At 46.6% G+C, this 144,179-nt stretch overlaps 1 protein-coding gene across 1 annotated transcript; it reads right to left on the bottom strand.

The window, feature by feature from the left end:
• Positions 1-36,841: 36,841 nt before the first annotated feature.
• ELOVL6 (ELOVL fatty acid elongase 6) lies at positions 36,842-102,113 on the bottom strand. The gene is made up of 4 exons (XM_088524025.1): positions 102,010-102,113; positions 56,411-56,542; positions 40,378-40,529; positions 36,842-37,489 (listed from the first exon to the last, which is right to left on the bottom strand). Exons 1-4 carry the CDS (start codon positions 102,096-102,098, stop codon positions 37,065-37,067), a joined length of 798 nt encoding a protein of 265 aa, XP_088380151.1. The 5' UTR covers positions 102,099-102,113; the 3' UTR covers positions 36,842-37,064.
• Positions 102,114-144,179: the final 42,066 nt, after the last annotated feature.

Raw genomic sequence — 144,179 nt, 5'->3', positions numbered from 1 at the left:
GCACAAATGCAGAGCTTCATGCTCATATAACAGGATACTCTTATATGAAATGGCAACAGACAGTGAGCAGAACATTCGGTTCTGTTCCTGACACTATGACATGGGGTGGTGCCAAGTAAACTACTTTGCCTGTCCTTGCAAAATTCCTGCTCATTTTAAAAAACAAAAAAGGAGAGCAAGACAGATGGAGAATGACTGTTGGTGAAGTGGTTTTTTGTTTGTTTGTTTGGGTTTTTTTTTTCTTTTTTTTTTTTTTTTAATTTTTGGAAGATAACCGCAAGTGCTATTACTCTTATCATAAAGAAGGCTAGGATTAAAACCAATGGATTGGAATCAAGCTGATTCAGATTTACATTTCTTGCTGCTTCAGGACCAGATAGAGGCCTGGTTAAAATGTACATAGATTTAGCACGCTTAGTGTTACCTCCTTTTATATCAAATCTGAATCTAACCCAGTTTTCACATTTTTATGTGCCCAGAGTGGTTACTGTATACCCTACGTCTCTTAATATTTTATTTCTAAGTGATGTTAATAATTTTTCCAGGTGAAATTCATTCGTCTATCTACAAACAAGATTCCTCTCTCTGTGTCCCACAGAAGTCCAACTTAAACCCTAAACCTGTTAAACTGGGCTAACTTTTCATATATAGGTGAATTCACTCTCTGTTTTTATGTGTAATGATAAGCAGACCCTATTCTAAGATTTCAGAAATGCTTAACAGAACATACAGAAATGCTGCAGCTCTGCATCAGGAGGCTTCAATAAGCAAAACACAAGTATGTTTGCTGCAGTGTGTATTTAAGGATGAAGAGAGCATTAGAAGCCCTCTAATGTATCAGTGCAAGGTCTTCTGATCTACACTAACACAAAGCCTGCAGTGTGAAGTCTGATTCAAGAGTCTTTTCAATTAAAAAGCGATTCAGCCAAACCTGCAGCGTGTAAGCTGGGCTATGCGAATGTGCTGTATACCACCCAGCTTGCAGTGAGCAAAGGAGGTAAAGGTGGCTGGGTTCTTTAAACAGTTAGGCCTAACAAATGACACATTTTGAAGTCTTAAGAAAGAATGTGTGCCAGAGTGCACTAACATTGGCAAACAACAGAAGAGAAACAGATATGGCCAAAAGTTGGCAGATCTTGTCTTGGAATGTAGAGGGGGGGAAAAAAAAGAGGCCAAGAATAAAAAGGTTAGGTGTTATTCTTTCCACATGTGTTTATAGAAAAGGGATGGATTTCACATTTCACCTTTTTCCAGTTTAATGTGTATTTTTTCTTCTAGTTTGGGTTTTGCTACTTCTTTCACCATCCATTGTTCTATCACCAGTCACTCAACTTTACGTTTATATGGCTTTGTAATCTAGGTAATACTCTGCCTCCCATTTGCAAAATCAAAGAGTCGTATTTAGTACACAATTAAGCATTTACATTTATCTGCTGTATCCTGCATGCTCTGCATAGGTAAAAAGCATCCACAAAAACATGGAAGCTGAACAAATTCCCAAAGGATTCATCTTAAACAAGAATATCTTTCAAACCTCCTCATCTTAAAATAAGAATAAAAGTAGGGAGTTTATTTATTGTGCAAGTGGTCTAAAAGAGGGAGAAGGAATAAAGAAATAGTTGTTAACAGTATGTTAACATAAGAATGGGACTTCCCAAAGAGAATTCTAAATCACCTCTCACATGACATAAACTCATGGAAACTCTTCTTTACAGACCTCCTCCTATCATTTCCGTATGTGAAATGACCATGTCTGGTGCAATATTTTGTGCTACTTTTGAACATATGATTATATGCTTCTGTCTTTACATTAGCCTGTAGGAAAGTAGGTTAAGATTTAACAGAACTATTTATATTCTAGCAGCAGCCAATGAATATATCAGAGAGCTTTCACCAAGTTGAATGTGGTGTTCAGAACAACTAAGCTTTTGCTTAGTTGGATGAAGAGTCTCATCCTTGGCCTAGACTGTGGTTGAACATGGCCCAGGTAAGTCTGTGGGATCAGTTAGTCTTCCTATGCCAATCTCTGAAGTTCTCTGGGTCCTGAGTGTAGAGACTCTCAAGGAGAGGGGATGGCTCTGTGCAGGGCAGTGATGCAACCTGTGTCCATGCTGGATAGCACTTTACACACCTCCCCACTGTTGCACTCAAGTTAGGAGAGAACGTCCATCAAATATTGATAGCCTTCTACAGGTTATTTGTCCAAACTGTATCTACTTACTGTCTGGCTAACTGTGTGATTACTTAGTCCCAATGGAACACTCAGATTGATGTAACAAAACCATCTGTCTTCAGCAGGACTACAGCAAAGAAGCAATAACAGTTGACACTTCCTCAAATAGGAGCTTCAGATATTTCCAGAAATATCAATCTTTAATTTAGCATTTCTCATCCTACCAGATGTAAGGTACACAATATTGAATTGCTTCAGTATTTCAGGTGTTAAATGAATGATGTATCCATCTACTCATAATCTGAGCAGCAGGATACATTTTTCTTTAAAACTCTAAAAGGCAGATATAGTTGTGACTGTATGATTTGTCTTTTTTGCTACTCTAAAGAGAAGTGATTGAAAATTTGCAGCAGCATCTCCATATTGCTGAATGGTTACAGTCAGTGCTGCAAAAACTGAGGTCTGGTAAATCTGTGTAAGATTTCCAGTTTGAGCACCAGTGTGGCAGAGTGTAAGCTTTTGTTTGTTCGTTTTTTTCAGATCTATCAATATCTTGCAGAACTTTGCAGATCCCAAGGTCTAGGTAAGTTTCTGAAAGTCATCTGAAGGTATGATATCTTAGCTGACGAAAGGAATTTTCAAGGTTGCCTCTAAATACCTGGTGATACCCACTGGAGGTGTGATTTGACATAACTGTCAAACTGGCTTCAGGTTTTAAGAATGTTGGCATTCACTAAAACCCTTTTTTTCTTAAACTTCAAACCCTCCTCCCGCCCCCCCCCCCGTCTTTTTTTTTTGCCTTTGAGGAGGGTTTGGGTGTATTTTCCTTTTTTTAATCACATTTCTAGTTGAGGACATGCCTCTACTAGAGCAAAACCTCAAAAATGTATTAAAGAAAGTGTGAATGCATAACACTTACAAAAAGCCCACAAATGAACATCTGTTAGAAAAGCCAATGAATTGAAAATTGTTAAATGTTATGTTTTAAATTGTGCATGCAACATTAATTCAGCCTTTTTGTGCATTATATGCATTTGTTTCCTTTCCCCCTCTGGAATTTTGTTTCACTCATGAACAAAACAATTATAAATGGATTTACACCAAAATATGAATATGGTGCTAAATCATCATTGTATTCTAGCAGCTAAATCCCTATTACCATTTTAGAACAAATAAGGGTTAATTCATTAAAACTGAATTTTGGTAAGCATTAACCTACTTTCAGATGTAACTTGACTGTTCACAAAATTAACACTATTTTGAAAGCTATTTCAGTGCTGGATACTGATTTGTCTTCTTGTCTTGCTATATTCCTGCCATTTAAGTCACTCAAGAAGCCTCCAAAAAAAAAAAAAGGGTGGAATGCCCCCAAAAAACCATCAGACTCCAAACCTCTATGCCTGTTGTGCTTACCCTTCAGTTACAGCAGTGAATTTTTTGCCTTTGTGAAGGTTGTAGAATCTGTTCACATGTGAGTCACAGAATTTTACACATAACGGGTTTAGGAAAGGATGGAGTTCCAGCTATAACTGTGAATTTCTTGACTTCTAATTAAAAACAGATGCTTAGTAGTGTTATATCACTGTTTTATAGGTGAATACAGCAATATTTTCTTTCATAAATGTGTGCTTTACAACAAATCTAATAGGAATTGTAGAGTAGTACTTGACAATATCAATGCTTAATGTCCCAGTGTAGCATATTAAAACAATAGCAATTCTTTCCTCATGACACAGCAGAGGTGCAAATCCGTGTGCTGATACCCTCTGTAAAATGTGTCAGATGCGAGAAAGTAGTAGTCTCTCTGGACAACATTTCAGAGCTAAATGCAGTCTCTTATGGGGCATCTTTACAGACTGATTTCTCAGGGTTATGAAAAATAAATGTAAACAGTGTTGCAGAAGCCTATCAGCATTTATGCCACTGTATTATATAAAACTTCTGCCCAATCGTGGTAGAAAGAAATGCCACAGTGTGCCATGCAGACTTTTCTGCGTTACATGCACAGTGTTGCATCAGCTTGTTAATAGGGTTTCAAAGAAAATCCCGTCCAGCTCATCATTTTCTTCCATGGAAAGAAATAACTGGACATCCAAATCCTTCCCCAATGGGAAATTGTGCTTTTGGTTTTATTTTGTATGGCTTGTTTTTTTCATGTCTCCCTGCTCTGAGAATGTATCCAGTGCAGTAGCAAGAGTAACAAAGAAGTGGAGGGACACACTCCAAGCCAGTATAGCTGATGCCCACCTGGCAGCTGTCATTTCTGCTGCTCTTCTCCTAGCTTGACTTGCTTGTGCCAGTGCCAGACCTAACATCTCAAACAGGAGATAGGGATGCTCTGATTGTTTCAGGACAGCTTGAGCTTTGGTACCTCAAGTTTTCATCCTATTTGGTCTTTTTTCTGCAAGAGGAACTGGCCATCTCTGGGCTCAACCGGTGGTCTGAGTGCCATGAGGTGTAATTTGGGATGAAACCACTGCACTGGCAAAAGTTCCTTGTGTGGGTGTATAAACACAAGCAAAACTTTAATTGAGCTAGGTTTCAGAATTGCAGTGGTCATAATTTTGTAGAGCTTTTCGCAGGTAAAGCTCAAGTCCCATATTAGGTATTATGTTTCCAGTCCATTTTACAGCTGAAATCACTGAGACGGAAGGAGCTGGAATAGACTAGTGACTACAACCTGTCTCCTGACTTTTGTGCCAGGAAGTTCATCTTTCTATAGGGAGTACAAATGAAGGCATTATATGGATGAAGGTCTGGATCAACCTGGGCAAGGTTGATGGCACTATAACCTTTTGATCTATGGAGGAAAAAAAAATGTCGTCTTAAATTAGATCTATTTGGTGTTTGTGAAGACATATGGAGTGAGAACACTGGAAACCACATGGCTACATTTATCTGAAGGTTGGGGATTACCTTCCTGATGGGTGAGAAAGAAGTCTCAAATCCCATTCAAATGTTTCCTTTGTTTCAGTAAATCTTGGAAGAGAGACAAATTACAGCAAGTACGTAATTTTGACATAAAAAACAGTCCAAAGGGGGCTGAAATGAAACCACAAATTCACTTCAGTTAGGCACAGAGATTAAGTGTGGTTCTCTTGCAAATGATCTGCTTCTGCAAGTTGAAATTCCAAAGCTTGGTCTCTGTCTCTCTGTCTGTCTGTCTCTCTCTCTCTCTCTCTCTCATTGGAAAAAAGGGTCATTTCTCCTCACCTCATTACCTCTGTCCATCTCCTGTGGTATTAAATCTTCCTTCCTAGTAGTTTAAAGCAAGCATTTTAAATCATTTTAAGCATATACTGATGTAAACTTGTTGAGGGTTCTATGTTAGTTCAGTATCAAGTCTCCGGTGGTGGTAAGAGCAGGATCTCAAGGAAGAGATTCTCATTTTCTGTCAAACTCTTTTTGGCTTTGACCCTGACACAGAAAATATGCCCTAAGGGACTGCATGCACCAATGTAATCCAGGAAAAACTATCCCCTGGTCCCACGTGAGCCACTTTACTGCTCTTTTATTTTGGACAGTGCAAATTTGGACAATCTCTCACATTTGTCTGCATCTCTCGAGACAGTGGGTTCTTTGGATGCTTGGGCCTTCTGGTGTCCTGCTTTTGCACAGTGCCTAGCACAGCAATAGCCGGTTTCACCAACTCACCAGCAGCTCTAAATGAGCTTGGGTCTAGACAAGACAGCTCTGTCTGTGTGGCAGACTCGTGCACAAGGCCAGACCATGCCACTTCTGGACCGTGAGCAGGCAGGAGAATCTGTGTGGTGCTGCAACATCGTATGGCTTAAAGAAGCCTTAGCTGTTCTGGAGAAATTACCATAAAAGATAATAATAAAAAGTAATGTTTTTAACACCACACACAAATGTATGGTGTTGCTGTACAAGGTCAGTCCTAATGATTATCTAGGAAAGCATCAAGTGGGTTTTTCATTCTTCCTCATTGAAGCTGACAGAAGTGTTCTTACTAGGAAAAATGTGTATCCCTGTAGTAGCTGTGAAAATGATCATTTGCACCATCCTGTAGCATGTTCTAATTGATAAGAAGCATTAATATATTTCAGTATCTGTCAGCTGCCACTGTATTTTCAGTCGTATCACTGCATTGCTCTCAACATGAGAAAGTGGCAGCCCTCTAAGAATCCCAGAAAGTTGGGGTTATTTCATCATCTCCTTCTTGCTTACTGAAGGTCTCTCTCCTTTATGTAGTAACATTTGAGTTGGAGATTTGCTGTTCTGTGGTTTTATTTAAAGTTGATTTTGATGCAGTCAGAATTGGTGACAGACTTTCTAATGGTAATACCAGAGCAATTTTGTAACCACTTCATTTGTATTTATTTGTTCTTCTTCTCTGGTATCATCTTTTAAGATGTGCTGGGGAAAAATAAACCAAAAGCAACCATAAAGTTCCTATATAAGCAAAATAGAATGTTAGATTAAACAGTCTGGGGTTGACTGAAAGCTTTGCATTAGCAAGCAGGCCTTTGTGTGGACTGGGTTGGAGATGGTGCAAAGAGGAATTTTCAGAGTGAGGCAGTAGTTGTGCGCAGGCCTCCAGAGGGAGGGAAGGAGGGAGAGAGGGAAGTCGCTCCTCTTTTATTATCTGATGAACATTAGTCCCTTTGGTCAGACTGCTAGGCGCCTCCTGGAGCTTAACCTCAGATTAACGTCTGCTTCATTTCAGTGTCTGTCTGATAGTGATATCAATAAACATCATCTTCTTACAGTAAAAACTGATAATTAAACCTATGCCTGCTGACTCATTATCTATTGTGCCCTGGGGAGTAATTGTGGAAGATGAAGATTTAATAGATAAAAATACTTTAACTGAATAATGAGTATGAAGCTGTTGTCAGCATGTTCGGGGGCTCATCACATATAGCTAAGTTTATCTATAGATCATATAAAGTGCAGAAAGAGGCAGACAGAACTTTGTGTTGGTTATTCGTGTTCCTCTAAATGGCTGAAGTCTCATTGTGTTCTGCAGATTTAGGCCTCTTGCATCAAGGTTGTACCTAGCTGTTTGATTCCTCCCTCCTTTCTGCTTTGCCAAAATCAGTGGCATCTGTAAATGAATGATTTGAAGGGAAAACACAAGCTAGCCTGGTGTCACACTGCGCATACATTTGTAACTAAGAGCTCTCGCACTGTGTAGAGGTAAATCTACTGTCAGGTTTTAGTTGGACAGACCTGCTTTTGAGCTAAAAAATAATAATTCACTTTCCTTTAGATTTTTCCAGTGGCGTCTGGTAAATAGCCCCTGAACTGAAGTGCCTGTACCTCTGATCAGGGATGAGGAGTAAGGAATGTCCTGAAGGAAAAGTGTTAGGCACAAAATGCTTTGAGTGAGGAGAGGGCTGACAGACACTTTCTAGTGTTACATGTGAGGCCCTGTGTTGAACGGTGTGTTTCAGTGAGGAGCCGTTTACCTTCCCGCCGGCAGAAACATCCATCTTGCCCGCGCCACAGTAGCTCTGAGCACTGTGCTAAAACCTGCCTCGTGTTGCTGAGTCCTGTCACCCTACAGTTGTCACTTGTGTCGGTTTCTACAGCCAGCACAAAGATAACCCAGATACAGCTGTGGACTAGAGAGGATTTGATCTTTAGCATTGGAAAGATTTATGTAGGTATTTCACTCTGTGCACTGACTGCAGTTTTGAGAATGGTGTTGCAGGCAAGATCAATGCCTGTTTTTTGGGAAGACAGAATGGAGAAAGGAGGGATAAAAGCAAAAAATATAGTTTTGCCTTTTTAGACAACAAATTCAGTCCTACTGGTTTGGGCAAAACAGTGCAGTGGGGGCTCTTAAACTGGTTTGCATAAGTACTAATTTTCAAGTAAGTGAGCTGTACAATAAAGGCTAAAATATTTCAGTCTTATGCATATTTCTGTTCTTCAGTTGAACTTTAAAGAATGGTTTATGCAGTTTGTCTAGTGTTGTTACTTCTGAAGACAGAACAAGAGACATAATTTGATCCTCCCGTGATTTAGATACTCACCAGCCCTAGGATTCGGGCTTACTTCTGGAATGTTATGTGCTGGGCATTGGGAGTGAGGCTCTGCGTAGAATACAGAAAATGTACCTTTCAGTTTGAGATCTGGTCTGCAGCCCAGGTCACCGAGCCAGAATCGTAACTGAAACTCCCCCTGAAATCTTTTGAGTGTCTAATCTGAAGGTCTGAGTTTGGTGCAGCTTGAAATGTTTATGAGTGAGGATGTTTAAATGCCTTTGCTAGACATTCCTAACTGATCATGCTGCAGTGGAAGTTTATTTAGGTTTAATTTGGAGAAAGAAAGAAATACCCTCCTGCAACACCAGAGATCTGCTCTAGCACTGTCTATCGTAAGATTAAAGCAGACATAGGTGAAATATCCTAGTGATCTCATGGAAAAACCTAAAAAGGGGATTTAGGGATTAATATTTAAGGAATCTTTTGAGATATAGGATAAATTGTTTCTACTTTAGCTCATTTCTATCATTAAAAAAGGAGAATTTGTCATAGATTAATATATATCACTTCATGAAATACTGATCCCATTAAAACCAAAGGCAATTTTACCCTTGATCTTAATAGGCTATCACTTCAGCTATTTACATAATTTCTATTTTTTTTAAGAGTTATTTTTAGCTGTACGCTCAACATGACTGCATATTCACCACAGAGAGAGTCAACCAGAGATCAGTAACATATCACAAGATTTTGCCTAACACTTCAAGCTGAGGCCTAGTTGGAAGTGAACTGGAGGTATGAGGAAAGATAATAGGTTACATCAATCAAAGTTCTCATTGACAGGACAAATCTCTTTTGCTGAGGTTTGGACTAAAAGCTTTTTCTTCACTTTTCCCACATGGACAGTCCCAGTGGTTCAGCCATATGCATTAAACCATTTAGCTGCCCAAACATGTCTGCTGAGAGATTGGAGAAAACCTCCCTCTTACCTTTTTCCCTAGAGGAGAGAGCACACTTGAGCTTTGTTTGGCTTAACCTGTTTATAATTGTAATTTTGCATTAGGAGAAGAAACTTTTTTTAGGGATAGGTGGCAAAGCTTTGGGGAGACTGTGTGTGGTCTTTCAGGGTCTAAATTTCGATCGTTGTTTTGTTGCTGATTGAGTGATCTCCCTTCCCTCAGTGATGCCTTCAGTGACTTAAAGGAAACCAGCAGCTCATCCACTGCATTGCTTTGAGCATGTGGGGTGTCCCTTCTGTTTGGGCTCTTGGTGTTTGGCTCTAGTCGTGTGGACCTCACTGAGCCAGATTTCCTGACCTGGAAAGCAGGAGTGCAGTGCATTGGAGGAATACTGCAGGAATTAAGTTTCCTACCCTGTACTACTTGTTAAGTTTGAGACTTGGACAAGAGTTTGTCATCTTAGGTTCCCTTTCGGTTAGGGCTGTGTCCTGTTGGCTTGTGGTGCAAATGCAGTGCTGTGGCCTATTTCCTGCTCCAGGTACCATGGATCCAGTGAGGGTGACTAGCAGGTTCCTTAAACTGCCTGGCATGCAAAGTCACATCAGCTTTTATAGAGGGATGACGTTTAGCCGGAGTCTGCATTTTGAAGAGCTTGCAATAGATGCAGCCTTTGACTGCATCTGTGGGCTCTTCCTCACGAAGATCTGTGAGCGAACACTGTGGGCTCTTCCCCTCACATGTAACCTGGTGGGCTGCAGGACTTACTGCCCATCTGCATCTGAAACAGGGGTCCTGCACCATGTGCCAAGCACAGAGCTGACTGAAAAAATGAAGCAGAAGAAATTCAAACAGCTTGGATTAATTGGATGATTTGTCCATCTTGCTTTGAACATATAAAGAACTATAAAATGCCAATTAATGTTACGAGGTGTCTGACAGCCCTCTTTAATTTAGTGTGCTGTTTTCTTTAGCATGCATTTGTAAAGAGCTTCTGGCAAAAGGGACTGTTATTGTTAACATTCAGAAAGGAAAATTTGGACTTACATGTCCTATGTTGTCTTGGAATAATTATATCTGATAACTTGCCTGATTAATGTGAGACAAAAATTAATGGAGCAGGGCTTACATTAATGGAGCAAAGCCAGCTCATAGCCTTTGCTCTCTGAGCCCTTTAGAAATTTCTGGAAGCACACAGATTCCCCAGAAACCCTAAATGTATTTTAGCTACATTTGTTAATGGTAGCTCAGTGTGCAATGTTACTGGCGTGTATTTATAGAGAAAACACTTCCATCCAAACTCTTAAGTGCTTTACTGATGTTAATGAATCCTGGCTGGAAAGAAACGTTATTTGTATTTCTGAATAGGGCACCTGAGGCATAGAGAGAGTGAATTATTTTCATGAGTTAATGTATTAAGTCTGTTGCATATTCCCAAACAGCAACTCGAAGACTGTTGTGAGGAGGCCTGATCTGGTGCTGATACTTCTCTCGCTGGAGCCTCACACAATACGTCAATCTCTGCTTGGTGTAGGCCCCTTTGGGATCAGGGCCAGCTCGCACAGATTAAGGTAGGAGAGCTCTAACTTGCACCTGGATCCAGGGACTAGTGTAGTTCTTTCAGCTCCACTGTTGCAAAATTTAATTCACCTAGAGCACTAGCAAACAGGCACTAATGTTCAGTCTGTGTAAGATGCACTTCTATCTGTCTACATCTAAATTTGGTAGGTGGGTTCTAAACTATGCACATGGCAATGTGATACTGATGTTAACCCTGTTATGTCTTACTTCCTCATCTCCAGCACTCTCACAGATAAAATATAAATGACCATCTCTTTAAAAGATCTTGCTGCTTTGCACATTTTAAAACGTGTTTTTTGCTGCCTTAGATTGTTTATAGTTGGGTTGGAGCTTCCACAAGGAGGCATAGAGGAAATGCTCATGATACCAGCATTTAACTGGGAGCACTTCCCAGCTCTGGGGTCTTGTGCTCATCTTGGCCAAAACTTGATGCCATCTCTCAATGAGATCAGTGTTCACTCATACTCCTAGCTCCCCGGCAGCCAAGTTATGAAAACTGAAGTGCACAGGCCAGTTGGGAGTTGTGACAGGTTCCTCGACCCAGTTCCTATGTGGATAATCAAGACAACATGACCCCACACCATGCAAGTAGCACATCTGCCAGACAGTACAAACATAGCCACAGAGTCCCTCAGTAACAGCTCACTGAAACTGAGCTTAGTCTCCAGGCCTTTGAGTTTTTGCCTTTTTTTTGTTTGTTTGTTAGTTTGTTTTTCTCCTCCACTTGAAGCATATTTGAGGAAATTTGTATTTTCTTTAGGTAACAGAAAGTTGGCAGGATCACAGTCCGTGAGCAAGTGCCTAGGAATTGAATGGCATAGGTTCTCTTTCAGCAAGTGGTTTACAGTAAGAGCAAAAATCTGCTTTCTAAATTAAAGAGGAAATCATTTGTAAATCATGGTTATCAAGAAAGTGTCTGTTTTTTTTGTTTTTTTTTGTTTTTTTGTTTTTGTTTTGTTTGTTTGTTTGTTTTGGTTAATATATCCTGTCCCAGGTTCTTGGATTGCTCTTAATTTTTGCATCTGAAATGACAGAGAGAGAGTGAAGGATTGCTCTGAAACAACAGCCAGCTCAGAAAAATAAGATAGCTCTCAGGTAAACTTCCCATTTGATATACACTAGAAACCATTTTCACTTGTTTTCTACTTTGCTTTACCTAAGCAATAAACATTCTCAAGATCTATAACTATCATGTCAAAGTGCACAAATTCAGGTTGCAAATGCAGGAAATTTATTTTTCCTGTGAAGCTATAAAATAATATACTATTAAAAACCCTAGACTTTATCTAGAGCTATCACATGGTCATGTTTGATATATGATAATTCACCAGCTGTACTCAAGACTGGTTGTAGTACACCTTGGAAATGGTAATTGTTAGGGGACAGCTGCAATACTGCTGCCAGATGGTGCCATTAAGTGAAGAGTTGTGAACTGATTCATGTAAAGTAAAAACTGTCCAATGTTTCTCCCAAAGTGCAAATCAGATCTTTTGGGAAGTGCTAGGAGAAACTGGCAATTTGACATATCTCTGAGAATGCGCATAGCAACAGCCTTGAGTATTCTAGGCAATCTGCACAGATTTTTTTTTCTTTTTTGAGGGGGAGATACATGCAGCAATTTTTCTGGGTTGCCCTCACCACAAATTTCCACTGTGATACTAGCCACAGTCACTCTGAAAGGTGTGAAAATTTGGGTGAGGATATCCACAGGTTAATCTCTGGCAGTAGCTATTCTCCCTAAATTATCAGCTGTGAAGTAATTTGATCACAATGTGTGCAAGAGGAATAAAAAAATAGATCCACTGCTGTAATGTGAAAGTGTGAAGGCAAAGAGAGAAAGAACTAATTTAATTTGAATACCAAAGTGTGTAACTGCAAAAAAAGAATGAGAATTTTGGAGGACTGATTTAGAAAAAAAAATACAGAAAAAGTTGAAGATTTGTGAAGATTCATAAAGATTCAAAACCAAAAAGTGGCCATATTTAGTACTTAATCTTCTGCTTTAATGGGAAATAAACTGTGTAAAGTGAAAACAGAGATAATCCTGATGGTTTAAATTGGACTAGCCACAAGTTAAATATGTTCTTCTTTGAAAACTTTCTCAAAGGAGAGATCTAAGGGAGATTTTGGTATAGATATGAGTTTGATAGGCCATTAACCTCCTTCTACAAGGTGCAAGTAGCTGGGTAGAGACTGATGCAAAGGCTGGGGCTTTGTGTTGTATTGACTTGAGTGGTGGCCAAAGGATTTCATGGGAGAGCAACACCCAGCTGAGCCACGACCTTGGTAACTCATCTGTGAATACTCAAGAGGTAAAGGTAACTATAACAAAGCTATCTAAAACTAGTTGTTTAGTTTACCAAGGAGTTCAGTTTCTCAAGATTTCAGGGTGCATAATTTGCAGAAAGGCCAGGAAATCAGACTAAACTCTGGTAGATGAATGCTATGGTGCTTTGCTTTTAAAGAGAATTGTGTGATATCGTTTGTTTTTAGGCATTTGTCTTCAGTGCTAGAATTTCCTTTTACTGACTATATTATTTAAAAATCACGTTTTACATAAATTGTGATATAAAAGCTGTTGTTTAGTTTTCTGGTCAAAGATATGTACATTAAAACAAAACAAAGAAATACAAGCAGTAGCATTTAAATAAAGGAGAGAACCAGCATATATCCAAAGGAGGTGTCATTTCAGGTAAGTATGAAAGCAAGTTCTGTGGATTATTAGTATGGATGGCTGTTTTCCTCACATGATAGTTTTCTGCAGCACTTAGTGTAATCAGGAACCCAGAAGCTATTCAATATGTCTGGGCTACTGGGTTAATCTTTTTTCTGGAACCAGTCAACAAGTCTTCCTATTGCAGCTGAAGGAGGCTGGCTAAAGCATTGAAATTTAATGATAAAGATTTTGACCTTAGCAATATCAATGGAAAGTTTCGTTGCTTGGCTTAGTGTGTATAGCTGCGTGCTAGAAAGTGGGCACAGCAAAAGTATATTTGCTGTGAATTAACACTTGAATAAATTTGGCAGCTAGTTTTATATTTGTTTTTGCCCATTTCCATAAGCAAACTTTATAAGGACAAATATTTGAAAAGAGTTAAATTCAAACTGTGACACAAATGTATTCAGTGAGACAGAAATGTGTATTTTCTACAGAATTGTTTTTGCTCCCACAGCCGAGGACTAGAATATCTCCTAAGCATGACCAATAACAGCTGAGAAAGTTTTGGTTTAGAATATGAAGTATTTACTTACAAGACGTCTCAATTATACATGCGCTTATTGAAATAGTAGGTAAATGAAACATTTGTATAGATGTCCCTGGGACGAGATATGTAACTGAAGTTTTGGAAACGGAAATAATTCTTTTTACAATGGTAGAAATACATTTGAGGGGATTGTGATTGATCTCAAATATTCCGTAAACCGAGACTCACATCACTGGATGCATTATTTATTGACAATGATTTGTTCAGCTCCAGTTATGGATGAAAGACAGAACATAAACTAATGAAAAATTATGCACAGCCATAACTGAAGCTTAAAATTCAACTTAGGGTGAAAGCTCACAACTGAAAAAAGAGCGATTTCTACATGCCTGAATCAAGATAACAATTTAGAATGAGATTCTTTTGACAGAGCCTTGTTCTGAACAAATAATTGCTTGGAGGGAATGAATGGAACAAATTTGCAGAGTTTATAGAAAGAAGGAAAAGCCAAAAGGATAAAGTTATCTGCACAATTGTGAACTTCAGCAAATGCTTTGGAGGTCAGGTAGTTAAGTGGGGGAAGCTATTGTCATATCCTCTCTAACATGATATTTATTTTGTCTCCCCTTTCAAGAACTTTTGGAAAAGAACTCGGCATAGGATGTATTATATTTTTGACCAAGACTTGTGAAAGTTTTTGGTTAAAGTAGATGAGGCTGAAAGGTACATCATGAAGTAATTTTAGCTATCAGTTTGTTCTCTACCTGTGTTGTGAAATCAGGCTTGCAGGCAGAGACATTGACTAGAAGAGCAAAATTAATAGTAGTACATATTATTTTGTACAAAAGCTGTAGAGTGTTCACTTTTGGTTCAGAAGCCTTGATTAGAATGCACTATATTCACTGTTGTCGGATATCACTGTCTGAGCATTCACAGTCTCAAAGTATTTATCCTCATAGAGGTCTTGTAAAGCAACAAAGTGCCATTATTCTCATTTTACACATGGGGAAGATAGGAAGGGAGAGATCAAGTAACTTTCGTGCACTGTCACTGAGGTGGATTCTGAGGCAGAAAATTGATTTCATCATGCACATGCCAGAAATGAAGTCATTTGAGGATTCAGAATTGTACATTGATTTGCAATGTATTTGTTAAAGGAAAGGACACTATATATCTTCATTGCTTTCCAGGAGAAGGCAGTTTGTTCAGTAATAGTTCACTGTGAATAGTTTTAACAGCTGTGCTGACTGTGTCTTACAGAATCTTTCCTTTTGGGTATGATTTTGTGCTTCTCTTTTTGTGAGTTTTTAGTCCCTTGACATTCTTCCACAAAACTGTATATTCTTTTCTACTCTGGTCAGTCTCTCTTCATCATTTCTCTCTCGTTTTAATCCTTCCCTGCCATTTTTACCAGGGGTGAAAATGTTGGTCAAATTCCTTAATCTAGTAATGAGTGCATACACAAAATTAATTATAGTAGCAAGTCTTTCCCTGCATATCTTTGTCTCACATTCTTTGCATTTAACTCACCACAAACTTATGTGGCTCTTTGCTCCCCACTCACATGCTTCAGCTGTTTTCTTTTCTTACCCTTCAAAGATTTGGGATCATTTCCTTTCAGATCTTCCCTTTGCTTATTGTGGATGCTTCCCCTTTCATGCAATCCCTGCAATTCCCCTGCAATTCCCCAATCATGCAATCCGAGCAAGTCATATTTAGGGGAGATTTTATTGTAAATTAACCAGAGCCCCCCTGTTTGTTTGATTTGCTGTCATGTTTAGTCTCTGTCAGGTCAGAGTGACTGACTGTTTTACTGGCTCTCACTTACATGCCTGTGTAAAATAGCATTTTAATATGTGTGATAAAATATTGCTTGCTGAAGTTAATCCGTGTTGTAGTTCTGAAACATGAAACCTCTCTTAGCAGTCATCAGGAAGATATAGGTTGTATGAATGATTTGTTTATGGTCTGGCTAGATGCTGAACTTATAATTTTGTACTGTAACTAACTGCTTTTAAGCAGAAATACCTGATAGAAAAGTTCACATTCACAGTGTATAATAACTTGGTTTACTATGAAGTCAAGCAATAATACCAGCTAGTTTTGTCCAGCAAATATTTACAGGTCTGTCACTTCTTGTATGTTGAAAACTACCATTGCAGCAGAGGGCACTTTCTTGAGAGGTGTTCCACGTGATGCCTAATGAGGTATAGAAAGCATGGATTACGGGCATCCCTGGGGGCAGCTTTGATTCGGGGAGATGAGGGGGCATTGTGGTGTTTTCCTTTAAGTCAAAATCCTGCTGAAGGAAGACAACCCTTGAGGATGGAGTTGTCTAAAGGATCAGATAGCCGCTGGGGATCTCATCAGACTTAGCCAGTATAGTTTGGCTTCAGTGGCTGTTAGATTGAGAGGAACACTATGATGTCAAACAAAATGGGGAGGGTAGAACATTACTGTTTTATTTTTGGGTTTCTCTATACAGAATAACTGATTCTTTAGCCTTATATGTAGAAAAGATGACTTATTTTTACTTTCACTTTAGATCCTTTCTGATGCTGAGTGATTTCAAGATGTCGAGCAAAACAGCATGGTGATTGTGCCAGGTCATGTTTTTCCTCCAACGTCTAACATCTCTGCTGTTCAGACATTCCTAGCTATTTGGAGGATAATCTCCATGAAGATGGAAGGAGCATCCTGAGACTGGTAAGAGAAGTTATTTCTTGGGGAATGCCCTCTCCATAGGTCTGATCACAACCTCCTTGGCATGCAGTAAGGCATTAGAAAATAGCCAGGAACTTGGGGATCCTCAGAAAGTTTGAGAAAGCTCCTTATGCTCCCCTGAATTTTCTGGCATTCTGGCTGCTCACAGAGATGCTGTCCCTGCTCTGTGCTATGCAAGTAGGTGAAATATCTGTATGCAGCTGCATGTGGCACGTGGTACATCCTCATCACAGCATTTTAGAAAACCTGACAAGTTTTGCTGTTAGCATAGCAGCTGTCAGAAGATTGGACCCTCTTTAGAATTGGGAAATGAGAGAATTTCTTTATCTACTTGTCCCTTTTTTGGAGAAGAAAAAGAAAAAAAAAAAAACAACTTGAAATTTTACTTACTTTACTTGCATCTCAAACTGGTCCAGCAGAGGGTGCTTTTACACAGAGCAGAGATGTGTTACGAAGGCTGCTCATGACACCCAGGTAAAAAGTACTTGTGCACTGGAAAACAACAGTCTGACTAGAATTCATTTAGAACATCTAATATGTAAACAAAGTGAAAGCTTTATTAGATTGAGCTCATGAGGCAGGAGACATTTGGCATTTCTTATATGTGCCTGAAGCAGTCATCTCAAGATGACTAACATAATATTGTCTGATAACAAAATGTTCCCCTTTGTCACTCCGCTTTCGCAATGGTAGGATATTTCAGTAAGTAAGTGATGTAAAATATGCTCACGTTGAAGTATAGAACCAGGTATATGATCTTTGGAGGAAATAATAATCTCAAAACAAAAAAGGACCCTCTCTATTAATTTAGTATAGCTATGCTGCACCTGAATTCGACCCTTCATAACATAGAACAAGCTTGTTTTATTGCTTTGAAATCTTGTTTGATTTTCAAGGTAGTTGCCTGCATTTGGAAAATTAGAACTCCATTAAAAAAGGAAATCTGTCGTTTGTGTAAATAGGGTCTTGGTAGTTACGAAAGGCTATGACTTTGTTTTTGACTGCTCAAACCTCACTCCTTGCAGGTAGACGTATTATAGATAAAAATGAAATCTGAAAAAGGGAACATATTTCCTAAAACTAGACCTGCAAATAGTCACGCACATGCTTTAAAATTGCTGTGACACCAATTTCCTGCTTCTGCTCTAGTTAGTCTGCGTACAGAGCTATGGGCAAGTTCTCCCTCATATGTAATGACTTTAGAAATTCTCCACTGATAAATATAAAAATGTATCTGTTTTATTTCATGCGAAGATCAGAGTTAGATCTTTGTTGGATCAGAGTTATGAAAGAAAATGTTTTTTTCAGGTATTCCCAGATATATATGTATATATACCAACTGCTTCTCAGAAAGTTACTTTTCTCTACCATGCTGTGCTGCTGATCTCATGCAGAGCATACAGCCTGCTTATGTTTTGTATACCATTCTGTTTAATAGCTGCCTTAAGGGTTTTGGAGGTAATTTCCCACTAGCTAAGTATACTTTCTTGCCCATATTTGATCCTCTGGAGTAAAACCTGTACATTCATTTTTATAAAGGGAAATTGTGAAGCCTTATTACAAACCATACAGCTTCCACTATATTCCAGAGATCTGTGTTTCTTAGCAAATAGTTTGTATAGCTCTATTTTGGAGGAGGAAAAAAAAAATGAAAAAGGCTGGGAAAAACTCACTGAGATTTACAATTAAAAAATAAACAAACCCACACAGGAAGAAGCACAGGGCTGAAAGCAACCTAAAAGATTGCCTAGTTCTTCCTGCCCTTGGTTAAGGCCAATTATCTTTATCATAATAATGTGTTCTGCTTTAATGCTATATTTTCTTAATATGTTCTTGAATACTTCCAGCGATAAAAACACCATGCCACAGCCTTGCCATACAATTTACTGCAGTAATTCTCTGTTCTTACCACCACACTGTGTCTAATCTTGAAACCAAGCGTGCTGTAAATTCTTTGCTTGTTTCACGGATGCTTTGAAATACAGGAGATGAGTTTGAAAAGGTCAATCCATGTGTCTGTTTCAGAACGAAGTTTTCGGAGTGACCTTTCTCAAAAAGGCAGTTTCTCAAAAATCATAGTCACTGAAACTGTTGGGGCTTCTCTTTTGAGAATAATTAAGATTATGATCAGGAAACATTATTTAATTTTAGCAAACAACAAAGTGCCAGTAAGTGGCAAAAAAACATCCCCCAAAACAAAATTCTTTGCACAACCTGTGAAATGAAATTTGAAATGAAACCTGGAAACTTGCGTGTACAGGAATGTATGTATATGGTTTTTAAAAAAAAAAAAAAAAAAAAAAGTTTCCTAATCATCTCCAGAGAGGGGGCTGCTCACTGGTTTGTACAATTCAGAAGTAGCTCCACAACTGGTATTTCAGAGAGCTCTGAAATCACTCAGCAGCACAGAACAAGATGTCCCATCATGTTAAATCATTTTGACTGAAAGACACTAATATATTAAAAGCTGTCTCTGCACCTGCAAAGTTTCTACCTATCCCCTAGAATTGAATTACATTCTCTTTTAACTAGATATTTCATTTAGGTAGAGGAAGTTGATCATTAAGAAAAAAATGCATTCAAATCTCAGCTGATGCATAAATAGTTAATGACCGAGTTGCTTGCTGTAGATTAGGAAATGCAGCAAAACACTGATTTTGTTCTTTATGACAGTGAATAGTTGCTATATTTGGGGTAAATGGGAATATTTTTTGACAAGATATTCCATGAGCAGCTTTTGTGGTTTGATGCTCCACAGGGAAAATTACACTGCTATGAATTAACTGAAGAACTAGGCCTGCATTACAGCTTGGCACGCTGAGAGAAGAGAACAAAAGCTTTTTAAGTGTATAGTACTCTCAGAATACTTGGCCATCAAAATTTGACATAACAGCCTAATTTGGGGCAATTGACAGCTAATTTAGACCTTGACTTTCTTGTAGCTGCACCAGTGAGGCTTGTAAATGTTAATTCAGTGCCAACGCTCACTACACAGGCAGCTTCCTACATGCAGGAGGCATCTTTAACGCCTCGAGGTCTTCCGGCAGAGTGTGTCGGAAAGATTGGACTGACTAAAACTCTTCTGTCTTGGACCCTGAAAGCAAAAAGCACAGGAGGATGAGCTTCCCCTGCCAGATCCTTGCTCAGCAGCCTGGCTGAGCGGGGCGGCATTGCTGTGCACACACTGCCCGGCCGGATTCGAGCCCAAGGGAAGATGCTCTCAGTGCTCCATCCCAGGTGCTCGCTGGACACTCATCTCTCACACCAGCAGGCTGCTGCACACCAAGTGCTGAGGGCATCAGGGTAGTAGATAGGCAGGCTCAGATTGTCTCTTCATCCTCCTTGCTCTTTTGCTGTAGTTTAAAAACAACTCATTACTGCCCATTCTCTTATTTCCACAGAAGGGTTTTGGAACCTAGGCAAAAAGACCACATTTCATTTGTTGTGATTTAGGTGTCATATACACCTTAGTTAATGCTGTGCTCTCTGTTCTAGTGATGGTCTTTGATCTTGATCCATTTGCAAGATCTTTGAAGTCTTAACAGTAACTGGGTAATGCCCTAGAATAAGAATTCACTCATTTTTCATCATTGACATTCAACTATTTTGGGGGGTGTCAGGGGAGAAATCATGGCTATTTTAAAGTATTTTGCGATGAAAATCCATGTAGCCATTAGTAAATATGTAAATATGTTTTTGTACACTTTGGCAGATTCCAGCAAAATAAATAACCACATCACATAAAAGAAAAACTAGTAGTTTCTACTCCCAAACAAGAGACTGTCTTGTTGAAACCTTTGAGTTTACATACTCAAGCACAAAGAGAAGTGGAATATTCATTCTTCCTTTGATCACTTCATTTAAGATGGAGAGATGATTGATTTGCGCTACGTTGTTCTGGCCTTAACAACTTAGCAAGCTGTGCAATAACAACACAGATTCCTCAGAAAATTGAGACATATGGAACTAGAAGGAAAGAGGATGCTTATGGCATCACAAGTTAAAGCAAAGAAATTTGATTATGACAGCTTTTCTAGAGGGAAAGCATGCACATACAGAAACAGGTTGTTTAACCTCTCAGGAGGAGGGTCTCGTGCCTTCCACACTGAGCAGCCTGGCCCACAAAGCAAACCACTCATGCTGTTTTACAGACACTTTACTCTGCTTTTACTTGTCCTTGTTGGGGCACCTTACAGTGCATGAGTGGGTCTTACTGTCTCCCTGGCTGGCCCGTATTATTTACGCAGCACCAGAGAAAAATTTGTCAACCTCTGGGCTTAGCAGATGGGCATGCTGTAGAGATTGTATCTATTGCCTTCATGTTATTAGCAAATTGCACTGATTTGCTCAGCTACCAGCTTACATGGATGCCTCATGTTAGAAGAACAAACTTCGCCAAACCACGTATACTCAGTACGGAACAACTGGCAGGAAATTGTGCCCAGGTCCAGCTTGTACTGCTTGTGCTTCTTGAGTGTTGAGGACTCACCAAAAGCAGGAGTGATACTTGGACCTGACGTTTTGTGTATCCCTGGGTTAAGCTGTCTGACATGTGTGGAATCTCCTTCTGGCCTGCCCAGCCACTCCACACTGCACAAAGAGAAGGAAAAGGGTTGGTGGGATGGGAGCAAGGATATACATCTGAAACACATGGTCATAGAGATGCCTGAGCCTGAAATATCAGCATATTAGATTTGAAAGTTTCCACCATGACATCAGTTCCAAGTTGATACAAGTTTTCTTAGCTTGTATTTTTTCTTCAGATGATCTTTGGCCTGCCAGAGAAATCTAGGAAACACAACCATCTCTAGAAAACAGTTCTGTCTGTCACCTTATGTGCAAGCAGCCAGCACTTCAATCCTTAATAGGGGAAAAATGCTAGCAGGAGGCTAGAAAAGCCTACAAGAACGTGCCTTGAGATCCAGCCTCACAAAGAAACCCACTGAGGAGTAATTAGGAGGCAGGAGAGCTCAAGCTTCACCTCTCAGGAATGCAGTACAGCTCAGCGAGTTAGAGGTGTGCTTGGCAACGAGGCATTAACAAGACCTCCTTGTGGTACAAGAGTAGGAGTGAAACATCACATCTGTTTTGCAGGGCTTTCCCAGAGATGTGGGGAACTACAAGTCCTTGCTCTGCTTGAGTCATAGTAGACTCTGGTTAAAAAAAAAAAAAAAGATAAGAAAGAAAAAAAAGTTATTCATGAATCAGAGAAACCTCCAGGCTACTAGTTGAAGAGAGAGAGAGCGAGAGCAGAAAAGTTTTCCCACAGGTTCTGCACATATAGCCCTTTTACACACAGTGTATTTATGGAAACAGCAGTTTAAGCTATACTCAGCTAAACAAGAAAAGCAGGTCCACCAGATCATCAGGTGAGTCACTCCATTACAACCTCTGTGTGGTCTACAGAGAAGCGAAGTTTAATTATCCAATGGTAGCAGGTATTTAATACATTAAGAAAAATAGAACAGGAATAGTGCTTAAGGAAGCCATGGGGCAAGAGGTACTGAGCCAGCCTTTTGAGTTCCTTTTCACTAGATTCGCCATGTCTAGTGCCTGTAACATTTTCCTGATGAGCAAGGATTTAAAGAGTAAAATCAGTTTAACTCATTTGCCCGTGGAGTTTTCTAGAACTCCACTGAGAAGAGTCTGTAGCCAGAAGTAGAAATACGACCTTTTTCCGGTTGAACATTGTAAGTTTTTGTTCAAGAGAGTGACATTTTGCTAGCTACTAAAGAAGACTAGATAGCAAATTCAAGAGGCTTTATTTCACTTGTGCAAAATGAAGATAGGGCAGTTCTCAATTTCAAGACTCACATTGCTTTTAGTATCTAGGTATGGTTTGTATCCTACAAGGCATCCAAGTTACTATTTATTTATTTATTTTGTGTTCTGCAGTATTACAGAGGATCATTGAGCCATGCTGCAGTGCAAGATTAGGCCTTGGGAGCAGCAGTGGTGCTGGTCAAGGAGGTTTGGTGCAGCTGGGCTCCCAGCACGGGTCGCGCCGTGGCAGCGGCGCTCGGGAGTGCGGTGCGCGAGCGCTGCGATACGGAGACCTGCCGCTTGGGTGAGTGTCCTGCCCTGCCACCTTCCATCAGCTTTCTCAAGGGGGAAATCTTCAGAACATCCCAGTTAATTCCCTTTGTCAGCAGATGCCTAACCCTAGTTTCAAAGGATAATATACAAGCAAGGAACCATGCAGCCTTTGGCTTGCCAATGCACATGCTTTAAGCGCAAGGTCCTTCCTGCTCCTAGTGCTTTGCAGTGCGCCGCTGCTCAGTGTAGCACAGCACGAGGGAGGAGTGCAGAGTTACAGCATATGGCATTTGTTGGCTTTCATTTCCAGCTTCCTATGGCGAGCAAGAAAAAAAAAAAAAAGATTCCTCTCCTCTCAAAAAGCTCTGTTGTTCTCTTTTTAGGGACTACTTGCCTGGATGATTAAAGAAAGACACAAAAGATTCACTTTCTTACAGTCATACTTACGTTTATTATTCTGTCATTTGCAGTCGCTTCCTAGGCTCCCACTTGATTTCAGCTCTCTTGCCTGGAAGGACAGTAGTCCTTGGGAATAGAGACTTTTTAGACTGCCAGAGTAGGCTGTCAGGCAGGTCTTTTTTCCCTCTGGGAGCTGTGCAGCTTTTAACAGTCAGGTATTCTCCCAAGCATTTTTTCTCCTAGGTTTTGCACATTACCTAACTACACCCATTTCTCATCACAGATAATGGATCATCACAGATCTGTGGAAGCATATTCAGAATTACATCTGTAATCAGTAAGGGTTCCTTATTTTTTTTCTTTCCTTCAAATGCCATCAAGAAAATCTCAAATAGGGTTATGTGTTCAAGATGCTTGGTCTCAAAGTTTAAGCTAAATGTGTCCAGTAAGCCAGCAGTTCACTACACCAAAGGGTTTATTTTGGCTTCTATTCTCAACAAGGAAATGGAGTGCTCCTTACCAAGAACCTCATGCAGGAAAAAGCTTCTTTTGCATGATTTCTCAAAGAAAAGAAAACAAAACAAAACCATACAACTTCCAGCATTTAATATAGAGTGAAAAATAATTATTTTTTCAAGTATAGAAGCTAGACTTCAGAGAAACTACTTTGGCAGCTCAAGCCCTCACCTTCTCCCAGACAGGAAAAGAAAAAGAAAGAAAACATTCCTTCTTGCCTGACCAGTCCCCCTTGAGTCTTTATATGTTTTATTCCATCACTTAAGTTTCCACATGAGCATCCTTTTACATAGTCAAAAGCTCTTACAAATGCAAACATATGACAATCCCTTTCCAGGGCCAGAGGAAGTAATGCTTCCTCTATCCTGTCACTAAGTATTATGAGATGGAATTAGAACTGGCATTAGAAAATTAGAAATTTCAGAAATGAAATTAAAGATCTATTGAAACCTCCTTCAGAGGTTTGTGCACTGGATTTTGGTGTCCTCTTGCAGAGTGATCTGTCCAGACTAGTAATTTCTCCCTGTAGCAGCAACCCCAGGCTCTCAGCTCTTCCAAAGTGACTAACTTGGGAGAGCTTGGCTGGAATGCTGACTTCCTTCCCTTCCAAGCTGTGACAGCAAAGCCCTAGACAAACTGTGATTTTAGGATCTGGGCCCTTTCCTTTTTTAGCCAAGAATTTAATAAATGAAATGTATTTCTAGAAAGAAAAAGAACAGGCTGTCTGTGCAGCTGGGCAAAACGGCCACCAAGGGCTGCTTTTCTAACATGCAGCAGTCCTCAGCAGCCCCTACGTGTTGATGAACTGCTGCTGCACTCGCTCCTGCTACTACTGATGAGAAGCCTAAATGACATCACACACAGTCCCCTGTGCCCCATGCGGTGAGAAGAGGCCTTCCACCTCAGGAAAACACTCGTCTTGCCCTGCTTGTCCCTGTGCTGTTCTGACACGAAGGGCAGCTAGCAGCAATTCATACTGTGCGGCAGAATGGAAGCCCATTCTGGGAAGGGCATGGTGTTTCCAAGCTGGAAAACGTAATGGCAAAGAGCCTCAGAAAAGAGCCTTGAAGGCTAGAATCTTCCACAAACTCTGTGTCTGAAGGCACCTTTTTGGTGGGTTTATCACTGCGTCTTAGGTGTACTCTCTTTTGGTAAGCAAGTCTTAGCAGCCACCTGATGGCTTGATTCATGGGAATAAGTTTTGTGCCAAGTTAGGATCATTGATTGTTTTCCCTCAAATCCTAAACAAAGATTATTTTGAAAACAGGTTCTCTTGAATTGTGATGCCTCAGTAATGGAAGGAGGGGTTTGCACAAGAATACAACTTAAGTATCAAGCCTAGAAAGCTGAAAACCTGGCTACTTAGGTTCTAAGCTGGGATGAAGTGCACAATCAGGAAGTTTTTTCCTGAAATGTCAGATTCAAGAAAGCTTTAAGCAAAAAATGCTTTTACAGTTTCTAAGTCCAGCTGACAAAAGAAAAAGGAGTTTATTCCCCTCCTGGCCCCCTTAAATTCCATCTCTGGAAGGAAGGAGTAGCAGCTCCTTAAGGAGAGCAGCGGGACTGGAGGAGCCCGGTCCCCGCTCCGCGGGTCGTGCGCGTGTCCCTGCCCCAGTCCCTGCGGGATGACGGCAGCGCGAGGCCGCGGGCGGGAGGAGCTGCCGCGCGCTCTGCTCGCAGCTCTGCTCGCAGCACGGGGCAGGCGGCCTGCGCCGCGGCCTGCGCCACGGCCTGCGCCACGGCAGCCGCTGAGCGGCGCAGGCAGCGCACATCTGAAGCACAGGCTGAAGAGGAAGCCGCCTTTGCTGGAGGATTTGAGTGCTGTAGCTTTCTTCTCAGAAACAGTGATCTGTGATAGCCATGACTAGCATTTCACTGGTAAACCCTGCTAGCTAATCCAAGCAGAAGTCACTCAAATAAGCTGAGCACAATCCAAGAACGTTCTTTGCTTTTCTCTTTCCTACACACGCTACGGTGAAACTCATCGATATTTTTTCAAAAACAGCAGGTGACCTCTGTTCTCTCTTCACATTTCTTTGATAGGAAATTACCAGGACAGGTTCTTCGAGACTTTTCTTGGACCTGTCTGCAAGGCGACTTCTAAATGGATGGCTGACAAGCTGAGTGAAGACAGTCACATTCAAGTTAGATGTAAGTGAAGAACCAAGTGGCAGAGATTTTGTTAGAGAAAAAAAAGATCATATTTGGGATGTGAGGTTGTACGAATCCTGTAGTTAGAGGATAAATACATAATTATGACAGCAGAAGTTTCATTTTGCATCTCTGAAAACAAGTTTAAGAGGTGCTAGTGCAATAGTTACTCTGAATTCACAGTTGAGAAATAAGTCCTGCTGGTGAGTTCCCCTTCTGCCATTTAAATGACTAATTGAGACATTAGCTTTAGTTAATATTATAGTATTTTCTTCTGGATTTCTATATATATTAGCTATTAGAAGTTCACTAGTTAGTAACACAAGTACTTGATTCAAACTGCAACTAAGGAAGATTCCTGAAGAAAACATTGAGGAGTCACCCTTTTACTACTTTTTGAAGTAGAAGTTTTATAGCTTAACTTGACTTTGAAATATTTTCTTTAATTATAGCTTCCCTACAGTGTTTTGATGACTGTTAAGTATATATAAATTAATGGTATGAATAAGCCATATAAATTCAGGAAAGACTATTTCTAAATTGTGCTCTTGCACAACTGCTGCTATAACAATTAATAGATATAGGTGAGTGTGAATTGGAGTGGCTTAACCAGTAGCAAGTGTGACTTGAAGCTTTATATTGCTTCACAAGATCTCTGAGGGTGAAGGTTATCAGGTAATATTATTATCCTGAATGGAACTAGTGAAAAATCATTGCACCTTAATGTGAAAAATGGTGTCAGAGCTGAGACCACATCAGTAGCTGCACGTGAGCCCCATGTTCTCAGTCTGCAAAACAATCAACCAACCCAAACCAACCCCTTCCACCACAGTAACTTTTAACAACCGTACTGTAGCCAGCAGCAGGCTCACAGCCGGCCACCTCAAGCGATCAGATGCAACCCACCAAGCAGTCAGATTCACTGACATGTGGATAGCAGCACCCCTATTTCCAGAATTTAAGAAGTCAACTGGATCAGTGCTTTGCAGTGCCATGGTCACAACTTTGTAGGGGAATGCATGCAAAAAGTCTTTAGCTACTCTTTATTCTTAGTGCTTTTGTTTTAGAAGAAACTCTGGCTTTAAAAAAAAAAAAAAAAAAGACAGCTTGGATTTACTGAAGTTAGGCCTCTAAAAACTCCTCTAAAAATCATCACCTCACAGGCAGCTGCCTGCAGCTGCGCTCTGTGGCATTAGCAGAGCAGAGACCTTCACTGCGAGGGATCAAGGACTTCTTTCCTCCCCAGAGCCACCTCCTCTCTTGCTGACCCGCAGCGGGACCCCCGCACAGACGTTGCACAGCGGGGAACGAGCAAGATTTTGACAAAGTGGTACAAGAAGCGACTGCCTCTGCGTGCTGCAACCTTCCCACCCAAGGCCACCATCTTGTACTAAAACAGCCATGGGCCATTAAGCTAATGAAGGGCTAATCTGCTTACAGCCACAGGGAGGAAAGTAACCCCTTATCAACACCATGTGCAGCCCCGGTGATTTTGTACCAGGGCTGTCTGCCTGATTAGCTCAGCCGGAGCAAGCCAGGTGTTCTCAACCTCTTCATGGAAATCCACACAACCCACCAAAATTATACATCGTATATACTGATCCTAGCAGATTAAACCTCTAATTTCATGTATGCTTTTCTTCTCTTGCTTTGAAACAAAAGTTACTTTTCTATTTAGATCTTTTATGCTCCTGTATTTATACAACAAAATTAATACATGCTCAAGAAACAGGTTTTGCCTGATTTAATTCATAGAAATCCAAGAGCAAGTAGGGAAAAATATCAGCTCATAGGCACCCTCTTGAGGAAACATATATTGCATAGAAACAGATAATTCAAGGAGCTAGTACTGTTGGGTGTATGGTTAGCTGTAGTATCCTTAACATACTCACAGCTTTAGCAATAGTCACATTTTATACCATCCACGAGTTTGCTCAAGATGTTCCTATCCTGCCAGTCAAAGCAAATAGCTGTACATGCTGTGAATGTTAGTTTTCTTTTCACTAAAAAGAACCCACTTTTTCACTCAGGAGGCTAAGGCACACTTGCAAATTTCATGGCTTGGAAGATGCTTCTTTCTGAGGTGCCGGGCTGGCATGACTTACCTGCTCTGCTTCCCAGCCAGACAGCACTTTTGTCACCGTGAGTCCTTCAGAGAGGCAACAGATGCTGCTCCAGGACCCAAGGTACCTCAGGCATCTCCAGACAACATAGGCTGAGTTCAGGACACCAAAATCTAACCAAGAAGAGTCCACTTGGCAGAGCCCAGCAGTCATTTCCTGGCTCCCTGCAAGCACCTGCCTCCCCTCCTGCAACAGGGCCACTAGCAGCTGTAGAGCAAGGGCTCCTCTCGAGGGTGTTGCTCTCACCTGCACCTATTCCCAAGCGGTGCTGGGCCCAGCACATCTCCTGGGCCCTCTCTCTGGCTTTGGTGCATGGCTTGAACCCTGCTGCTTGCCAGGTGTGGAACAAATGACAGGATGTTTGTGTGGGGCTTGGGAAAGCAGCACCCGAGTGCACAGCTATGCCTGCTGTGGGAGGTAACCTCCTTCCAGCCTAAAGCTCTAAGGACATGCGTAGCTGTGGATTAAGCCCAGAAACTGCACAGAGTTGGATTCATGAAGCGCAGAATTCCCTTAACATGATAACGGTCCTGAATTGCTCTTATCTTCCAAGACATGGCCTGTGTCACACAATAGAAAAATTGTTCCCCCGTAAGCTGTAGTTCCCAATGCAAGCCGTGACCTTATCTCTCTCACAGACACCTACTCTGAATGTCCGTCAGCCTGCATGTGCCCAGTTTATCTTATGTAGATAAAGCCATGACTGAGAAAAAACTGCAGTGAAAAAGTGAAAGGTGAGCACCAAAGTCTTTGTAAATTGTAGTTAGTTGTCTGTCTAATGAAGACTTGAGAAAAATAATTTAAACGCCTTTAGCAGTTCCAGTGACATCATTAGAGCATAAATGTCAACATTTTACATCTCTAAACTTGGGGCTGACAAAACTTCAGATTCCTGATATTTCTAATAAGTATGAAAAGGAAAAAAGCAGTAATCAGAAAAACTATTTACATGTGACCTTTAAAGCTCTTATGCAAGTAACGCAGTAATAAGTTATTTTTATTGCATACTCTACAATCAGTATTTTATATTACTGGCTCTTTTATTATGACTTCATCTACTACTATTTTAATAGTTAGATGTAAACTACATAAGAAGATGTGTGGCCTGATCTTAACAGGTACTATTTAGTTTCTGTATCATTTGACACTGTAGATTTAGCCTAATGGTGTGTGTAATTCATTTTTTTTTTTGCATGGAAAAGGACTAGTTCTGATAATAGTGAATCACATCAATTTCCCTAAACACTTTTGATGGCCAACACCGTGCTCTGCAATTTCCTTCTTTTTCAAAGGCACAAAATATTTTCATCCTGATGATAGGATATAGGCTCGGTGCAGTTTTCTTTGATGTCTGTCCCTTGGCTTGGTGGGGGCACCAACAAGCTGGTGCTTCAGTAACTGAAGCATGTGGTTGTGGCATAGCAGAACAGTAGGTGCAGTTGCAGAAAGGATTCAAGCAATGAATTGCAAGTACAATCTGAACAATTGTAATTGCACTGGCAATGGCAGGATGCAGACTGAAGCCGATACCTCTCACAGGTAGATGAAAAAATCTTAATTCACAGATAGTCCCCAGGAAGCTAAATTTGTTGAGCAGAGCAGTAGAGTCTAGCCCAGACTGAACATGCAGATCATCAAAATCCTAAATATACCAGTGCTTGGGTCTGTGTTCATAGTTTATAGCAGCAAGGAAAGCTGGAGAATGGCATGGATAAGTACCTAATAAAGCATCATGCTCCACGAGAACCTACGGGCTTCACTTCCTTTCCCCAGAAAAGTGCTGTGGGCCGGGCATCCTGTGCTCTCACTGTGCAAGATGTCAGAAACCCTCCGTGAGGCTCTCACTGGAGAGCGTGTGCCAGAGCAGCAGCAAGGGCTTTGCTCCTTGACAAGCCCTTAGGCCTCTGCAAGGCTGGAAGGAGGCAAAGTAGGGTCAGTTGGAGACTTTTGCACACGTTGTTTCACACAGGATTTTGTGGACTCTCTGGGAGCTAAGCCAGACAGAACAGTAGGCACCAAACTGCTCTGAAAAGTGACTTACTGTCCAGCTGATGAAGGACATTTATTCAAGATTTTCACATTACACAACAGGGCAAAGCCTCAAGAAATTCCTTGGCCAAGCCCAGTATCAGTGTGAAATCTTTGTTTGCTCACGTGGATTTCCTGACAACGTCAAAACACTTCAGTTTTAGCTTTGAGGAAGGGGCTGCGCATGGGGACGGCAGCGCGGCCGCCTGAGCCGAGCGGCTCTGGAGGCGCCGGGTGCGATGGCGGCTCCTGCGCGCGGCCGCCCCGGGCAGCCCGCGCTGGCGGCGCTGGGCGAGCGGGCGCCCTGCCCGCCTCGCTGCGCCTGTCGCGGCCCCTGGAGGAGAGCGTCCCGCGGCTGCCGCCGCCGGCACGTCCAACAATTCCTGGGAAACACCAAGGCAGCCCCTGCTGTGGGGAGATGACGGGGTGCCCGAGTCTGCCTCCACTCCACCAGCCTGCGTGGGAGCTTTAGCGTGAAGTCAGGGCAAGTCGGGGCAGCTCAGAAGCTGGAGAGGACACCCCATTTCTGTTCACACTGGAAAGGCCTGTAGCACCCCTCAGCCTTGCTGTTGGTACTGGTGGAGAGCGCGCTGAGAGTGTGTGCGTAAAACTGTGCCTTTGTTTCCCTTGGCTGCGCAGCGCAAGGAGCTCTGTGTGCTTCATCTCCCCTCTTGACTCAGTTCAGCTCCAATCCTGCGGGACTCATGGGAGCTCTGAGACACAGGGAGAGCTGCCTAGGGCAGCCACAGAAGTGCAGTTTCAGCCTTAAACTCAAGATCTTATCTCCCCAATTCTTGTTATAATCCTTCCCAACATTGTCACTACACCTAACTTGGAAATCCCTCTCTGTTGTGCTACATTCCCTCGTTTGCTGTCCCTGTAAGAATATCAAAGACAACAGGTAGGATTTATCAGTCTGCATACTCAGTCCCTTCTTCATGCTGCTCATTCTCCAAGCTGTACCTGGGGATTATTCCCCGATCAGCTGTTGGAAAGATGAAACTGAACCACGAAATGCTCTGGTCATTTAGAGCAGGGCAAGGCTGTGCCCATGGCCTAGTGTTGGTGCCTGGCTGCACACAATGTGTTGCGGTCATATCATCAGGACAGGGCCAAGGGGAGCTCCCAAAGGCAGGAGGGCAGCAAGCTCGGCTGGGCAGCCAGGTCTGCCTGCGGCGTGAGGGAGAAATTATACAGGAAAGAGGCAGGGGCACCATGAAGGCATGGAAAGGTAGCTGGATCTTGTAACGTGGCCAGGTAACAAGGTGGTGATTAGGGAAGGAAGGACACAGGGCGCAAAGGAATTATAATTTCAAACGCATGTGCAGAAACATGACATTCATGCGCAGAGTGACCTGCCCTCGCATTGTAGAGCTTCACGTGCAGGGAACAGAGCCGGCCGTCGCGCTTGCGTGCGCGCACAGGCAGGAGCCCATGGAGACCCCCGGCGTGGGCACGGAGCAGCTCTGCAGGCCTCGCGCAGCCGGAGAGCCGACTCTCCCAGGAGTGCACTGCGGGGTGAGGGACAGAACTAATGGGTGCTACTAATCAATAAAACACAGAGATACGTTTTATTTTGAACCAAAAGTTAAAATTTTATTTGGAATATCAATATACCAAAAAAAATAAAAACTTCCTTTTATGTAGTGAAATAGCCATTTGAAAATGGTAAAATAAAGATATTTCTCATACTATTCTCTTCTAGATATTGTACATGTATTTAAGGTTTTTCTCTTTTTTCTTTTTTTTCTGAATAGAAATCTTTCTTGAGCTTTATGGCTCCAAAAAGCTTAAAGTGTGTAGTGGCTCTTTTGAGAAAGCAGATAAGTCAATCATCAGAACTGTGTTTTTTCAGCAGACAGGCCTGTTTGAAGCTGTCCAGGACCAGACAGAAATAAGACTTCTCAGGAAAGCTGTTATTTTAGGGGAATATTGTTCAATATCCACAGGAAAAGACATTCTAACCCCCCCACACTCTGTGGAGAGAAATGCAGTGGTTTCTTGAGCGTTTTGATGCACTGGGGAGGCCCTGGGTCTCCTGAGATGTAGAAATCTTGTGCAGATCTGAGTGTATTTGTGTTTGGGCAGTTGGCTGAGTTTAAGAAATCAAATCCCACTCTGGGATTTCTGGTGTTTGCTCCACTAGGAAAAAAGTCTGTAACAAGGCCAGATCCTGTTCTTGCTCCCCTAAGCTAAAGGCTTCTCAGCTGCATTGACTGCAAGGTAGCATTCATGGTTGCAGGATCAGGGACTTGCCCTTGAGGTTGATTTTAATAAACAGAAAGGAAAATGTATTGAAACAAAACAGTAAACACACTGACAATTTTGAGTCATAATTTTTGCCTTTTAGACGGTTCATTGATGCCAAGCAGGAAAATACGATTAAAGACAAGTATGAGGGCCTGAGCGGTGCCCCGAGTGACTCATCTTTGCCACTGACTAAACCCAGCGGGTTTAGGTCTCGCCTCAGCCCTTGCAGCTGGGCTGTAATAGCTGAACCAAACTCTCTGGGCATCTCACCAACATCCTCACTTTCAGTAGGCACTGGACCAGATCCTGGACTTAGGTAGTTTGGGCTGCAGTCTGCTTAAATTTCTTCCTCTATCAAAGCCATTTTTACTACTTAACATAAAGTATAGCCGTATCTGTAATTTGCATGTAAACATACTATGCTGTTATTGTCCTGAAGCACAGGAGAGAATGCAAATACTGTACTTGACATATTATATTGCACTAACATGTTTGTATCTGGCACCTGCTTACAAACACTTCTGTTCCATAGTCACAATAATTGGTGTCTTAGGCTCTTAACACCCAAATAACCATCTCCAAGGCATCATTGCTCATGACTAAAACCTTCTCCCAAGCTTTTACTTTTAGGGGAGAAAGACGAAATAGCCTCTGGCCTTGAAGTCCACAGGGTGTTAGAAGGTGAATCTTCCTCTGCACAACCCCACGGCTGCCAGACCCGCGCTGTCACCTAGGGCACAAGTGTGTGATCTCGCTGCAGCCATGAGCACAGCAGGGACCCTTCCCCGAGCGTCCTGCCGGCAGCAGGTACCTGCCAACATGCAGCCTCGTGCCCCACTTTGCCTTTCCTCATCCTGGAAGGGAAAGCAGACGTGATGATAATCTCAGAGAGCGAGTACCTGAGCCCTTGGCCTGAAAATCCTCTCTCCCAGTACAAGGAATGGATCATCCTTGCTGGCTCTCCTGTATCTTGCATTCAAACACTATTCTTAGGACTCATTTTGGATTATTTGAGTGATTCCCTTTGCATGCTTAGGCTCTTATCTTGCAAGTAAACACTTTATTAGTTAACTGTGAAATTCTGGTGAGAGATCTCCTGGAACCAGTCACCCTTCTGTGTTATTGGTGAGCCCAGACATAAACCATCTGTGACTTTGGTATAGAAAAGGTTTGTAAGCATGAAGGTTGTCATTTTTTTTTTTTTTGTCACCACAGGCACAGTTTAAAGAGGCATCAGAATTACCAAAGTTTTTGATGTTTCACTAAAACATTATCTGAAATATTAAAATATTAGCTGAAAGTATTTTCTGTAAGATGTCACTACATAGAAGTGTTGTTGAGGAAGAACCAAATTCTGCTCCTAGCTGCCTAGGCACAAATCCTCCCCGCTCCCCCGCCCGTTCTGCTTCCGCTTTGGTACATCGGGCTGATGCCCCCAAACACTCAGTGCAGCCTCCAGCCCTGGCAAACCCGCCTCATCCTCAGTGCAGCTGCCCTGACCCCAACAGCGGGACCCCTGACCGTGTTTCCTGGGTCTGTAGCTGTTGTCTGAGATCCTCTGATACTTGGTACAGTAAGTACTGTCTGAGTTTCCAAAGATGTGTGTGGATGCATTATTTATTTAAAATTATGAGGAAAAAAATGGTTCTGGTAGTGGACAGAAGTATTTGAAAATGTGAACATTAGGCTCAAATTGGGGGAGATAAGCAGGACCCAGTTATTGTGTTTAAACCTTGTGACATGTAGGGACTGGAGTACTACAGAGTTGTCATTGCATTTGGATTGACTGGCTCAGTGCTTAAATATAAATGAATGGGTTCAATGTGGTCCCTCAGTGTTGTGCATGCATTTTTTTTTTTTTAGCGGAAAAAAAAAAAGAAAACTAGTGTAAGTTGCTTTTGGACTTATCCTCAATTGCTTTAATGTCAATTACAACTTTTGAATCCTGTGGAAAACCTCAGAGGGGAAGTCCTGTGGTGTGGCAGGACAGGCCCTGTGTAAACATATCTGTGATTTGCTATCTCATGAAGTAAGTGACAGTGTGGCGGTCGATTTCCAGTGTGACAGTAAATGTGCCCTCATTTACCACTATCCTGTATGTGACTGATCTTGCCGCCCATTCCTCACATGAAAACCTGACCCAAGACCAGGCCCTCCCCGGGGCTGCCACTGAAGTCAGCGAGTGTCTCCTGGTGCTGGGGCACATCCCAGCTGCCTCCTGAGGGGTTGCGCGGGCTCTCGGCAGCACTGGAGCCGCTCGGCAGGCCCTAGGCCTGGAGAGGGGCCTGTGGGGCTGCCGCGTGAGCCCAGGGCTGCAGCGTGCGCCCGGGGCTGCCGCGTGCGCCCGCGGCCGCCTCCGCACGGCCTCGCTGCTCCCCAGGCCGGCAGCCGGAGCGCCGCGCTGCAGCCGGCTGTGCCCCCGCTGTCCTCGCTGGCAGGAGCGGGCGCGCTGGCTCTGTTCAAAGCTCTGCACTAAGGGCTCCCCGGGCGCGGGGTTTGGCCGCAGCTCCGCACGGGGGTCACTCCCAGCCCCTGCCGCGTGTTTCCCGGATGGAGGAGGTGCAGGACTGAGGCTCCGTGGCCACGGGGACGGGCTCCTGCCAGCACCGCGGCTCTCACTGCGCTCGGCCTCTGATTTTGCCTTTTCCGCTCTTCATTAGGCTGCTTCTTAACCAGGGCAAAATTAGGAGGAGGAAAAAGCCTTACTGAGCATTACAATTAGCTACTACCAAGCTGTATAAGAAAATGGTTTACATATTTAGTTGGTTTTGTCTGATATTTCCATGTATACAGTAGTCCTATTAACGAATAGCTTAGCTTCATTACTGAATATCACATTTTGCTATTTGTTATGTACCATAAAATAACATCAGCACATCAGTAACTTAAATAACACAAATGTAAACTTATTTTCTGCTTATTATAATTATGATTTTAGCCTACAGAGGCTTTTGGATTCGTTGTAAGACCATTCACATAATATGGAATGTAACTTTTATTTGTTTTTCTTTTGTGTATAATGAGACACCGAAAGCCCTTGTCATCTCTTAACAGGATACTAAAGCAGCTCTGTTTCATGAATGACAGCACAATTAAAGCTAAAAATCAAAATATAAAACCCTTTGTACTGTACAATCTCATATTAAAGCAAGATAGATAATCACCATCTTTTGCATTAGCCAGGAAATGTGATTCTCTGCCATTGGACTTTTTTTTTCTGATTGACAATTCACATAATGTGTATATGGGTGTAGCTATAGGTGTGGATATTCTAGGCAGAACAGCAGTCCCTATTTTGTTGATCTAGTTCTCCTAATTGTTTAGATAAACTAGCTAACTGATACAATTTAGAATACTACATTAACACATTTAACATCAAGTTTACATACCTGCGTCTTCGAAATACTAGGAACTTTTACACATTTTATTTGGCTTTGTAAGGACTGGAATATTACAGATAATGCAGTCTACTTGTCTTTGAAAGAATATGGCTGTTACCAGCTAGCTCTCTAAGGTTCAGAGTGAAATACATTTCTCCTCCTATCTGCAGCTGACGAGAGAAGAGAGTATCTTCTTAAGTGGTCAGTCTGATGTTACAGTACAGATTCTGCAGAGATACATGTGTGTGTATATATATATATTTAATGAAGGATAGTTCTCTCTGGACATTAGAGTTAAGCAGTTGCAGCAAAATTACTCCATTTAAACTAGTTTTCTCTACAAATCCCAAGAAAAACCTATTCCAAGTATGTTTTGTAGTAGTATCTCCACATGACCAGCGGAGGGCACTTTGAACAGCTTGCACCGCCGGGGCGGGTGCAGACGCACAGTGTTACCAGAGCCGCACAGTCCCGCGCGGCTCCCCGGTGCCGAGATTCCCTTGTCCCGAAGTGCGCAGACACAGAGCCGCGTGTGGAACCACAGGGCTCTGTTCTGAAAACAGCAGATTGATACATCACTCTCTCCTCCCTAACTAGGTTTTCTTCTCATTTCCCCCATTTAATTCAGTGTCACTGCAGGTTAATTTCAGATTAACAGATAATGTTTAAAAATTGTGTTAGGGAAGCTCTCTCCCCCTCCTTCCTGAATATCCCTTGGCTATTAGCCCCTGGTAATTTAAGAAATATTGATTGATTTAACCCTCTATGACTTATCCTGCTTCAGAAACCCCTTGCCTTTAACTGAAAAATGCACTTGGAAAATGCACTCTCTGAGATGTGTGTTGCCGCAGCGCATCTTGTCACACTGAACGCCTGTAAAAGTCCCGCTCCTTTCTGCCTCTGCCGGGGTGACGCTGCGGGCGGAGCGGCCCGCGTGGCCCGTGCGCAGCGGAGGAATCAATGCGCTCGCGTTGCCGTTCGTGACCACGACGGAGTTCAAACACTTGCCATGATGCCGTTCCAGACATCCTTTTTGTTTTCATTTTGGCTAAAGGTATCAACCCTTTCTGGAAAGGGTTTTTAATTCTGCAATTCTACTGTTATCATTGATAGAATTTTTTGTCACCTCTCTGCTTTGTTTTGTTGCAGTTTAACACTGACAAATTATTAGAAGGGATATAGAAATCATTCTTTTTTTTAATAAAAGTCTCTCTTCCATCTGGGGGAAACACAATGCTTATTTAGTACACTTTTCTTCCACAGCATTCTCTCTCTTCGCTTTTCTTCTTTTCCTTTTCCTTTCACTTTTCCTCTTTCTCTCTCTTTTTGCTTTGCTTTCCTTTCTATAGCAGACTGGTACAAGAAGGAAGATGTCTTTCATCAGCAGTCCTTTGAGATAGAGTAGATTCAGTGAGTCCTCACCATGATAGGATCATAAACTTACTGGGTTAAACCAAGCTAACTTTCCCTAAGCTGCCAAGTTTTAGCTGCACCATACGTATATATGTTTCCTTGTGCCATTTTCTTTTCTTATAATTTTGTTTTTCTTGATGACCCTGAGCTATGGCTTCTGTCTCGTTTCTCCCACTAGTCAGCCTTCCTTGCTTTTCTGGTTTTGCCGATGTAGGCCTCGAAGAAAAAATGGCAGAAGAGCACAAAGTAGCTGAGGTACATGAGAGAGGACCAGATGATGTTCTGAACATGGGAATGGCACTGGCCCTGCTGCATCCAGGAGAAGACTAGGTAATTAACTACGCAGCCGATCAGCATCTGCGTGATCTGCGACAAGGTGATGAACATGGCAAACTTGCGGGAGACTCGGAAGCCGGCGGCGCGCAAGGCGTAGTAGGAGTACATCACGGCGTGCACCCCGTAGTTCATGGTCATAAACCAGCCACCACCAGCCACCATGTCCTTGTACGAATACCAAGAGTAAAGCAACACAGTAATGTGGTGGTACCAGTGCAAGAAGATGAGCTTCTGTTTCCTAAGAATAATGAATATTGTATCTCCTGTAACAAACAAAGGGAGGGGAGGAAATGAGAAACACAGCGAACAATTCCACGATCACTGAATACTTTGCAATACTTCCTCCTTTTGCTCTCATTGAAGTAGACACCATTCTGGAGCATGAAAAATAACCTCAGAGGCTGCCTGCTCTGAAATCCAACTTGGCCCTTGATGTCTATACAGTCGGTGGTGAACAGAGGCCCCCCTTTTTCCTGTGTGGACAGCTCCTGTAGGAAACCTCCACTGGTTTCACTGGCAGCCCTTTATTACATACAGAATCTGTGAAAATCTGCAGGAGGTAGGTGCGTCTATGTTTGTTATTCTTCACTGTGAGGTTGTCCACTACATATCATCGTGAGAAGAGAAATGCAGTTTCAATGGAGAGAAGAAAAACTAAAGTGTAAGCAGCACAGAGTCCCTTAAGTTATGATGTCCAGATTTAAGTCAGCATTTCCAAAAATTAATAGCCACAACTGTAGATAAAATGACTTGACTTACAGAAAATTAACATTTTCTTTTAGGGTTAATGAGGGTTATAGATCCTTAGTAACTCTGAGGCAGCTGCTTAAAATAAAATGTTGGGCACCTAGGTTAAAAATTCAGACAAAAAAAATACAAATCCATATCAGTGGAGAGATGCAACCTAACAAATGACTCAGCAAGTTTTTCTTATAGCTATCAGTGGGCAAGTGTATCATTTTGTCACTGCAACGAGAAAGTCAAGTAGTGAGCAATGTGATATAACTCTAGGCTGAAATTATTTCAAATAATTAATCATTATGGATGCTTCCATTTTACCTGAGTGTCTAAACTGAGCTTTCTGATTTCTTCCGCACATGCTGCAGGTGTAAAGATTTGTAAGACTTTGGCTGATCTTGCTGACTCATACTGGCATGAGCAAGAGCTAGTGAGAGCGTGAACAAATCTGCCTGGCAGATTCAAATCAAATCCATATCTGCACTGAATGTAATTCCGTAGAGCAAAGCCCTCTGCAGTACTATGAAAAAAGCTATTGCATATGCAGTCTGTGTTACTGAAGAGTATGCACCTACCAGCAACAAATGTTTTGGAAACATATTTGTTTTACATTGAAATGTTACATATCCTTTTCGACAAAGTCATGTTACTTTAGTAGAAGAGTAAATTTTACTCCTCTTTCCTGTGTTTTCTCTCTTTTGCTTTTCATGATTGCACGAAGTATCTCAAATAGATATAATATACATGTATATAGGCAGGCTTCTTATTTTCTGTTGTTACAGATCCTGTGATTCCAAAAAGACCTCCAAGATTTGAATCTTGGGCCTTATTTCTACATACATGTACCCCTGAAATTCTAGATCATGAAAATTAAGGATGGGGGAAACCAAAACTGCTTTGTAAGAACTAGGCCTGCAATAAGCCATAATGCTTCTGTTTACTTCATTAGCTGCAAGATACTGACTCACATTTTCATAAATAATCATATAATCAATTTATCAATTGTTAACCCATAGTTCTGGCAGATGTTTTCCAGTTTTAACAAAGCTAAAATTCAAGAGTTTTGCAGCAGTTTAAGCAGCAGGAAAGCAAAGGATTCTGACACAGCAAGATACTGGTGTTTGTTTCTTTGCAGTTTTTATGTTGATGAATTGCTCTCCTGTAATTTGCTGAATCCAACTCCCCGCAGAAGGAAGAAGCCCTGGTTTTGCTGTTTACCTGCACACAGGGAATTCTTCGGGGCTTTGAGGTTTGAGCAAGGGCATCCTCCGAAATGAAGGCTGGAGGAAAGCTCAAGCACTGCCATCGCCTTCCCATTACAACAATCCTTCCTTGCACTAACAGCCATGCAATGGCAACACATGCAGGCTGCTCATTAGGTTTGCTTTGGCAAGTGTATCGAAAGCATCCTTACCAAAGAACTGCTGAGGGGACAGGAGTTTATGAAGCAAGATAGCAAAAAATAGGGATATTATGGGAATTTTTTTTTTTATTTGGAAGAAGCAGAGACCAGAGCTTTCAGTGTTTAGGGAGGAAACGCATTACGGCTTGTAAGTGTAGGGCTACACACATATTTAAGGACAAGCAGTTCAGAGCTGAGACAGAACGTGACTTCAAGCTTCTTGCTGAAGCAGCTGCCGTGTTCTGCCCTTTGCTCGCTCCAGTCCGGCGGGGTGAGGGCCTGCAGATATTGCTGCTCACACCTCTCTGTAATCCCCAACAGCTTCCGAAGCGATGGGCAGGCCTAGGTAATGCCAAAGGAGGTGCCAGCACACCCTCTGTTAGGGGCTCAAGATTTCTCACACAATTTTTGTGGCAGCATAAGGGGATACATGGAGCTATTTTCAGGATGACTGGCAGAGAGGCAAAGGAGAAAGACATTCATTGAGCTTGGTGGTGTCTCGAGAATGGTCTCCTCATTGCACTTCAGAGAGAGTCACCTCAGAGAGCCCACGGCACAGCGCAGACCCCGGTTCGCCCCCATGCTCTTCCCAGGGCTTTTGGACTGATGTCCCGCTCCTGTATATGCTTCTCCTCTGCATGAGGGCCTGAGGAAGAGGTATAGACCAGCTTGCTCTTCCCTGCTGACCATCCTGCTGTGTGTGATCACTGCAGGTTGTTCCTGGGCTGGGCTGAATATCTTCTCACCCTAATTAAAACTGCACTCATACAGTAAACTGAGAGAGGGGCTGGGAATGTTCTTACTCAACTGCTCATTGCTCTAACTTCAGCCGTTGCACTTGATCTCTACGGAGTAAAATATATGGGTTTGGTTATATTTACTTTGTTATTCTGAAAAAAAATAGAGACTGAAAATACTGAGAAGAGGTTTCTGCAGCACCGATACCCCTTCCCACACAAACATTTCTGTTCTAAATACGCATACCGAGGAAAAGGCAGAGAAGCTACTCACCTAGTTCGGGTGCTTTGCTTAGCACAAAAGCATATGCCCAAAATTTGCTGACAGGTCCATTGTAAAAACCTTGGTCACACACGGACTGCTTCAGGCCTTTGGTCATCAAAATGTACAGCATGTAAGCACCAGTTCGAACAGCACCGAATATACTTGAAAATACAAAGAGAAAATGAGGAGAGTTCAGTAGGCACATCACATCTGCACACCATCATTTCAGATCCTTATGACAAAAAAGTAATAACAGTTTGAGCCAGCCTTAAAACTGGAGTAACTCCGATGGTTTCTCGGAAGTTACTCTGAATTCTTATTTGTAAGTTGGATTGCAGCAGTATCCCCTGGTGAAAGGCTACAACAATAACATCAGTGGGTTTTATTTCATTACTGCAGGAGCAACTCTCCAATTGACAGAAGCAGTTGGGGATATCAACTTCAGCTGAGAAACTGCAGAGTTTTGATGCTGATGGATGGAAGATGCAAGGAATGAGCTAAAGAAGCGTTATCACCATCATTACCAGGAGCAATTCCCTCTTCTGAGCGCCTCAGTTTTCCCTTCCCTCAGAGCTCACGGGAGCTCTGAGCAGAGGGAGGACACAGCGACGTTGGTGGGTGCGTGGGTTAGGGCTGGAGTTCCGGGTGGTTTTGGTGCATGCCCTGCCTTCGTGTTTTATCTCGTACCGAGTCATTGCCAACAGAGGAAGTGGCTGGCTGAGCTCAGGCATATTAAGCACTGACTCACCCACACCTCATCAAGCTGACATGGAAGGCAGTGGTGGCCTTACCTCCCCTATAACTACTGCTCGTGGCTGCTGTTTCCTGATCCATCCTGGTGTTGTTCACAACAATCTCAGAGCAGCAAGCCAACCACACTGCCTAAAATGGATGCATACAGACCCCCGTGGACAGCGCTAGACTTGTGCAAGGTAAGTGAAATAAGGAATAGTTCATGTAAAGCTATAGATTCCGTCACTCGTCCTTTTCTTGTTAAGCCTGTACCTTTTTAAAAATGTGCTTTGAAATCATCCAGGCAGCCTCAATCAAGGCCTATGGCAGTTGTCATGGCACTTGGCCAGACTAGGTGATTCAAATGAGCCTGCTGAGTTTCAGAAATCATTGGCCAATATTGTTATAGTATTTGTATAATGTTATTAGCTTTCCAGGCCTGCAGCTCTGCTATATCCAGCTAAACCTGACTGGTGCTAGGGGCAATGCACGTTACTTGCTTCTGTCCTTCACAGGCAGCCCTGCAAGGAGGGCAAGACTTGGACTCTACCAGGAGCCCCACATTTGGGGACATGTTGACTCTGGGCTCCTGCGCTGTTACATTTTGATGTACAACATTTGATCCTTCCATGAGAAAAGCCACACAGCAACACAAACTGCTCAGGTCTCCTAAGAATCTATCAGCTGCTATTTGCATCGTGGTGCTTGCTCGAGGGCTCTAGTGCCAGGTGAGTCCTCATGTGAGTCCTTGGTACAAACCAAAAAGACTGGCTTTCTGTGGCGTATGTTCATGGATCTAAGGAGTTTCGGTGAAACTGTGTTTGCCATTAGCACTGCCCAAAGCAGTGCATATATTCACGCACTTACACAAGCCAGCAGTTACAGTCTCTGCATATATTTTGGATTCATCCATCCCTGCAAGCAGAAGGTAAACTGCGGTATTCTTAGCATCTGCACAGGGTGCAGCACGCTGGGCCCTGCGCCCTCAGCAAGCTCTTCCCGTGTCTTTCTGGGCCTGGTCCTCCCCACTTGGCAGACACTGGCTGCCAGGGCCTGCAGTAGGTGTTGTGAAACTAGGTGCAACTTGCCCTGTGTCTCCCCTCCAGCAGTTAACACATGCTGTGCATTCTCAGGAATTCCATTTCTCACTGCTAAGATGACAGGCAATCCTGACAGAGATGCGATCTGATCACGTCCCGCGGCACTGAACTCCTCAACCCAGCCAGGACAGGCTGCTTCTTGTGTTTCGGGTGGTGGCAAAACTGGGTGGAGGAAGATCAGGCAGACTATCTAATGATGCACAGCCAGTAATCTAGTTCTCCCATTAACAAATACTCCAGTGCTGACATTAAAATAGGAAAAAAAGGAAAAAGAAAAAAAAGAGAAACCTTTAAATTAGGAAATCAAATAGCTGCCAGCAATATGCCTCTCCTTGTGCAGAAACTGTATTGCTCTTTTAAAATATCATGTATTATTAAAGCTTTAAGACCAGAGAGGATTCTGTGCCATGAACACAAGCTCAGATGGGAAAAGCCCTTGTTTAAGCAACAGGCAAAACATTGACTTAACTGTAAGTAAGTGATTCAGTGTGGCAACCCATGGATTAAGTCTGGAATGATAACTGAACTGAAGAGTATTTTCCTTGTGGGGATTATAGTTTCACTTCTTTACTCTCCTTGAGATTACGAGGATGTAAGTCTTCCTGTCTTTCCGTTTTGCTACTCCTGCAAAGCTCTCCCTGGAGTTACACATACACAAACACACACACAGTTCCCTTTTCTATTTACATTGCATTTTGTAATTTTGTAGCATTATGGATTCTCTGACTCCCAGATTCTAGAAGAAGCAAATAGCTCCTGTTTTACTCCGTGTGAGTCAGACTAATCCGAATTTTTTATCAGTAAAAAAACCCTTCACATTTCAGCATAATTCACAAGAGAAGGTTTTATAAATAAAGATGATGGCAAACTGGAAAGAACTGATTCAATGGCTCAAATACATGCCAAGAGCAGGTAGCTCTTGGTACTGCATGCCAAAATACTCTTGCCAATAAGCACCTGCCACCTGAGGAAGAAAAACCCTCTACTGCATTCCTGCAAACTGGCTTTGGACCCGGAAAGACAGCCCCGCGCTTCGTGCCGCTGCCGCCGCGCGGCGAGCCCAGCGCACGGGCGCCCCGAGGAGCGGCGGCGCGCCGGCCCTGCTGCCGCGGGGAGGCCCTGCTGCCCGCGCCGGCTCCGTGCTGAGCTCCCGTGAAGGGCTGAAACGAGCTGCTCAGAGCAGCACTCTGCCGGGTGGGAACCATCCGCAGGGATGTGAGACGCCAGGGAGCCGGGAATCACTGCACAGCCACAGCCCTGTGCAGCCGGAGGGCCGCTCAGGAACGGAGCGCCGGCTAACGCCGTGTCCTGCTCTGGGCAGGCTCCAAAGGCCCTGCGTTCCTTCCCCTCCAGGCAGTGACTTCTCTGGCAGACTAACCGATACCCGACTGCTAGTGCAGTGCCCATGTTAGGATTGAAATGTAGCAGTGAATAAAATAAAACAAATACTACACTTATTCTCATGAGGCTCTCAAGACACATCACATTTAAGAATGAGAAGCATAAGACTTTTGAAAGGGCAGCAATTCAGAAGAAGGCAATCTGAGGCATGAGGCGCTAACTGATGTTGCAGAGCAGAAGGAAGTGAAGCCCTTGCTTGTTAAAAGCGTGAATGCGAAGCAAGGAGCTCAAGGCCTTGGTCCCAACCCCACAGCACGGCCCAGACTCAGCTGCTACTGAGCGCAGGGGGGTCGTGCCCGGTTTGCTGGGCTGCAGCCTGGGCAGATCCACAGCTGCACTCGGCTACTGATGCCCATGGACATCCCAGCCAGCATCAGCACGGCACGACGGAGCAGAGAGCGCGGCTTCCACATGGTACAAAGGAAAAAGAAAAGCAGGCGTACATTTACCTCCCGGCAATGACCCTCCTGAGCTCTACCATAGCCTACCCAGAATATTTCTTACACATTTTAGTAGGCTGCTTTTATATCTCAAATTCTCTCCAGCCCCATTTTTCAGCACATGCTCATGGAGCCATTCCAGCACAGGCTAGAACATTTCCTCAAAAACTGTAGCACTGCGATAATCACACAGCAAAAATTCTTGGCTCTGGTTGGATTTTTTTGTTTGTTTATTTTAAGCCTAAGTAACTAAACAGACCAAACAAACTGGCTTTTTATCTGCGGAACTAGGTAAGGATGGGAACTAGTACAGCTCTGAATGCAGAGGGGGTGAATCGAGTGTAGGCTGCTGCAGGCTCCAGGTGCGAAGCGGGATACATGTACCTTTAAAGCCGGGGTCCCGTGACACGCTGGAGACTGCGAGGGACACGAGCAGAGCGCGTCAGGGCACCGGCACCAGGCTGTCCCTGCAAGGCTGGGCAGGGCGAGGGGCCCAGGCAGAGCCTGCGTTGCTCCAAGGCACCGGTGATTTGGGCTGGCGCTGATCTGGTGAGTCACCGCAGGGCCAGGCTGCCCCGAGGCCACGTGTGGCCCTGCGGGATCCGGGCCGGGCGCTGCCAGGGCGTCCAGCTCCGGGCCCGGCCGGAGGAGCTGGGCAGCGTCACAGCCCGTCGAGGGCGCCCATGGCCTGGGGTCGGTGCGAGCGGCCGAGCGGGCGCTGCCCCGGGGCCGGCGCGAGGGCAGCTCCGTCGGGAGCCGCACAGCGCGCCGAGCCGCACAGCCCGCCTGTGGGCGCCTCTGCGCGTCGCCCTCGCGAGGAGCCGGCACACAGGCCTGTTTGTTCTTTTCGGCGCACAAAGTATTTACAGAGGGAGCTTTCTGAATCAGAAAGCAGTGTACAAAGGTCAGGAGCTACGGAATGTGGAACTTTTCAATTCGTTTGTGATAAATCAAATTTCATTCACCTTTAAGGTCCATTCAATTCTCTGGTCGTATCCAGTTTCCTCTCTGCTGCTAAAGGCCTTGTTTCTTAACAAAATAAAACAGTCTTTCTGTGCCCTGCTGATTTCAGCCCTGCAGTCCTTATGAAAGAGCAACACGTTGGTGTGCTGGCCGTGGGGAACATGCGCACTCGCTGCACTGGTGCCGCCCGGTCCAACAGGTCAGCATGGCATGCTGCTCTGAAAACAGGCTGTGAGAAAGCAGCTACTGTGAAAAGACAACAGAGCATTTCTGGGCTTAGCTGAGCCACCAAAACCACACAAAGCATGAGCAGACACTGGGAAAAATGTGCAGCGAAAGCACCCGTAAGAAAACAGCTCTCTGAACTAAGCTTCTGTGCGAGCAAAGCTGCTGCAGCCACCTTTGTTCAAGAGCTGGGAATTGCCCCCGAGTCTGAACGAGCAGGATCAGGACATATCAGGCACTATGTGCCAAGAAGAGTGTTACCACATAGAGGAGCCACTTGTGTCACCTCTTACAGCCCTGTTTGGTTTGCTGTCCACGTTATTAGTTCCTAAAAACAAGTCTGTTAAACTATCTTGCAACATCATGGGTAGATTTTTTTATAGTTGTTTGCAACCTACAGAGCTTTTCCTTTCACCTGGTAAGCGCAAGCTTCTTTCAGATCATTCTTCCCTTCTGTGGACCCACAGAACTTGGTTCCAGAGCACTGAGGAGCAGTAACAGGTACCAGAGAGACGATACAGCAGAGGTAGGACAGGATGACAAGAACTTTCTGAAGAAACCGATGGAGTTATGTTGCCTGAAATGAAACTGCTTGCAGGAGATATCTCTGCCACAGAAACCTGCTTTGGCCGTGGTAGAAAGAACGGCAGTTTTGGCTGCCTCAGAAAGCTGCCAAGGCCCCTCCAGAGGATGCAAGCGCTGAAGGGGCCACTTGTCTTGCAAACCGTCAGGAAAGTTTTCCCAGCTTGTCCTGCAATTTATTTACCAAGGTAGCCAAAGAGTCAGACCAGTGTGGAGAAGCGGCTCTTTCCGGGGAAATGCGCTTGCTCCTTCCTACCGAGCGGCGCAGGGGAACGCCCGAGTCATTGTACAGTCCAACCAGTAGGAAAAAGAGCATTTTCAAGAACTGCTTGCCTGCTTCGACCTAAAAATTACTTGCTTGAAATTTTCAGTGGCTTCAGTTCCTGCAGGAGCAGAGTATTCTGAGGAATTGTTAACTGCTCTGTCTAAAAGCAAACACAATCTTAGTAGTTAAACCAAGAAGCTTATAGGAGAATTTGTTATTTGAAAATGATCCCCACCAAAAATGGGCTGTTGAGGTAAAAGTGGTTTTCTGGGTGGTGTATAATGAAGAAAAAGCTACTCCAGTCCAGACTGTGTTGACTAGAATTACGGATCGACGGTCTATGGATTTGTATTGGCTACTGGGCATATAGTTAAAAATGTGCTGCTTTAAAAACCTTCTGTGGGTAGACTTACCAGCTTGTTCTAAGGTTGGGGAAGAATGAAAAGCCTGACGGTATTTAACGTTTCAGGAGTCTTTATGGTGAAAACCCGGAGTCATTCCGTTGCAGGGAGGGGACGGCGAGGCAGGCCATGAAACACAACCCTGCCCACACAGGGAGGCCAAGGGCGAGTGAGAAATTTATTTTCTAACAAACTGCCCATAAACTTGTGTGTACTTTGGCACAGGTTTACACCGATTCCCACATGACTAAGGTGAGTCTTGCAGGTCCCTTGCAGGTCCATTTAATTTACACATTAATGTAGCAAAGGGACAGCAGAATTATTCGGAATTTGCAATTACTTTCCCACAGTATGTAACACACACGGGATATTTCTGCTTTTTGCTTGGCTCAGTTTCCTTACAAGTCTTCCTTATTTTTTTTGGATGAATTACGACTTACTTTTCCCCTCTTCCTGCCAATGATATGCACATTTGTCTGCACCTAGGCTGCTTTGTGGAAGGAAGGTAAAAGCACTATTAATTTTACTGGTCAGTGTGCAGTATGTGATGGCGCAATTGAAGCATATGCTGGATCTTCCAGATGCAATAAATCCTCCAAATGAGCAATGGAAATAATTATTCCTATGACAATTTTAATACATAGTGTTATCGAAAGGCTGTCAGACTGTTATCCTGTCTTAGCTTACCTTGCTTTTATTCAGGTATAATGAGAATTAAACATACTCTGCCATGAGAAACCTTAGTTACTTGATCGCTAAGTACAAATAAACATCAGCAGTGACTGAAAGATACCATTTAGCTGTTGTTCAGTGACCTACATGGAATTAGCAGATCTTGTTTTGGTCTCGAGGGATTAGTGAGAGTTGTCATTAAGTTAGTACAATATGACACGTCCTCCAAGATCACAGAAAAGCAGCCTAGAAAAAGATCTGGCTCCCAAGATCCTAAGTGGTCAACGTGACACAAGGATAGTACATATGAAATCTGTATAATTTATTTCAATATATTAATACCTGACTAGATGAACCAGCTTTGTAAGCTTGCCCCTTACGATTAAAAAATGTTTTGCTAAAGCTGTTGAACTAAGGGTTTTGTTTTCTGAATTAAATGAATCAGTCTCTTGGTCAGTGAAAGACACACAGTGATGAGGTATTCCTCAAACTAATGCACACTGTTAAAAGGATAGAACTGACTACATATTCAGGCTTTTTTTACTCTAATGTAACATTTATGAGGCATTTTATAAGCATTTAAAAGAGAAGCTTTGCTAATAGTGAGTCACCTTGAAAGTGAAGACACTTGTTCAAGTTGTAGTTGCTGAACTGAGCCCAACTATTACTTTTACAAGAAATGGGCAAGAAAAATAACATAATTAGGCTGACATTTCGCCATTCTCCAATGTTGTTGAGCTGCTTCCAAACAACACCAAGGTTGCAGCCGCGGAGAAAGAGGCACAGCCCTGCAGGGAGGTGTTACCCTCCTGTTCTGAACCTCCCCAAACTGGTCCAGAGACTTTTGGAAGGGCTCTGTCTTCTCATCAGATGTCTTCATGGTGAAAAGCTCCAGCCCAAGCTGCCCCAGAAGAATGTCTCAATAACACTTAAGGCAGCAGTGCCTCTTCCCCTAAATAAGGTGTTCTCCCCATGTCAAGAACTGCCAAGCACAAATGTGTACTTTTTAGTCTCTTCAGATTCAGGGCAAGCTTCCCCTAGAGCTCTTCTGCCTGTGTCGCACTTCCACGGCCCTTAGCACTGCAGGCGTGAGTGGTTCACAGGCCTTAATGGCTTCTCCCCTTGTAACAGCCTAGTAAAGGGGGCAGGCACAAGACCCACTTCAGAGACAGAAACATCCTTAAAAAGAAAAAAAAAGTCTGTTTCTGAGCTAGGATGAGAACTGATGAGCAACACTGTGAATTGCAGTTCAGTGTCCTAAACACTAGGTCCCGTGGATAAAAGAAGAGAAAGATCTAAGCTCACTCTGTATCAGGGAAAAAGGAAGCAATGAATCAACATATTAAATGTACTTCCGTAGGACACATTTTCCTCACAGAGAAAAAAGACCTACTGTAGACTTTCGCTTTTTTTTTTTTTACATTTTAAAGTTAATCTCTAAAATACTCTAAAATTCAACTCTTAAATCCCCTGTTTTAATTACGCCAGATCCACTGCTACCTTTCAAGATAAATAGTTTATAGACAAAAAAAGCCGCAAGGGCAGCCGAACACCAAGGATTTGACAACCCATTGGCAAAGCTTCCTGCGGCAGCCGCACCGCGGGGCCCTGCCGGCTCCCAGCGCTCCGCTCAGCCCTGCTCCTGCCTCGCTGCCTTTGGCAGGAGAATCTTCCCTGCGTAAGGGAGCGCATACTTTGAGGTCTGAACTCAGTCCTTTCAAAATCCCAACCCACGATCTGCGAGAATTCCTGCTGCATCTCTAAAGAGATCCCAGCACCGACCCACACGCACAAACCCTGCCTTTCAGCCTATCCTAGAGCCTCTGACCCAGATGCCTCGTTTAGGTTTTCATTTGGGACCATAACCTGAAGACAGGCCAGTTCAGAGTGATTTAAAAATTGTGAAAATATTTTGCATGGCTCTAAGAAATAATATATCACTTGTGCAAGCTTATATATCCTTGAGCAACTGCACACAAGCCTGGGTGGTTGCTACTTTCCCAAGTGATGAATTATTGGGAGGGAAATGGGCTGTACTAAAGTGACAGTTTGGAGTCAGGGCAGGTCCAATACTCCTTGCACTGGTCTTCCTTTCCTTGCAACAAATCTTGCAGAGTGGGGCCAGGCCCTTGGGTGCTCCAGTTGTCCCTGCCAGGGCTCCTGCACGCTCCTGGTGCCGCACGGGCTCCTGCACACACTGACCCGGGCTGTGCTGCTCTGCTCCGTCCTTGTGCATGGCCACTGAGCTCCACGACCTGCCTCCGTACCCAAACCCAATCTTTGTCCCTTCACTGACAAAACTGGGGGGGAAAGAAAAGGCCTATTTCCTGCCCTCCCAGCCAGGGCCTCGTTAAGCATGAGCAAACAGCAACATCTCCACAGGGCTGTGCATCATCTGGAGATTTTAGTTACATTAATGCCACAGTGGAGTCTGTGGTATTAACCCATCCATCTGCTTCTCCCTTGCTAAAGTGGCGAAGCTCAACACATCTGCCAATTGCTGGGACTACCAGGTGGAGGGCTGTGTGGCTACAAGAGAAAAAAAAAATCAATTGCCACAGCTATTTTGTTCCAGTCCCTCGTCACTTTACCCGAACTCCCTGTCCAGACCTGCCTGCTTTGTGCGTGGCACTAGCTCTGCTGAGGCAGCCCGCGGCGCAGAGCTCGGCGCTGATCAGCAGGGTGAAGCTCCGCGCGCCGCGGGAGGCGCCGGCTGCTCCTCACAAGGCGATGCCGGAGCGTATCCCAGCTAACAGTGCTAGGGCACGCGCACAGCTGCTGCTGTTGGAAAGGGAAAGGAAACCACTTCGAGATTAGTTAGCACGTGGGAGGTTGAAACTCGGAGGAACAATATTTCTTGAGGAAAACCATCATTTCACAAGCAGCAACTTACTCTTCAAGTACAAAATAATATCTGGACATCTTTCTTTTTCCAGCTGAAAATCCCCAGCACCCTTTGAAACTGTACCCTCAGTAAGATATTTTTCTATCAAGAAATATTTCTTATTTCTTAGATTTTTTGTTAGCAAGTGTGGATTGTGGATAAATAACTAAAAACAAAACAATTCTCAGCTTAAGCTCTATGTTTGGCGTGAAAGCTCATAAGAATTAAGAATCATTTAAGCATTTCTAAAATGGCCCATGAGGGATTCATAAGCGCAGTGTAACTCTAAAGTAATCTTTAATGAACGCTTCAGGGGCATTTGAACTTGTTCCTGTGTCATTACCAAAATTATTCTCAGCAGCTATTATCTGAAGAAAATTTTAGTGTAACTGATTTAAATGATAATCCAAAAAAAATGGGATATCTTTTTCTGCAGGATAATCTGAAGATTCTTACAGGATCAAAAGTATCAAGTCGGCAGAGTAACTGTCACGTACTGCATTGAAATGTATGTATTCAGGAGTTTTCAGGAAATTATCCTGGGCAAATAAAGGCGAAAAGTAATAAAGTAAAAGATTTAGAAGAGGATCAAAGCAACCAATGGAATTAGCAACCGCTAAAGCTGCAAAAGAGGCAGTTAGCAAATTAAGCAAACCCTAAGGTGCAGGGAAGGACTAGTATTTGACTGAATAAAGATGGCTTAAGGATGCTCAAAGTTGTAATGCAGCCGTAATGAGCAGTGGAGGTCCAGAAATACAGCAGGAATCGCGGGCCTGGCGTCCCCTCAGCCGACGAGCAGCAGCGCAACACGAGGGAGCAGCAGCGCAGGGTGAGGGAGCAGCAACGCAGGGCGAGGGAGCAGCAACGTGGCATGAGGGAGCAGCGCGGTGGGAGAGCAGACACGCAGTGCGAGGGAGCAGCAACGCGGTGTGAGGGAGCAGCAACACGCAGAGGCCCAGTGAAAGGCACCAGCGTTTCACAGAGCGGGACAGATGGGCTGTCTGATTCCCTTTGAATTATCTACTCTGTCTCTAGTGCAGCTCCCTTCCTTCTTAAGCTGCCAGACAGATGTTCTGTATTCTTCAAATACATTTTTCAGACTTCTCTCCATTTAAAATGCAGAGTAAGAGCTTATTCCCACTGGGCCACGTTTGGAAAACGACATTCCTGCCAAGTGGTGCCCGCAAGGTCCCATAGGCTGGGACAGGACGGTTTGATGAGTAAGTTCCAAGTATTGAAAAGAATGGGGAGAGAATAGAGGTAATGTTAGTGCAGCAGCTGTTTTTCAAGTAAACTCCCTTTGCTAAGATGTTCAGCAAAAACAAACCAGCAAGCAAACAAGCAAGCAAAACTAAATAACAAAAAATGAACTTTTTCATGGAAGCAGGACCAGCTTGGCTGGAGGGGAAAGAAAAAAAGTTTACTTTCTATAGGGCCTGATGAATCTCTCAGTGAAGTTAGTTTGCATTCAAAATCATTTTTTGTCATGTGGCACCAGCAGTAGCTCTATTTCTGGGAATAAAGGTATTTGTCATGGGATGTTCTTCTTAGTTACAATAAATAAGGTACATATTGGAGATAGGTCTTCTGGAGAACACTGCAATTGCTTTCAGTCCATATACCTGTTATCACCTCTATGCCTGTTTTTCTTAATGCCAACTGGTATTTGTTTTGCAATTTGTAAGTTCTCCCTACATAGCACTGCTGGTGCTTCAAAATGGCCTTTTTTTCCAGTATTCTACTATAAAAGAGTAGGTACGTAAAGATGAACACGGTTCTATTGAAATAAATGGTCAAGTAGCTATATGTTAAGCACTTTACTAACCTGGGCTCTTAAAGTGTCATGCTGAGAATATGCATTAATGCGTTGCAAACACAAGGAACGCTTTGCACTAAATTCTCATGCTTTTAAGTTCATAAAAGAGGACATAAATAGTTCACCTGAAATGCCACTTACTAATTTTAATGTTATTTGGCAAATAATCTCTTTCACTAATTCATTTTCTCTTTGAATGCACTTTCAGAACCCATATAAAATTTTAGAGTATTTTAAGATTTTTGACAGGTTGCCCAGCAACACATCAAATTAAGTTGTTTTTTTAACCTTCCTGACAAGATTCTGTGAATGGCAGATCTTGGGATAGGACGTAAATCAATTTTCAAAATTTTTCATACTTATGAGCATCCTAGCTTGAATATATTTGAGAGTCACAAACCCAAAGTACCGAAACCCTTTCGAAAGCCCACGCTGAGCCCGGCTGCAGCAGCGTTTTGGCTGGGGAGGTTTGTGCGGGCTGGGCCTGCTGGCAGCTCCCTGCCCCGCTCGCAGCCACCCTGCAGGGACAGCAGGCTGGCCGGGCAGAGGGGAGGCACCTCTCACTCTGTCAGTCTTGGCTCGGTTCAGCCTCTCCGCAAACACCTGATTCCCACCAGTTATTTTAGCTGCTCCCTCTCACGTATCGACATGGTAATATTCCTTAGGGAAGATGCTCTCCTACTATTAATTACAGCCAGGATCCTGATTCTTCTATTGGCAGCACTTTAAGGAGGAGCTGAGCAAAAATGGTGCCATGCTGTTGCCTTATGCAAAGACAAGGCAATCAAATAGACGTTCAAGCTCCTTGATAGCAATGCTACCATACACAGACAGCAAGACCTATAAATGGAATTACAAAAACCCAGCTGAGATGTAATGAAAACAGGACTAATAACTTCATAGCCCTCTGTGAGAGCCCTGCTCTCAGCTTTGCAGACTCCCAGAGCTGCCAGCATGGTACTTCTGATAAACTGGAGCTGAAAATGCTTTGGTGTCAATGATGACCTGAATTTCGAAGTGGTTGAAAGTCAAACCTGATTTCCAAATATTCCATTCTGATGGAATACAGAACTGGCAACTCAAGTTAGTTGTTAGTTGTGTTTTCTCAGACTTTAACCTCAGGAAATACTTAGAAATGCAGGACCGACTCTTTCCTAGATGTGCAGGTGCATCAGCGCCTGCGGTCTTACGAAACTGAGAAGGAAATTTCTGTGTGAAGCTCCTGCCGATGGATCCCCGCCAGCAGGGAGCCAGGCACGTGCCAGAGCTGCGGTCAAGTACTAGCACGAGGCCCCCTCCACTGAAGTGCATGAAAGCAAGAGAAAAGACTGAAATGATTCCAGGCAACAACAAACCTCCTGTGCCTGAATCAGCTCAACAAGCCAACCAAGAAAGAAGAAAAAAGACTCCAAACTAATTTCTCAGCAAAAGGGTTTAAAAGGTCATGGTTTCATGGTGGTTTCAAAAAGAAATAGTTTCTGTTGAAAAATTTGCTTACAAAAACTTTCACTGAGAAGATAAACCTTATTCTTGAGACAAAGTATTTGAAAATAGAAGGTGCTTCCAAAGGGAAACAAAGCTGCTTTTCTGTGTCAGGAATCCTGCTGTTGCCAGTATTGACAAAAAATTCACTCTTGACCGCGCTCCCGAGTTCTCAGCAAGCTCAGTAGGGTGTTGTAGTTGTTTTGTTTATTTAGAAGTGTAGCAAGTTTCCTGCTGTAGCTGCTACCACATTTAAATGATCGTGGCAAGAAAAAGGCTTACAGGATACAGTCTGAAGAAGGACCATGTCATTGCTGGCAGACAATTTCCCTTTTTTTAAGTCTGGAACACGTGTTTCCAGCCTCTGCTAAGTGTTTCTATTTCTGAGGATCGTCAAAAGCAGGTAAAAGGGTAGGACTTACAGGAGAGAGGTAAACAAGGACTCTCAGAAAGTGGCTCACACTGCCCTTGAGACAGAATACCCAAGGACAGAGACCTCTGCCTTGGTACCACCACCCATGGCCCAGAAACACATTACTTAGAGTTTCCAAAAGCTACAGAAAAAGTCCCAGAATTTCCACAGACCTGAAAATTAAGTTGACTTTCTGAAGTTAGGGAGTGCTTTTCTCAAACTACAGTAAATCTACAAGCAGAACAGCTCCTAAATCTATCCACACTGACCTTCAGAGGAAGCAGAAAGGTCTTTCAGGCCAAGCGTATGTAAACACCTAGTCAGGAGAGAGGTCAGAGAAGAAAAACAACAAAAACAAAAAACAATTCAAGCTATCTGGAAAGTTTTCAGCATTCAGACTGAAGCACAACTGGCCAAGGGAGTCGCTAAGGCTGTGGGGGACTGATGGCCGCAGGAGGGGCACCAAGAATGGAAGCCCAGGAAACAGATGTCCCATCAACACTCCTTGTAAGAGCTCTCCAGCTCATGTTTTAATGTATATTCTGCATTTCCACCCTTTTCCAGCCAAGAGGTCAGTTTTTGTTTGTTTGTTCTGATTTGTACGGGATTGCATGTTACTGTAAAAGTTGCTGAAAACTCATGCTCAACCTTATTGTAAGATTTTTGGGTCCTCTTTTCCCCTCACTGCTTCACTCTTCATCATGTTAGTCAGACACCCAGAGCAGCATATATCTTAAATTTCTTCTACTGTTGTCATTCTATAAAAGAGCTTTTACCAAATGCAAAGTATATAGTTCAATAAAATGAAAAGAAAGTTCTATACCTTGGTGTGTTCTCGCTGTAATGTAAAGCTCTAGTTTTCTAAAGGCAGCCATATATTTTTCCACAATTCAATGCTCCCCACAAGCATGTCCAGCAATTTAAAAGCTCAGTGTTTCCATGTGTCACATTTGTGTTCTCTCTCCCTTTCACCCCTGCTGCCTCATTTTCCAGAGTACAATGTTTAGGCAATGTCGGTGGAGCTGGGACATTTCAGTTGAAGAGGGAAGCAAATACATCACGAATCCCTTGCAGATTGCACTCTTCTGGCAACTGAGCTCAGTCACCGTGGTAGGTTCATCTTGGCAGCTTCAAAAACATGAAGCCCCATTTTAAGTTTCATTGAGAATCTAAGCAGCTAATGCAGGCCACACAGATATTTCATATGATGATGGTGGAAAATGTCACTTAGCAAGGAATGAACATGTTGATTTTGGTCCGAATATTTTCAGCTCACCTGGACAGCACTTCCCCAATGCAGTATATATTCCTCCTGGCTGTTGATGAGAACATTGCTTATGATTTTGGGAGGGGATGAAAAATAAAAATAAAAACGAGCCCACATCATGAATTTCAGTGATAGATCCATCTCTGGTAATGTGATTTTCAAAACCATCCAAGTGACCTTCTGCAAAGGACAGCGTGGAAATCATGCTGCCTTTCCTCAAATCTGGAATTAAACTACAACTACTTTACATGTCAGCTTGTTTCCAGTGGTTGTGTTTTACTGAATGTGTAACTACACCATGCATTTTGGGACCCAGCTGCAACAAATCACTTTACAAGCTGAGCCACAAAAGAGATGTCACCTAGGAACCAATTCAACAGTTTCTGAAATTCAGTTGCTTCTGCAATGAAAGATGGCAATTGCTCCAGGACAATGAACAGTGCAATGAAACTGTGTTGGACGGAGGGCAAGAAGCATAGCACCAAACGGAAGTGGAAGGAAATCATAAATATTCACCATGTTAAAACTTGTTTTCAAATATATCCAGAATTTGCAAGTTTTGTCTGCATTAAGATTTTTTTTTTTTAAGGAAACTACTAAAACGAAGCCAGCAGAGTCTAAAGTTTTACTGTTACCATGTTCTGGCTGGATGACACAACTTAAAAAAAAATTCTTTTTGCTTGCTGGAGTTTTAGAGAGAACCAGTGTGAAAGAAGTGTTGTGGAGAAAAAAAGAAAAAGAACAAAACAAAACAAATAATAAGCTTCTCCGTTCCTGCTTATTTTACCCTATAGAAACTCAGCTCAAACTATTTTTGTCCTGTGAAAAATCCACCACCATTCAGTCACACAGTCAGCAAACCTGCTTTACGTTCTTGTGAACTAATGTAATCAGTAATTATTGTACTGATATATATAACAAAGAGTAACCGCCCCCGAGATTCTGATCTCCTTTGCAGTAGCCTGATTTACCTGTCATCAAAGTTGTTACTCTGGGTTTACCTCGCTGTAATGGAAATCGGTCTTCACTAAATATTCTATATATCCACCTATGTAAATGTAATACTTACTAGTAGATGAGAACAAGCCTGACATCTTAATGAGATTATTTCAATATTTAGCTTGCCTGGTAAATTTGTTGCAGTGCTATTATGTGCATTCTCTCAGTTCCCTACTTTACATTCACACTTTGCTATGCAAGAGAGTTATGAATTTATCTCCTCCTAAAATGCCACGATCTGGTAAAGTCAGAGAGAACTATTTCTGTGGTTCAACCCTAGCTAAAGAAACACCATTTCTGGGTGAGGTCCAGGTTATGTCAGCCGTCCAGCTGCAGCTGAAGAATGCCAAACCCTTTCTGCAGACTATGGTCAAAAGCTCTCGGCGCAGAGAAGTGCCTACCTGAAGACAGCAAGGCTCAGGGACCACAGCACTAATGGTTTCCTCAGTTCAAATTTTGCTCGTTTGTTCATTAGGTGCCGCCCACCAAATATGAAGGCAGCATACAGAGCTGAAAATAGGAATGATTTCTTCCTGCAAAACAAAAACAAGAAACAGCTGTTAAATATTTAATTAGTATTTGTTACATAGTCATATCTGTGCATAACTGTCAAGCACTGGTAAATCTCCTTGAAAGGAATTTTTTCCGAAGACCCTCCTGCAGCCTAATAGAGATTATTGTTATTGTATAAATCTGCATCCCTGTGCATAGGTATGGATCCCAGAATTTCTACTGCAGCAAAACTGACCTTGGGGAAGCTTTTTCTGAAAAAGAGCGCAAAATTCTGCTTCCCTTCTTTCCCAATTGACCTTCTATGAAGAACAGAAGTGGTGCTGCAGAGCCCACGTGGGGCCTTCGCCTGGGCACACTTCTAAAAGCAAAGCGTGGCTGGTATTTGGACCAGCCGTTCGGGTTTTGTGGCTCATTCACCATTTCTGTATCGTGTATTGTTTCCCGCAGGCTCCTTGCTAACTGGCAGTTTTGTTTCCCCTTCTTTCCTCGAGGAAGGCTTCCGAGGACCTTCAGCATTTCCACATGACGTGAGGAGACTCCTACAGAGCCGGGGGGTGGCGACGCAAGGCCACAGCTCTGCCGCGCGCGCCTGCCCCGTCCCCGTCCCCGCCAGCGCCGCGGCGGCACAGAGAGCCCGTGGATGTGCTGGAAGGGTCCCTGCTCTGCTCGGGAACCCTGAGCCCTGCTGCTGCTGGGACTGCCAGCTGCGTTGCTGGAACTGCCTCGTCGTGGTTCGGCTCAGCAGCGATCTGCAAGCGTTTGGACTCTGCTGTTCTTTGTAATTCATTCTAAAGCAACCACTACAGGTCGAAAATAGATTCAGTCTGGGATCCCTTCCCACACATCCTAATATTACACTGGGTAATACTTAATGATGCACAACATTAACGGCGGCCCAACTGCATGGGAATATATTTAGGAACAGAGTTTTTCTCTACAGAAGCTATTTTTAGCTATACCGGTATTAGTGGAGTACCTAAAAAAAGCTGGAGAAGCGTTTTTGTTTCTGTATTAGCACAAAGAAAGCAAGTGCAGCGTTCAATGGAGATAAATGACTTTTGCAGAAAGTCAGCCCAAAAGACAAGCACAAACATAGGTGGTTTCACTGTGGTAGAAATGCTTGTTATAGATGGGTCTTGCAAGCCACAAAGATTTTGATATAACCAAACTTCAGTACCAGGTCAAAAAGAAAAAAGAAAGAAAAAAAGAAAGAAAAAAAAAAGACCACTGTGAATCAGTTTGGGGTCTCCACAATTTGGCTCCCTTCTTCCTGGACAGGACACCCTATATATTTACATCCAGTGCCAGTTTACTTTGGTGCTGATCTCTGAAATCATTCTTTTGAGATCAGCCAGTCTAAAGAAGTTAATTCCGCCAGAAGGTCAATATCACACTAATCATGCTCCTACACGGCAGCAGTGCACGTTACTACATGCCACACGGCAATCACACTGCACTCAGCATGATGCTCCAGGTCACTCCAGGAGCCCCCGGGGGCTGCTCCGGCGCTGCCGGCTCCGCATCGGCGCTGGCCGCGCCGCCGTGGGCGCCGTCCCGGCAGCGGGTCCCCTCGCAGGAACACACCGTGCCCAGTCTGAGGGCCTGTCTCGTTTTTGAGGAGTTGTGACAACTAGGGTAACTTGCACTTCCTGCATCCAAGGGCCTTTGAATTTTCCTCTCTTTGCAGCACAGTCACGGTTTAAAGGATTGGGCAGTCCCCATGATATATCCATAAAGGGGCAGCAGAGGTTTGTGCTCTTAAGACAACCTGTTTAACTGCATTAGACTGCTGTTAACTAGCTTCCGAGCAGTGATTTTCTGATGGCTTTTGTGAAAGGTTCATGGCCACAGTCTAGTTCCCCATGCTCAGCATTACAAAGCAGTGGCTATGGGGCAGCACTCACTCGTTATCTGCCAGGGTTTCAGCCAAAACAGGCTGCAAAGGAGCAGCTTTAAAGGCAAAGTTAAGGAGTAGTCCTAGAGCACTACGGCTTTTCATTACTGTTATAGAAAACCATATATAGCAGAATAACAACAAAATAACGTATATTGAAACTAAAAAGTCCTCCCAAGTAACTCAGTAGGGATGGGTCGCATGCCATTCCTCCAGTGCTAACACATTCATATGTTTGTCTTCAATTCTGTTCTGCAGGGTAGCACAGTAGGCATGAAGACAAGGCTGCCAAATCCTCTACGTCTTTCTGGCATTTCTGTTTCTCACAGTTGTCTCCCACCCTCCTACATTTTCAGACTTCAGCAACTAAGTACTATCTGTAGTGAATACAACTCTGTGTTGTGCCACAGAGAATCGCTGGCTCTCGTGCCCCGCGAGGGCGGCAGGGGAATTTTCGAGAGAACCTGTAAAGGGCTCTGCTTGGCCTGGGGGTTACTATGGGAAAGGACACAGAGCTGGGGACGAAGGGCAGTCCCCTGGGCCTGGAGAGCAGAGGCAGCCTTGCCACGAAGCGAGGGGACAGGCAAAAGCAGCTGGGGACACCAGAGGAGGGATGAGGGCTCGTGCGGGGGCCGCCAGCCGCACAGCCGGGAAGCTGGGGCCACATGGAGGGCAGGCGGCCTTCGGTGGCGCCGCGGCGGAAAGCGGCACCGCGGCAGCAGGGCCACGGCAGAGCTGCCCAGGCCCGCGAGCGGCGCCTTGCTTCCCTTCGCAGCATACGCAGCATGAGGAGGTTCTCTTCCACCCACAACGGGGCCGAGGAGAAACACAGCATTTATTTTGCCCAAAGTTCTGCTGAAACCTCATCAGGGCCTCGAAAGCAATATTCCTCTAATTTTGGTCACTGTCTTACAGAAACCCTACAGCAGGAATAGGTGATGTTATCATTACCTGGGGCACAGTCCATGCTGTTTGATTCTCCCTTTGAACTGTGTAAAACCAAGGTGGGTGTTTATCTATCCAAAGTCTGAGGGACAAAGGTTTGAGCAGTGCTGTGAATTTTAGCACGATGTTTAAATTTCTGCTTAGTTCTAGCCCTAAGATAGTGGAAAAAAGAGAAGGAAAAAAAAAAGGGGGGGGGGGCGCAGATGTTTGTGAAAGAATCAAGAGTTGAGAAGACGACTGCAGGAAACTGAAGAAGAAAGAAAATCCATCCCACCAGTCCCACCAAACAGAAATCTGCTTTTCGTCCACAGGCGGCCAGTCTTACCATTCATGCACCTTGAGGCAGGAAAACAGCAGGCACAAATGGATAGTGAATTAACAAAGGAAGGGAAATGGCAGAGAGAGAGGCAGGGAGGCCTTGTCTGCCCCCCGAAATACGTAATTCATAAAATACTGAGTGCACGGAACTACCACAGCGTCCTAGCGCGGCAGAGCAAGGCCACGGAGGGAGCCCCACGCAAGCAGCGCAAGCCCTGCCGGCGCCCGCTCCGTGCCGTGACAGCCCCGCGCGCCCCGCGCCGCCGAGGGGGCTGCACCGCTGCCTTCCCGGCCCCCTGGGAACGGCAGCCTGATGCACTGGGGCAGAGCTCTCTAGTGTTAATCACTAAACTCACAGAGACATAGAGAAGTAATATAAAGTTCAGCACTGCCTTAGGAATTACTTTAATTGCTAAGGAAAGACCTTACAAAAACTCGCGAAGCAAAACCTTTGCACCGATCTTGTAACTATCCCATTACATGCAGTAAAGAATTATCCCTGTAACAGCCTTCTACAGGAATTGTGAAAAACTGGAGCAGTGTTATCCATCTCTAGTTACATTCTTTGGGTTTTAGAGACTTTTCTTTTATCTAGATGTATTTATTTTCCATGTGCTGAGCCCATTCTTAAACTCATTAGCACTTCTGCATATGCTATTAAGGGAGCTGAAGAGGTAAAAAGGCATTGCAGTTGCCAGAGGAATGCTTCTGTCAAGTAAACAGGCATGAGGAGGTTCAGACTCCTCGTGTTTTTCCTCTGGCACCTTTCAGCACTGTTTCATTTAATTGTAGAAAAATAAAGATTTTGCTAAAAAAACAAAAAAGGAAAAACAAGGATGCTCGGCAAGATGAGAGATGCTTTTTCTACAGGTTTCTTCCAGCTTTCATGAGGAAACAACAACCGACTGTATTTATAATTGAGAAACTGAACTTAAGACTCTAATTTAAGTGCTTTGGTCAGAACCCATGTGAACAACACAGCATATCTGTGCCTGTGTTTCACAAGCATTTCACACGCAATGGCTGGCAGCTCTGGCAAAGTTACTTTATCTCTGATGTTTATTTTAAAAAAATCACACATTCGATATGTATAAAAAAAGTGTGAAAACGCTTCACAGTCTCTCAGTGTTTCTCCTTCCGAAACACTGTCAGAGCAACCCTTTCTCTCTCCTCCCAGACACAATGACAACCCCTCGAGAAGAGACCCCACGCGCAGGTATCACATGAGAACACGACCTGTCCTGCCGTGTGTGATTAGCGCTTTTGCGGTTGCTTCCTGTTGACCATAACAGCCTCACTCACAGGAGAGAGGGAGATGTGAGGAAGGAAGGAGCGACGTGATGCGCGCGCTCTGACGCCTGCCTGCAGCGAAACACCCCTCGACATTCCTGCGCAGAGCAGCAGCAGCAGCAGCAGGAGCAGCAGCAGCGCGTGCCCCTCGCATGCGAGCGGGCGCATCACCAGTCACCATCGTTCACGTGAGGGGCTGCGGCGGCAAGCGGGAACCGCAGGCAGGCGGGCTCAGGAGCAGGGAAGCGCTCCAGGCCCCGCCAGCGGCGCGGCGGGCAAAAGCCAAAAATCACAGAGCGGAGAAACAAGTGCAAGGCAGCGTAAAGCCCCGGGAAGACGTCCTGCGGCTCCCTGATGATGCGTTGTTTTCTTTTAAATGTGTTTATCAGTAGTTCATCATGGTCATGCTTACAGAATATGAGAGTTACGGAATATTAGCCATAAATTAAAATGTAGGCAGCCAGGGAAGAAAACAACAGCATCAGTTTTTTCCTGCTTTCTCTTTTGAGAAAGTGAAGTTAAAATTCAGGGACATCATATTTTTTTTTAGTTGGAAGAGGAAAATACGATTCTGAAGAATAGGAAGTCATTGCTCTTTATAATGTTATATATGCTTAACGGAACAAGCCATAAACCCTATAAGCAACAATCCCAACCGTAAGCATGACTGCAAACTACCCCTCACACTTGAGAAAACAAAGCTACAAGCTCTCCAAAACCTTGGTTTTGTAACCAGCTTGCCAAAAGCTTGTTACAGCTAAAGGTGAATCAGCTCCGTCTCTGGCTCTATCCCAGACTTTCTGCACTTATAAATTAAGCTTAATTTAAAGCCAACACCTGGTGGTGTCGGTAGGTGACAGCTGCTGGCAGAGACCAAAGCCCCGGCTGCGTTTCCACACAGGCGGCAGGGGACAGCCTGGCAGGCCCCACTGCCGCGGGAGCGCCCTGGTGCCCGCGCGCTTGTCTGGCCTGTGCCAGAGCTGCTGCCAGAGCCGCTGCCAGAGCCCACGCCAGAGCCCGTGCTGGAGCTGGAGTCGGTGCTGGAGCCGGTGTCGGAGCACACGCTGCAGCCTGCACCGGAACCGGAGTCAGAGCCCACGCTGGAGCCCGCGCCGGAGCCGGTGCCTAACCCTGTGCCAGAGCCTGTGCCGGAGCTGGTGCCAGTGTCGGAGCCCACGCTGGAGCCCGCGCCGGAGCCGGTGCCTAACCCTGTGCCAGAGCCTGTGCCGGAGCTGGTGCCAGTGTCGGAGCCCACGCTGGAGCCCGCGCCGGAGCCTGCACTGGAGCCAGTGCCAGTGTTGGAGCCCACGCTGGAGCCCGCACCGGAGCTGGTGCCCAAGCCCGCACCAGAGCCCGCGCTGCAGCTCGTGCCAGTGTTGGAGCCCACGTTGGAGCCCGCGCCGGATCCTGCGCTGGAGCCGGTGCCGGAGCCGGCACTGCCCCGCTGTGCGGCTGCAAGAGGGAACTACCATCCCCCCACCACCAATAGGCATCCTACGTAACAGTGACTTCTGCACTACCCCAGGATTCCTGCGCCTGGGACTGAACACCGGCAGGAGCTTCCTGGCACACGAGGACCAGCACCAGCCCTGTTAAAAGCCTTCGGACAAACTGCAGTCACAGAAACCTCCCCTCTTAAATCCAACACTACCACTTTGACAACCACCTAATTCTTACACAAAGATTGGCCATGACAGAAGCAGGGTGTCCCACTGAAGCCACCACGGATTCCTGATGGCTTATTGGGGCTTTCAGGCAGTCGCTGCAGGGGTGGCAGCGAGTAGGACACCTAATGTAGGTCACGGACACCACAGCTCTCATGAAAGGCTACAATACTCTCGATTTGTACAGTGGAGATGAAAAGCTCTGGCCTCTACAGGAAAAAGTTGGAGCCAGTAAATAAGCGGGGCTGCATCTCTCCCAGTTACTGTGCCCTTTCTGTTGGCACCTGAGTCTTGCCTGAAATCCCTTAACTGATATATCTGCAGACGGAGGTATGTTTGTGCAGACACGGAATGAACACACTTGGATCCTCATATTGCCATGCTCATTTCTATCAGATCAAATTAATCACTGGTTATGACAGTTAATGATAGGTGTCCATGTAAAGCAGTATCTCAGTGTAAGACCTTCAGCTCTAGGAAGACCCTTAAGCAATTCACAAATGTAAGGTACATAGACAAGCTCTGCTTTGGAAATAGCTATTTATTTACTTAACAGGACACAGTAACACATCCATAAGAACATTCTGATAAAACTACTGTTGCTACTACTTGCACCACAGTGGATTTGTCAGTTCTCTCCACCATTGCAAATGCAACTTATGAACAGTTTAGGATTTCAGAAGGTATTTAAAGGTTGCAAAAAAATAGTCACTCAAAATGCCACATGGAGAATGCAGTGACTGCAAGCAAGCAGCAGCTTGTTGGCTTGTGGATTTTCTTTCTGTCCTAAAAGACATCCTGTGCATCAGAAACTGCTCCCTTCCAGTCTTCTGCAATGCTACCTCAGAAAATGATGTTGTTACAACTGTCAGTGGATTGCAAAACACAAACAAACAAAAACGCTTTGATTTTCCTGAGAGGGTTCCCAGGCAAAAAGGCCTGCAAGATTCTCTGTGAGGCAGAGGGTAACCTTAGAAACAGGGCCAGCCCAAAGTAGTGCACAAATAAGCCCTTGTTTGTAAGCTGTGTGCCTACCTTATGGAGAGGATCGCTTCATAACTCTTTCAGTGCTGGCAAACCCTTGGGGAGAGCAGGCTGAGAAGTGCACTAGGTCAGAAGGTACCGCCCCTGCTCCCTGCCACAGAGCGGGGCAGCCAGGGGCCGGGGGCTGCAGCGGCGCCGCGCGGCCCGGCCTGCCTGAGAGGGGTGCTGGGGCAAGCAGCACCGCAGCCACACAGCGGGGAATGAGAATGGCGCGCTCCCTGACCTCGGAAAAGCCCCTATGTCCTGTGTGAGAGAAGGGAACGGCCCTCCCTGTCCCCCAGAAGAAAGAAAAAGGACATTTTGGGTACAGAAGCAAATGGAGGAGCATTTTCTGGCCTCTCATAGCGAAGAAAGAGCAGGTCACCTACAGAACGGCCATCTGTCCGCCTGCGCCATCATGTCAAGGCCTGCTCGACGTATCTAATGAAAGTCTCCAAGGGCATCTGACCTCTGTCTGTTGCTGAGAGGAGATGAAGCGACAAAGGATGCTACGGAAAACACTGTAGAGGACCTGGACCGCAGGCTCCACTGGCAGGAATTCAGAAAAAAATTACCTTGCCACAACGTTTTCAGCCACCTCCCCAGGGCAGGGAGCCCTGCCACACAGCCCTCTCCCTCCCGGCCGGCGGGGAAGCGGGTTGGTGCCAGCAGGAGGGTGTTCCGAGCTCCGCGTAGCCACGAGGCAGCCGGCTGCGTTGCTGCCTCCTTGAGGCCCGGCACTCCGGCCCTGCGACAGCCAAGCGGTGAGCGCGATGCCGGCGCTGCCCCAGCGATATCCACCACACGGCACCTTCGTGAACCGAAACTGTGCACGCGACTGCAGGCCCCAGACCGGCACGGCCACGGATTTGTGTTGTTTTCACTCACTTGCGGTCCCTACGTCACTCATTACAGGCTGTAGCTTCTCCGTTAAATCCAGAATCTCTGTTTGTAATCAGTAAGATCAGGACCTTTGGCCTGTGCTGGTTTAAAGATAAGGATGGAGACAAATTCGTCTGAATCCAGCTCAACTTACTTGAGAATGAAAAGAGAAATGAATGAAAAAAAGAAGAGAAAGAAAGAGAGAAAGCACCATAAGAAATACTGGAAATGGAAAACCAGTTGAGATGCTAATTTTCTAATTATTGACAGTTTTCAGGATCTGATTCAGAGAAGATTTAAGCACCACAATGCCATTCTGAAAATCTGCAGTGCAAGTGAGGATGGGACAGGAGCATGGTCAACACTTCTACGGTCACCAGCATCCATTCCTGAATGACACTGCTGACAGGCTGCTTTCCAGGCACTTGCTGCAGAAACCCTACAGACAGCCTGGGAGCAGCCTCGTAGCGTAGGGATACATGAGCATGAGCGGCGCCAAGTATCCGGCTTATCTAGATCCCAGCAGTAGGATGCTTAGGACAGCTTCTTGTGGTTTCCCACCTCTGTCTAAAACTCCATGCTTGGAGCAGGCACCCTCTCATCAAAGGTGGCAGGATCAACCCGTTTTCCGTAACCAAACAGCTCTGTTTTCTCTCTCCTGCCAATCGTGAGGGCTTGGCTGACTGCTTCGTGCCCTGAGTCACAGCCCCATCTAATGAGATGGCATGCTAACCTGATTAGCACTATTTCACTTTCACAGGACAGACAGCCCAGTTTACTACAGGATTAGCAAGTATAACATCAGTGTTATATATATACAGGGTTGCATCTCAGCTCTGCTAACTTGTGGTTACAGAGGACCCGTTAAAACAGAGCGAATGCCAAAAAGCAGGCAGGGCCAAACAGGCACGGCAATGAATGCGGACGGCCGTGGCAGCGGCCGCAGCCGGGATGCTGCTGCAGGGAGAAGGCGACTGGCAGGGGCGGGCACTGCGCGACCTCCAGCTCTCCCTGACACACACACAAGCAGACCGAAGGGAGGAAACGCTCCTTTGAACACTTCAGCTACAGCAATAGTCATAATATAAAGGCCATGGCTGCTAAGGAAAGAGCCTCTCCGGGTGCCGGTAGGCGTGCTAAGTGCACCCTGGCAATCGCTTCTCTGCTTGGGAAAGGCAAACGCCATCTCTCTGCATCAGGCATCACCAACACAACTGCCCATTTGCCACACAGCAAATGTAACTGCCCAGAGAAAAAGCTGTAACAGTGTTTATCCAACAAGTTTTTCCACTTTCTGAATACCCTAGAGCAAATGGCATTTTGTAATGTTCACTGATTTCCACTTTTTCCCATTAATGATAGTTTGCTTTGGGAGTCATGAGTTTAAGAGCTGTCTGCCTTGCTGGGTAATGAAGATCAGAGAATTTCACAGCGGATGACTCTGGATTTGCACCAAGATTTCACCACATCTTCCAGAAGCCAGGTCTGACCTCAAAACACCCACAGGTAAACGTTTACTCCTGTTGTAAGAATTTTTATGGCAGTGATTCACCTCCCTCCCCATCACCAATTATTGTATTTTGTCTAGTTCACTGACACTGAGACTGACTGAAATGCTTTGGAGACCAGACATGTCTCAGCAAGTTATAGACCAAAGCAAGTGCCCCTGCATCCACATGGGCCCTGAAATGGCAGTGTCAGGTCAGCGCCAAAGTGCCTGTGCCCGCAGCCAGCAGGATGGGAGCCGGGCACTGCGCTGCGCCTGCAGCCGGCGGGATGGGAGCCGGGCACCGCGCTGCGCCCGCAGTCAGCAGGATGGGAGCCGGGCACCGCGCTGCGCCCGCGGCCGGCGGGACGGGAGCCGGGCACCGCGCTGCGCCCGCGGCCAGCAGGACGGGAGCCGGGCACCGCGCTGCGCCCGCGGCGGGCGGGACAGGAGCCGGGCACCGCGCTGCGCCCGCAGTCAGCAGGATGGGAGCCGGGCACCGCGCTGCGCCCGCGGCGGGCGGGACGGGAGCCGGGCACCGCGCTGCGCCCGCGGCTGGCGGGACAGGAGCCGGGCACCGCGCTGCGCCCGCAGTCAGCAGGATGGGAGCCGGGCACCGCGCTGCGCCCGCGGCGGGCGGGACGGGAGCCGGGCACCGCGCTGCGCCCGCGGCTGGCGGGACAGGAGCCGGGCACCGCGCTGCGCCCGCAGTCAGCAGGATGGGAGCCGGGCACCGCGCTGCGCCCGCGGCGGGCGGGACGGGAGCCGGGCACCGCGCTGCGCCCGCGGCCAGCAGGATGGGAGCCGGGCACCGCGCTGCGCCCGCGGCTGGCGGGACGGGAGCCGGGCACCGCGCTGCGCCCGCGGCCAGCAGGATGGGAGCCGGGCACCGCGCTGCGCCCGCGGCTGGCGGGACGGGAGCCGGGCACCGCGCTGCGCCCGCAGTCAGCAGGATGGGAGCCGGGCACCGCGCTGCGCCCGCGGCTGGCGGGACGGGAGCCGGGCACCGCGCTGCGCCCGCGGCCAGCAGGATGGGAGCCGGGCACCGCGCTGCGCCCGCGGCTGGCGGGACAGGAGCCGGGCACCGCGCTGCGCCCGCAGTCAGCAGGATGGGAGCCGGGCACCGCGCTGCGCCCGCGGCCGGCAAGACAGGACCCGGGCACCGCGCTGCGCCCGCGGCCAGCAGGATGGGAGCCGGGCACCGCGCTGCGCCCGCAGCCAGCGGGACGGGAGCCGGGCACCGCGCTGCGCCCGCGGCCGGCGGGGGCCTGTGCTGCAAAACCACATGCAGTCCTGTGCTCAGTTTGAATATATTTGTTCTGAGCATTTGGTTCATATTTTAGTGCCTTTAGCTATCTGGCGTATCAAGAGAAAGTTCACGCCCTCTCTCCTTTAGTTTCCTAGACCCCGGCACTGGTGATTTGTGCAGAGACACATCAGACCCACAGCCCCAGACTTTTGTTCTTGTGTAGTTTGAATATTGATAAGCAGAGATCTGAGCTTAGCCACATTCCTGAAAAATACGGGATTTATACGACAGCCTTGGCTCCTGACAGCTTTTACCTCCATAAAACAAGGGTGTTGTGTAGCTCAGTGCCAGAGGACAGACCCAGCTAGGCTTTTGCTGCAGCTCTTACTGCTTAAATCAGCTTGTGTTTCTTTGGTCTTCTGTTTGCATCTTTAAACACTGTGCTGAGTACATGAGCACTGAGCTCCCTGTAGCATGGTGACACATTTTATTAATGTCTCAAAAATGTTCTTAGTTGCTTGGATGGCAGAAAGAAGAAATCCCACTTCTACTCCCACTCATTCTACTTACCAAATAATACTAGTGATAACCAATAGCAATACTACTAGTGATAAGTTAAAGAAACCTGTTAAATAGTAACTAAAGAAAATGGGCTGCCTCACCAAATGCACAAATATGCTGGAGTCTGACCCTATAGAATAGCGCTGTAAGCCAGCACCATTGCTAAGTCTGCATTAGAGGTAAGAAATGTCTACAAATGATAGAAGGCACCAAGTGGTGAGAGTTTGGGAGTTCCCTGGGGCCAAGAAAATCTGATTTTAATTAATAACAAAAATACCCCTGCCAGAGAAGGGCCTAGCTGCATTCAACGGCTGCAGTTATCCAACAGAGTAACGGAGAAAATGCTCTCGGGCAGCTGCTTCTGGTTCCCGCCACGGCCTGCAGGAGCATTTAGAACAGCTTAGGGGTGGCACATTGGGAGTGCCAGGATATAGGCTTGATGGTGGCATGGGAGAGGTGCTGACATTTTTGTATGCTGACCCAGTTGGGACACTGCAAACAGTCCTAGAATAGTCCCTGACTCCAGAACTGGCTCTGGCTGCGCTGCAGCAGAAGCCGTGCTAGAAAACACAACATCACTGCTGCGGTTCTCCACTGCTCCCAGAGCCAAACTCCCGAGCCAGCCAATGGCCAAATGGCTCCTCCGCAAGCAGGATGTTAGACTCAGAGCTGTCGCTCCTCCCTTTTGCAGGTGGAGGCTCCACATGAAACTTACCAGGTGCCCCAGGAGGTCGGGCTGCCCGAAGGGCGAGGGAGGGCTGTAACGCATCGGCCCCCTGGCCCCTGTCTTGGCCTGCAGGAGCTGCTGCTTTACTGATAGCCCAGTGCTTGCCTTGCAGCCCCACAACCCCTTTGGCAGCAGCGAGAAGGCTGTGAAGTCCAAGTCCCCACAGCTTCCTGCCGGAAAGCAGGAAAAACTGCGGTTCCCAGGGCCGCACTGGGCCGGCGGCTGCAAGCGGGAGCGTCAGGTGAGATAAGGCGATACGCGACGTTCAGTTGTAAGCTGTCATTTTCATGGTGTGTCTGCAGGCAAAATGCAGGGCTGCCATCCCTCCCTGAACTGTCAGGCAGGACTTGGCTGAAAATACAGTGAAGAAATGTGGAAACAAAAGTCTCAAGGAAACTAAATGCAGGTTGTGGCTTGAAGTCAGGTCAAACAGCTACAGAGTAAAGGCGGGTCCTTTTCTTTCTTTCCCTTCTTCAATGCCAGACTTGTTTAATGAGAGTCTCCTTGGCAAATATTCTTCTATAATTAACAAATGAAAAGGAAACATACTGCTCTGCATTAAAAAAAAAAAAAAAACCACAGCTGCCTTATGCAGGCCATTTCCATATCCAAGACTGGGAAAGGGATTCTGCACTGCTGCTTCTGCTTCAGCAAAGTGCTGCTCTTCAGCCTCGGTTTGATTTGGGAGTGAGAGGGAGGGGGGAAACTAGCGAGTGTCTTAAATGACCACAGACTTTTGTACTTATATTACATATTAAACACAAAATAACAGTGAGGACTAGTCGATAGATTTGTCCTGGTTGGCTATCACAACAAGCACAGCTGATGGCTAATCGCACAAGGTTTGAAAGACCGTCCCGAACTTCAATACGTGCTTTAAATACATGCTTTAAATGTAAAAGCCTATCTTGATGCTTTACATGGGCTCCTACAAGTCCTCTCTGCCACAGTTCTATCAAAGAAACTCAGCAGGTTGAGTTTGCTTTGAGCTTGCGTGCCAGCGGGAAGGCGAAGGAGGCAAAATACATTCCCTACTTCTCTGGCACCAGAACAAACTGGCAGACACCAACCACGAATTTGCTTAGGCAGTGAGATGATTCCCTGCCAGTAGGACACCCAAACCATGGGAGAGTCTGCTTTCTGACTGCAGAACCAGCTTACCTGCTTCTAAGATAGGGCTTAGCAAGTTTACAAAAAAAAAAAAAAATCAGGCAGAAGGCATGAGATGCATTCCCAGCACCTGCGGCCTCCCGCAAACAGCACCGCTCCAAATCCGCCTGGACCGGCTGCCTGCAGCCCAGTCACTCTCCTGCGAGGCCAGCGAGGGAAGTGATGGCCAGGATTACAGACCCAGCAGCACGGGCTGGGCAGAGCTTCGTGGCGGAGAGGTTTCACCCCTGCTTTGTGCCAAGGCAAAGCACACAAACCCAAGCGGCGCCAGCCCGAACCTCGGCAGGCTGCGAGGCTGGGGCCTGCTGTGCAAGGCGCGCGCAGTCACGCTCCGACGCAGCCTCCTGCGGGTCGCACAGCAGCCCTCCCGCGCACGCCATCCCGGGAGCTCTGCAGCGCTATCCCAAAGGCGAGAAACGCAGGGAAGGAATGTCTGTCTGCAGGCACCAAAGGGCAGGAGGAATACGCCTGGCCTCACACGGACATGCAGGGGCTGCCCCTGCAGCCGCTGCTCCATCCCCGTGCCCATGTGCAAAGGCTGCTCTCTGCCCCCAGCGCCTGCCCAGGGCTGTATAAGCACCCTGACGCCGCGGGGCCTGGGGACGGGCATCACTGCCCCGGGACCCCGAGACGGGCCGGGCCGGCTGCCTCCGGCACATAGCTCTGCAGCCCCACTAGGTTTGGCTGCACTGATAAATACTGGTACTTCGACCTCAAGTAAATCAATTAAAATCACATTCCTTTGGGGCTGACTCATAAAAGCACTTCATTCTTTTTACTTAGCTGCTTTTCCCTCCCCGCATTTGTTTGCTTCCCTTTGTGGCAGAATTAAATATCTCAGTTCACCTGAGAGCAGCTGCTGCACAGCTCCCCAAGCCGAGCACAGATCTGCTCAGCCCTTCATGTAAGTTTAATCTCCCTAACGGTTTAAAGGGCTCAATTTTAGAAGGAAACATTATCACAAAGTGAAAACGTTAAGATGCTTCATGCAATGCCTCCCTGAAATATGTCCATGCTTGGATTTCTCTTCATTCTTTCCTCTTTTGCTGAACAGCTCTGCTTCATCTCTGCACTGATCTGGCTCCCAGCACTGCGCTGATGGGAGAGGCAATGTACTTGCCAGCCCTTTTCTAGTAATCTCTGCTTGAACATCCCTGTTAAATATGTCCTTGGGAAGTGCAGCAGGTTTTTGTCTGGCTTGGTTTGGATCAGAGGCATTGGTTACATGTTGCCACAGAATAAGAACAGAGTAAAGTTGTCGGGATTTGGCCCTAGTGTGCAGAGAGCAGAGGGAAACGGTGCCTGGCTATTGCAAAGAGCAGCGTTTATCTGAGCTGAAAGTTCTTCTAGGCAAAGCTTCTACCAGCTGGTGCTTGGTAACCTCCCCGGGCAGCCTTTGGTAGTCTCAGCCCAGCTCCCGGGGAAGCTCATACAGGACAAGGCGGCACCGGCAGCAACTGGCAGCCTCCGTCGCCTGTGCAGAGGCTGCTGAAACGCCCGGGAGGGAATTACCAAAATCACTCACTCCGCACCAGGTCGGCCAGGGTCACAGCTGCCGTGTGCAGAGAAACCTGCAGGGACAACCTGTGCTCGCAAGCACCGGCCAAGCCTCTTCTAGTTGCAAATTCATACTTAGAAAAGCACATCCTGTGCTTTTCCATACCAGTCTTTATTTGTGACCATAAATACACTGAGAAAGCATCACAGTAATACAGGATACAGCAACTTCTTGGCAGGTACCCTTGTTTAGGGCATAAGGCGGGCAGAAAGCATCCACTTTACAGCTGGGAAATACAGCTCAGCAACTCCAAGCCAAATGTCAGTGTTCTGCAGGCAAAGCTGCTCTACTGCCTACTAAGCACCAAACATATTTGCATCCTGTTCTCTTTACCTGCATAGGCCTAGTGGGAAGTAACAGAGTGAGAAGGCCAAAACACCAAAATATCCAAAACACATGGGTAAAGCAGCCGAGCAGCTCAGAGGTTGTACCTGCTGTTGCCAGAGAAGCGCTCAGGTCTGGTCCAGGGCTCGGAGGCAGGAATGGAAAATTCCCTGCCATTCGGAGCGCTTTGGGAAAGCTGCAAGCTACCTGCTGCATATTGATCTTGGTGTTCACCACTCCTAGCTCAGGCAGCAAAGCTCCGAAGCTCTAGCAGTTCTTACTGAACTGCTCGCCCCCTCGCACCGCCTCCCAGGGCTTCCTTCTTGCCGGGGCAGCTGGTGTTTTGGGGCACCCTCATGAGCGCTCAGTGGTCTCTCCTCACGTGTGACCTTTCTGAGGCAGAGACTGGCTCAACTACCAGGTCACTTCTGCTCCGCTCAGGTCCCCGTGCTACCTGTACTGCGCTCAGCACTGCTCTTTGCTGCTAGCTGGCTCCATTCGTGTGACGGCCACTCCCTGCGTGGGTGTGTTGCTTAGATCTATATTGGAAAAGAAACTTTGGAAAATGTTATCTCATCTAAGAATGCATACGGCCCACATTCCCAGGGTGAGCTACACAAAGGGATCTAGGGAAGGGAACTCCACACCCGCGCGTGCGTTCGTGCCTTGGTCAGCCCAAGGAGCGGTTCTGGTCCCAGAGGGGCTCCGCTTGGCACCGCCGGCGGGAAGCGGCAGGGGCTGTGGCTGCGGGCCCGCGTGCCCGCTGCTTCCTGGCGCCGCACCTGGGTGGCTCCGCTGGCTGCGGGGCGCCGCCAAGCGAAGGCAGGCAGCCGCGGAGCAGCCACCTGCTACCGCGGCGCGCTCTGCGCAGCACTGCCCACGGCGCTGCCGGGGCGCTGCGCCAGGGCTCCGCGCGGAGCAGTGACTGCCATTGCCGCCACCGGGGTGCAGGTTTGTCTCGCCTGCAGGGCAGAGACAAAATGAAACTCATTAAGAGCAAAAGTGAGGAGCCTTCATCTAGGCTGTAACAGCCTCTCGTAAATACCATGTGTGCGACAGGCACATAGCCCTTGGTAACCTCACTGCGGGGCACTTGAGCATCTCCATTTAGTTGCCCACATGTAAAACAAATATATAATGATACTTCTGCTGTCTGTCTCATCTTCCTGTACTGCAAGGGCTTGGAAACCTTGCCTCTTGTGGAGGGCTGTAGCACACCGGTGTTTGCTAGAGCTTGTTAATAGCACAAAAATAAGAAACAGCACTGCCAAGGGTGTCATCTATTTTTACCCCCTACCTTTTCATTCCAGTGCTGAATGCCACAGCTTTATGAGGCACACAGGGACATTTTAATATGGACAGATTTACAGTCTTTAAGCAAGAAGTTACTGCTACTCTTAACAGCAGGCTCTTTGCAAATGCATCACACTTAAGGCCAGAATTACTTTGAAAGTGGCTCACCTGCCTTAAATGCACATGTAACCTTGTTACTGCTCACACTCTTGGATGCTTTTATTTGTCTCCAGAAAAGGCCAGTACACTTTAGGGACAGAGGTTCAGCAGTAGGGCTGGCCCCATTCCCTTCCTTTCTGTTTGCTCCGTAGTGTGGAGGAGCAGTGTCTAAGCTGAGAGGCAGCAGGGGGATTCACAACATCCTCCGCTCTGTCATTCTCCTCCCTCACCTCAGCAAGCAGATAAACGTTGCTGCCCTCGTCTGTAGGGCAAACAGTTCCTCAGAGGGCCCGGGATTATAAACACAGCTCTCCTGGACGCTCTTAGCAGCTTAGGGTTTTGCAACCATTGCAACCATTGAACACCGTCTCGTCACCACTTTTAGCTACACCTACTCCTGGGCCGCACGCAGCCGCTCGCCGTGGTCCCTGCGAACACTAGTGGGACGAGCCGTCTCACCAGCCCCCCAACAGCTCCCGGCCCACAGGCCTGCATGGCCCTGGTTTCCTTCGGCAGGGCAGCAGATGCCCCTGCGCACACCCCGGCGGTGCCGGCCGAGCGGGGAGCTGCCCACGGGGCCTGCAACGCCACACGCGCCCGGCCACCCGTGGTCAGCGCAGCGCTGCGCCGCTACCAGCCTTGCTCCCGCACAGACCTTCCCAGAGCAAAGCAAACCCCACCGTGCCCTCAGTCACAACCTGCTGCCGAAGTCTCACGCAAATCGCTTCAGTAAATGCTTTGTGGGCTCTGAGCAGGTCTTCTCAGCATACAAATGTCTTATTTCTCCACATCCAAACTACTCTGGAAGCTGTGCCTCCCCCAACCTTTTTACTTTGCAGACCTGCTCAGGATCTGTCCTGGGAAATAAGACACAAAATATTGCCCAAGACTCTCTGCTCCCGCTCAAACCCACTTCTGATCACTCATTTCATTCCTCAGTTGTGTTAAGGAACTGCAGCGTCCAGTGTCCTATGTGTAGGACGCATCTACATTCTCCCTTTTAATACCCCTTCATGATTGGCAATGCATTTCTCTCATTTACAGCCCGAACAGCATTTCCTAACACAGCCTGAACTTACTCAGAGGCACAGAAGTTAGTTGCCTTCACTACTGACAGACACACTTCAATGTAATTAGTTTCATGACTATTAATGAAATAACTCATTTGAACTTTGCCACTAAAATGTTAATGAGCAAGAGCCGATAGTGGTGTGGTAATGGGATCTAGATGCTCTTACCTGCCCGATTTGTTAGCTCAGCTCTGGCCCATTTCCACCATGACCGAAGGTCACTACTACCTGCAGCCTGCGCGCTAATCTGCGCGACAGCAGCCGGCGCGCTAAGCCCCGCTCCAGAAGCAGCAGCCCGGCCATGGGGAGAAGGGTCACTGCGACGCGCTGCGCTTACGTGTCTCTCGTCAGGAAACTTCCCTCCTTGCGGCTGTCTGTGCAGAGCCTTTTGCCAGCAATGAATTCAATGAAGGCAGAAGAGGAATCATTTGAGCTGAAAAACCTTGTGGATTTTTTTGTGCAGGATGCAATTGACCGGACGGACTCGCCACTGCCCATTGTTGCTTTTAGCACATTTTTAAAGAGAACTGGAAGAACAAACAAACACTAAGCCCCATGAAAGATTATACTTGACGTTCCAAAGTTTTAGCAAGTTCCTAATTAGGTTCAGAAAAACACTTCACAGGTGAATCGCGCTACTCCTCAGGTCCTAGTACATTGGTGACTATAGCCACTATGGCAAAGCAAAAGGCGACACGTGGCATTCAGGAGCAGCCAACACAGATTGCAACCTCCTCTTTTAAAAAATGACCCTTCTCTATTTGGATACCAATACAAGGCAGCCCCATTTATAAGCACATCTCAAAATTAATAAATGTGTACTGACAACAGGCTGGCGCAAGCCTTGAGAATCACCGCTACCTCTACACAAACAGTAACCTGCGACACGACATAAAATTCTGTGCTCGTTCCCATACGTGGGAATTGGGACTGATTAAGTTTTCATGGGAGACTTTGGGTAGTACAGGCACAGCCTAATTATCCACACAGAAATCCAGACGCCGCGCGCAGCCTGGCCACCCTTCTCCTGTGGCTGCCCATGGGTTTGACCCAGGTGACATGTCTCACTAACAGCATGATATCCCTGGCACCACAGTCCCCTTATTGCTACCTGAGCGGCTCTCTTGTCACTGACTCGGAACATGGGCACGTTAGGAATTCTGGACAAGTGCCCTCCCACAACAGCTATTTTTTTCAGCAGAATGGGGAATATCATCAACTCGGTGATAATAGCCGAAATGCGAGTCTGCAGCATTTCTTAGCTTGACTCTTCTTTCTGTAGGTACCTAAAGGAAGCTGCGCCCCTTTTGCTTGGCTACCTTAGCTTCTGAAAGGGACCTCATGGGAGAGGGATCTTACCAATCCGCACAGTTCTTCCTGGCCATGATAGGCAGTGAAAATTACTCAGTACTTTTTGTGAGATGGATTCTTACACACTTCTTACTAGGAGCACAATAGGGAGGTATTAAAACCATTAGTCTGTTTGGAAACCTCAAACTACCAGTAGATCTGTGAGATTTGAGGTGTCTGTGCAAGTATGAAGGGAAACTCTCACATTGCATCCTGCAGCCCTACCTCCACACAGAACTTCTTTCAAAATCAGCCCTTTTCCTCCATTTCCAGCATTCAAACTGAAGTATGAATCGTGTGCACAAGATCTGAGCATACAATTTTTTAAGGAAATACCCGCCAACCCCCCCAGCAGTATAAACAAACACAGGTGGTTTTCCCCACGTGCTTCCCTCTGTCCACTGCCTAGCGGGAAAGTTCACGTGCGCTCCGCAGTAGAAGCTGGACCTTGCCCCTTGACAGCTGCTCTCCTCTCTGCTTGCAACGCCGGTGGGCTTCAAGGAAATCCCTTGTTGCCCTATATCTGGTGCAGGCTTTCTTTGGCAAAACCCTCCATATTAAAAGAAGTTCAAACCAAAAAGACCTCAGGTCAATGTTGTCTCTTGATGACTGGCGAGTACCTTTACCTGGGAAGCCACGCTGCCAGGAAGCGCTGTCATTTTGAGCATAACCACTTTTTGGTTACTTATTTATGGACTTTAAAATTTAACCTACTAGATTGTGTGGCAACTTCCTACACATATTGATGGTAGCAAGCAAAGGGGAGAGGAAGATTCAGAAAAACGGAATCTGCCTTAATTCAGAGACTCGTTCCTTTATTACCACTGTTTGCTTTTGTTCTTTAGAAATGGAACAGTATTTCTATTTTTCTCAAACAGCAACATGGCAGTATTTTCCTATTGACAGACATTTTTTGTTGTTAGAGTGTTTGGGTTTGTTTTTTCATTTGTGGTTCTTCTAAATCGGGCTCCTTTGCACTTCACAGTGACGTTCCTGAAATAACTTTGAAGAATAATGAGCCTCCCCTTGCGTTACAGGTTCTCTAATACAATGTAAGCAGCTTTGCAAGGCTTAGCTAGTCTCTGCTGACCTAACTGCATATTTTACTCCTATAATAAACCAAAATAAGCAGTCTGCTTCCAAAATGGCTAATTAACATAGTGACTTGTTATTTTCCTATTAAAAGAAAATCACACAGCCTTTCAGAAAGTTAAAATCCTTCATATCAAGTAGCTGTGAATGAGATTACTATAAACCTCTCATGATTTAATAAGCAAATCAACGCCGTGCTAAGGTTGTTGCTTTCCTTTCTCTCTCTTCCTCTCTTTTGAGGTTTTCCAGCAATCTATTTTTCCTCTCTGCCGTCGCTTCCCTTTCGCCAGGAGCGGTCACCGCGCGCAGCCCGCGGCCCCCGCGGAGCGCGGCCGCCACGGGCTGCCCGCCGGGACGCTGCCGGCAGCCGGCGCGCGGGGCGGCCGCCTCGCGCTCCCTCCTCTGCTGCGGAGGACGCTTTTTATTAACGCACACGCTGGGGAGAGAGAAGGTCAGGGTTTACCGCCTAGATAATTTATGTCTATTGCACTGTAAGAAAGAAAAAGATCAAAGACTCTTACATTATATATATATCGTACATTTATATATATATATCTTACATATATATTTATACACATTATATATATATATATATATATACACACATTAGATATTTTTGGAGTCCCAGTGGCAGCTCTGTGGAGCAATATTTGATCAAAATCAGGACTTGTTGTAAAAGAAAAAAAAAAAAAGTTTTGCTCTCCACGAGTGGCACACAATGGCCACAGTTTTCCAAATTTTCCTTTTTAAGAGAAAATTGTCTCTGATTAGTTTGAGCAAAATTAGAAGCAAATGCACATAACCGCCCAATGGGAAATGCAAGGCAATCTTAGCCACAAACATTACTTCAATTATAGAATAAAACAAAACTACGTAGGTAACATCAAACATTTGAGCTAAATTCCTGATCCACAGCAGGAAAGAGTGAAGAAGGAGATGTGGCTCCTCTGAGCCACTTGTGACATGGCCACAAGCTTCATCTCCCAGAGATGCCACCATTAGCACCAAAGACAAATGCAACGGTACAACTGGAAAACTGTAAATGGAAACATGGGTTCTATATGGCTTTTTTTTGACCTCAAAACTTTCACTCAAAAAGTTCCCAAAACTCAACATAAAAGGCACTTAGATGGCAACTTACAAAACCACATCCTTTCTGTCAAGCTATGAGTATCTTAAGAAGAACAACCGACAGGAAATACTACCAAAGAGGGGAAAATCTTCAAAGGCGGCAAAATGTTTTACAGTGCCCTCACTATGCAGCTTCCTGCAGGTCTTCTGAACTACACTACAACAATCAGGCCGGTATTTCCCATTTTATTTCAGTCATTTATTTGTAGCTTAAATGCCAGAAGGGACCATCACCTAACGCGAATTTCTTAGTACTCCAGGTTCTTATATTTAATCTAGTAACTCCTATACTGAGCTCAGCAAATTACATTTGGCGAAGACGTATCTTCCAGGCAGACATCTGCTCTTGAGTGGAAGAAATCCAGAGATATGAGTGTACCAATTCCCTTAATAACTTACTCCAGTGCATAATAATAGTTGCTACAAATCATATTTGCTGTGTTTCAGCTTGGGCTCCCTTCTCAAGGTGGCAGAATTCTTTAGTGCTGCCTATTTTCTTTCCTTCAGGGTGCTAACATGCTGACCAAGTCACATCTCACTGTATTTTTGATAAAATCGCGAGGTAAACTCTTATTTTTTTCCTCTGGAGCACCTCCATGGCCTTTGAGTTATATACGCGCTCTCTTGCAGCTATTCCCATTTTCCCAACACCACCATCAAAACCCACATACTGGAAATGAGCAGAACAGTTTTTCAATATCCTGAACAATCTTTCATATTTCTACTTCTGCCTCTTGCCATATCAATGAGGATGTTCTCTGGAAGGAAAAAAAGAGGCCTGCCTGGAAGAGTAATAGCCAGAACAGGCAGGTCCTCTACAAAAGCTGTTTGAAATCATGAGATCTAATAAACACTCCTTTACGTGTAAGTGAAGCCCACAAGCACAGGCAAAGCCTGTTCACTTTCTCTGCTAGGCACTTTATCAAAGATTAAAAACATACAGATAAGTATTTCTTCTTTGCTGGCTAAAAACAAAGCCATGATCTGAGTGCAACAAATGTGACAAGACCAAGAGCAAAATGGGCAACTACCCCAAATTTGTGATTAGAGGACAGTCTCAGCATATCTGGGGGCAAATCAAAGCAGAAAATCTGAGAGAGGGCTACAGTTAAAAGCCCAGGCCAAGCCCCTGAGCAGCGCCACCTCTGCAGCCAGAACCAAGGCTCAGGTTGGTTCTAAACGAACAGCAGCTTGGCACATCTGCAACGCATCCTTCGTGGGTCCTTTTTGGGAGAAGAAAGCAGGCAAGAAGAATCAGAGGATATGCTGTACAGAAAGTGCCTATGCAATTGCAAGGTGAGATTTTAATTGCATAAAAATATAAAGGCCTTTGGCTTCATCATTACAAAAGCATTTTTATCTTTGTCCTCTTGCGTGTTTGAATTTCTCTTGATTGTGCAAGTGAGTGCATCATTTGATTGTGCAAGTTCAGGCAAAGTGACATTTATTCAGCAAATATACGTAAGAAACTGAACTTTTAAAATGTTAGATGCATAAATGTAATAGTTTGCTTTCCTGTAATTATTCTAGCCTGTGATTTAAATACCATCTCTCCAATAAAACTATGCATAAAAGATGAGTTCTGCACTGTGCACAGATTTGAAAGGCATCCTGTTCTGTAGTTGCGGATTTATATCTATCTACTCAACTTCATACTCCAGTCGTATGATCATGAAATGCTGCCTACTGAATATTTAAGGGGAACAGCAAAGTAGCCCTTCATACAGGAACTTACAAGCCCAACCACTACATCTTCACACACTCAGCTCACCAGTGTCGAGACGAATCATCTTCCCAAAGAGTACAAACACCACCAGCAAACAAAAACAAAAAGCCCTGATGATTTTGAATATGGCATTTGCTTTTGGTTCCTTCTCTTTCTGTGGCTTATGGAGCATCTTGGGTACTAATTCCTCAGCTGTGCTTATTATTTCTTTGTTTCTCTGCACAAATTTTCATTCAGAAGTTGACAGGCGTATATATATATATACACGTGTGTGTGTGTGTGTGTGTGTGTATACATATATATATCCATACATACCCAACTGCATATGCCAAATAATCTAAAGTTAGATCTAAACAATAATTTAATAGTTCTTACAAAATCCACATCTTCTAACTATAGACTTACAGGGGGCCTTGCAGAACCATCACCTGTCCCCTGCTCGAATTACTACCTCACACTTCTAGAAGGATCCTGGCCCTTGGAGGTAATTCCAGAAATTTCCATGATTGTGTTCATGCAATCGCAAAATGCCCTTTCAAATGTCGCTGAGCTAATGCATTTTGAGGCTAAATTAAAGTACGGTGCAATTCTGAGATCTTCACCAGAGATAAAAGTTACCTGTAGCATCTTGAGAAGAGTAGGGCAGTAATTAAACCAGCCTCTGCCCTTTCTTCTTCTCAGTCAAAAAAGTGTGCAAAGTCATTGTCAAAAGAGAGCCGAGACTGCTGTTCAGCCGCTGCCCTGCTTCGGTTCCTGCAGTTAATCATTCCCAAATTCCTATGACTTTCCAGGTTCATGGTATCTTGATGTCCTAGTTGGCTCTTGGCAGAGCTGTGCTTGCTGGGCCCGCCCCAGGTGGTCTGTCCCGTGTGCGACGCGGAGCCGTATCGCTAACGCTGCGACGCGGCAGCAAGCCCAGGCCCCAGGCTCCCAGGATTATACCCCGTAATGTCTGTTTGCTAAACACAGCCAGTGTGCCAGCAGGGCCGGGGCAGGCAGGTCGGCTTCCCCAGCCCTTAGTGTCACCACCTGCGGCCAGGGCCGGTCGCGGCGCTCGGAGGAAGCGTGTGGCAAGGCCCGCGCTGCGCTGCGTGGTCCCTCCTGCCGCCGGCGCTGCCGACGCTGCCACCAGCTCCGCGCTCCTCGTCTTGCACAACTTGCTGGCACTCGAGGCAGCCCGCGGTATTTTTAGATGTCAAATCACGCTGAAATACCTCTCATTGCACAAGGCTGGTTGCCTGAATCGCTTCCAAGGAGGCGTGGGGGGAGGTGGGTGTCACGTCAGGTCAATCAACACACCTCACGCAACCAAGGCTGCAATTAGCGGGAAAATTCCCAAATGTCTTGGCCCACAGTTTTACACAGGAAATGCAATGGGAATAGTGCACCGCATTTCTTCCCTAATTGTTTCCTGTTTACATGAAGCTGAGAATTGAAGGTATCCTATAATGGCGATCACCATAGCAGCTAAGCCCTGCACGGGTTCATTAGATCTGTGAAAAAAGGTTCAGACTAGGCCTCAAGAGTCTGTCCTCTTCTTGCTTTTCACCCACTCCTGACATCCACTGAGACAAAAGGGAGTCAGTGCACAACTCCCTTCTCTTCTGACTGTTCAAGTCATTTGGGTTTGGCAGCCTTTAGCTTGGGAGCTGTGATGAGTGATACAAGATAAGACCAAATAGAGTGAATTCCTCCTCGACCATGTAGGAAATGACTGTGTGAAGCCCTCTGTGATTGAGATAATTTTCTAAACCTTTGATATGTTGACCAGGAAGCTTTGGCATTATATTGGATTAAACTTAATAATAATATAGAAATGTAATGATCCCAACAAGAATTACAAAGAATAGACCTAAGCTTATCCATTCAATATGATCTGGACATCAAGAATTGCCTTCCGTGAAAGTTGTGACTCTCCAAAAATGCTGCAAACCTGTGATTTTTCTCTCTCTGTGTAAATACTGAAGTGCAGAGAAGCAAGATTGATCTCTGTGCAATTCTTGAGTCCTGTGACTTTGGAGAAGAGTGTCCAGTGTCTACACAACTTTGCAGTTGTGCATTGTCCATCACCCTTATACTACTAGATAGCAAAGAAGAGATTTTTTGTAATGTGTAACTCCAGGCTCGTTAAATTAATCTGTGCAGGTTACTACATAGCACGGCACTGAGGGGATAGCTTGGGCAAAAGCTGAGATATGACTTTATCGTCTGTCAGAACGCTACCCTTTAAATACAGCTAAGTTTGTCACTACACACAGCTCTTTTGTGAAGCCCATTACAGAGCATTCAGACTCCCACATGTCTCGTTCTGAAGCTTCGAGCTTCCTTAGAGCTACTTTCTTAATGACTTGCTCATTCCTTTTATCTTCTGTCTGTAGAAATCCTTGACTTTGGGAAAAGGCTTTTGCACCTATGTTTTTCTGCTATGTCTATAGTATGGCACATCTGTGGACTGGAAAAAGATGACATACTGAATAAGGGAAGAAAGCCTTGGCATCACAAGTAAAATGGTTATCTTATAACTAAGCAGCAATTCTGTTGGCATTGCTAACAGAGAATGTGTGACCACACACACACAGAATAACCCTAAGACAACGGCGATCTTTTCTGGAGAGGTTTTTGTGCAAGGTGAGCACATTTCACATCCCATTAAAACCAGAAATGGTTTTGTGCGTTCTGCTCCTGGCGGTCTGTACTTTATGCTTCACTTCCTACTTATTTGCCCTGGAACTGGAGCCTGATTTATGAATCTACCTGTAGAAAAGCATTAAAATGATATGCTGAAACCCATCCTAGTACATTCCACTAATTTTTCTCCACAGCCTCCATTGCTACAATGACATAGCTTTAACAAAAAAATTAACTCTCCCAAATTGGCCTCTTATCAAACTTAATATGTGACACCAAGCCTGCCCTCATATATTACTATAGAAGTTACAGAGTAAAATTATACTCAAAAGAGCTGATAAAAACAGTGGTTCTCTTTCCACCTGAAAAAAAAAATATTTGAAGTCATCTCTGAATTCAGTAAGATGAATGTATCTGGATTTTAAAATGAGAGATGAATAAGAGTCGAAGATTTTCAATATTCAAAAACTCTAAAATAGTTGAAATTTGAACCTAAATCTTTTCCTTTGTGCATGCATATTTTCTTGATCTTCATTCTGAGAGGAATCAGAAACAGCTCCCAGAAGTCAGTGAAATTATCCTGCTTCATGCAAGATCAGAATGAAGGTTGATATTTAATAAAAGTTATGCTATAAAACTTGGCATATGTAGACTGCATGATGAAGCAGTAGTAGGGATTTATGACCACGTGCCTTTGACTGTAGATGCAAAAGTTGAAGGTGAGAGTAGGAAAATCCTCAAAATTGCAAAAACAGTTGCAAAATATTGGTCATTAAATACAGTTTTGAGCAGAGCTGTAGGGCATTGCAGGGTAATACCCAAGCCTGGTAAAATGATGTTTGTCATTAGTGTGGGTGTCACTTCAGACCACTGAATACCTTTGGAGTTACCCTCTTCAGAGTAACCTTTGGAAAGGAACCTAAATACAACCCGGGCTGGAAAAATAGCTATTTATCTAATTTGCATTAGAATTAAATGTAAATATAGCTAAATGCCTACTGGGATAAGCTGTTTCAAAAAAATAGTTTTGTAATGACACCATAGATATGGACATCTCTTGCCACAAAGCACTAGACACTTTATACAGGTCATTACTGTTTTTCTTAACAAGCTAAACATCAAAAGATGTTTTAAGCTACACGGATCACTCCCGGAAAAGTGTGCAATGAAAACAGTACAGGAGAAAGAGTCACACTGGATACAGATTATGGCAGCTTTCAGTGGGATGGGTTTCACCTACACTTCTTATCCGCTGACTGCAACATGGGGAAATTCTGTAGCCCACCCTGAACAAATAAACTACTAGGTGGCAGTTTGAGGCACCTGCAACTACTTGTAGAAAAATAAAATTATGTTAGTATTTGATGGCACCATCAGTCCTTAAGCAAAGTGCTGGACTAAAAGATATTTACTCATAAATCCGTTCATCGGCTTGCACACACTACTTCAAGTTACTAGACAACGAAAGCTAATCCAAGGAAGATCAACAGGCATTTAATATTACTGTACATTTATGAAAACAATAGGCCATAAATGCTGACAAAATATTTATGAAAACCATAGGAGGATAACCTGTGTAGGCGAATCAAGCCTCCCTATGGATTTGAATCTCTACTCTTGCTAAGGAGGCGCCCTGGTGCAGCTGCACATGCTGCAGCAGAACCCAGTCAGCAGTGCAGCGTTTTTGGAAGCCAGGCCTTGGCACAGCGTGGCAGTGCCACTAGCCAGGTGACAGCAAAGATGTAGTAGGCTCACCTAAAGGCTCCTTTCAAAGAACTGACCTGTTTCTGACACTAACTCCAAAAAGCCTCCCTTAAAAGAGACCGCTGGTCGTTTGGGTGATGCTTGCCGAGACCTTAGCTACAGCCCGGACTCAACCAGGAAACCAAGAAAAATATTCTTTGAAGATGAAATACTGACTCTGTTTTTTAAATGCAGCAGATGTACATGCAATGTGCCTTTAGTTTAAAATCTGACTTGAATCCTGGAGTTACAGCAAAAACTTGTTAGATGCATTTTTAATCACTGCAAACCAGAACAGAAGTTGTCAGATATTGGAGGGTAGATTAATCTTAATGTGGTCCAGACACTCCGGAACTTAAAACTGACTTGCAGGAGAAGCACTCTTAGGTCAAAAGATGTCCAAATAAATCAGAAAAAAGGAGTGGCTGATACTTGCTCTGCTGCGCTGCCACCAGCAGCATTTCTCACTGGGGCTCTGAAGAGGGCTGGAAACTTCCAGAGCTTGGTTTCGGCTCAGTGAATAGGGCCGTGCGGTCCCCACAGCTTGCACGTCTCCAGCAGGAATTGTGTTTTATGTCTCATTTGCACCAAGCCAAACCCACTTCTTGGCCTGCCCCAGCCGTTGTGCACCCGCTACAAACGTGAGCAGAGCGCTGAGCGAGCCCACAGCGCTGCTTGCAGCTCTGGCGGGTCCCTTGTGCTGCTGGCTTGAAATCCCAGGCTGAAGGTGGAGCTGAGGTCGACATCAGCAGGCTACAGCAGCCAAAAGAAATTCATCCAAGTCCCTGGGAAATCAAAGCACTCAGCCAGAGAGCTGCCAAGTATGGAACTCTAAAAAGCATCAATGTGCCATATAAGCGAATGGTAGTATTGGATTAAAAATAAATACTATACTGCTATTAAAGTCTTGAAACTTACTGACTTAAATTAATAAGCTCAAACTGCTTTAAGATGTGCCAGTGTGCTTGTAAAACAAACACTTGGAAAATCCAGCCTAACATTAATATAGGGAAACTTTCCTGACACTACCCATAGCCTGAAGCATCTTCAGGAGGTGCAAATCACTTGCCATTACCTTAAACAGAAAGCCAAGTGTTCAGGACTGGGCTGGAGAGCAGACACAGGAGGAAGCTGCAGGGCCAGCAGCAGGAGAGCAGGCGGAGCGGGGAGAGGCTCGAGCCTCCAGCCTGGGGGGGCTTCCTCCCATAAGGTAATTGAGCCCTATTCTCACTCCTTTGAAAGCTGCGTGCAAAGTCATGGTTCTCATTTTGAACTCCACATAGGTGCCTCTTCAGCTGCGTGTTGAAGCAGCTATTCGCCACTGCAGCCGCAGAAGGGCACATCAAAATGCGAGCAGAGCAGGAGCTGCAGCATGTGGGAAAAGAGTTGCTCGCTCCAGTGGCCCCCGCTCGAGCCTTCCTGTGGCACAGGGCCACGCTGACCAGCAAACTTCTTGCTCAGAGCAGGTGACAGAAGCAAAGCGCTATTTTACCTGAGCAGCTCCGACAGAGAATGCGATCCCACTTACTGGAAGAGAAAGGGCGTCTTTTTTTAAAGCTCTCACCACGTTGTCTGTTCTGTGACTGGGTTCTGTTTAGCTGCGTAAAATGAATCTAAATTTAGGGTTTACAACAGGTGATGCCAGATGTTCTTTACCAGTAAATGTAACACAAAGTCAGAGGATGCTGGGGGCGCTAGCTGGGATGCTAGTCAGAGGACTAATTTAATGACAAACAGGCAGCTCTGCTCATCATACAGTCCCCTCTGCATGGGCCCATGGTGCCAGACACTGTTTTTGGCAAATCAGTAAGAATAAACGGACAAACTACAGGCCCACAGCCTCCTAATATTGTTTGCAAACTTATTTGGCCCAATGTGTATCCAGAACTAATATCAAAAATATAAACACAAAGCTGAAAGAAGTTGTTGCTAGTCCTTAGCACTGCCACTGAAATGCCTGAAGGGCTTTCAAAGCTTGGTTCAAGAAGCTGACAGTCATTTCTGCTGTGAAGAGACATCTAACGAGAATGTTACAGAAGTCGCATGTTTAATGCCCTCAAGAACTTGCCAACGTCCCTATCTGAAATGCCAAGATTTTCCGATCTAGAATGTCTGTTTACAATTGCTAAATACCACAGCTAAGCGTCAAGCACTGCAACCTGCAGTAAGAAATGCCATAAACATAATTTAGAGTAGGCTTTCCATAAAGAAATCACACCCAAAGCAGTGAAAAGGGCTGGACTTCCTCACAACAAAGCTGCCGGGCCAGGGCACTTGGGCCTGGGGCTCAGAGGCTGCAGCTTCGACGCAGCGGGGCTTTCAAGGGGGATGCTGCCTACCTGCTCCCAGATAAAACGAGTGATGAGCAGCATGTGTCTGACAGGGAAGCAGCGTATTCCATTGAGAGAGCTGCTGCCGAGAGGTAATGCCGTATAGTGCGTGCTCCTGGGAGTGCCTACGTGGTGTTCTTTGAGAAGAAGAAGCTGCTTGCTAATTAGCTCCCTGGTAATTGGCTGCCAGCGCCATTCCTTGCAGGAGGATCGCTGGGGGAAACGCTGGAGTCGAACAAAAGCGCATTCTGTGACAGCAGCTTAATGAGGTGAGCCCCAAACCAGCCTTAGGCAAGCTGGGCCAAAAACCTATAGGTGGAGAAGAAAAATAAACAGTTCCTTGATAAGAAGAGACTCGGACAAGATTAATACGACCATCAACCGTCTGAGATAGCCAGATTCAACGTGTAGGTGTCAGGGGTGTAAAAGGGAAAACCCTGAAGACAAAATCGTGCATCTTAACCTGGATCTTCAAAGTTTTGAGGAACATTGCATAAAGCCGGAGTACTGACGGCATTTGGGAGGATGTGCAGGAGAGGAGCAGCACCTCAAGACACACACAGCACTGCACATCAGGGGCAATGGAGTGGCAAGAGCACCCCTTGTCCAATGGCTCTGAGTGCAGACCAGAGTGGGAAGGCACCAAGGCTGCCAGGGGTCAGATCTACTGTAACTGATGCTGGAAGAAGGAGCTGGAGGACCCTGTGCCAAGAGCAAGGGGAAGGAGCATCTGAGGACCAGGACCTGGTGGGAAGCAGGACCTGGAGCTCCCACATCCCTGCTGGGAAAGCGCCACAGCAGCACTGGGCAGCCTGCCAACTTCTCTACCTTTCTTGGGCTTGTTTTTATATGGTGCCTATTCTCTTCAGCCTGAGAGCTTTTGCAGCCACAGCTTGCCTGTGTTCCTGTCTTTTGTAGGTGAAATCATGAGGCTTCATATTTAACACTAAATATTTTAAAAAACCTTTTGGAAGTAGAAGCTCAAATGGCAATAGGACCAAATCCAGCTGGTGGTTACAAATTCCTTGACAGAGATGCTGGGCATAGCTCTCTTTGGGGAGCAGCACTTTACCCAGGTCCCTGCCACGTGAGGGCTTCAGGCCCCTTTACTGTGGCGCTATTATTCACTGGCAGGTGAATTGAATAGCGTTTGAATCTAAATGCAGATACCTCCCACTCCAATCAGAGGCAAACACTCTGATTACACAGTGTCTGGGCGCAGCCTTAATAACGGAGATAAAAATCAACACGGTGAGGGAACACGAAAGAAAAAGGCAGTGTAAGAGTGAGTCAGCAAATGCAGGCAGCGTGAGGCCGCCGAGCCTTCCCAGCTCTGCGTCAGGCGGCCCCCTCCCGCAGCCACGTCTCCCTGCCGCCCTGACACACCAGACCACGCGCCACCCCGTGCTGGCTGCTGCGTGCTGGGTGCAAGGTACTAGGTGCTAGGCCTCTTCCTCTGCCCTTCGGGGGAAGGCTTTCCTGCGGGCTTCTGCCATCCCCTTGCTGCTAAGCCTTGGAAAGCAAAAATCCTCACTCTGTTTAGAAGAGACATAAATGCGAGCACAGACACTGGGTAGAGCAGAGGACGAAGGCTGTGCTGCTGTGTCAAGTGCCGTAATAAAGATCACATTTTCAGAATTTGTCCATTCGCTTTGCAGAGCATAAAATGCTCTATTAAGCCTATTTACAAAAGAGCCCGTGTTCTGGCTCGTCCCCTCGTGAGCCGGCCCTTCTCTGCAAAACCAGTTGCTTGGTGCCTCGGCGAGCTCCAGCAACACGCTGCGCGGAGCAGGGCAGACCTGTTCGGCTGCAGGCAGCTCCTGGCCACCAGGCCCAAAACTCTCCTCCCTAAAATCTCCTAAATAACAACTGATTATTCTGCTTCACTGATTTCATTGTATATAGCTCTGGAAAATGGTGAGTGTGAAGAAAACGCATGGTTCGAGGGCAGTAAGTTTTACAAAAGTCACTGGATTTCGAGTCACTACCAGTTGCTTGCAGTTTTTCCCATCTAAACCCTGCTATTCTCTGCATTGGAAATCAGATTCTAATTAACTCATGTTCTCACATACTCTGGCCCCCCGAAGACGCTGCCTGCTCTTGTAAATGATGTATAAAGCAAAGACCATTTAATAGCTGCTTAACATACATGCATGACCTCCAAGACGCCTCCCGCGAGTGGAGACGCAGTGCCTTGGCGTGGGATGTCATTCGCCTTGCTTGCTTTAAGGCTTTGCCTAGCCTGCGGCCATCACTTCGGCGTGTGGGAGGATGCAGCCTGCAGCAGCGCTCCCATCTAAGTGGCCTCAGCCTTGGGAAAGACTTGAGAAAGAGCACTGCTCTGCAGGAAGGGCATTTGCACAGCGTCGATGACACATGAGCCAGTTCTAGGCAATGTCCCTGGGAAACCAGCCCTTTCCGTCATGGCTTCCTAGCGCTCCTCCATGCATCACCGTTTACTCCATCCCCTGTCCTTCACTTACTGCCCCTCCTCTCACCCTCACCAGCACTTGGGCGGGAAGCCGGCGGGATGCCTGCTTATCCGGACGGCAGCAGCGCACGCAGCCTCGTCTGCACCAGAGCTGCGTGTGAGGCCAGGGCCCCCTCACGCACTCGCACATTTCCCTGCTGTTCTCATGCAAGGCACAAGCCAGGCTCCCGCTGGCCTGGCCAGCCCGGGTGCAGCTTTTATCAGCAAAGGTCCTTGGAAGTCTGTCGCTCCCTACGTGGGCATCTTACCCACTCTGGGCACACTGGGAAAAGCAGGATAGTCTGGGAACTAGGTAGCAGGACATGCTCAGAGCAGCTGCAAGACTCAGCTGGGGAAGGATGTTGGATTGCTCCACAGCCTGGAGCTTTGGTGCAACAGGGTATTCATCCCTGCTCACCCAGCTGGGCAAAAACCTCTCTGACTGCATGGGTGCAGTGTGCTGCTAAGGAGCTGAATTGAATCCAGTAGCCCAGTAAAAACACCATGGGACTGAGCTGATCCCTGCTGTGCTTCAGCCCACTGTATGTGCACTGGGAGGTTCTCACAACGCTGGAAGTCCAGGCTTTCCAGGCTTCCCTCCTGCTGATAGAGATACTGCTTTATACGGCTGCTGTCCTAAAAGTATCTAACTCGCCAGGAATGCAACTGTGGGATAGAGCTGTAAGGGAAGGAGCCTGGACCTTAGCAAAGACAAAAACGATGCTGAAATACAGCGATTCTCCATAGAAATCCCACGGATGGGACATGCATGGCTGCTTCCAGATACCCGGCTCCTGACACAGGAGATAGGCAGCTTGAGACACGAGAGCTACTTGAAATTGAATCACGACTCATTCTTGAAAATTTAAACAAGGCAAATGAGTTAAAGATGTCTGAAGCCAAATTAACGTTCCCTGTAAAGAGCCATAACATGATCTATCTTAATGGGCCTGTATCTACTCTTGCCAGACCATAACTAACAAGGTCGTCAGGATGGGGCCTATGAAGAGGAAAGACTGGAACATAATCGTAAAAGGAAAGTGCAGGCCAAATACTTGTGGTCTATCAAAAGAAAGGCCTCAGGAGCCTCCCTCAATTAAATGTGCAGTTTAAGTTGATGCAACCTTACCATAGTTTATCTAGATAAACCAGAGGACCACCCCAAATATCTTACGCACTTTACATGTCTACCCTGCAGCTGCTCCTGTCTCATTGGGAAAGATGTTTCATGACAGCCCAGCAGTGAAGCCATGGGCACTGCTGAGGCAAGCAGAGGGTTTGGTAAGTGGGAGGACCAGCCTGTGATTTAGTGCTTAATGTTGACACGGGACAGACAGTAACAGATCCTTTTTCTTATCCTGGCCCATTTTTCCTCTCCATCAGGGACAAGTTACTTCAAAAAGCACAAGGAAGAGCTCTGTTCCTTCAGCACACAGTAAAATGCTGCATTAACTCTTAATCTTGCTTTTTCTGCCTGATGTCTGGACTGCCCATTTTATCAACTTGGTATGTGTTTTTCCTGAAGGTAGACGCACAGTATCTTTTCTCTCCATATTCTTCTAGAACCTTTCCAATTATTCCATTCATAGGAATGACTATTTCCAAATATGTGTATTATCACAGCACTGGAAGCTGTATTATATTTAACAAACAGATACGAGTTGAGGACTTATATCTCATATATTGAAGCCAGTTTTACCATAGATATTCATTCGGATTTCTCCAGCTAGGCGTTGGAAAGTGACGGTGAAAGGAGAGGTGCAGCGATATGGCATGAGCCGGTGAAAGGCACAAACTAGCATTTTTCTTTACATACAAACATAAGGACACAGTGCAATGTATCAAATGCTACAAATCACTTTTAAATCTCCCCTAGTATTTTGTCTAATATCGGTTTACAAGTTTTGCAGGCTCAGGGTGTTCAATTTGAAGAAATCTTAAGCTTAAGATAAAATACGATAAGCTTAAAAAATACATATTAATTGTGGACAGTGGAGAGGGATCCCACTATCGGCACATCATCATGTATTTTTATTTTCCCATCTCTTTTGGCATAAAATGCAGGTGGGCCCAGCTCTGCACAGCTTAATCGCTAGTCGGGAGCCACCAGGCCGGCGTTCCACTTGGCACGCACGTTGCTGAGGGCCCTGTGTGTAACGCCGCTTGGGATGGCCCCGTTCTGGAACGAAGGGCCCGAGCAGCTCCAGCCACGCGCAGTGCCCGCGGGATTGCCCTAACGCGCCGCTTCCACGTTCACCTGGGGACGGCACAGGGGCTGCCCACGGCGGGAGGCCAGCACTGCCACAGGCCCAGCTGGTTGTCCCTGCACGTGCTGCTTTGGGCAGGCTCTCACACCAGCACTGTTGGGATGGTGCCTCCTCAGTGGGAAGAAGACAGAAGGGGAAATAGGACGGGGCAAAGGGCAATAAAAGGAAAAAAAAATGCAGATAATATTTTAGGCTGAGGCAATTGAGACCCTTAGAGACAAAGGCCACGGTGGGGCCTGCAGGTGCTCAGGGCGCGGAGGCGCCAGGGCCGGGCAGGGAGGCTGCAAAGCCCAGGCAGGATCGGCACGCGCCTCAGAGGTCCCTGCGCAGCCCTCGCGTCGCGTTGTCCAGGGATATCTCATTGCACAAGGACAAGCTCTCCCACTCCAGGCCAGATTTCCAAAACGTCCCAGATGTCAGGAAGCCAATTTCCTTCATTTCCCAGCACAGCCATCGCCCTGGGTATGGCGGCCTTGTGACAGCCCTGCTGCAGGTGCTCACACAGGAACCCCTCACACTACCCCGTCTTTGAAATGGAGAGTGTGAAGGCAACGACCTGTGCAGCCACCCTGCGCTCCTCCACCCCAAGCCTTGCGTTTGCCTGCCTGACCCAGGCACCAAGGAGGGCGGCAGTGCACGGAATAGATGGGCATTTTCAGCAAAAGTTAATGATTTCAGTATAACTGCCAGCCCAAATAGGGTTTAAAAACAACGAATTTCAGCTTACAGTGTTTACAGAGTCCTTAAACAGCAAATAACAATTTAGCAGAATAAACCACAGGTCTGTGTACACGGCCCTATTGCAAAAGGAACGTCACTACCAGACAGCTATGGTGTGACTGGCACCAAAAGTAGTATTTTCTTTATCAGGCATGTGATATTGAAGCACATGCGGGTTATTTAAGTACACAGGAGCAATGAAGTCAGATCAAAGGTTGATATAGGTCAGCATCTTATCTCAGACAGTGATCAATGACAGTATTTCATGAAAAAAAAAGCACAGCAGGGCAATGCCCTCTCCAACCAGTGAAAATAAAATAGGCTCCTCAAAGCACTTACACCTCTCTAACCACTTCTGCCTCTTAAACACCCTGCTGCAGCAGGGGTCTGCAAGCAAAGCCGTGCACGCTAATGGGCAGCCCCGCTCCACGCGTCCCCGCGCAGCAGACGCCGCGACGTCGCCCACGTGTTTGGCGGGCCCTGGGGCGCCGCAGCCGGCAGCGTCTGCACGGTCCTCGAGGGGCCGGGCCGGTGAGCAGGAGCCGTGGGAAAGGGGCTGCGACCCAAGAGCAGCGAACGGCGCGGGGTACGGAACGGCACCGACTGCTCTGTGCCAGCCATCGAGTTTGCTTGTGGAACTGCAAGGAATGAATTTAAATCTAAGGTGCTTTCAGCTAAAAATCAGAACTTTCAGCTAAGAAAAACAAACACCTTTCTCCATTGTGACCTGAAAAATCTGGAAAAGCAGTTAGGTTGCCAGCCTCTACTTACAGAACAAAAAGAGGAGAAAAAAACACAAGGTTTTCAGCTGTCTGAACAGGCTGTATGTTTGAAACCACAAATTCCCATTAAGAGTTACCGGAGTTGTGCACTGCGAGGATATTAGAGGAAATAGGAGACCTACAGGGAAAATTCCCAATTAAAGCTAAAAGGAAACACACATGAGAATGAAGCCAGACTTTGTAAAGAGTTGTTAAATAAACCACTATCTGAATGGGACAGTGCAACAACTTTGGCATCCTGCTTTCGTTTATACTTAGGGGATTTTACAGTCATCTTAAGTACCTCTTAAGGGTCATAAATTAAAAGAAAGGAAAAAAAAATGCACTATGAGCCAGAGGATGAGACTCCTCAATAGCATCGTCCTGATGTCTTTACTGAGATGAACTTGGCCCTCTGTTTCTTCCTCTTAAAATGGCAATTGGCAGTCCCTGGGGTTGGGCTTTTTAGGTTTATTTATACTGCTGATGGCTCAAGACATACAGGGCAGACATTTGTCCTTAATAATGTTCTTGACCAAGCATAAGCTTTATGTCCTAGGGTAACAGATAGCAAAATCAATGCGTTCAATTTGAGGAGCTCATGATCATGGATGATGTCCAAGGAGTTTTCACTCAATTTGCAGGCTTCATATGCTGAAGTTAATTAGCAACAAATTTTAAAATTCCTATTTAAAAGTTATCATCAGAAGATGTTGAATAGCCTGAGGACTTACAGGACTATTTGAAGATGACATAAATTTGCAATTAAGAATGGTCTGGACTTCTGTAGTTTAATCCCATGGTATCAACAATAAACTGCCTTCCCTCTGATATTAGAGCAGCTTTCTTGCTCCTCAGTTACCACAATCAAGAAGAAAAGCAAAATTTGCCCCCCATTCCTGCCAAGAACAAAGTATTCTTCAATGCTAGTAAAAGAATAAAGCCGCATAGCATTAACACAAAACCATTTTGTTTTTTGCCTTCTTTTAATATAATTACTTATGGGTTTTTTTACCATCTCAGGGTTCAGCTTTTCACCTTTATGAAATGGAGAAATAAAACCTTTGAACACCCCCCAAAAATGATTTTTTTTCCTCTTTTACGACTATGGAATTGGGGCACAAAGAGCGACTTTGAGAGAAGCCGAGGGCCCCTCATTCCTGCAGAAGCCGTGCTACCGGGGCATTGCTCCGGAGTGACCGATGCCTCGCGCGAGCGCCCAGAGCTCACCCGGAGCCAGGACACCGGGGCCACTGGCCACGGGTGAAACATTCACTCGCAGTCGCCAGGCTGGATGCCACCTCTGCCGAAGGTCAGCGCTCTGTGCAGCGGGTCATCGCTCCGCAGCACGCCTGCTCCACGTGGATCCGAGCCCCCTCCCTGGCCAGGCAGAGGTCGTGCTGCTTTTGGAGCCCTTCCACCTTGCTGCTGGGCCATGCGCGAAGCTCGTGAGCATCACAGAGCCCTCAGAGGCTGCAGCGAGGCTCGCCTTGCCGCACAAGGTGTGCAGTGCCGTGGGCCCCCGCCGGCCTCGTGAGGCCCCAGCAAACCCAGACGCAGGGGACCAGAGCTGCGTGAGCAGCGCGACAGCCTTTCTGGGAAGCAGCTCAAACAGGGGGCTCTTGTGCTAGGCACCGCGCGCACAGAGAATAAACGCAAGGAAAAAAAAGAGTACCAGGAGCAGGTGGCAGCGTATGGGCAACGTGCTTACACAAACAGCTTGCCTGTTGGTACAGTAAAAAGTTTGCTTTACATTTTAACCAGTGCTAATTTATATTGAAAAAATAATAGTATTCTAACCTCTGCTCATTTACATCAAAAAATGGATCTACATGTTCTCCTGATGAAGCTTTCAAAGAAATGCCCTATGTTTTCTTGCCCGAGCAGTCCTAGTGGACCTTGTACTACAAAACTCTCCTCAAAGCCACGGAAAGCTCCATAAACACTAACAAAATTTACCCCCAGAGCAAAACAAGGGCCCCCAGCTCTGCTCCCTCCTGCATACTGACAATGTCTTTATGCAGGGAGGGTCTGTGTTTGCCATTAGTTTGTCCCATCTCCCTGGGCCCCTAACTCACAAGGCGGATGAGCCTGCCAGTAATAACTCAGTCATTAAAACAGAGCACAGCGTGTCTATTCCTTTCCCCCACTTTTGACTTCAAGGGCCAGCAGATCAAAGTCTGCTGAAAGGAGCTTGGAGTAGAGTCTTGATTAGGGGGCAGAGACCATGCAACAACATAATAGGAGGAAGAAGTACACACACCCTTATATTCATAGAATCATAGAATCACAGAATGCTTAAGGTTGGAAGGGACCTCTAGAGATCATCCAGTCCAACCCCCCTGCACACGCAGGGTCACCTAGAGCACGTGGCACAGGACTGCGTCCAAGCGGGTTTTGAAGATCTCCAGGGAAGGAGACTCCACAACCTCTCTGGGCAGCCTGTTCCAGTGCTCTGGCACCCTCACTGTTAAGAAGCTTTTCCTTAAGTTCATGCAGAACTTTTGGTGCTTCAGTTTCCAGGTGTTTCCTCTAGTTCTGTCGGTGGCCAGCACCATCCTCCTCACTGCCTCCCTTGAGGTACTTATAGACACTGATCAGATCCCCCCTCAGCCTTCTCTTCTCCAGGCTGAACAGGCCCAGCTCCCTCAGCCTCTCCTCATAGGGCAGATGTTCCAGGCCCCTGATGATCCTTGTAGCCCTGCGCTGGACTCTCTCCAGCAGCTCCACATCCCTCTTGTACTGTGGAGCCCAGAACTGGACACAATACTCCAGATGTGGCCTCACCAGGGCTGAGTAGAGGGGCAGGATCACCTCCCTCGACCTGCTGGAGAAGCTGCTCTTAATGCACCCCAGGATCCCACTGGCCTTCTTGGCCACGAGGGCACACTGCTGCCTCATGGTCAACTTGCAACCTCGCACCACTCAAGATAGCTATGGAGAAGAGTTGATTTCAAATGCAACGCAAACCCAAAGGCTGTCCAGATCCCTCCCTGCAGAGGACAGTCAGAGTGTGGGCAGGCTTTTGTAAGGAGCACAGGAGAACTTGTAGTGTTTTCGTCGAGGGAGAAGGCCAGCTTGACAGCTACGGTAGCAAAGAGAGCCCCCGAGACCCCTAATCACACAGTGAGTGACCCTGGGCAATCTCCTGCGTACCTGGAGCCCCGTAACGGTAAGCCAGCAACCCCCAGCGCGCAGGCCACTGCAGCAATGTGCTTCAACAAGTCTCTGCAGCCTGCCTATGGGGCTGCCCTTGGCATTACAGGAGAGATGCCCTGGGGCAGCTAGAGGAAGCAGAGGAACACAGGAGCTGCCCCCCATATCGATTTTACTCACTCTTCATACAGATGTGTTTTTAAAGACGTTGGGTTGCCAAGGGTTAATTAACACGCGCCCATGGACTCCCTCACTCTCATAAAAACCAACAGGAGGAAAAACACCAACCTCAGTGACAGTGGGACATCATCAAGGTATGATTAAAAATTGAGCCTCGTGAACGGAACACTGTGGCAGCAGCAGGAAGAGTCGAGCCGCATGCATAATGTAAGGACAAATCTGCTAACAGCAGCTCGAGGGTGCTCACATCGACTGCTTTGCTCCTGCCGTGCAGAAGCCACCTTCGCAGTGGCGCTCGGCGCAGAGCGCTCGGTGCACACCCTGTTCACCTGCACCGCAGAAGGAGACTTCAGGCCCGCCTGCACTGTCACCGGAAGAGACTGAGCGCGGACACCGCTACAGACCAGCAAGCCCCTCCACCCCTAGAGCCCTGCGCCAGCCCCGCGGTGTCACGACGCTGACGGGCGGGCAGACCAAAATGCCACCAAGGCACAACCCGTGTCGCCCCCGAGGCCGCTGCCGCTCAGCACTTCCAGCCTGCCCTGCTGCATCTCTAGGGCAGTCTGGAGGAAGGACCTGGCAGGGGCGCTGCTTCATTTTCAAAACCGCCAAGGTGATGTGGTATCCTACATCCCGAATCTAAAGAAGCTGCTCCTAAATGTCCATATTTGCTTTCACAAATGACGGGCTGGCTCCTAAATGAATTTCTGATGGCCCTTCCTGCAAGTTTATTATCCTCACAAGCACGTGGTGCTTCACAGACAAAATAAGAGAGCTCTTCACTCTCAGAGGCTTAAAAATTAATGAAGCAACATGATGAGAGATGTGTTCAAACTCTGGGGATGGGGTGAGCAAAAGGCCAATGCCTATGTTTCAGTGGGAGGCTCAATGCAGAAGACACTGACATGTTTATCTTTAGGATGCCACCTCTAGGATGACATTTTTGTGTCTTTTTTTTTTTTTTCGCCCCAAGCACACACACAGCGATAGAAAATATCTGGTCACCATAACTCTGCAATAGCATGTGCTATTCTTCCTTGGGGCTCCATACTTGGATTTTCAGGGAGCCAAAGCTCTGTGACTCTGCAGCAAACGGGCCTTTCACTCCGAAAGGCCTGCGGGCCGCAGGAAGGCAGAGCCGCTGCTATCCCTTCTGCTGTGCCAAGGCCGCGCTCGGCCCTGCGCTCGGCACAGAGAGGCCTTGGGGAGCTGGAGCGGCCGCCTTGCCGGCCGGTTCACACAAACAAGCAGCAAAAAGCTGCTGGGCATCCTGGAATCGCTGAGAAGGTGGGCAGGATTTTAAAATCTGGAACTGGATTCTCAGCCTCACCGCAGCTGCTCCTATAAAGGGCGTCTCTGTGGCAGAGAGCAAGCCGCAGGCCCCTGCCCTGCTGTCCTTGCTGCGGGACACGGAGAGGGCAGGGCGGCTGCAGCGCCCGCTCCCCACCCTTCCCAGGCCGGCAGCAGGAGCGCAGGGAGCACAGAGGTGAATTGCATCCAGTTTTGGTTTCCATACATGTGTGCCCGCAGGGATGTGGCACCGACACTCCTTCTTCTCATCTTTTACATGAGATGAGGAGCTCAAGTCATGAGAGAAGCTTGCTGCACAACTAGGAGACAGCCCTGCCCAGAGCAAGGGCGCTTATGTGAATTATTAAAAGGCAAGCACGGATTAGTTGATTTTCTGCTCTCCTAAACTTATTTTCAGTTTTGACTGGAAAAAAAATGCATCAGAGAATAAATTTCTCTCAGTCAGCTGCACTTTCTGTTTTTTAACCACATAAAAGTTTCATGCAGCAAAAGGTTAAAAATAACTTACTGTATTACAATGCTTTTAAAACACAAAAACATTTATACTGGATGGGGGGAGGTTTGTAAAGGTATTTTTGAAGTCACATGTGAAGTACCAGCGCCCTTTAAAGAAAAGTCTGAATGACTTACACAGTGCTTTGTTCGTTAGGAAAGTTCATTGGCCAAAGCCGGCATATTCTGCAACCCCCTGCAAAGCAGCTTTGCGGAATAATCGATTCTATTTGAACGTCTTACTCAGGCGGCTGCTGCTGCCCCTGCGGTTACCCGCGAGAGCGGCTCCAGGCTCGCGAGGGTTAAGCGCGTCGGCTGCGGCGCTCCTGGGAAGCGAGCTGCCCAGAGCTGCCCGGAGGAGGCCAGGCCAAGCCAGGCCAGGCCGAGCGGCCGCGCGGGCAGCCAGGCCCGGCCCGGCGGCCCTGCCGCAGTCGGCGCCGCCGCGCAGCAAAACTTTGTGTGTGATTTTCGGCAAACCCCGCGTGACGTCACCTCGCCCAGATAATCCCGGCGCAGTCAGCACAGGCCTCCTGGCTCCCCATTGGCGAGCCCCTCGTCAGCAGACATCTGAAGATAATTATTATTGGCCAGGCAATTATAAGAGGAACCGCTGTCACAGAGACCTGGCGCGCTGCAGCAATGCCGGCCGCGGCGCCTCCAACGGCCACGGCGCTTCGGCTTTCCCGACCGCTCGCCCATGGCGGCTGCAAACCAGCCCTACGGCTCCGGGCGCACCTCAGCTCCGGGCTCCTTTCTGCCGCGTATGTGACCGAGCGGGGGGTTTCTGCAAAATAACAACAGCTTGCTTGCTCACTGCAAATAAAGGACTAGGGCGGCAATTCTTCAGGCAGCAATTGAGCTGAAATAAATAAATAATAAGCAAACAGAAGTCATCTGCAGATTATTTATTACATCCCTCTCCTCTCTTTCAAAAGTTTAGGAAGAGGTGCTGCCGGGACTTTGAGCTTGTAAATCATTTTACGCAATCATTTTAATGTTTGACTTAGCCCCGATCTGACTGAAATCACAACTCCCCCAACCCAAGCGTGGTAAGATCAGAGCAGTTCAGCATCTGCTCTTTCAAAAGGCAGCTCTCTGGGAGCACTCTGCTTAAATATTAACAGCCCTTGCCACAACGTGAAGTGCAAGGGGCTTCAGGACAGTGAGCGGAGATACACGTTCCTTAGGCTCCTCCAAGCACTTGTCCAGCAGCTCCGGAGCCTCAGGACCAGCATGCCGCCTCACTGCCTTTGCCACCGTACCCTCTGGCTTTCACTCTTTTCTCCATGAGAGGGAACCAGCCTGGGGGATGCAGCACCCAAGGGACGAGCACGGAGCCCAGCGCCCAGGGAAGCACAGACCCTCCCGGCCCTTAGGCGCCCAGGAACAGCCTATCCCTTTCCTTGGTGCCAAGGCTGCAGGCTCTGCCCAGCACCACGCGCTGGGCCCCCTCATGACGCCCCTGCAGGACAGGGGCCTTCCTAAAGAGAGGTGGGAACATGTGAGGCGGAACAAGGGGAGCTCACCCACTGCTACCGCTCCCGCTCCCTGCCAGGCTCTGCTGGTGCCACCTCAAAGCCTCCAAAGGCTTTCGGAGGCAGGTGGGGGGCCCCGCACCTCGTTCCAGCTCAGCTCCCAGTTGGCCAGCTCACGGCCCTCATGCGCCTGTCCTGAGTGCGCAGGACAGTCACTGAGCCCGTGGGCACGGTGCCCGGGGCAGCGGGGCAGCAGTGCAGGCCCGCATGGAACTGAAGTCCCCAGTTCAGTGACAGGGCCGCCCGCCGGCCAGGCTACCCATGGACTCTGCTGTCGAGCTTCACCAGCCTGAGGGCAAAGCAGCTATGATTAAAAGGGCCGGCCGCTGCTCGAATCAGCCCCAAAGGCAGAGGGTACCAAAGGGATTCGTGTCCTGCATGAAACCGGGCTCTGCTTTCATCTGAAAGCCAGGCTCTAAAGACACTACTCAAAGTCCCAAAGACAGGGTCAGTTCCTTAGAGCCACTTGATCCTACTCGATATTCTTCCGACTTCTTTTTGGCCTTGTAAGGTATCAAGAAATATTTCTGAGATGGAAGCAAAATAACAAACGCCACACCTATACAATTTGCTTACCTTCATGTTAGGATGACATGTTGCATCCCAATTTAAATGACTATTACAGACATTTTTTTGAAGCAATACTACCTACTCCATCTTCCTGTCAAAAAGAATGAGCAACCATGTTTATCCCTACAACACACTGTTTAACAACCTCATCTGAGGTCACTCTTACGTTAATGATGTTTACTTTAAGGTTATGCCTACAACGCCAAGGAGGCACTTACTGCCACTGATGACTAGGCAGACAAATTTGCTGTTATAATCCTGATATGAAACAGCAAGGCATTCCTGCACAGCCTGTGGCTGCTGAATTTTACTGGCTAAGCAGTCCCAAACGCTCACACTCCGGAAAGAGGAAGTGTTTCATGAAGTAAGTTAATTCCCTCCCTCATAATAAAAAAAACCTCAATTTAACCTGAAACTTGGGCAGATCTCCACTTTCAAGAGAAGCCTGCTATGACAGGGTACGCGGGGCACAACCTCCTCTCACTTCAGAAAAGCGTCTTGGGCCTTGAGCAGATTGCTCTTCCCCTCTGCCCTCCTGGGAATTGAATGCATTTGCTCATCTGGCCCCTTGAAGCAGATGCCGCTAGAGGGAAAGTGTGTTCACACACGTCATTCGGACTCTTTAGCTGCACAGTGAAAGCGCCAAATTGTGGGTCCCCTCCTCTGAAGCCAGGAAGTGGGAGCCTCATGTTGCTGGAGCCCGAGCAGGCTAACGTCTGTAGCAAACGAGAGAGGGAGGGAGATGCCAACAGTGCTACTTAGCACTGAGACAGCACCTGGCACCTTGAGGGCGCACTCCACATGTTACCTGCGCCATTAGGGCACCCTATTTCAGCATTGCTACCCCCACACAGTCTCTCTGCTGGGGAAACTGAGGCCTGCAAGAGGTTATGTAACTCTCCTCAAGGTCACACCACGAAGCACAGCAGAGCTGCAGGGAGGGCACAGGAGTCCTGGGTCCTCATCATGTCCTTAGCTCATTTCTCCACGCTGCGTCTCTCACGGGTTATTTGGTTAATATATATTCCCAGATACCACCCCCTCCATCCTCTTTTACTGGTTTGTCCTATTCTGATGCCAATTTTCTTCTGGAACATGAACAAAATGGGAAACATCCAACACTCCCAGCCCAAGAATATTTATGTGGTCTCACTGCTACTGAGACGAGAGCCACACAGAGCATCCTTCAAGGGCTAATGAGCTTGACTTGAGGAGAGCGGAGCCATACCAACACCTAAATGGTCATGTTAATAGTACTGCCCTCAAAACATGCAGAGGAGTCACTGGAGGAGCTTAGCGAGTCCCTGCTGGACACCAGGAAGGGCTTGCTGAGCTTTGCCAACTTACTCACCAAAGATCTAGCCCTCAGCCACTCCTGCCCTGCCATCAGCACAGGCAGGGTGTTGGGTGATGGGGAGGTCCTCACAAGGGGGCACAGATACAACATGGGCCCCCAGAGGGGCCACCAAGGTGAGAGGCGTCATGGACACAACTAGGGAGCGAGACTGCAGGAGCAGAGTGTGGGGCAAAGGTGGGCATGGGGGCTGAGCACGGCGGCCGCAGGGAGCGAGGCAGGGGCAGCAGGAGAAGGTGAAGGAGAGAGGAGGATGTCGGGCTGCCGGGCGCCAGGTGTGGCAGAGAGTGGCTCCCTGCCTGCAGCGTGGAGAGCACGGGCCCAACAGGTGGGGTGGGAGGGCAGAGGAGGTGCTGCCTGCGGCCGGGCTGAACCTGGCCAGGCCAGGCCACGCAGAGGTGTGTGTGTGTGTGTGTGCATGTGTGTGTGTGTCTATGTATGTGCACATGCATGTGTGTGTGTGTGCGCATGCATGTGTGTGTGTGCACGTGTGCGTATGTGTGTGTGCATGTGTGTGTGAGTGCGCGCATATGTATGTGTGTGCACGTGTGCATTGAATGTGTGTGTGTGTGTGTGTGTGCATGCGTCTGTGTGTGTGCATGTGTCTGTGTGTGCCCGAGCAAGAGAGCGGCAGCAGCGCCGAGCCCGGCACCCCCAGCCCGCCAAGTTAATCGCTGCACGGCTGCAAATGAAGTTTCCGCGGGCTCGGGGGGCAGGCGGGGGCGCGGGGCTCCGTTTCACACATACACAGACACGGCCACAACTTGTCCGCTCGGCCGCGGGCGGCGCGGGGCGGCCGGAGAGGCTGGGGGCAGCGGCAGGAGGAGGAGGAGGGGAGCGGGAGGAAGGGCCGGGGCAGCGCCAGGCACGTGCGCGGCGCCGCGCAAGGAGACGGGAAGGGCGCGGAGGGTCCCGCGCGCCCCCGGCGCGGGCAGCGCCTCGGCGGGCGCGCAGCGCGGCCCCGGATGGGCTCAGCGGCCGCGCGCGATGCGGAGCGGCGCGGAGAGGCGCGGAGCGGCGCGGGCGCCGCCCGAGCCGCCGCGGGCTCGCGCACTCACCAGTTCTCCTGCATCCACTGGATGGCTTCATTCTCGTTGAACTGCTTCTCGAATTCGTATTCTTGCAAAGTCAACACTGACATGTTCATTGGACCGGCCTCCGCGGGGGGGGGGGGCGGGGGGGATGGCTGCCTGCGCCTCCGCGCTGCCTGCGACCTGCCCGCCTCGTCCCTGCGCGCCCGAGCGCCCTCCGCTCGCCCTGCGCGCCTCAGCGGTAGCCCCGCTCTGGCATAGCTCCCTGGCCCGCTCGCCTTCTCCTCCCGTGCCTCGAGGTCTCCTCCTCTTCTGCATCCACCCTCAGAGGAAATGGAGGCGGCGCGGTCTTAGTGCCCGTCCCCGCGGCGCGGCGCGGCGCGGCGAAGCTCAGCCCCGCTCGCCTCGCCTCGCCTCGCCTCGCCGCGCCGCGCCGCGCCGCGGTGGCGCGGGGACACCGGCCCGCACCGGGGACACCCTGACACGGGGACACCCCGCAGCGGGGACGCCGGCCTGCACCGGGGACAGCCGACATGGGGACACCTCTGCCTGGCAGCTCCTGTCCCCAGCACCGCCCTCCCCCGCGCTGGGCACCTTGCACCACGGCTGCCTGCTCCCCGGCACCCCGACCACAAGCACCATGTGGGGCTGGACAAGCAATGCATGAACCCCTCGGCCCCCAACCAACCCGGCCCAGTCCCTTTTGGCATCTAACTCCAGCATGCACCTGCCGTGTCCCCGCCATCCCCGCGTGCCACCTGCCTGGCTCATGAGGGTGAGGGGCTGCTGCTGAGCTGCCTCTCAGAGCAGCCCGCCACCGGTGCCTGCCAGGCCCCCGGTGCACCCAGAGCCGTGTGCAGGCCCTGCGGGCCTGGGGACAGCACGGGGTGCCCTGCACACCATGTCGGACATCCGGTCTGGGGCACCGTCGCCTTGCTAGCTCTGCCCCCAGCTATGGCACACGGTAATCTTGTCTTCCAAGTCCGTGGCGCTCACACGCTGCCGTCTCAGTGGCATTCCCGCGACTCGGGCAGCACGTGAGGTGCTCACCTGACCGGGGTTTCAAGCAAAACACGCAGGATCCCACTGCTCACGCTGCAACTGCGAGGCAGCTCTCAATTATTTATTGCTACTGTTCCCGGACACCTCAACAGCTCCAGGTGCTCCAGGCCCTTCCTCAGAAGGGAGCACAGTCGGCACAGCCTGCACGGGGGCTCCCCGGGGCCGGAGCGGGCAGGAGGAGCGTGGTGTGCGGGAGGTGTCGCGGCTGCCCACGCCACAGGCCAGCGGCGCCACGTGGGATTGCCCAGCATTGTCAAGGGGCGCCCTGTATGCAGCGTGCGCTGCCCGTGCTCCCCGTGCCTGTGCACACGCCGAGGCAGCGCCTCCTCCAGGGCCATCCTGCCTGCGGGTATCTTCCGCGGAGAAGTTGCCCGGGACATAATGCGCGCCAGTGCATGGCAGGTGCCGAATGCTGAGGATGACCTCTAAAGAAGCAAATCTGGACCCCAGTACTGAGACATTATTAATGTATTCTGTAAATTCAATTCCATGGACGGCATGGAAGTGAATTTTTTCCCATCTTATAGCTGATGCAGAGAGATAGCAGCCCTTCTCTTAGCAAGCTTATAAACCACCTCATATAACCACGTGGGCTATCTTGATGAACAGGTCCAAAGGATTGGAAACTCCATTTTGGCCTTTTGCAAAACACTGTCCAATAACTCTTCAATCAAACATATTTCCTTTTCTCTTAGACATAAACACTGCCATGCTTCTACTTTTTTTTTGCCCCCCCCCCCCCCGCCTTTTGATTAAACCAAGCTACATACAGGCTCTTGTATTTGCTTACAAGGAAATATATACTTGCATGTTAACAGCGAGGGCTATTCCCCATAAGTTACTACACCAAATGAATTCAAGATACTAGAAATCTTATGTTTTTGGAAAGATTTCCCAATATCCTTTTTTTTGCAACCTCAATCTATTTTACATTAAAAACTTGGGTGGCCTAATGGCCTATCCCATTTCATGAATGGGTTGTAATTTATGGTTTGGGCTCCCCCGCAAAAGAAGAAAGGTGCTAAGAAAAAAATGCTCAGTATGCGAAGGTTTCCGGAAGGCACTTGATGGACAAAAAACTCTGAAGCGTCAGAACAGCCGGAGGGTTTGGGATACCTGCTGCCTTGCACTGCATACTTCCTAAGGACCATGCCAGAGCTGGCAGGGTGCACAGGATTAAGCGGAAGGTGATGAAATGCTATGGCAAGGACTCCTCTAGGCTCGGGCTGCCGCAGGCATCCCAAGGATGTTAACAGCTACTGTAGGATTTCCCCCTGGAGATAACCCCCCTGGGACCCGCGTTCAGAGCTCGGCCTAGAGCAACCGTGCAGGGCATTGTGCAGCAGTGAAAGCCTCAGCAGGACCTGACGATCAGCTGCAATAGTTTCAGGAAATGCAGGGACAGTCTCAAAATGCTAAACTCTACGGGGATTCCTATGTGCCTTAAAAACACAACGGGAACTTCTCTAGATTTTACAGAACCCACAGGACTTTTGCAGAGGTTAAACAATCTGCAACGAATCCTTCTTCCATTGCTATCCTAGCCCACAGGAGCAGCCGAGAATCCCCCCTGCCACATGGCTAGCTGGAAGGTTATACGTAAGCGCCCGCTCTTTTACAAAATCTACAGGGGTGCTGGAAGAGTGTGTAAGATCTCCGTGGCCCTGTGAGGCCGGCAGGCCCTGCTTATACACTGGTAGTTGCTTATATCGACTGTATTCAAGAACAATAAACAAAAATACCATTGTCTACTCTAAGGGGTTTGTGTAATGGTTTATGTAACCGTTAAAAAGTAACTTAATTCTCAGCTGTGTTCTCACAGAACACTGCTAACATGAAGTGAAAGTTGTAAATACCTTTTCCAAGAAAGGGTGTGGGCAGAAGAATAGGATTGCGAAAGAATAGGGTTCCAAATTCCTTCCAGGGTTCCAAATTCCTTGTCAAAAGACAAGGAATACAATCTTAATCAATCTTTCTATGCACATTCAAGTGCATATTTATGTATTTTTTTTCTATGGGATCCTTGTTTCCTGTGGTAAGTGGGTAGTTATTAAGCATTCTTTTCTATTCTACATATTAAATATGTTGCCTAAGACTTTATAGCATACATGCCAGCTAAATGCTACATTTTATACCAGTTAGACATTAATGTCATTTCTATTTTACCAAAAACCTTTTGGTTGAATAATACAAGCAGCTTAATTCAGGATTTACAAAGAACGGTCTAATCAGCCTGGGCACCTTACCATTATCATTCCTGTTATTAAGCAAACACTTTTTCCTCTCTGCGACAGTGCTAATTTACTACAAGAACCTTCAGTGTTTATTACTGTAAGGAGTAATTTTGAATTGTTTGTTGTGGTGATGTATAGCTCAATCCCGGCTCAACTCCTAGCAGCTGCTGCACAATGAGGAGCTCCATTGCTAACAAGTCAGCATAAGGCATAGTGAGTGACAAGGAGACGACATCGTGACTTAAACATAACATCAGTTACTAATGCAAACTAAAACCTGAAGGAGGTATGTGTATTTGAAAGCTGTTTTTTTTAGCTGTATCAATTAATGTATTGAAAGATTTTATCTCTGTCTGCAATTTTGCCTGAGAATAAAGCCACATGCAAAGAATGGAAGCCATGGAAAACTGGAGTTTCCTCTGTACCCCATAAGCTAGAAGGAATCAGATGGTGCCCTTGGGTAAGGTAGTGGTAGCTGGAATCAGAAATGAATAAAAGAAGCCTCTCTGGGACCACTGCTGCTCCTGATGGGCCCCAACAAAAAGTTTCAGCCTGTCCCAGGGCATAAAGAGAAATGGCCAAGGAATGGTTATGATCAAGCTCTGTCAAGCCAGGCCAGCAGATCAGGTAAGCCTGTGCTGCACTCGGGCACGGATGGCTGGGAAGCTGCTTGGACGGATGCGGAGAAAAGCCCATGCAAATCCTCTGGGCAAATTGTTTCACCAGGAAAGTACTGGCTCGTAGTAAATCACTGAGTGCTAATCAGACTTGAAAGTGTCATAAAGAGATGCAAAGCAAAATGATTGTGCCATCTTCCAGATGCACGGAATCACCCATATCTCAACATACTCTTATTGCACTCTGCTCCAATAGTGAACTAGGGCATAGTCTTGCATGATCACTCGCTTAGTAACACCTGTGTGCTCTGAAGCCGGGGGCACCTAAACTCGTTGCAATACTTTTAAGATGGCTCACATGCAGCAGATAAGGGGACAGGCAGGCGCAAACTGCCGCAGGAGCGGAGCAGCAGCGCGAGGGCAGCCCAGACCCATGCCTGCCCTCCTGGCTCTCGCTGCTCTGCCTCCGCCTGGGCAGATCAAAGCGCGTCACGCCTGTCAGTGGGGCGATTATACTGTTGTCACTTCACCTGAGTCCCTGCTGTCAAAACTTTCCTCACAGCCATGGTAAGCATGAGTCCTTTTCAGCTTGCACTAAAGCACTGGGCCACAGTGTTGTGGCAAATCTTTTGCGGTTGCAACACACGTGAGGTCTTGCACATAAAGCGCAGCCCAAGAGCAGGGTCTCCCTCACAGACCTCACAAAATCAAATGTCCCCTTCTTCCACAGACTAGTAGCAGTCCCAAGCATCTCCCAGATAGCATGCAGATGCAAAAGGTACCAATTTTTTGTTTGACATTATCTGCAAATATATCTGCAGTTTTGTGGAACGTTTCATGCCTACAAACAGGTAAGAGGACAACACTAACAGCTTTTCTTCTCTAGAATCTTGGATCTGATAATATCAGTATATTTTAGAGAAAATAAATGGATTTTCATTGCTAGGAGGCAACGAAAATAGTCTATCTTTAAGGGAAGAAGGTGAGACAGAGAAGTGAAAGGACAGACGTTCAAACCAGAGCTCCCTTTACTGAAGCAGCTCAGGCTGCACAGGGAAGTTAGGCTGAAAGCCCGTGGTAGAGACTGGGCTAAAAGTCACCTGTTATGGTGGCTGGTGCTGGGAATAGACTGATAATAAGCTGAATACAATGCTTCATGTGATTAATGCTCTTATTGTATGTGCATATTTATGGGTGCATAGGTGTGTATTCTGAGTGACGAGTGGGAAGAGATACAAAGATAGTGACAAGTGTGTGTGCAACACTTTCTCCCCGTACTTCTTCCAGTCTTTGACTTTCTTGAAAGCCTGTTTCTGCATATTCCATAATCTTCGAAAATGCCCAGAAAGCCGACAGGTACCTAGACGGAGGTGGCCACGCAGAGAGATACTGGCCCTTCTGCAAGGTCGTGGCGAGGTCCTTCCCCTTGCATTTGGAGCCTTTAGCACAGAGCCTGCCTGCCAGCCGCGATTAGGCAAGCGGAGCCACGCAGGCCTGGACTCTCCACTCGCTCCCGCTCTCTGCAGGTTTGGCTGCTTCCAGAGCCAGCGTGGCTGATCCTGCTCTCTCTCCTCAGCAAATCAGTTCACTCCCCTGCCCAAAAGGCTGCAACGCAATAGCGCGATTGCCAAATGCCCCGCAGACTCTATACCAGCTACGGCAGCTCTCATGGATGCAGATCCCGATCGCAGCACAGGTCTGGCGCCGTCCCAGGCGGGATGGCCCTGCTGAGCTCGGCAGCAACGGGATTTGGTGCAGTGCTCGCTGTCTGAGGCAGCGGAGCTGGTGCCAGTGTTTGGAAAATGCCTCTATCCCACTCGCTGCCCATTAGGAGACGAGAGTCACCACTTGGAATCCCCCGTCAGGAAAGCAACAACAGGATTAATTCCTGTTAATTATGACTAAACTATTACATTCATACTACTATTGATTATTAAGTTAAATGCAGACGCACTAGGCAAAGCCCATGTAGAAACTATGAAGATGAAGGGCAGGATTTCAGTCAGCAGTTGCGCGTGGCACTGACGAGATTGCCCAGGTATGTACAAAGGCTCACTGATTGCAAAGGGGAAAACGAAGCCTCACTCTTCAGCATGACAATGTCACATTTAACCACACAAACACTGATTACAGCCCATTTGAGGGATTTACCAAAAAAGTGATGCCAAAGCTGCTGCTTCAAAAATGAAAATGGGAAGTGATTGCTAAGCTTTTTCCCTGTTCTTTTGTTTCATCAGTTGAGCTGATACTGCACTCACTGATGAAGGGGGTACAAAAAACTGGGCCCGTCTTTATAGTCACCTCCTTTAAAACCTTTAGCTCTGTGTAGAAAAGTCAGTTGCTTTGTACTATCTGGAATCTGTGGCAAAAAAAAAAGGGTTTATAAGAGGACTTTATTTTTCAATTTAAGAGTTATGTGTACTTTAGACTACAAGGAAAAAAAAGTTGTACAGAAGAATAGTTATACAGGAAACCAGTTGCACAAAGTTTTAGAGAAACTGTTTTTAAAGTCACCTTTGTTTTTTAAAAATATCTTTGAGAATCTTCCAGATGACACAAGTATTTTTTAGCCTCAGAAGTCCTTTCTATTGGCATGAACAAGGTTCATGTTAACACCATGGTCAAGACATAAAGGGAGAAGAACAAATTAAAATGGGGATGAAACTGAAAGGATTGCTGTAGCAAGTCAGCAGGATCAAGAGCAAGATTTTGTTTCCAGTTGTGTAGTGAGCACGTTACTGTTTCAGAAGCATGGGGAAGGCGGTGGCGGGGCTATACCTCTTTTACCCAAACATAGTAATGTCACCCATCCTCCAGACAGATTCATCACTAGTCGTCTAAGGATCAACTCATGTTCAGAGACATGGGTGCCTCGCAGTGCCATTTGAGATGTCCTCTAGCATCCTGCTTCACTCCAGCAGTGGCGGCCCTAAACCCAGCCAGTCCTGAGGATACAACCTAAAACACCTCTTGCGGAAGGAGACACCACCATTTGGGCAACCTGTGGATCAAAGGCTGTTTACACTCTAGCCGAGGAGTCACGGGAATGACTCTTGTGGAGGTTACTAGTAGTCTGAAGGATGAATGCTATTTGGGGAGTGTTCCAAAACAGCAGGTCATCCTGCTCTCTGCGCTCCACCAATTGCCACACCGGCAGGCGAGGACTGCCTGGGTGGAGGGCAGAGCCACCCTGCTGCCCCAGAGGGGAGTTTCTGCTCCCTGCTCTCCCGTTGGCTCTGCCCTGCGTTGGCCTCCCCACCTCTGGACTCTCCTGACCCCTCACTGAGCTGATTCCGCTGGTGGGGAAGTCACCTCAGGAGGTAAAAAAAATAAAGGAAAGAAAAGCACAGAGTGAGTGAACAGCTCGGGTAGTGAATTGCATTGGCTGCCTGGTGGGCCAGGTCTGGCTCGTGGAGGGGATGAAGAGCAGTTCTAGCACCAGGACTGCAGCTGTAAGTTGTTTCCTGGGCCTAACATAGGATACAAATATACCTGTTTAAGTAAGACTGAATACAAAAAAAAAGAGTGACAAAATCTGTCAATATGTATGTTGAGTTTTGTTTGTTTGTTTTCCCAGTATTTTACCAGCTGCAGTCTTTCCAAGAAAATGAATTATCTTGCCACAGGAAGACAAAGAAATCTGCCACTGCCCTAGTTCCCATACTTACTTATCCAGTTATTTCCTTCTCCCCTTTCCAGGACAATCCACAGACGGCCGAGGAGGTTTCTGGCATGCATCTATGACTGCTGAATGAACATGACCATGGAGCACCCTGAGGCTCTGACCAAAGGAAGATGCTTTACACTTATAGCTACAGCTCTTCATTGGCTTCCACAGGAGAGGACACTGAATCAAAGTATCTCCCATCTGAGCTCCTCGCCTACTGGAAATAACACGCAGTAAACGGGGACTATGACTTTTATCACTTGCTTCATGCAGCATAACTTCTGCCACCAGAAACTCACGGCGTGAGCTCTACAAGCCAAAGGAGCCTAATGCTACTTTCTGAACCCAGCAGGATATTTGCTGGACTTCACTCAGGCTCCAGAAGCGGAAGCACAAACGCACAGTTTATGGTAACACCGCAGACCTGGCATTCGTTGACCCATTTAGCCACAGTTTCCAAGAGACTTCTGACAAGTGACTTTAGTATCTCTGCTTCAATTTTTCCCTGAAAAGCAAAATCAGCAACACTGCCAATACTGGGGATTTAGCAAGGCTAAATTCATTATTGGGTGTTAAAAGTTTGAAGATACTCAAAAGGAAAGTGTTATTTCATGTACAAAGCCTAATTATTACACTACATATGTGCTACAAATACTGCCCACAATTTTGAAATGTGTCATATTTATACTGTTAACAGTATAAACCCTTGTCTGTTATTTGTGGTCATCAGTGAAGAAAGATCCAGATGCCGCAGCACTGTAGCTAGGTGTGAATTACTAATAAGTCATATAACATAATGACTGCACTTACCATGATGATCCTCTGAGACAAACAGAAAACTCAAGAGTGCTTTCAATTATGTCAGAAGCACAGCCCTGACTGGGGAGAGCTGAAATGAGCACTGGGAAGCCCTGCACAGAAAATGTCTCTGTATGATTTCCTGTGCACAAGGAGGGCGTTTCCTGGGACTTGTACCTCTGTGAAGGGCATTTATCATCTTCCCTTCACAAAATGACCCAAAGGGAGGGAAGCCCTTGGTCTGTGCCTCAAGCCCCTTAAGATACTACACAAGCAATGTGAGGGGAAACGGAGCAGGGCCATCCTGGTGCGTGCTGGAGAGCCTTAGCTAGACAGGCCAGAGAAGGAAGGTCTCTGTGCCCTGTCATTTCCATTGGGCTCAGTGATGGACTAGACACAAATGCCTTAAAAAAGCCATCATCTTACAAGCTGAAGCTGATAGTTTTTCTGTTTCTTGCAGTGTGAGAACAGTAATCATTGAGGCAGATGGGTTACCAGGCAGCCCCCAGGTTACTACAAGTTTTAAAAAAGAAAAAAGTTAAAGCACCCAACCCTCTCAGTCATAAGCTGAATTTCCCATCACCTCAGCTCACTTGCCACTCTATAAAGTATCATGTGAGTGGGAAGAAAGGGTAGCTCTCAGCCGTAACCTCAGGGAAGGCTACCAGAGAGAGATCACACCAAGTCTGCACACAAGCAGCACCGTGGCTGCGCGAGCAGCCTCTCCCCGGAGCAAAGCGGGGTTTCCTTGCTCCTGCCACCCAGGGAGACACGGGGCCTCTTCTGGAAGCATCTTCCCAGGGATAACCAGAGATGATCTCAGGACACGGCTGAGGGCAGCATCCTCCGCTGCTCCTGCTGCTCGCGGCTCCCAGCTTCTGCTGGCTGCCTGTGCCCTCTGCTGGAGCCTCCCACTGGGACAGCTCCGGGTGAGCACCGGCCCGAGGCCGGGCGGACGGGCATGTCCGTAACCGCGCCGAGCCCCCATGGGGTGGCTACTGCAAGTCACAGGAGAAGCGCTGAGTGCCTGAGGCCGCAGGCTGGCTCTGCAGAGCCCTTCAGGCTCCTCAGGGCATCGCTCCGTGCTTGCGAGGTGGTTCCCTCCACATGGGGACGGCTCCTCGGCACCGAGAGGAGCGCAGGGAGCAGGGCGCTCTGCCTGCGCGACGCGTTTGTGCACTGCAGGCCGGGGAGCGCGGGGAAACGCGCTCTGCTGAGGGACACCTCGCCCTGGGAAGCACCAGGTGCAGCTGCAGCTGGGCAACAGAGCTCGTCTGCTAATAAGGGGCACATCTGGATTAGGATGCAGAATTCCTGCAGTAGGTTTTTACTCAGGATTTGGCTCCATGGAAGTCTGTGGGGGAGCAGCAGTTTGCACCAGTTGATCCCATCTAGCCAGGTCTGCTAGGAACTCCCCAAACATCTCTTCTTTGGCTGGCAGCGAGGCAGGGAAGAAATCTATTTCAAGTTTGCATCCAGCACAAGCATCGTGAATCATGTTTTCATTAAACAGTGTTGCAAAGACCTCCTGGAGACCCACATGAACAACAACAAAACATGTGTTACTGACTTGCTGTCTCTGAGAGGCAATTGTGGATGCACGTGGGTTGCATTTTGGGGATTGTTTCTACTCTCGGCTACAGCGGGAGGATAGTGGAATCACCTTGAATTTACTTTAGGATAGTGTAATGTTTTCAAGAGGGAACTTCTCAGTAGGGAAATTCTGCTCCATAAGAGCTCATCATCATACACCTGCACAACTCTACTGCTCTACACAAGGTGACAGGACAGGTTTTGATCCAGCTAGATACATACTGGAAAATCCTCCTACATTAATAGTGTTGTCATCTACAAATGAAAGGTTTGGGCCTGACTTGCCATGAGGGCTCCAAAGTGTCCCCTGAAGCCTCTGCTATATGTGCCCATGCTGTGGCTGTTGTCTACATAAACAGACCTCTAGTTTACCAGAGCCCCTTACCTGGATCTCAGCACCCAAATAAATATGAAACATGGATTTTTTTCCTCCTATTTGTCCTTTAGTTCTGTGGCAGTGACAGCCTTTAGCACTCTTCCCCGTTTTTTTTCTTCTACAGACTTCCAGTTCCATTTCTTACGTGGATTTATTACCTGTCACCTACCACCTCTCCATTCATACCAAACTTGTATGCCTTGGCATACATTCCTGAACTTGGAATAGTTCAGGAAATAAAGATGACAACAGAACTGCATGTTGCATGGAATAAATTGTTGCTCCAACAATTAAAAAAACAAATAGCAAACAGAGCAGAAAGAAATCACATCTTTCTACCCATCTGCACACACATGCCCCAGAACCTCTCAACTGTGCTTGGCATTTTGAGCTCCTAGAGCAGGCACTTCCGTAAGCGCGCCGGCCCACACGCCTCCCCGCAGAGCTCCGCTCACATCCACGGCTGCCTCTCCCCTGGGCCTCCTGCTCTGCCTCTGGGAAATGCTGCTCATTCCCCGTGCCGGGCAAAGTGGCGGGTCTGCAGTGGGGCCATAGCCTTGGGCTGCCTGGCTGGGCTCAGGGAAATTCTCCATTTCACGTAAAGCCCTGAACTCCCAGCAAAGCCTCCAGAGTTTTTCTTGCAGCCCTTTTTCTGTTGCGGCCCTATGGTGTTGTGAGGGCACAGAAGAAGGTCTAGAGTGCTCAAGCCCCTCCTGAAACCACAGGCAAACCATTTCTCACCTGTGTTTTCTCTGCAGAGGAGGCCGTGCTCAGAGACGGAAGACAGAGACCAGAGAGAAAAACTACTGAGGACCCAGGAAGAACTGAAAACAAACAAAAGGAAAAGGGCAAATTATTCTTGGGAGACTTAGACAACTACATTTGTTCAGCTCTTTCAGCCCTAATTTTGTGTACAGGAATTCCTACTGAAGCAACCCATCTCTCTCCTATCCATGTATTTTGAGCAAATGCACATATCTTTAGTATCAAATATCTCCTAGGTAGCTTGTAAAATACAGTGTAACATGCAATAAAATAAGAGTTTGTATATTGCAACCTGACTGTAACAGGAACTATGAGAGGAGCCAGGGATGAAATTAATGATGCATTTACAGTAACTTACCACAAACAGCACTTTTATTTTTGATAGCTGAAACTAAGGACAGTTTTGCTGGTGATTTTTGAAAGCTATTCCTCTGCAATTTCAGCTTGGAAGGTCACCACACTCTCCCTCTACCAGGGTTAACTAGCTCTACAAAAAGCCGTGCAGTAGCTCAAGCTGCAGGGAAGACTGAGTCAAAGTAAATTATGATTATGGAAATGCAGTTTCTGACTTTTATAGAATATCTTTAGCCCCTGTCCTCCTGCCAGCCACAGTAATCACCACCTTGCTGCAGCATCTGTTACTTCACTCTCCTCGAGCTTTCAGAGCCTGGCGGACAAATGGTGACCTCAGTCAGACGCTAAGGAACTGAAACCATCATCTGCTGGTTGACAACTCACTTATTCAAACACTTCATAAATGGAGTAGCACAAGGACTGAATCGCAGACTACGCCTCAAGGTCAAGCCTCTCTATACTCACTCCTTAGGTAGGAATAGATCTACCTTCTGGAACCAAGGGACTAAAGGTCCCTGATTAGCAAGTGCTAATGCTTTTTTAAACACATCTGTCTTCAGAGAAATCAAAGCTTCAAACATGCAATATGTCCCTTTCTGAAAACGCTTTTTAAAATATCCAAACCAAATACAGATCAGAAATCATTTTAGTTTCAACAGTGAGAAACAAAGGAAAAAAGGACACAGGCCAATTTATGAGAAGTAGCACTAAAGGCAGGCATGACTGGGTGGAAGCTCTCTAGACTACCAGATGAACACAATTGCACAGCAGATTTTAATTTTTAGGCCAAAAAATAAAATTTTGTTGCCAAGTGCAGCTAAATGCTGTAGAGAATTTAGTTTGAGGTGATTAAAGTCACTCAGAAATGCAGACTAATTTAGCTTTTAGTCTGGATCCTGCATTCCCCTTGGCTACCTGTAAAATATTATTAGAAAATTACAAAATTTCACCTCAATACTTTTAAATTTAAAGGTTCAAATTTACATTTTTTTTTCAATTTGGAGCAAGAGGCATCAGCTAACAGAAATCCAGAGAAACATTCATTCGTGATTAATTCTTACCATTTTGTCAAAACAAGGGGAACGGCTGCTTTAGATCATCTTCAAACTAATGCTAATTTTCAGGTTTTGATCCGTCTCTGAACTGAAAATCTTTTACTGAGCCGGCTGCCAATCACATGGGGAGGGATCTGGTGTGTCCTCTGGTGTCCACTGGATGCAGGAATTTCAGTAAGCAACAGTTTTAACGGGTACCTCAAGGCCACTTAAATATTGAGATTTCAATCAGTAATAGTTGGGCCCTGTTGGATCAGAATTTCTCAAATTTCCATTTTTAAGACAAAATCCTAACTGGCACTTGGATTTTGGCAGGGAAAGTGTGTTTGCACCTATTCTGCACAGGTCTGTGTCTATTACTTTACAGAGCCACATTTCTGGCACCTTTGAAAATGAAGCAGACTCCTTCCTTTCCCTCCTACTGAGCAGCAGTGCATATTCTGCAAGGTACTCAGGGTATCCTTAGGAGCCTCTGACTTCAAGCTGAAGGCCAGTCAGTTTCTCCAGAAAAGAAATATCGAAAGCCATGTGTATCATCTTCTGTACTGACCTCCAGAAGGGGAAGGAAAGGGGAAGGACAGTGCAGTTCCCATCTGCTTCCCATCCTTGCAGCCACAAGTAAGGACAGCCACAGCGATTGCTGGGATCTGCACACTGACCTCGGCAGAGCTGGGCTGCCAGCCTCAGCAGACAGCAGTCAAACAGCAAAGTGTTTTGGTCACAGTGATGGGGATTATATTTAATCCAATGACATAAAATGAGAAGATTTCCCCTTCTCCAGGCCCTTAGAAAAACGTGTGCATCACGAGACACTTTGATGGTGGCACCCAAGGCTTCTCACGGCTGTAGCTGAGACAGGCGCCTTCAGGCATTCGCTTCATACTCCTTGCTGGAAGCTGGTCACCGTCCTAAGCCTGCCCCTCTCCTACATTTTGTGCTGTACTTTTATTGCTGTGAATGACTTTGCGAGGGACAATCTGTATGTTTCCGAAATGCTTTTTTTGTTTATAATTTCATTAAGGTATTCTGGGAAAAAATCCAGTCTATTTTCTGTGTCTATTATATTTGCAATGCTAGGTAATACAGTCTTTTACAGCAATGCCACTAAAAAGAAAAAGATCAACCATTTGATCTCAGCTTCTTTTATCAGCTCCAGAAACACATTTTCTTTCTAACCTGCCTCTAAGCACATGATAACAGCAACTAAAGGCCTTGGTAGAAATTGCAGACAAAAATACTCTGTCCCATCCTCTCGATCTGCTCAGTGGGGAGAGAAGAGATCAACACATCAAAATTGCTATCTCTACAAACCACACTCTTAAGTACTAGTTTTAGCAACAGAAGTGAGACAAAAAAGCCAAGCAATCCTATTGTCTGAATACAGAATCCACATTTCTTTCCCAATAAAATGTTCGAGCCCAGCATATACCCTTTAGGCTAATCACAGCTGAACCCTGATAAACAAACCAAACTGAAGTTCACTGCCTCACAGATAATAGCATTCTTTCAGGGGGGAAAATGTATTTTCTAATATGCCTAAGCCTTTACATTTTAGTGACCCGCACATCCACCTGACTGCACAAGTGCGGAACTGGGTCTGTGCTCTCGGCTGGCCTCAGGATTTGGCTTCTTTCTGAATTCAGTCTGTCTCACATCTTGGAGCAAACAGCTGAATGGAAACAATTGGCTAAGGAGGCCATCAGCCAAGAAGTGTGGAGGAGGGCCAGTGCTCCTAGGATTGTAAAAGCTCATGTTCTAGTTTCAGTACCTCCGAATTCCGCACAACCCTCACTTATGCCTTCAATTATTATATTTGCAAAGCAAGCTACCAAGAAGCGCCGCGTGTCTCCACGAGCAAAGGCAGCTGTAATCATGCAGACACAATTTATGCACTTACACATTTGCCAAAAAAGCACTCCTGCAGCAGTTCTGACAGGAGACAGGCGCTTGGATTCCTTAATGAAGTGGAAGCTAAAGAATATTTTTTCCTTTGGTACCTATCATGTCTGATTTAATTGGCCTGGATATGGGTGGGTATGGATGTGGAAATGGAGCAGCCGAAGCCTGACATTGCCTTTCCTTTACTGCGGCTCTCCCAGACACGGGCAGATGCCATTAAACACATTTGCTTTTAAACCTGAGTGGCAGTGGGAGAAAGTTTGAGGACAGAGATAAGGACAAGGTACTGGAGCCTGGGTGAATTTCCATTTTGGTGTGGCAGTGAAGATCAAACTTAAGGGTTTTAATAGGATTCTTCTACAGCTGCCCCGTGTGCTCGCAGTATCTAGAGCACAGGCTGGCTGCACCCGCCTGAGGAGAGCCTGCTGGGAGGCACAGACACGCCAGACACTGCCCTGGCCCTGCCGCTGCCTTCACCTTACACACGACCCATGCAAGACCCTTCAGTTCTATTCCTATCCTTTCTCTGTCCTTGCCTGCTTAAGTTCTACCTTCTTTGAGATGGGGACTTGTTTTTGTGATATTACCTCGCACAGTGGGACTGCCACTTGGAGTTAAGAGAAATAGTAATAATGCAACAAGGCTGCCCTGTAAAAATCATTGACCTCCCATGAACCCGAGTTCTACTGCAGCACAGTTCCTTCCTCCAGAGCTGAATTTGGCCTACTTTGGAAGCCACTGAAACAAGAAAATAACCTAATTTCCTGAGTTAGGAGCATTCCAGTGGGAAAGTTTGCAGTCATCACCTTTGAAAAATTAGGCTATGATTTTTTCTCTGTGACATTTTCTAATGAAAGTTCATTATCAGTAATTTTACCAGAGGTCTGGTACAATTAAAAGCACTTGGTGTGTGTGTGTGTGTGTATTGAGGAGTGGGGGGTAAACACACCAGGTTAAGCTCCTTTTCTAGCCAGAGTTTCTGATTTAATTGAACCTGAAATGCTTTGTTTTTTCTTGAGAATTAAGGTAAAAGCAAATGGTGAAATCTCCAAATCCTCAACACCATGGACTTACAACTCCTTGCACAGATTTCTGGTTTTGTGTGAATCACTCCTTACACGAAGAAGGGATTTATGCATGATGACCAGTAAAACAATTAAAAATGTTCTCCAACGATAAGGTTTGGCTTTTGTTTGTGAAAGGCTTCCCTGCTTGGTCGTATAGCTCTACCTTCAGTGTATTCTATTTAAGTACACAAAATGCTTGCATAGGCCTGATTTTTCCTCCATTAAAGATTTATCAGCTACAGAAAAATAGAATTTCACCTCCATAATGGCAGCAACAAGATGAAAAAAAAGTCATTTTATTTTTTCTTATTATTTTGTTCTCAGGGGCAAAGCTGTCCGCACTGCCTGGACAGTAAACTATGATGATTTATTAAAATAATAATAATGGTAAATAATAAATAAAACTAATAGCCCCAGGAAGATTGCTGAAGAAGGAAGAAGAACATGCAAATATTACTACTGAAGGGATATCCCAGCTGCTGAAGACTTTGAGAACAAGGAGATATGAACGCTGCGTACTGCCTCTGGGCAATTGCTAATTCCAGGCTGCAGTTATGAGCACGTTTCCTTAGCTGATGGGTGCTCATGCTGCACTGCTAACTCAGTGCAGCAACACGTCCCACTTCTGACCGCGGGGACACCCGCACCCCGCAGGCGCCCGCTCCGCGGCCAGGTAAAGTACCTGCTGCGCGTCTGGGACCCCTCCGCCTGCCTCTGCAGCCACAGCCAACCTCGTGGCGCCAGCGAGGCCAGGAGCTCTGGGCACCGCCACGCTGCAGCCGGCTCCGGAGGAACGGGAAGTGCCACTGTCTGTGGCAGACTGGAAAACGGATGAAACTGCGACTGATGATGCGACAGAAGTCGCCATAGGCAGGGGCAGCAATCTGCTGCTGCGACCCCCGAGAAGGTTGCGGCCTTACGCAGGGCAAAGCAAATGAGGGCTGGGGCTTCCCCAGCCTGGGAGGTCTCAGGGAAGACTTGGAATTCATGGGCTGGTCTCGTTTTGCCCTCTAGCAGCAGGGAGGAGCTCATATGCCAGCCCTCAGCTTGGTGTGGTGGGGAACGTTGGCCTCCAAGCACTTTGTGCAGCCCTGGAGCGCCAGAGCGCGGCCGGAGCTGCGAGGAGCGGGACGCTGCCCGAGAGGCGAGCACGGAGCCGCGCGCGGCCGCGTCGGCACCGCGGGGCCCGGAACAAGCGCAGCCTTCCGCAGGCAAGGCAGCAACGGCGCCGGCCGCTGCCCTCCCGGCTGCCTTGCAGCCCCCGTTCTCCTGCCTTCCCCTCCCGGGAATTAACTGACGTGGCACACCACTTCTAAATCTCCTGAACATTGTGCCCAGTTTTAAAATATCTGCTTAATTTGGTTTTCAGGCAAAGCATCTGCAGTGTTTTCTCACATATATTAGACAGGCATTAGGTGGCAGTGTGCACTGGAGGCTTGAGGATGGGGGCAACAGGCAAGATTCACACGCCTAATTCTCATTGTAACACGGACAGGTTCTCCAAGACTTGCTTTCTCTGTCTGGAAAATGGAGGTGAAAGCAACGATCCACTTAACTTCTTCTGAGCATCAATTAGTTCATGTCTTAGCAGAGGTCTGAGCATGAAAAATGCACTCCATGTGTAGACAAATATTCATGTAGAAAATTTTTCTTTGAAATCAGTTTAATGTGACACATTTCGTCCTTGGTTCCTGCAGTGACATATCTGATCCATAATTCAGACTATATACTCTCAACAGTTCTATTTTTGGCTTTCAGAGAGAATCAGTAAGAATTTATAGCTAAATCTAACTTTCCAAACTGCCATCTGACAGGGCTGATCAGAGCTAAGTACACTGTAGCTAGCAAGGAGCTAGCAAAACACTTCATAAAGTTATCAAAAGCTAGAGTTGGAAAAGGCCTAGTAGGTCACCTAATCCATCTCCTTGCCACTGAGGGATTTTTCTTTATTGTACATTTTGCTAGAGCTTTATCTAGGCTCTGGCGAATGTCTTTAGAAGTTCCTGGGAGAATCCCTGTCTAACAGCAAAGGAGCACTCAGATTTTCCGATCAACTTCAGCCTCATTTTCCCTCTGTTTCACCCCATTAGCTCCAGCAAAGTGCACCATTGCTTTTCAAGCACGCAGGGGAGAGCTAGGGTAAAGCCAGCCAAATACCAGCACGTGTCAGATAAATTCTGACCCAAACACGCTTGGACCCACACATGGGTCCACGGGCCCAGGTAGGGCCTACTTCAATCACACAGTTTTCCCCTGTACCATTGATTTGGCGCCTCAGTCACATCCCCTACGCTTGGTCCCAGCTCACACACCCCTTAAGCCGAACCGTGTGTGCAGCTGCTGCCCCTCGTGCTCGCGGAAGGGCGATCCCTGTTCCCGGGAAAGCAGCACATTAGCAGAGCACCTGCTGCTGAGGTGGAACACGTGGAACGGCAGCAGACCTTCTTAGAGGTGCAGCCTGGACTCGCAGCCTGCTTTCTCACCTCTGAAATTCATGATGTCCTTCAGGCAGTCGTACCACACCGCAGACTCATTTCCCTTGTTCTGTGCTCCCATCCACACCCATTTCTTATCTTCCAGGATAGTCTCTGTGGGATTTTCCCTTCCTTTGGATTATTTCCATCTTTCCCTTTGCCTCAATGAGTTAATTAGCATATTTTCACGTCAAATCTCACAGTGTTATTTTATACATATGTTATTATCTTCTATAGCTTTTTTTCTTCCTGGGCTTTTACTGATATTTTCACATGATAAGCACTTTCCCTTACTCATTAATGAGGACACCTTCATAAAAACCAGCATAACACAAACCTCTATCATCTCATTCATCTTCCTTTTAGGATTCATTTTGCCTCACACATTTGCAAAAACCTTATTCCTCCCAAACCCCTGTAGGTAACAAGAAGCTACCTGGCTTCTTTGCTACTCTCTTTGTTCCATGCCCTTCCTGTGCTATTTGCTCAGCCAACCCTTTGACTTGCAAGATTGGGTTCCTTCTTCATTTTAGCTTCAGACACTGTAACCTTCTTGTATCTCCAGTGAGAGCTGGTGTGCTGGAAGGGCGTTTATTTCCTATGCATGTGTGAGCAGATTGGAACAATTTTCTCAACAAAGTCATGCAAAGAATTGCTTTAAGCTAGGATCCTGTCCCCACGCCTCTATTTATGTGTGTGAGAATGATCATGGAATTTTAACTCACGATTGTTTGAGATAACATCAGTAGCTTCCTTAGATCCATAGCTCATGAGGGATGACTTATGAGCAGCACTCCCCAATGTAAACTCTCATTTATTCGTGGCTGTAAGAAAAAGAAAACAAAATTAAAAATCTAATTTTACCAATTACTACAACAACCTTTAATGAGTTTCTGTTAAATTCTGTCTTTTTTTTTTCCTTGTTTGTCTAGCTTCCGGACTGCAGAAACAATTACCAAAGGCTCTTATGGACAGCAAATAAGTCACTCTAACTTTTCTTTGATAAACTAGATATTAGCTCTTAGACCCAGGATTCTCTGCCTATAATTCCATATTCTTAATTGTTCTCAAAACTTTCAGTTTGCCAATATCCTTCTCGAACTGCGGATGACAGAACTGGGCATGGCATTCCATTAATGCTCCTGCCTGTGCCAACACCAAGGCAGGAGCATCACCCCATCTCTGCGTGAGCAGTCTCCATTTATACGTCCAAGGACTTACTTAGCTTTTGTGAAAAGCACCAGCTTTTGGGGCCACTCTGCCTAGAAGTTTAAATTACCAACCACTGCTTCCAAGCCATTAGAGAAACACTGCTTGTTCTGTAGCACCCTCCTTTTTATTCTAAGCTATACAAAGGTGTAATAAACTTCAGGTTAAAACCTGTATTGTTTATCATATTTTCAGTTTATCCAGAGAACTACATTGCTCAGTATGATTTCCAAACTAAGCATTTTTGTCATTAGAAACTTTAATGGAGGAATTCTATCTTTCTGTTTTCCTGATAGTTAGCTGGCATGCATACGGCCAAGTAGTAGTTACCAGTTACCAGTAGTTACACATCCAGATATCCATATCTAGACACACTTGCAGATATATGTATCTAGAAACACATATGCTTGCTCATCATTACCTGTTTATAGCCATAACGGATGACTTTTGAGCTAACTTATTTCTCATATGTACTATGGTGATTTTGAGTTCTTATTTATAAGAACTATATGTCTGCATAAGACCTAGTCATATTCTTACTGCATGTCTAAGTACATTATATCTCTAATGTTTTCCAAATTTACACTGTTTCTACATAGCAATCTCTTTCAAAATCAAAAGCATCTATTTAAGCTGTTTAATAAAGAGTAATAAGTAATAATTACAAACCCATTAATTCCCCCTTCTGATTTCTTCCTGGGTCTCATTTGAAATATTTTACCCAGGATTGATGTCAGAATAGGAAATAATAATTGAAAGCATCTGGGCCGCACCATCATCTGTTTATAAATATTGGCACAGCTCCGGAGCTTCCCTGAATCCAAAGAGTTATTTAAAACCCATCTTAGAAGTACCGAGCTCCTCAGCCAGCTCATTTGAGAGACCTGGTCCTGGCAAAGCCAATTCTTCTTCCTCTCAGTTCAACAGAGGTATTTATCAAAGCTCTTCTCTAAAACAGTGAGATCTGTTGGGAACGCAGAAAAAGGGTCTAATGAAACTCTCAGTGACAGCTTGTGTCTCAAGTAGGTGCCCAGCTCAGGCTGGGCTCACATATGAGCCTTGCCAGACTGGCTCATGTGGGCACCTCCAAACAGATGTGCAAGGTACCTTCCAAAGGCCTGTCAGGCCGGGCCCATTTGGGCACAAAAAGGCCAGGGTGCTGAGCCCGATCTTCCCCTTCCCTGGGTAAAGGATGCGCAGGGCAGAAAGCAGAGATGCCCCTCGGCAGGCCTGGCCCTGGCTCGCTGCGCAATGAGGGGCTCGCAGCCCATTTCATACCCAGCCGCTGGGTTTAGCTGCAACTTTCATGTGCAGAAAATGTTCAGCGGGCTGGGAAAAGGAGAAGAGAGTGACAAGCTTAAAGTCATTTCTCTGCTATGGAAAGGCTTGCTAAGAGGAAATTATATAAAAATAATCCACCTAAAAATATGAAGAAAAATAATGCTAATCCTATTTAGACACGGTAGTTCTCATTATATGCTTTATTTATAGAATTGTAATCCTGGAACAGTAAATAGTTCTATTCTTTACCCTGCCACTAAGATAATGTGGTGGAAAGAAAGGTATGTAGCATATATATATATTTTTAAAAAAGCACACTAAAGGAAGAAATGGATCTTATAATTAAAACAGATTTCTTTTCATGGAGCTTACGAGCGTGACAAAGCAGCCTTACATAACGGAGGTTTATAAGGGGCTGCTTTCACAACACACACCGCAGGCTAAGGACGCGGACGACATTCCCCCGCCGCGCAGCGCTTCAGCTGGCTCACAGCGCCCCAACAGCCTTGGGGAGCGGGGCCCTGCCGAGACCCGGCCGCAACGCCGTGCGCCCCACGCACCCCTGCCCGCTGTCCCCCTGCACCGGTGCTGTGGAGCGTCCGCCTGACACCCGGCAACCGCTGCCGCCTCCCGCCGTGAGCGCCGGCTGCGCTGGTCGCCACGCAATGCAAGGTCAGATCTACCTCGTCTGCGGCTCTGCCAGGGATGCGCTGACTGCAATTGGGCTTGGACGACAAGTGAGGGGATGGGGCTAGACCTGAAATCAAGGGTGAAATGTCTGACCTGGCCAAAGATATGAATAGGGAGTGCCCTGCTACCACCAGTTCCCAAGAGATTGGCCTCATCCTAATAGTATGAGGCAACATAGATTTTGTGACAGAGAAGAAGTCAAGGTTGAGCTGAACGTACATAAACACCTACTGTGCCTGACCTGCGGCCTAGCAGAAAGCACATCATTGTTGGATGGAAACAAAGCCCCCGTTCCCGGCTGCGTGCACCAAAGCGCCGTCCCACCTCAGGCAGGGCAAACAGAAACGCATAGAAATAGGCAGATCTGGCCTGTGAACCCAGGCAGATCAAGGCAGAGAGGGAAAATGGGGTCTGAGAGGGCAGAGAGGCACATGAGCAGTGTGGGGCTCGGTGCGAGCGCGCACTCAGGAGTGGCTCTGCGGGTCACGGTCCCCACAGAGCGGCGCCTTTCTGCTGGTGGCAAGAGGGTGGCGGCGACCTACGGCAGTGCAAGATGGGAGCTGTGGTTACAGGGTAACCATGCCACAGGAAATCTCAGGTCTCTGTTTACAGTACAAGGCCAGATCCTTCCGTCCCTTGGTCTGTCTTCTTCTTGAACCTGGAAGTGGGGCTGAAGACAACCCTAGCCACCTAATTAGAAGCAGATAACTGGATCAAATTGGTCAGTGTGCTTGTAGGTGCACTCTGCTGTGAATCTCTGAAGGCTTTAAGGTAGCTGCTAACCTACCAGGCAAGCAAGGATAGTTCCCAGCCCACCAAGCATCCTCCCCTTCCCCATACGGGTTGGCGCGAGTGCAGTCAGAAATGCCACTCCTCTCCCCCACAAGGTCATCGTGTGATGGGAATGCAGGACAGCAAAGGCCCTTTTCCTCCTCCAGAGTGAGAAAGAACGCCTTCAGTGTATACAGCTTCCAGGACAGCCACCAGGGCTGTCACCAGTGCCACAGCTATTGCACAGCAAAGACATACCCAAGCTAGACACTCCTTAGGGGAGCTGCACTGCCCGTTGGAGCAAGGTGCAGAAGCTCTGTGATTAGCAATTCAGGTCTCTGCTCTGCCTCCCTGCAACAAGAATAATGAGGATAGTTGCTTACCTTCATAGTGCTTTGAGGATAACAACATAAGCAATTTCCTGCTCATCAGTTATATCATGCTGTAGGAGTCAGCTGGCGCACAGTGAATCTGATTAGGCGGTACTGGAAGCAGGGCACACTCACAAAGCAGAACTAAAAACATATCTAAAAACGTATCTTCCCGCTCGTGTGAAGGCCGCCGCGTGGCCGTGGTGCCTGGGTTGTGGTGGTGGTGAGTGGCGCAGCCCCAGGGCCCGGGGCCTGCTGGGGCAGCTCTCGAGGCAGCTCTCGAGGCGGTGCGCGAGCAGCCGCCTGCAGCATCTCCCAGCCTGTCACACATGCGCTGTGCCCCTGCGCACACACGTAAATGCCAGCCTTCCCCAGGCACCCACCAGCATCGTCCAACCTACTGCATTACAGATGTGCACTCCAGCAGAGGCCAAAACCCCGCCGGGGTCACGGGCAGGACTGCGAGCAGGGAGGGAAGGGGCCGGGGCTGCCCTTATGCTGACCCCTCCTGGCATACGTGGTGTTTAGCCAAGAAAAAGGCATTTCCAAATTGAAAGGACATCTCTTTTAAAAATAAAATAAAATCAAAGAAGTATTTCCTGAATTCTTTTGCTCTCTCTAAAATGACTAGCAAAGGAACCATCTTATCATCCAGTGCTGATATCAGTATCCATTCCTGCCAGATCTATTCTTCCAGTTCCAGGCACGAGGCTGCAGCACCCAGCCGGTACTCTGCTTTGCTGAGGAGACATTAAAAATTGTTTTGCTGGAAACAGGGTGGCTCGAGGCAACATTGGTGAGCGCCTGCCTTTGCTTTGTGAGCACGAGGAGGGCTCCAGCTGGTCCCTCCATCCCCTGCCCAGCAGCAAGGAGAGCAGCGACCATCTGCCTGTTTCGTGGCTATCTCTGACAACTTGGGATCTCCACTCAATCACACACGGTGCCAGTCTGCACAACCTACTCTTGGGCTAGTGTGTTACAAGTGCACTGTGATACCTGTTTAAGAATCACTCTGCCTACCACTTTAAACCTCCATTTACAACAAGTGCTTAAACAAAAGCTGAATTCTGCTCCTGCTGACCCAGCCTTACTCTCACTTCCTGAGAACAACAACATGAAGTGAGTAGCACAGGACGGACACTCCACTCCAACACGTGCTTGAAAACGAGGGGTTTGGCAGAGCTCAAGCAGGCAGCTGGATTTACCCAAACCAGACATGGGGCCAGAGCTGAACACGCTGCCCACGCAGGACGGTGCCCCAGCTCTGCCGCGGGTGCCTGCGCTGGCTGCACCTGCCTCCTCCTCGGGACACCATGGCTGGCCCCTGAGCTGCTGCTCATTTCAGAGAGGCAGTTTGGAGAGGGGACAACGACTTGCTTGTGTGTGCTTCAGGCAAAAGAGACACCAACTGATGAAGAAATATGTGAAAAGGTCATTAAAAGTAATGACGGGAAATTATATTGTTGGAATAGTTGCTGGCCTTTCTCCTCCCAAATTACACAATGCAATTTAAAAAAAAATCCCAATTAATAGCTAGCAGTTGAACAATATATAGCTAGTACTGCAGCTGGATACTACATGCAGCTGAATAGATTGCTAGATACTGATAGATTGCTAGATATTGATAGAATAGATTGCTTATACTGGATACAGCTAAATCCTGTTTTATTCCAGTGCACCCTACAGAATGTTTCGGGGAGTAGAATTAACTATTAGTTAAATATGTTTAGCTGAAATGAAATCTATGAAATTTGGCTTCTTTTCTGGGAATGAACAGGCTCTGCATGACAAAACTCTTCCTTTCCTTTGGGTCAGCTGGAAACTGCATCTTTCTCCAAGGACTCTGAGAGCCATTTGGCTGCTTAAAATCCTACGCCACTGCCCTGCCCAAACCACATCTTGGCCATTATTATTTAGCCCAGGTGGGAGAGGTCTATTTTGCCCTTGCACATGCTGCTGTCATTTATCGAATACAGCAGTGATACTTCAGAGATGACAGTATCTCTCACTTCCATTACAGAACTTGGCATCCAAATCGATCTGACTCAGCAAGCCCTTCCTACTTAAAAGTCGACTATCAATCTTTTTCTTTTAAAAGGAAGAAAACTTCTAGAGGTGCTTACTAAAACATTTTAGCCCCAGAGTCGCTAAGCAGATGTATCTGCCATTTCCAGGACATGATGAAGTTTGTAGATAAGCAATTCCCAGTTTTTATTACCAGAAAAAAAAAAAAAGAGAGAGAGAAAAGAAAAAGAAAGAACTGCAGCCCTCTCCTGGATCCCTCCTGCATCCCACTTTCCCATAAAAATGCCTCACTTGACAAACTGCAAAAGTAAATGCAGGATTAGAGACCTTGGATATCTCAGCATTAAATCAGTTCTTATCAGTACTTTGAAACTTATTTTAGAGTCAGATAACAACGGGGGGGCGGGGCAAATTCTGTTTGCCATTAGATAACTAAGAGCAAAATGTATCAAGAGCTACAACTGATCCACTGTGTTTCCTTCAACAATTTTATACCAACAGCTAAATTAGTGGGTGACACCAGCATCTCTACTATATCAAATCTGTGAACACATACTAAGTAAGAAATGAGAAGAGTGGCAACTGTTTGTTTCCTTCTGACTTACACGGCTGCTAATAAAAAACTGCCACAAACTCTCCTTTGTGGAGACTTGATTCTACAGCCCGTCTATAAACGTTTGCCAGAATATCTGGACTCCCTTTTATTTGGCAGCATTACTTGGCAGCAGATAAAGCAGAGAGAGGCCCTTAGCAGGGAGATAAGAGGTGATAATGCATCTAAGTGAAGGTGTTACATCTGCAAAGCGCTTACTCGTCTGACTCCCACCCGAACGTGCTGAGCCCCATGCCCACGGGCCCCACTGCACCAGACCTAGAGACGCGTGACAAGGGCCAGGCCCTGTGCATGGCACAGGCAGGAAGCGCCGGGCGCCTTGTGCCAGGAAGGCCACAGCGCAGGGCAGCCCCTGGCTCTTCCCAGCACCCGCGCTGAGACTGCCCTGCCTGTCTCTGCTGAGCCTGCAAACACCCCGAGGTATGTTTTCATTAACCTCTTGCTGGCGCTTCCCTTGAATCTCTGATGCTAACGCTTGAAAAGTAGCTGCAAGTCTGCTAAAAAAAGTAATATTGTGACAGTTCTGAAATCCAAACCATATGCTGAACATTCACTACTACTACTTTGTAAATAAGGTTATCAAGGATGTTGATAAGAAGATGGCTCTGACAACGACAAAGCCGATCACATACTGCACCAGCCCCTCTCTCAGCTGCCTTTTGAAAGCTGAGCATTTTGGTATCCAAAATTAATGCCTCAGGAGCTCAGCTAACAGCTCCTTCCTGGGATGACTCGTTTTCGCCACAGGCTTCAGAAAACACCCCCATGCCCCTGGGCAGCCCGTCCCAGCCCGGCGGGGCAGAGGCAGAGATGCCGAGTTACAAACACGCGCGGCGCCCCTTGGGGCCGTCCCCTGGGCGCTGCCAGCCCCTGGGGCAAGGGGCAGCTCTCCAGAGCTCTTCTGCCAGCCAAGGTGGCTACTCCACTCAGCCGTAATTCCTGGCTGCAAAGGTGGGGAACCTGAACTCCTCCCCTTGCATCCTCTGGGCATCGCAGTCCACTGCCCGAAACACAGGGGCTTGGCATATGAGCAGAAGGAGGGTTAATAACAAAGCTGTTATATGCATTCATAAGATTGCTCTTCTGAGTAGCACACTACTGTCCACCTGATGGTCATTTCAAGGAAAATTCAGAATATAAACTTTGATCATAACCATAACCTTCAACAAAGTCAACAAACATGAACTCACAAAGCTCTCCCGCTCCTTGCAGAATTCCTGGAGAATTGATGGCACTTCATTAGCAGGTGCCAATTATCTTCAGCACTAAGGGGAACCTGGCCTGGGTCCTGTTTAGCAGGGAAGCAGGAGAGAAATTCAGATACTATGGAGAACAGCTGAGCCCTCGAAACAGAAGCGACCCAGAGCACAGGAGCTCAGCAGGAAGTTACCTCCATGGTTACAGGGTGTTACAGCACACTTCAAGATTGGATGTACAATTTGGACACTTCTTTATAAATAGGAATTTTTGAAGCAAGAAGAAAGTATTTACAAATAGAAGAAAAATGTCCTCAAACTACTTCTCATTATAGAGGCTTTCTAATGAATGAGAAGGGATTTTCAGCATTCCACATGACATTTCTGTAAGGGCTATATTTGTTAAACTTACTTCCCACTTACTTGCTACCCTTCAACGCCACCAACATTAGCCATTGGTTGGGGCTCTCCAGCCGCCGTGGCGGTGGCGAGTCCCCTTTCCCGAGCGCTGGCTGCCGCGCGGGCACACAGAGCCGGGGCTCACAGAGGAAAGCGCCAGGTGATGTTGGGAGGGGAGTGAAATGGAACTTAGGTGCCTACACGGAAAATTACAGCCAGGCAGCGGCAGGGACAGGTACCTCTCTGTTTGCGCAGCCTGGACACGGTTGAGCATCCCAGCTGCTGCACTGTGCCGGCCCAGCCAGGCTCCAGAGAACAGCAATGTTCTGCCTAACATTCCCTGCAGGCCTCAGCGCAGTGAGGAGTTTTAGACTGTGCCCTGCATGCAGAGGCAGGATGAAAGCCCATGCAAAAAGGTCATGGGCAATGCTTCTATTTTAAAAAGACTGCTACAGAAGTAAGTGATGGTGTCAACCCACCCGGATTTTATTCCTTTAAAACAGAGATCCAGGTCACATTCCCTGGAGCTTTCAGATAAGGCATCCCTAAGACAAGGAGGCAGCCACAGAAGAAGATCACTGTATTGATCCTTGCTTGTGCCGCAGCAGTTGATGTACATCCTGAAAAAGTGAATGCAGGTGTCTCCCCAAAATAGATGAAAAGACATGTTCTACCAACCTTTTCTTACTTCAAATTTTTCCTGGCCTAACTCAGAGCAACACGCATTCCTTAAGAGGATCAGTAAAGAAAAAAAAGAGCACAGAAACAGCAAATCCATTTAGATCTCTGTTCCAAGAAGAGATAGATTTAAAGCAGAAATACAGAAATCAGCCTCCACCATAGAATCTGACCAAAGAATACATATATATTTCATTGCATTAAAACAGCAACAATAAAAAAGACTAAAGCAGCCATGGGTTGATCAAGACAATGTGAACACCTAACACGTAAGGACAATGTGCAGATTATTTATGGAAGAGATGTATCACTGCTGTTTAGGCCGTTACTTGGAGTCACACCAACACATACATTTTTGTTACTTCTAGAATACAAATAACGGATATCACATAAATGCTTCATTCATAATAAGCAGGAAAGGATCGATCCATTTTTCTCTATCTACATATGTATATTTACCTTGATTTTGCTTGTGCTCAATCTATTGATGGGATCTACCTTTTATCTAGAGGGTTATTGCATTATATGCATCATGCCATTCATTTACACTGTATTTAAAAACAAACTTCAATTACAAAGAAATGCTTTAGAACAGAAACAGTGACCAGGGGAAGGTCACCTGAGGTTAATGGATGCTCAGCTAAAAGGAAAGAAACAGGCTGAATTTCTTCCAGCTTAGGAAGCTGGACAAAATTAATTCCCAAGCCAAATCTTAACACTTACAGTTGTGCACCTGAACAAAAATAAATTAGAAGGTGCAGTGATGTCAAGAAATCTCGTCTTACTGCTTTCCAGTATTGTTGAAAGAAATGCAGAGACTGGTAGTTATGATGCTAAATTTAATGCAAAGTCCCAATTCTGGCATCACATTCCAATTTCATCAATTTTATAGAGCTTCAGTAACTTAAATGACTTCAACAGAACCTTAAATTGTCTTCACAAGTCCTTTGTAGTCCCTTTAATATATTTTAGTCATTTATATTATGATAATTGCTGAAGAGTGCTCCATGTAAATTCAGATTTGGCCTTTTGCACAGATTTATAATTGGAGATGAACATGCAGGAGTGATATAAATAGCCACCAGAACCTAACTGAGGGCAGCCTCAGTGTAGAGAACTAAGAGATAAGAATGAGACTACCCAGAGATCTTCAAACTTCTGATTTAAAAGCTAATTAATGCAATTTCTTTTAAAAGAAGAGAGTGATAAGAAACAAAAATCACTCCTGAAACAATTTTAGGATTGCAACTGAAGGAACTCTGTCACCTAGACAATACAAATGGGGTTTTACAGTCAGGGGAGGAATTTGGTAAACATGGAGGCGGGGGTTACTTGGCCAATTAGATAAGCCAAAACCGTAAAACCACAAAGGTGGGGCCAGCTGCAATGGCAGTGGTGGGAGAACTAATTGGGAGAGGGAGAGGGAGAGGGAGAGGGAGAGGGAGAGGGAGAAGGAGAAGGAGAAGGAGAGGGAGAGGGAGAGGGAGAGGAGAAGGCCATAAACTTTTTTAAACATATTGAGAGAAATCATGGAAAACACAAAGAGCTCTTACAGCAAGAGCTCTGGAAAACCACCCTGACTTTGCAACATGGATTCATCATTTGCTGCTTTGACATCAAAGTCTTCTATTTCCTGAAGAGGTGATATACTTGATAAGTAAATCATAACTAGATGAAAGCCTAGCTATTTTAACAGACCTAGTGGATGAGAATTTCATCCTAGTTCCTTGCAAACAGGGTCTGAACCCTGTAAGGGAGAAATTCCTCACGTGCACTAAAGATTATACACACGGTGGTTCGTATTGATGTGGCGAGTGATAAAATGCTACAACAAAATACAGCAATGCAGAACCATGAGACTGACAGACTTGCTCCAACAGATTTGCAAAGGCACTTTTTTTAAAAGAACAGTATTTTCAATTGAAAAACTAGGTTGGTTAATTCCATGTATTTTTAATGACTTTTCAAATTGCACTTCTGAGGAAGAAGAAAAGATACAGCATGTTTTTTTTATTTGCTAGTGCTATACATGTTGACTAGCTCTACCTGCCAACCCCCGTAAAGCTCACCTTGGCAAGACACGGGGGTGTCGAACTCCGCCAGCACCGGCGGGAGATTGCAGGGGATTTACGTCCCTGCCTGCCTTTAAGAGCCCGGCATATGGGCTTTTAGGTATCTGAACGAGATCTTTATGATGAGTAAAGTAACTTCAGAAAGAAGAGTCACGTGCTTCAGAAAGGTGAGAAGCCTTTTTCCTCAGACCTCAAACTACTGCTTTTAAAAGCAGTCTGAAGCTACAGGCCAAACTCCTCCCTAGCAGGAGCCTGCACTTCCAGTGCCAGCAGAGAATCCTGGCTCCGCACCAGGAGATGCACCCTGGGAAAGAGAGGAGGGATGACAAGGAGACAGAAAAACAGCACAGTCTGAAGACAACCGCCATCACATCCTCTGTGTGCCAGTGAAGAAAGCTCACAGCTTCAGCCGTGACCAAACTGGTCACGTCGTGACCGTGAACTTCAGCCGTGACCATGAATTGTGACCAAACCGCACCGGGAAAAGAGCTCCAGGAGAAGGCTGCCAAGCAGGAAGAGGAGACCTTGACTGTGGGTATAAAAGGAAACACTGCTATTATTTGCTTCAGCTATTCCTACATTTTATGGACTCTGCTAGTATTTCTAGTTTTAAATAAATCACACATTACTTGGGTGAAATAATTGTGACTGAAGGTGTCATGCATATGTAAAACAGATAATTCCAACACAAGATTATTTTCAAGGTGAAGCAAAGCACTAAGGGGCATCACTGTTCTGAGGCAATTTCAGACTCTTCATTACATCAGCTCAATTTGGTCAATTTAGCAGTGATGAGTCCACAAGAGAAAAATCTACCTGGCAAGTAATACGCTCTAAGTTTCACAATTTCCAAAGTTTCATCAAGAACAAAAAACGTGAAGTGTCTAGCCACAAGAGAGACTATCTCATCATATTTGTCTACACCTGACCAACTGGCTATATTTTGTCTTTCTAAAGTCAGGCAGCAAATGCAGGTACTTCGGATCTTTTCCCTCAGAGAACTCCCGACACTCAGCAAATGCATCATGCTCCATTTGATACCCATTACACAGTGATTAAAACTTACCAGGCCTCCTTGATCTAGTGATTCATGGGTTTGATAACTTCACGAATACTTACGCAAATCGACTGAAGATAAAAAATGCCCATTTCTTGTAGAAAACCGTCTAATCTTACAGGCCTCTAACAAGGGCAACAAATTGCGCTGTTCTATAAATACACTGGATTGATAAGAGGCGGCAAACCCATCGAGGGAAGAGGCAGAAGCCAAGATTTTGCAGCAGTTTTCAAGAAACATTCAAGTGTGGATTTTTTTTCCATGAGGAGTAGGTGTTGTCAGACTTCTTTGCTCCTCGCAGAAAGCTTATGGAGAAAGAAAGGAAAAACAGGCTTGGAGCAGGGAGGTAGAAGAGCCTGAGTGAAGAGTGGGCATGAGGGTAGCCTGTGCGTATGTAAACGCTCTTCATCACGGCTGCACAAAACACGCCTGGGCTTACTCTGATTTAGAAACCCGAACTAGATAACCTCTCAACCTCCAGCCCTATTATTTTCTATGAATCAGCCAAAAGAGAAACTCCCTTCTTGTACAAATCTCAGTTCTGGAGGCTCCAAACTCCCATTTTTCTTTTCAGGTGTCTAAATTATATAAACACAGGGTTCTTATCATCAGACATGAACCAGACCCAGCATAGTTACAACACAGATCAGATATCAGCAGATTCTTGTTCCTGTCCCTACTGACTTTACTAGAAAAGAAGTGTGAATATACAAAATACATACAATATTAGCCTTGTCACACAAAAATATTAGGAATAATGGCTCTGACGATTCTGCTCGTTGAATGTGATGACATGGAATTTTGCCAATTCTTGTAGTCCATTTTGTCCTGCAGATTTGTATTAATATGTAATTAAGGAAGCTTGCAAGAAGTTTAAGTTACTGCAATCCCAAAGAGCCTGCAAGACACTTCATGTTCACCTTCACTCTACTCATCGCACGGTGCCCTGCAGTTACACAACCTCAGAGATATTAATAAGCGGGTTTTCATTCTAGCAGCCATCTTAACCCTATTAAGGATGCCTAGTTGGGTTGGCAAGTCTCCCTATGATTAGAGCTTCTTTTTTTCTCCCTGTGCACTGAACATGGGATTGTAGGACAACAAAACTGGGTGAAACTGGCTCCACACCAGCACACACTGGACATAAAGCTTTGCTCCATCCTTCACGATCCTCCCAGCTTTCCTCAGGCTGGATCATGTGAGCAGTTATGAAAGCCACTTAGGATCACTTGCGATAGTCCCAAATTAGCCCGAGCTGATTTGTGCTGGAAGACAACCTGCCAGTTCCTTAGGAAAGCAAAACAACAGCACCATAAGCTGTGAGCTCTCCAAATGGAGACCTCCCCACGTGTCTTGTTTCAGCCTTGTCAGACAAGCTACAGAGCTCCTTAACTGTTGCTCTCTGTAACTGCCTGGAAACCGGCAGAAACCGCCCATATGGGGACGGCGACAAAACTGTCAGAGCTGCCTGTCGCGCTCACATACACCCCAAAGAACCGTCTGCTCTAACCAAATTAGAGAGCGATTTCAGCTTTTCGTTTCAGTTCCCTTGTAGCCACTTCAGGAATAAAGCAGCGAGGCTACAACTGCGCACAGACACAGGCCGAGGAGGCGCGCCTCAGCGCGGTATTGCACCAGCACAGAAGCAGACCGGCTCTCAAAGCACTGCACCCACTAGCGAGGCTCTGGGCGCCCCTCCGGCCGAAGCTGCACGCACAGCCGTGCGCTCTGCGCTCCATTTGTAATGGAAACGTGTGGCACCACTTCGGGAGTTTAGGCCGATTAAGTAGAGCGCCTGTTTTTCAGTAATACATAGGAAACACAGGAGTAATTTATGCTCACACAGCACCACTATAAACAAAGAGTAATTCAATTTAAACCAATCAAATGTATGAGTTTGCATCTGGGATGTGGAATTCATTTACTGCAAGCTCTGCAGTTTATTTCTCAAGTAAAATCCAGACCCCGTTAAAGTCAATAGGCGTTTCAGCACGCCCTACATTTTAGCCTTGTGATGTGTGCTTGCACAGCAGAGCAAAAGAGGAAAACAGGAGATCGATTAATTTTTTTTAGTTCCGTATTTTCAGCTGAGGCTCTCAGGAGCTTGGAGAAAGAGACGTTTTTAGGCACTGCTGATTTTTAAATGTTGCTTCCTAGGCCCAACGTTCCTAGGCCCAACGCAGCATCTCGCTGCTGCGCTGGGGAAGGAGGTGCTCTTGGTTAAGCCAAAGCCTGGGCTCCCCTGGGCCTCGTGCTCTAAGGACTCCCACAGGTGGGGAAATCTCAGCACATGTCCCCAAAGAGCAATGGGAAGAAGAAGCTGCCCCCAGAGGAACTGCCAGGACTGCCTGTCCACCCCAGTATCCACAGGCCGGGAGATGATGGGGCTTAGGCCTTTCCAAACAGACGGACGCCCCCTTCCCACCGCCTGGATTCGGCACCGGCTGCTGCTGTTGCTCCCTGGCAGTGTGTGCCCTGAGTGGCACCATGGAAGCAAAGAGGAGATGGAAGTGCCAGCCTTGCCTGAGGTGGCTCTGCTGGACTGAAGGACACGGAGAAGCTCCCATCAAGGCACTTTTGTTGGGAACAAGCAACACAGCATGCACGTCCCGTGCCTGCCTGGGGCTGCTCGCTGACACACAGCCAGTGTGCAAGAACTGAAAATGCTCCTTCCTCCTCAGGCAACTCCAGCGCCTTCGGAGTCTGCCATATAGGCAGTTCTACACTGAAAGCACTGGAAAAGCTGGTATCATGCAGAACACGCCCCGGGGAAGCCATTCCTGAAGCTAAGCGACTTACAAATTTCATCTACAACTTGATGTGTCTTTCTCTTGAAACGTCTTGCGGCCAGTTAGGGCAGGAAAACACAGAGATCGACTTTAACATCTTCACTTTCTCCTTCTACCCCAGCACTCCTTGAGGGCATCCGTGAAGCTAATTAGCACCCATCAGCAGAAGGGAGGGCGCGAGGACCTGACCCTCTCTATGCAGCAAAACAGCTGAGTTTCCAACTGTTTTCTTCCTTTATTTCGCATTTCAATTTGCTTCTTGGAGAGCTCGCACGCCTCTATCCAAGCAGCCAACAAGCCTCTAAGCTGGAGTTCCTGGGTCAAGCCCTCAGGTGACCCACTGAGATCACGTTTGATCCCAAAGCTCTTCCCAGTGTCAAACTGCAGGGCTACGCTATTCCAAAAGGGATCCGCCAGAATTTAGCCATGACACAGAAACACAGATGGAGCCTTCGCTTGCTGAGGAGAGCGGGTAGAATCCGCTGTCACCGGCAGCGTGGGGAAAGATGGCTGCAAGCTCATGAGAAGACACAAAAGTCAGAGAAAAATGCATCAGCACGTGCAAAATTGACAGCAGAATCACATGCACTGCAAACTCATCCCTTCCTGGACTTCCTGGAAATTTAGCTGCAACCAAAGTGCCAAGTCACAAAAATTTTAATTTTTGCAGAGAAAGAGCTTGAGCGACAGTTAACACTTTCCAGCAAATAGGCCTATATACTAATCCTGGCTATAAAAACTGCCACGAACAGCAAACAGTTGGCCTTAGTTTATTGCCCTACAGTAAAGTCTATCTTGGAACAAACAGCTTTTCAAAGATAGGAGTTTCAGGGACTTTCAAAGCTTTCAAAGCAGGTTGGCCAGACATTCTACACTAAACGCAGCAGTGCATTTCAGTGCAACCCCCAAATCTTGTTAGCTAGGAAAAAAATGCTTGATAGAAAGTTGTAAGTCATCAGCTCTGAAGCTGAGATCAACTCTAAGCAGACAAACTGAATTAAGGAAAGCCTCCAAAGGCATATAAGGGAGACACTGTCTTTTCTTTCGTATCTATTTTTGTTTGCCTGTCTTCTCCCAGCTGTTACTTCTCTTTATATCATGTAAATGTCTGATAAGCCCTGTATTATTTGACATATTTTCCCCTTTTTGCCCACCTACTCTTTCTTCTTCTGTTTGATCTTTGCCCTTGCAATATTATTTGTCCCTAGTTCCTTAGGGATTTTCTGTTCCAGGTCGCTCAAAACCCAGCATGGAGGCGGTCAACAGCCAAGTGTGCCTGTGATCTTCCTGTTCCAGGAGAAGCAGGACTCTCTTTTCCCAGGCTCCCAGTGTCTCTAAGGAGGCAGAGAGAGGTGAGTCTTTACTCCTTCCTCTCCTTAAGAGAAAGGGAACAGACAGGGTTGGTCTCTAGAGAGTAGAGAGCAGGTACCAGCATCCTCTTCAGGTACCACCAGTGCTGCTCTGGCATGAGCGTCTGAACAGGCCCAGGTCCTTCAGGCGTGTCCCTGGGGACTCCACTGCCTGGTGAATCCTCCAGCCCTTCAGTGCTGAGCGTGGACACTCTTCTGCTCACAGATGGTCACAGAAAAAACACCCAAACCACGGGGAATAGAACTACTGCTTCTTACATAATAATCTTAAAAATGAAGCAGTTGGAGCTGCAAGAAATCAGCCATATGACTTGACCTCTAGCCTGTTGCTTTCCAAAACAGTTTGAGCTTCGGTGCTGAGCAGAGCAGCCCCATCTTCGAGCAGGAATCAGGACCAGCAATTTTCAATGGAAGAAAGTTCTTGAAAAGTCCTACTTTCTGCCTCCTAGAGCATCAGACAACAGCAAACACAGGTACAGAAAGAAGGGGACACTGCGAGGCTTTGTATTGTGCTCCTACGGGACAGCAACAGACTGGTCTTCTACACTCACAGTCTATCCATATCTCTCACCACACAGCCGCACATGAGGAACACCTGTAGGCTAGCATCACTCCTAATAACATAAGGCCAATGCGTTCATGGCACGGATGTCAAGCGGTGCATGTTATGAAATGTGACACCACACAGGAGCCTCAGAGAAGAGGGCAGAGCAGAAACATCTTGCAGCTGGGACGCAATTCAGCTGCAGTGGCAGCGCGGTGTGACAGGGCAGTGCCACCCCTGGTAGCCACAGAGACATTGCCTGGCACCCCTGTGAGGGGCTCTGAGTACAACCGCTGTGGCACTGCCTGCTGCAGGACAGGCACAACCGAGGATCCAAAGACTGCCCAGAGATGGAAACCCATGGTTTCAAAAATAGGACATTCCTGGGTTCTTTGAAGCTCAGAACACAGCTTTAAACACAGGCTTATTATTTCCCTCTTCATCTGTAATTACTATTTTTAATGGAATATTGTAATTTATTTTTAAAAAACTTGCCACCTTGTGAAAATAGCTGAATCCATAGGAACCCTTCAGAAACTTTAGTATCTAAATGGTCTTGAAACGTTCCAGAGAGAGCACTTCCTCTTTGCAACTATCATTCATTCAATACTTGTTTTTATCTTCCAGAAAGTAGCGCTGCATTTTTTCCTGGTGTGATGCATGCCTTTGAGTGACTGCCTTTGAGAGGAGGATGATTTTGTGGTTAAAAATGCTGTCTGGAACTCCGAAGAGCTGCATTTCTGTTATGCTTCTACTATAGCTGATCTTAGAAAAATTTCTTAACAGTGAGGGTGACAGAGCACTGGAACAGGCTGCCCAGAGAGGTTGTGGAGTCTCCTTCTCTGGAGATCTTCAAAACCCGCTTGGACGCAGTCCTGTGCCACGTGCTCTAGGTGTCCCTGCGTATGCAGGGGGGTTGGACTAGATGATCTCTAGAGGTCCCTTCCAACCCTAAGCATTCTATGATTCTATGATTCTAGTGATGTTGGACAAACCATTTGATCTTTCCTTGGCCCATTATCCCCACTCTAAACTCAAGAAAATAGTATTTCCATACTTCATAGAAGAGTTATGAGGATAAATTAATTTATATTTATGAGATACTAAAAGGATTCTGATGAATACCATAAAAAGCCTGACTTACAAATAAAACACTCTGTGTTCTGGTTTTCCACTGATACAGCTCTTTTTCTCTGCTTCTTAAAGCAAGGACATCAGAGTAATATTTTACACTTGTGACACTCCTGATTTTGCCTCAGAATAATCAGTTCTTGTACAGTGCAGTTGCAGCGATTATTTTTATGAGTGATGCACTACATGTACCATTTTCAGTGTCCTTTACGGCCAAACAGAACTAGAGAGTTTCCTGCAAGCTTTGTTCCTGAAGCTGGCACAAGGCAGCAGGCCTGCAGCCACTGAGGCTCGGCACCTTGCCACCCGGCACGGCGGCAGCACAGCCTGCTCCCTGGGATTCCCAGCCAGGCCTGGGAAAGGAGGGAGCACAGCGGGATTCAGGAAATAGGGATTTGCCTCCTTACTCCATCTGCAGCACAGAGGTTTGTGGGGCAACCCTCTGGCTTGTTTCAATCTGAGGGTGACACCCAACAAATAGGCAAAGCAAGCAGAGGGTCTCAGAGCAGAACCTCAAAAACTAAGTTCATCTTCCACGCTTGTCCTCGCACAGGTAAATTTTAAGCATTTTATTGCCATACAAAAGAGAAAATGTTTAGCGGGCTTTTTGAGGGCAATATGAGTGAGTGCCTCCTGGTAACTCTGGCAAGAGCCGCTCTGCATCCCTAAAGGTGGGACTGTCCCTCTGGGACACAAGCGGTCTTGCTGCTGGACTTGCTTAACGAGCACAACCCCGGCAGTGCTTGGCTCAATCCAAGTTTCTGTGGGTCTTGTCCGAGGGCACTGGCTACCAACCCCACCTGGGAGCAACCTGCTATCTAGAAACAAAGTAGAATTTTAACACTAGCTTTGCAAAGGAAATTATGTGTTCAAGTGAAGTTTCTTTAGTTTACAGAAATAATTTATTTCCAAATATATAGAGAATTATATGGAATTATATGGAAATGAGTCATGCTACTTTAGAATTTACATAGTAAGTAAAAGCTTCTGAAACATGCAGGGAAAGCTCTTATATAAAGCAGCTTTAAAACAATTTCATTAAAAAAAAAGCAATTCTAACTCTTTTCCTACACTAGAGCAGTATTCGGAATAACAGGAAGCTGAGCGATACTGTGCAGACAGGAAGGTTGTTTAAGTAAGCAGAGGAATCGAATTTGATTATCCTCCCCTGCTAACACAATAGAGTGGGAGGAGAAAGACCTAGGAAAGCATTTTAAGACATATACTGCCACTTGCAGGTCAAAGTCAGCCAGCTACACAGGAAAGGAGAGCTGCAAACACACACATCCGCATGGGATGCAGGGCCGAGGCGGCGCCCTGGGCTACTGGTGGCAGCGCAGGGAGCCCTGGTTTGTACGAGACAGACCCTGCGGATGCGCGGCTGCCTCTGAAGAGCAGGCGGCTCCGGCCTGGCTTGGCTGGTGTGCAGCTTTCCCCAGGCGCCTTTCTCTGGGATTTTTCAATTCTTGGGCTTCTTCCTTGAAACATGGCTGTCCATGAGGAGCAGCTGAAGGGCTGCTCTGCAGCTCGGGCTTGTCCCTCCTGCCTTCCCTTTGCAGGGGAGAGGTCCTCAGAGATGTGGCCAGCCTAAGTTCGCCTTTTGAGGCACCTAGAAGCTGCAGGGCAGCTGCAGGCTTGACCCCGGCCCCAGGGACAGCAACAGTCCAGGCTGCCCAGATCTCCTGCGGGTGCTATGTGCAGATGTGGGGCAGGGGACTGGCAGGCAGCGAGGAAGAGGAGGGCAGGACAGGGGACATTCCCAGCAAACCACCATGCTGGAGCCTCCCCAGGAGCGCACAAAAACGTCAGGAAGCGGCAGAGCCAGGGCAGTGCCCTGCAGTGTGTCCTACTTGGCACCGTCCCCTTGCAGCCGTCCCACCAGGTTTCACCTCGCGCTGGGCTTTACAACTGCTCGCTGTTTTGGAAGGAAGGGTGATCCCTAGGGGCTCCTCAGCTCTTCTGGGCCTGAGCAATAAAATACTGCAGTACTTTCTTCAAATTCTTCATTGCAATATATATTGGAAGGGAATTCAAAGACTTTCTGCTATTCCAAGCGGAGGCAGGGAGAGGAAATCACTGAGTTTACCAAGACATTTGTAAGAGGGAAAGAGATGACATTTGGCAGCAGGGGTACATTCTTGATGACATTTTAAATTAATAATTCATCAATGGAGCCTGAATTACACAGGAAATTTTTATATCACTGCACAGCCATATTATGCTTGCATGACTTCAAAACAGTAAAATCCAAGGAATAGTTTTGGTGGCTGCAAAATACAAAAGAACTAATAAGTGTGAGACTGCCAAGGCACATGAATTGCTGCGGTCGGCGCAGCGACCACGCACTCCACCTCTTCAGCAGCGGGGCGATAGCCCGGGACGTGTCATCCACGTCAGCCCCGGCCTGCAAGGGACAAAGCGGAGCCTTGCGGGCACCGAGCGCCTCTGGCGTCTGCCCCCGGGTGCAAGGGCAGCCTCACCGCGCTGCAGGGGAGACACAGACACGCCTGCTGCTTCCATCAAGTGTTCTGAACAGCTGAGCCAACAGAGAGCTTAAATAATGGTCATCACTCAATGAGACAGAAGTGAGAAAAACGGCTGTGGAGCTGGTTTGCAGCCTGAGTGGGAACTCCGCTGAGAGAGGCTGAACTTACAACAAACAAGTGAGTACATTACATGCTCATGCATATAGCATTAACTTGGCAAGTCAAGACATTGTGAATCTCCAAATTTTTCTTTGTTTATTCTGACTGTAGGTTAGAATTTTTATTTCCAACTATTTTGGTGGCTATATATTGGCATATATGCAACATCTTATGTAATAATAACCTAAATTTGAGGTCTCCATCATTTTCTACTACTAGCTCTTCTAGAAAAAAAGCATATAAGTATGTTACCTAGGCTGGAATCAATTTATTAAAGGCTCAAAAAAATCTAATTGCAAATGAAAAGTATACTTGAATTTTAAAAGCTTGTATGTTTTTGAGCTAGATTTTACCTGTATTTCCATGTGAATCATCTCCTCAAAGGCCTAGGGACCTGTCACTTGGGCAACTACTGGCAATGCCAGGGCATCCTGAACAGCTCTGCAGCGAGGTGCTGTGCGCAGCCAGGCTGTTTGTAACACGCCATTGAAGAGGGACACAAGCAATGTAAACGTAGCTTTTTTGCACACCCCAAAATGCCATTAATGACCTTTGGTTGCTTTAAGATACCTCAGAACATGTCCGGTTTAATGCTGCAGGCATCAGAAAATGGCATCTGATTTCCGTGACCAAAGGGTGTGGGAAAACTGCAGCACGGTCAATTAAACCAAACCTTTCTCTGTAACCTGAGTGCAGGTTTTCTTCTTGGAGCATGGGTGAGCAACTTAATTCTCTGGACTCCTGATTTACTGAAATTGATTTTTGCATTCCTCTTCTGTTTAGCTTCATCCTATATTTACTGATTTGGGGTCTAAATATCAGATGACATCAATGCTGACCCTACATATGAACTAAAAAGAAAATCTTTCCAAGTAAAAAACTTCCTGAGGATTTTGACTTCAAAAATGCAATACTATCGAAGACATTTTAAGAGGGTAAGAAAAGCCCCGAACACCTAGAATTCTTCTATCAAGTCCTTAAACTGCTACTATAAATCAAGTACGACCAAATCAGAAGAAGGCAACTTCTAAGGTTTCAGACAGCAATTGCCCTGTGTTTTTGAAAAATGATTCTGTGCGTCTCCGTTTGGGCCCAGTCACATTTGCCTTGTGCTCAGGCCACACTTCCAGCTCCCTGGTCTGATATGGGAAAGAGGAGCCTGCAAACCTCTGGACATGCCAGGCGCCCTGCGCAGGGCTCCTCCTTGCGCCTTGCTGCCCCCTCAGGCCAGTCATTGCCCATCCCTAGCAGATCCGCTGCACGGAAAGCTCCGCGTGCAGAGACTGCCTGCGCGCCGGGGCCAGCTGAGCCCCGCGGTGCGACGCTCCATGTCGCCGGGTTTGGTGTCGGGGTCATCTGCCACGGGCTGCAGCACGGCAGAGGCCTGCTCTGCACAGAGGAGGGCATTTGTCAGGCAGCGTTGGGCAGAGGCTGCTCTGCAGTCCCAGGAGACACTGCTGTAAGAACAAACTGACCCTCCGGAAATATGTTTGGAAATTTCTTCATCCATGTTCAAGTCACAGCTATCGCACAGCCTCATTTGGAAGCTTAGGGAAATACTGATCTGAAGCCCCACTTTTTAAGATTCTTGTGTGGGATATGAGAGATGTGAGAACTTGGCGCTGAGGTTCTCCCATCCCAGGAAGTGCTTAGAGCTGTCTATCCTGTCTGCAGAGGAGAACGGTTCGTAGAAAACACTGTCAGAAGCGCCAGTACAGGGAACAAAAGCTGAAAACTCTGTGGAGAGAGGGGAAAAAAGTGGCACCCAGTGCCACGATCCTGCTGCAGGAGGCAGGCCGCGTGCTCTCCGGTGCTGCTCCTGCAGTGCACTTCCCCCTGCCACTAACACGTGCTACTGCTGCCCCCACACACACTCACCCACACGGATCTCCAGCGCAGGCCCCACGTAGGTACCATACAGAGCAGCAAAGATGACATTTCAAAAACAGGAAGAAATGCAGAGGAGATCCTAATGCCAGCAAGTTTCAGTTTAAATGGAGGAAGAACACGAACTAAGACACTGCATCTCTCTCCACACTTTTCTTGAAGTTGGAGCGGGACTTAAAGGTTAGGTCCATATTCTAACTTAAACATGTGTCCAGATTGCATAAACCCGTGACCAGGAGACAGTACAGATACAAATAGCACTTACACTGGGAAAATAAATTCAGTTCTGAAGGAACATTTTAAAATACCAATAAAATAGGGTACTAATGTGAACATGCCCACAAATGAGAAATGTCTTAACTGAGGAGAAGTGTTTCAGAGGCAGTTCTTACGAGCAATACACAATTTGGTGAGCGCTATTTAATGATAAAAACACAGTGATGCTTGAAAGTGCAACTACTAAGAAGAAAGAAACAAATCTGATGGTGTTGCACTGGTAACAGCAAGAACAGGCTAAGTCAAATACTTTATGTTATGTACAGAAGAGAACTAATGATGTGCTCACTTCTAATGACTGGAATGAGGTAACTGCATCTATTAAGGGAAAGGACCATGGAAGGAAGGAAACCACTAAGTATTCAGGGTCAAGAAGCAGCTTCATCCTTGTCTGTATTTAATACAAAGTTGTTTTTCACAGTTCAGATATTCACTTTCTGGACATCTTGAAGACCACGATTAGGAATGGGGAAAAATCCTTAAGAGCGTCATTTTAAATGGTGGCAAGTTAAACTGGAATGATAGAGTATCTGAATTTACTGCAAATGTTGGCACAAAATAAAACTCTATTTAAAGGAGAATGTTTTTTCTCGGGTAGCTTAGTGCCAAAGAAGCATTCACAGCTGATTTCTATCATACCTCCCGCCTTAGGAGCACAGCTAAAGCAAGGTATTTTGATAACTTTGACCTATCCAATTAAAAATCTCGTGGAAGTATTTCAAAGCAAGAGGAAAATCAGCTGAGTAAGGAGCTCAGGACTAAACAGAGTCATGAGTTCAGAAGGATGCAGTGCTGGTTTTATTTCAGATCTCACAGGCATTAGTGCATTACATCGTGCGCCCCAGCTTCTGCCAGCAGGAATGCCAGCTTTGCATGTCAGGTGTATAAATCTGCAGCCTTTCCAGTGACAAGGCTGGAATTTCACTAAGTACACTTGAAAGTTTCCAAAGCCAGAGCAAACCTAACATTAGTGTTAAAACGAAAAATGAAAGCAGGCCAGGACAAGCACGACCAGCTCTGAGCAGCGGTCTCTGCGCCGGCTGCCCAAGAGGCCCCGAAGGGCAGAGCTCCCCCGCGCTCCCCGGGCGCTGGGGTCCCTCCGGGCAGCTCCCCCTGAGCCCTGCCGCGCTCAGCTCCGGGGCGCCGCGGCACCGAGCGGCTCCGCGCGGCCCAGCCGCAAGGACAGGCAGACGTCCCGCTGCCCACTGCCCAGTCCCGCCTGGCACCCAGCG

Source organism: Tinamus guttatus, unplaced genomic scaffold, assembly GCF_059628265.1.
Source record: "Tinamus guttatus ecotype Peru unplaced genomic scaffold, ASM5962826v1 Tinamus_guttatus_pri_ptg000202l, whole genome shotgun sequence".
NCBI classification, from domain to species: Eukaryota; Metazoa; Chordata; class Aves; order Tinamiformes; family Tinamidae; genus Tinamus; species Tinamus guttatus.
Note: the sequence above shows the minus strand (reverse complement) of the source record. Positions and strands in the feature narration are given on the sequence as shown.

What these genes read in the sequence shown, in the direction of transcription:
- ELOVL6 (XM_088524025.1), bottom strand. Translation starts at nt 102,098, where the DNA reads ATGAACATGTCAGTGTTGACTTTGCAAGAATACGAATTCGAGAAGCAG. An exon ending in CAGTGGATGCAGGAGAACTG is followed by an intron (nt 56,543 to 102,009) that starts GTGAGTGCGCGA and finishes TTTGTTTTGCAG; the next exon opens with GAAGAAATCATTCCTATTTT. An exon ending in CTGAGCCTTGCTGTCTTCAG is followed by an intron (nt 40,530 to 56,410) that starts GTAGGCACTTCT and finishes TGTATTTTCAAG; the next exon opens with TATATTCGGTGCTGTTCGAA.